This window comes from Triticum urartu, chromosome 1 (genome assembly GCF_003073215.2).
Source record: "Triticum urartu cultivar G1812 chromosome 1, Tu2.1, whole genome shotgun sequence".
Classification (NCBI taxonomy): domain Eukaryota; kingdom Viridiplantae; phylum Streptophyta; class Magnoliopsida; order Poales; family Poaceae; genus Triticum; species Triticum urartu.
In genome coordinates this window covers 286,923,289-287,067,467 of record NC_053022.1, presented here as the reverse complement: position 1 = coordinate 287,067,467, position 144,179 = coordinate 286,923,289, and the positions used below count along the sequence as shown (strand labels likewise).

General features: G+C 47.5%; 3 protein-coding genes across 4 annotated transcripts; all 3 read left to right on the top strand.

Moving 5' to 3' along the window:
• Positions 1-44,356: 44,356 nt before the first annotated feature.
• Positions 44,357-48,478, top strand: LOC125508145 (probable prolyl 4-hydroxylase 3). Its single transcript, XM_048672749.1, has 8 exons — positions 44,357-44,761; positions 44,893-44,980; positions 45,721-45,818; positions 45,900-45,997; positions 47,537-47,666; positions 47,754-47,941; positions 48,040-48,137; positions 48,262-48,478. The coding sequence occupies exons 1-7, from the start codon at positions 44,535-44,537 to the stop codon at positions 48,111-48,113; spliced, it is 903 nt and encodes a 300-aa protein (XP_048528706.1). The 5' UTR covers positions 44,357-44,534; the 3' UTR covers positions 48,114-48,137; positions 48,262-48,478.
• A 22,181-nt stretch (positions 48,479-70,659) lies between these two features.
• LOC125532358 (lanC-like protein GCL2) lies at positions 70,660-73,016 on the top strand. 2 transcript variants are annotated; one of them, XM_048696456.1, is made up of 6 exons: positions 70,660-71,011; positions 71,102-71,280; positions 71,383-71,500; positions 71,639-71,755; positions 71,863-72,177; positions 72,444-73,016. In XM_048696456.1, exons 1-6 carry the CDS (start codon positions 70,718-70,720, stop codon positions 72,780-72,782), a joined length of 1,362 nt encoding a protein of 453 aa, XP_048552413.1. In that variant the 5' UTR covers positions 70,660-70,717; the 3' UTR covers positions 72,783-73,016. The 2 variants fall into 2 exon arrangements, with proteins under 2 accessions (XP_048552413.1, XP_048552455.1); XM_048696498.1 differs by having other exon boundaries at positions 70,661-71,011; positions 71,389-71,500.
• Positions 73,017-77,936: 4,920 nt separating this feature from the next.
• On the top strand, positions 77,937-79,576 carry LOC125508135 (bifunctional epoxide hydrolase 2-like). Its single transcript, XM_048672740.1, has 4 exons — positions 77,937-78,187; positions 78,312-78,529; positions 78,629-79,026; positions 79,131-79,576. Exons 1-4 carry the CDS (start codon positions 78,115-78,117, stop codon positions 79,375-79,377), a joined length of 936 nt encoding a protein of 311 aa, XP_048528697.1. The 5' UTR covers positions 77,937-78,114; the 3' UTR covers positions 79,378-79,576.
• The last annotated feature ends 64,603 nt before the right edge of the window (positions 79,577-144,179 follow it).

The window sequence follows — 144,179 nt, the reverse complement described above, 5'->3', positions numbered from 1 at the left end:
ATCATGCATATAAGAATTTAGAGAAGATTCAAATAATATCCATAGATAAGCTTATCATAAATCCACAATTCATCGGATCTCGACAAACACACCGCAAAGATTACATTGGATGGATCTCCAAGAACATTGAGGAGAACATGGTATTGAGAATCAAAGAGAGAGAGAAGAAGCCATCTAGCTACTAGCTATGGACCCATAGGTCTGAGGTAAACTGCTCACGCTTCATCGTAAGGGCAATATACTTGATGTAGATGCCCTCCGTGATCGAATCCCCCTCCGGCAGGATGCCGGAAAAGGCCCCATGATGGGATCTCACGGGAACAGAAGGTTGCGGCAGTGGAGAAGTGTTTTCGTGGATGCTTCTGGTGGTTCTGGAATATATATGTGAACATATAGGAGGAAGATCTAGGTCAGGAGGTCACCGATGGGCCCACAAGGTAGGGGCGCGCCCTCCACCCTTGCCGCCGCCTCGTGGCTCTTCTGACTTGCACTCCAAGTCCCCTGGGTGTCTTCTGGTCCAAAAAATCATCATGAAGTTTTATTCCATTTGGACTCCGTTTAGTATTCCTTTTCTGCGAAACTCGAAAACAAGGAAAAAACAGAAACTGGCATTGGGCTCTAGGTTAATAAGTTAGTACCAAAAATAATATAACATAGCATATCAATGCATATAAAACATCAAAAACAGATAATATAATAGCATGGAACAATCAAAAATTATAGATACATTGGAGACGTATCAAGCATCCCCAAGCTTAATTCCTGCTCGTCCTCGAGTAGGTAAATGATAAAAATGGAATTTTTTATGTGGAATGCTACCTAACATATTTATCCATGTAATTCTTCTTTATCGTGGCATGAATGTTCAGATCCATAAGATTTGAAACAAAAGTTTAATATTGACATAAAAACGATAATACTTCAAGCATACTAATAAAGCAATCATGTCTTATCAAAATAACATTGCCAAAGAAAGCGATCCCTACAAAATCATAGAGTTTGGCTAAGCTCCATCTTCATCACATAAAATATTCAAATCATGCACAACCCGATGACTAGCCAAGCAATTGTTTCATACTTTTGATGCTCAAACCTTTTCAACTTTCACGCAATATGTGAGCGTGAGCCATCGACATATCACTATATGTGGAATAGAATATGGTGGTTTTGGAGAAGACAAAAGGAAGGAGATAGTCTCACATCAACTAGGCGTATCAACGGGCTATGGATATGCCCATCAATAGATATCAATGTGACCGAGTAGGGATTGCCATACAACGGATGCACTAGAGCTATAAGTTTATGAACGCTCAAAAAGAAACTAAATGAGTGTGCATCCAACTTGCTTGCTCACGAAGACCTAGGGTAATTTGAGGAAGCCCATTGTTGGAATATACAAGCCAAGTTTTATAATGAAAAATTACCACTAGTATATGAAAGTGACAACATAGGAGACTCTCTATCATGAAGATCATGGTGCTACTTTGAAGCACAAGTGTGGAAAAAGGATAGTAACGTTGCCCCTTCTCTCTTTCTCTCATTTTTTCTTTTTTTTTATTTGGATTTTTATGGGCTTCTTTGGCCTCTCTTTTTTCTCGCATGGGACAATGCTCTAATAATGAAGATCATCACACTTTTATTTACTTACAACTCAAGAATTACAACTCGATACTTAGAGCAAAATATGACTCTATATGAATGCCTCCGGCGGTGTACCGGGATGTGCAATGAATCAAGAGTGGCATGTATAAAAATGATGAATGGTGGCTTTGCCACAAAATGGTGTCAACTACATGATCATGCAAAGCAATATGACAATGATGAAGCGTGTCATAATAAACAGAACAGTGGAAGTTGCATGGCAATATATCTTGGAATGGCTATGGAAATGCCATAATAGGTAGGTATGGTGGCTGTTTTGAGGAAGGTATATGATGGGTGTATGGTACCGGCGAAAGTTGTGCGGTACTAGAGAGGCTAGCAATGGTGGAAGGGTGAGAGTGTGTATAATCCATGGACTCAACATTAGTCATAAAGAACTCACTTACTTATTGCAAAAATCTACTAGTCATCGAAACAAAGTACTACACGCATGCTCCTAGGGGGATAGATTGGTAGGAAAAGACCATCGCTCGTCCCCGACCGCCACTCATAAGGAAGACAATCAATAAATAAACCATGCTACAACTTCGTTACATAACGGTTGACCATACATGCATGCTATGGAATCACAAACTTTAACACAAGTATTTCTACAATCCACAATTACTTACTAGCATGACTCTAATATCACCATCCTCATTTCTCAAAACAATCATAAGGAATTAAACTTCTCATAGTATTCAATGCACTTTATATGAAAGTTTTTATTATATCCCTCTTGGATGCCCATCATATAAGGACTAAATTCATAACCAAAGAAAATTACCATGCTGTTTAGAGAGACTCTCAAAATAATATAAGTGAAGCATGAGAGTTCAACAATTTCTATAAAATAAAGCCATTGTCGTGCTCTAAAAAGATATAAGTGAAGCACTAGAGCAAAATTGCCTAGCTCAAAAGATATAAGTGAAGCACATATAGTATTCTAATAAATCACAATTCATGTGTGTCCCTCTCAAAAGGTGTGTACAACAAGGATGATTGTGGCAAACTAACAGGCAAAGACTCATATCATACAAGACGCTCCAAGCAAAACACATATCATGTGGTGAATAAAAATATAACCTCAAGTAAAGTTACCGATAGACGAAGATGAAAGAGGGGATGCCTTCTGGGGCATCCCCAAGCTTAGTCTCTTGCCACTCCTTATTCCATAGTCCATCAAATCTTTACCCAAAACTTGAAAACTTCACAACACAAAACTCAACAGAAAATCTCATTATATCTGTTAGTATAAGAAAATAAATCACCACTTATGATACTATTGTGAACTCATTATTTATTTATATTGGAGTAATATCTGCTGTATTCCAACTCCTCCATGGTTCATACCCCCAATACTACCCATAAATTCATAAGAATAAGTAAAGAACACATAATAAATAGAATCTGTCAAAAATAGAACAGTCTGTAGTAATCTGTAACTCTCGAGTACTTCTGTAACTCCAAAACATCTTAGGACAACAGACGCAATTTGTATCTTAATCTTCTACAGAAATAATCAGTATTTTATCACGCTTCTGTTGAAATGAGAATTATTTTCCTGAGCGCAAAAGTTTCTGTTTTTCAGCAAGATCAAATCAACTATCACGGTAAGCCATCCCAAAGGTCTTACTTGGCACAAACACCAATTAAAACACAAAAACACACTAACCAGAGGCTAGATGAATTATTTATTGAAAAACATAACCAAAAAGCAAGAAATAAAATAAAATTGGGTTGCCTCCCAACAAGGGCTATTGTTTAACGCCCGTAGCTAGGCATATTGCAATAGATCTAGGTATCGTCATCTTTGGTATGCAATCCATAAGTAGCTCTCATAATAGGTTTATATGGCAACTTAATTTTATTTCTAGAAAAGTGTTCCATGCCCTTCCTTAACAAAAATTGAAATCTAGCGTTTCCTTCTTTCATATCAATAATTGCACCAATCGTTCTAAGGAAAGGTCTACCAAGAATAATAGGACATATAGGATTGCAATATATATCAAGAACAATGAAATCTATGGGCACATAATTCCTATTTGCAACAATAAGAACATCATTAAATCTTCCGATTGGTTTCTTAATAGTGGAATCCGCAAGATGCAAATCTAAAGAACAATCATCAAATTCACGGAAAACCTAACACATCACATAAAGTTTTTGGAATCATGGAAACGCTAGCACCCAAATCACACAAAGCATGTCACTCATAATCTTTAATCTTAATCTTAATCTTAATCTTAATGGTAGGGATAGAAACTTCCAATTCAAGCTTTTCTTCAAAAGATTTCATCATAGCATCAATGATATGTTTAGTAAAAGCTTTATTTAGATTATAAGCATGAGGACAATTGAACATGGATTGCAACAAGGAAATACAATCCAGCAAACAAGCAAACGAAAAGACGAATGGAAGAATGGCGAAGAAAAGGGCAATTCTTTTCAAAAATCGTTTAGAAGTGGGGGAGAGGAAAATGAGAGGCAAATGGCGAATAATGTAATGCAAGAGATGAGATTTTATGATGGGTACTTGGTAAGCTTGATGTAGACCTCCCTAACAACAATGCATAAATTGGCAAGTTGACAACAGACTAGTCTTGACTTGGCATAAATCTCCACGGCAATGGCGCCAGAAATTCTTCCTGCTACTTCTTGAGCTTGTGTTGGTTTTTTCCTTAGATAGGAAAGGGTGATGCAATACAGTAGAGATAAGTATTTCCCTAAGTTAAGAACCAAGGTATCAATCCAATAGGAGAAAACACACAAATCACCAATAGATGTACCTACACACACAATCAAACACTTGCACCCAATGCGATAAAGGGGTTGTCAATCCCTTCACGGTCACTTGCAAAGGTGAGATCTGATAGAGATAGATAAAACTGAACAAAAGAAAAAATATTTTTGGGTTTTTGGTTTGTACATCTAAAAAATAAAAGATTGCAAAATAGTAGATCGGAAACTAATATGATGGAAAATAGACCCGGGGGCCATAGGCTTCACTAGAGGCTTCTCTCTTGAAGGTAAATAATACGGTGAGTGAACAAATTACTGTCAAGCAACTGATAGAAAAGCGCAAAGTTATGATGATATCCAAGGCAATGATTATGTAATATAGGCATCACTTCCGTGTCAAGTAGACGACTCCTGCCGGCATCTACTACTATTACTCCACACATCAACCGCTATCCAGCATGCATCTAGGGTATTAAGTTCATAAAGAACGGAGTAACGCCTTAAGTAAGATGACATGGTGTAGAGGAATAAACTCAAGAAATATGATGTAAACCCCATCTTTTTATCCTCGATGACAACAATTCAATACGTGTCTCGCTACCCCTACTTTGTCACTGGGTGAAATCACGCAAGATTGAACCCAAAGCTAAGCACCTCTCTCATTGCAAGAAAAACCATTCTAGTTGGCCAAACCAAACCGATAGTTCGAAGAGAACTACAAAGATACCAAATCATGCATATAAGAATTCAGAGAAGATTCAAATAATATTCATAGATAAGCTGGTCATAATCCACAATTCACCAGATCTCGACAAACACACCGCAAAATAAGATTACATCAGATGGATCTCCAAGAACATCGAGGAGAACATGGTATTGAGAATCAAAGAGAGAGAAGAAGCCATCTAGCTACTAGCTATGGACCCGTAGGTCTGAGGTAAACTACTCAGGCTTCATCGGAAGGGCAATAGAGTTGATGTAGATGCCTTCCATGATCGAATCCCCCTCCGGAAGGATGCCGAAAAAGGCCCAAAGATGGGATCTCACGGGAACAGAAGGTGGTGGCGGTGGAAAAGTGTTTTCATGGATGCTTCTCGTGGTTCTGGAATATATATGAATATATAGGAGGAAGATCTAGGTAAGGAGGTCACCGAGGGGCCCACAAGGTAGGGGGCGCACCCTCCACCCTTGCCGCCGCCTCGTGGCTCTTCCGACTTGCGCTCCAAGTCCCCTCGGTGTCTTCTGGTCCAAGAAAAATCATCGTGAAGTTTTATTCTGTTTGGACTCCATTTAGTATTCCTTTTCTACAAAGATCAAAAACAAGGGAAAAACAGAAACTGACACTCGGCTTTAGGTTAATAAGTTAGTCCCAAAAATAATATAAAATAGCATATTAATGCATATAAAACATCCAAAACAGTTAATATAATAACATGGAACAATAAAAAAATAGATACGTTGGAGAAGTATCAGTCAACTGCAATGGTGAGATCTGATAGAGATAGGTATAAAAGATTACTGAAAACGTAAAACTAAATAAAATTAAATAAATTGCAGCAAGGTATTTTTGGGTTTTTTGGTTTATAGATGTGAAAATATATAATAGAAAATAGACCCGGGGGCCATAGGTTTCACTAAAGGCTTCTCTCTTGAAGGCAAATAATACGGTGGGTGAACAAATTACTGTCAAGCAATTGATAGAAAAGCACAAAGTTATGGCGATATCCAAGGCAATGATTATGCATATAGGCATCACGTCCATGTCAAGTAGACCGAAATGATTTTGCATCTACTACTATTACTCCACACATCGACCGACTCCTACCTGCATCTAGAGTATTAAGTTCATAAAGAACAGAGTAACGCATTAAGTAAGATGACATGGTGTAGAGGGATAAACTCAAGCAATATGATGAAAACCCCATCTTTTTATCCTTGATTGTAACAATATAATACGTGCCTCCCTACCCCTACTATGTCACTGGGTGAGGACACCGCAAGATTGAACCCAAAACTAAGCACCTCTCCCATTGCAAGAAATACCAATCTAGTTGGCCAAACCAAACCGATAATTCAAAGAGAAATACAAAGATATCAAATCATGCATATAAAAATTCAGAGAAGATTCAAATAATATTCATAGATAATCTGATCATAAATCCACAATTCATCGCATCTCGACAAACACACTGCAAAAGAATATTACATCGGATAGAACTCCAAGAACATCGAGGAGAACATGGTATTGAAGATCATAGAGAGAGAGAAGAAGCCATCTAGATACTAGCTATGGACCCGTAGGTCTAAGGTCAACTACTCACGCTTCATGGGAAGGGAAATAGGGTTGATGTAGATGCCCTCCGTGATCGAATCCCCCTCCGGAAGATCGCCAGAAAAGGCCCCAAGATGGGATCTCACGAAAACAGAAGGTTGCGGCGGCGGAAAAGTATTTTCGTGTAAACTAAACAACTATGTGCCTCCATGAGCAGTAAATTTGTGCTTCTCGTGAAAGGACCGTGCTACTGACGGAAGCAAATCTGTGTCTGCACGAGAAGTAAATATGTGCCTCTCGTGCAAGAAAGAGAAGAAACCACGTTATTTCCCTAAGAGGCTCGGACGTGCCTTTCACAGAAGGAAAAAACGTGAGAGACACGGCCATGCCTCTCATGAAAGAAAATTCATGCCTCCAGGAAGTAAATATGTGCCTCTTGCATACGAAAGAAAAAGAAAAACATGTTTTTTACTTTCCGAAAGACGCGGCCGTGCCTCTCGTGGAAGCAAATCCGTACCTCCATGAGAAGGAAATTTGTGCCTTTCGCAGAAGGAAAACACGCTTTTTTCTTTCTGGGATACAAGACCGTGCCTCTCGCAGAAGCAAAATCGTGTCTCAATGAGAACTAAATCCGTGCCTCTCGTGGAAGTAAAAAAACGCGTTTTTCGCGCAATTTTTGTCCCAGAATTTTTGGGGTCCAAATCATAAGAAAACCAGGGGAAAACCGAAAGGCAAAAAAATAAAAAAAAAACATCTAAAAGCTGAAAACGTGTATAGAAAAATAAAACAAAATCCGAAGGGAGCGTTCGGAGCGCGACACGTGGCGTCGGTTCACAGGCGATTAATAGCGTCTAGGTCCGACTGCTGTTGCTAACAACGTCCAGGTGTGGACGTTATTGTTAGTAGCGTCCTGTGTTTCGTTATGCCCCAACCCCAAATTCCCTAAACTGGCAGCCCCAATATTCTATCTAACTTATTCCCCTCGAGCACCTCCTTGTCACCGCAGATAGGCGGCCCCGCCGCTAACCAGTCACCGGTAATGGTGCTCCTGCAGCCCCCGTCACCGCCTTTCGCTTGCCGCTACTCCGTCGGACTCCGCCAACATCCGTTGTATCCTCCACACCAAGGACGACCCACCCACCACCGACGTCGCTGCGTCCGGCGACGCTGACTACGACCACATCATCATGAGCCTTTTGTCTCCACCCTTCTTGCTCTCCTAATCTAGGTGTCTGCAGCTGTGTGACATGTAATTTTGGAAGCAAGTAAGCAAGCCCCAGCTAAAGAATTAACAATTGGACTTCATTGCAATCCTTCCTTAGCTGATAAATTCACAGTTAGACTAATGCTTCACTGCGTTTGACAATCTTTGAGTTGTGGTGGTTTGTTATGAAATGCATTAACTTGATTTAAGCTGGTTTCTCATCCAATTTGGCAGAAGCAACCATTGCTGGCAATGGGTACAGTTGGGCGTTTCAGTAATTTATTATGGATGCTGATTGGTGGTTTGCTAGAGTGCCACTAATCCATTTTTGGATTGTAGAGTTCCACTATCGAGAAAGGGTGATGCGGCAGTTTGGGTTAAGACAGACCATTCCACCTTGTCCTCTGTGTGATGAGGTAGAGATTCACAAATTGTGAAAAACTAAGCATTTTGCAGGGAAAGTGTCGGAGTAAATGACCACGGGTAGCCTCATCAGCTCCCCGTGGTATTTCAAGACATCGGGGCCGGCTGCGCCCCTCACACCTCGCGGATGAAAGGCCAACCCTTCGGGCCGTCTGTCCCGACAGCCGGTTGCCAGAAGACGGCGCGCTCCCAACAGACGGCCTCCCACAGGGTCGGCATCTAGCAGGCGGCCCAGTGCCACCTCAAAGTTTTCACCCATTCATGGCAATGAGACTGGGCGTGGCTACAGTACAACCTGCCACCCCCGAATCTAGGGCTGAGCGTGGCTACAGTACAGGTGTATCAAGCGGACACCCCTCACCCGGCGGGGTACTGTTGCCACACAGCCCGTAACATCACCTACGACATAGGGAGCTATGCTCCCACGACGGGCGGTCGGTACGGCCCGCAGGCGGCGGGCCCTACCTGTCCGTGAGCCACCCGAAGGCGGCACCAAGGGCTGACCGACTCCTAACAAGCGGCCCTCCCTCCCCTCAAAGTCTGTGCGCCATTAACCAGAAGAGACGGGGTGTGGCTACAGTGAGCGCCCGCCAAGCAGCGAGACTGTAGCCACGCCCCCCCTCCTTGACAAAGCCTCCATCATCAGTGGCAAGGCTACAATATAAAGCGATCAGCAAGACCCGCAAGTAGCGGGCCTGGCCTATCGGCCGAGTACACAATAGCCGACGGGACCCACCAAGAGGCGGGCCCCAGCAGCCGGCGGAGAAGCCGGGGCCCAGAGACGCTGACAGCCGGGTCCTACACCCGGCCAAATTACCATTGTACCCCTGGGGGTAGGCCTATATCCCCAGGTTACCCCATGCAGAGAGTTCAGAACCCTAGAGATCATACACACACATATAGAGAGAGGAGTAGAGCTAGCCTTGCCCTTCTTCCTCCTCTAGCCGAACAGCTCAAGGAGCAATCTTATATTGTAGCCTTGCCCTACTTGCGGGTAGTGTCTAGAGAGGAGTAGAGCTACCCTATTGACGCTAGTCATCATGCGAAGACCCTGCAGAGCAGGGCTAGGGGTGTTATATCCACGGAGAGCCCCGAACCTGGGTAAGATTCACAGGCATACGCGGTCTCACTCACTCCCACTTCTAGAGCCCGGCGACGTACTTTTGTCCCTCTCCATGATTAGCCACCCCTTGTCATATGTCACTACACATCCCCGACATTTGGCGCCCACCGTGGGGCTAGGTGCACCATCGTCCAGAGACACATTCTGGACGGGAACCCTCTTCCTTCCTGCGAGCGCAGCCAGCCCGGCATGCCTGATGGCGTTTGCGTCGACGCCCTGCGCGGCGCAGGAGCCTCCTGCGCCGCTCCCTGATCTCATCGGCGGGATCCGCCTCTTTGATGAGCTCTCGCCCAACGCAGGAGCAGCCAGCTCCGAGAGCTGCCTTGTCGACCTCCTTGGCAAGCTCCACATCACCAATGAGCCTGCCTCCGACCTAGAGTCCGTCGGCTCCACTGAACCGATGCTCGTCGACTTCGACGCGGCGTCCCCCGATGCCTTCCCCACCAACATGGTGGTCATCGACGACCCACTTCCTCCTGCAATTAGCGACGCCAGCACTAGCACCGTCATGGAGGTGATGGTCATTAGCCACGGTAGAGCCTCCGATGGGGCTGCCCACGACCCGTTGCAGGCGGCAGTGCGGGAATTGTCTGCACTCGTGGCGGAAAACACGGACGGAGCAATGCTGGAAACATTCCGCATCTCACTCCTCGATAGCACCCACAAGCCGGCGGCCATGAGGCGCCTCACCAAAGCCTACCAATGCGAGATCGACCACGCCGCCGGCGGCACCCCGACTGCTAGCGAGCCTAGCCGAATGGGCACCGTTCGGCAGTGTGGCGTGAATATCGCCAGCATGCTAGGGTCCGACCGCCCTGTCTACGCCACCCCTTTGGAGAACCTACACGTCGCCCAGGCGGCGACAGACGAGCTGGATCACCTGGAAGGCGACGAGCGATGCTGCATGACGGAGCGCGTCCAGCAGCTCCTCGACGCAGCCGCTGCGCAGCAAGAAGCCGGCCGCCGCGTGGTGGAAGCCGGCCGCCGCGTGGTGGAACCCGGCCTGCAGGCTGAGAACCTCCCCACCCCCCCTCGCCGTAAGCACAGGGCGACCTCCCGGTCCCCGACAGGCGGTGCCCGCGTCCGGCGAGATCAAGAGCCGGCTGCTAGCCGCAGTCACATGCGGCGCACCCACATCACCATCGAGCGTGACCAAGATGGACGCCCTCGAGCAGTCGAGCAGCGGGGCGATCGTCTGCCTCCCCCATACAGGGAGATGTGCGCCTCCCCGCCGCCTATTGAGCATCCGACCCTTGGAGGTCGGCTAGGCCCCCGTGAAGGAGTCAGAGAAAACGACGCCCGCCACTGGATTGACCGACTGGCTCGATCCCTGGCGTTAGAAGAAGAAGATGCAATCGGTCCGGCCTGCTTAGGACCCCGCATTCACGACGAGCCCTTTCTCAAAGGGTTCTCGCTCCCTCGAGATACGCCCAAGTACAACGGCTCCATGAAGCCGGAGGATTGGCTGGTGGACTACTCCACAGCCGTCAGCATAGCCAACGGCAACAAGCGCGTTGCCATGAAGTACGTTCGGCTCATGCTCCAGGGCACAGCCCGGACATGGCTGGACAGCCTCAAGCCCTACAGCGTCAACAGGTGGTTGGACTTCGCTGATGTCTTCATCCGCAACTTCACCAGCACCTACGAGCGGCCGCCCAAGCCTCGCCAGCTCTCTCTGTGCGTCCAACGCCCGACCGAGTCCACCCATGACTACTTGACGCGGTGGGCCGAACTGCGCAACTCCTGTGAAGAGGTGCACGAGGTACAAGCCATAGAGTATTTCACTGTGAGTGCAGAGAAGGAACCTTACTAAAGCATAGACTCCTCTACAACGAGCCAACCACACTCGATGAGCTGATGATCATAGCAGACAAGTACGCCACTGGCGACTCCTCCATGAAGTCGGAGCTCCGGGTGGACGCGTCCAGAAAGGTGCTCCCTCGGGCTCCTCAGATGCCGGTTGGCGATTCCAGTCAGCGCCAGCAGTTGAACAACAACAAGCGCAAGGCCCCCCAGCCGGCTTCCACCAGCCGGCAAGTAGCAACGGTTGAAGATCAACAGCCGGAGGGGCAGCCCGGCCCCAAGCATCAGAAGGGCGGCAAACCTGCTTGGTTGCCTGCCTTCTCCTTCGAGCAAACCCTTGACGCTCCCTGCAAGTTCCACAACGGTGCGAAGCCGTCTAACCACACCACCCGGAAGTGCCACTGGCTCACCTGCATTACCAAGGGTGAAGGACTGCCGCCTCCGCCTGCTGGCTCGCCGGCTCCGCCTCCTCAGCAGTCGGTGGCCCGCCCAGTTAGCGCAGTCCAAGATGAATTCCCCGAAGAGCACGGGGCCTACGTTGTCTTAACCAGCATGGCTGACGACAGGCAGAGCCGGCGCCAGCAGCACCATGAGGTGAACGTTGTCGCCTCTAAAGCCCCAGAGTTCATGCACTGGTCGGAGAGGCCCATCAGTTGGAGCCGCGCCGACCACCCGGAAGTGATGCCTTCCCCGGGTTCCTATGCCATGGTGCTGCATGCCACCTTTTCATTGGAGAGGCGAACCTGTCGCTTCTCCAGAATTCTGATAGATGGCGGTAGTAGCATCAACATCCTCTACCGCGACACCCTGGAGAAGCTGTGCATCAAGGAGAAGCAGCTACAGCCCAGTCGCACCGTCTTCCACAGCATTGTACCTGACCTTTCCTGCTCACCAATCGGCAAGATCAAGATAGACGTCCTCTTTGGAGACAAAGATCACTTCCGCCGTGAGACGATTTGGTTCGAGGTGGTCGACCTCGAGAGCCCCTACCACACTCTCTTGGGCCGGCTAGTGCTCGCCAAGTTCATGGTGGTGCCTCACTATGCCTACCTCAAGATGAAGATGTCGGTTCCCAAAGGCATCATCATCATCATCACCGGCGACTACCAGAAGTCGGTCGCATGTGCGCTGCCAGCAGCCAGCTGGCCGAGTCCCTTGTGATTGCTGCTGAGAAGTGGCTCCTTGATCAGGTTGTGGCCATGGCCAGCAAGCAGCCGAACCTGTCACCAGACCCCAAGGAGTCAGAAGCCCAAGGCTCCTTCCAGCCGGCCAAAGAAACCAAGAAGATCCACTTGGACCTGGAACACCCTGAGAGGCACGCTGTCATAGGGGCCAACCTTAACAGCAAATAGGAAAGCGAGCTCATCAATTTCCTCTGTGAGAATCGGGACATCTTTGCATGGACTCCCAAGGACATGTCGGGTGTTCCGACGGATTTCGCCTAGCACAAGCTACATGTCAGGCCAGATGCGAAGCCGGTCAAGCAACCCCTCCGCCGCCTGTCGGAAGAGAAGAGAAGAATTGTTGGTGAAGAGATAGCCCGGCTGCTGGCAACCGGCTTCATCATGGAAGTGTTCTACCCAGAGTGGCTTGCCAACTTGGTCCTTGTATTGAAGAAGAACAACAAGTGGTGAATGTGCATTGATTACACCAGCCTCAACAAAGCATGCCCCAAAGATCCGTTTGCCCTGCCTCGGATAGACCAAGTGATTGACTCCACAGCCGGATGCGAGTCGTTGTCTTTTTTGGATGCCTACTCTGGTTACCACCAGATCAAGCTGAACCCGGCTGATCGGCTGAAGACCGCCTTCATCACACCATTCAGAGCCTTCTGCTACCTGACCATGACATTCTGCTTGAGAAACGCCGGTGCCACGTTTCAGCGTTGCATGCAGAAGTGCCTCCTCAAGCAACTCGGCAGAAATGCTCACGTCTATGTAGACAATATTGTGGTGAAGACGGGGAAGTGTGGCACCCTCATGGAAGACCTCAAGGAGACCTTTGATAATCTGCGCCATTTTCAAATCAAGCTCAACCCCGAAAAGTGTGTCTTCGGAGTCCCAGCTGGCCAGCTCCTTAGTTTCCTTGTCTCTGAACGCGGCATCAAGTGCAACCCTGTGAAGATCAAGGCCATTGAGCAGATGGAGAGGCCCACCCGGCTACGAGACATCCAGAAGTTCACCGCGTGCTTAGCATCCCTCAGCCGTTTCATCAGTCGGTTGGGCGAGAAGGCTCTTCCCCTGTACTAGCTCATGAAGAAAACCACTTGTTTCGAGTGGAACGACAAGGCGGACAAGGCCTTCCTCCAGCTCAAGAAAATGTTAACCATGCCGCATGTCCTGGTGGCACCGGCTGCTAAGGAGCCCAAGCTCCTCTACATCGCCGCCACCAGCCAGGTGGTCAGCACCGTCATCATCATTGAGCGCCTAGAGAACGGCAGAGCATAGCTGTCCACTACCTGAGCGAGGTGTTGTTGGCCTCCAAGCAGAATTACCCCGACTACTAGAAGATGTGCTACGGCGTGTACTTTGCCACCAAGAAGCTCAAGCAATATTTCCAAGAGCATTCCATCACGATCGTCTGCATTACCCCACTTGCTGAGATCATAGGCAATAGAGATGCATTAGGCCGCGTGGCAAAGTGGGCCATCGAGCTAGCTCCCCACACCATCCTCTACCAACCTCGCACCGCCATCAAGTCCCAAGCCCTGGCCGACTTCCTCGTCGACTGGACCGAGACCCAGTACTTGCCGCCAGCGCCGGATTCCACCCATTGGCGGATGCACTTTGATGGCTCAAAGATGCGCACCGGTCTGAGAGCCGACGTCGTCCTCACCTCTCCCAAAGGCGACAAGCTCAAGTACACATTGCAAATTCACTTTGCCGCCTCCAACAACATGGCCGGGTCTGAGGCACTCGTCCACGGTCTCCGACTGGCCAAAGAAATTGGCATCCGCCGAGTGCTGTGCTACGCAACTCGGACTTGGTGGTCCAGCAGTCGTCTAGCGACTGGGATGCCAGGGATGTGAACATGGCGAGTTACCGCTTCCTCTTCTAGAAGATCAGTGGGTACTTTGACGGTTGCGAGTTCCTTCACGTGCCACGGGCCGACAATGAGCAAGCAGATGCCCTGGCACGAATCGGCTCCACCCGGCAGGCCATACTAGCCGGCATCTTCATCTAGTGCCTGCACAAGCCGTCTATCAAGCCTTCACCGGAATAAGAGTCCATCTTCGTGCCGGCTACTCCCGGAACAGTCATATCTGGCTCGGGGACTTCAGCAGTCGCACCCGGCCTGGGGACTACAGAACCCGGCCCGGGGGCTGCAGCAACCGGCCCGGGGACTTCGGCAGGTGGCCCAGGGACTGCAGCAGTCGCACCCGGCCCAGGGACTTCAGAACCCGGCCCGGGGGCTGCTGCAATCATAGCCGACCCGGGGACTTCAACGACATGGCAAGCGGCGGCCCACTCCAACCCGCCACCTCCCAACCCAACCGCCCTGGTACCAGTGGCCGTGATGACCGTGGTAGAAGCACCGTCATGGGCGTAGCCCATCCTCAACTTCTTGGTGAATAGAGAATTACCAGCCGACGAGATCTTCGCCCGCGGGTGCAACGCTGGGCAGCAGCATACACAATAGTGAACAGAGAGCTTGTTAGGCGCAGTGTGACTCACGTGTTCCAGCGCTGCGTAGAGCCGGAGAAGGGCAAATCAATCCTCAGATACATCCACCAAGGCGAGTGCAGCCACCACGCGGCCTCCAGATCCCTTTTCGCCAAAGCTTTACGCCACGGGTTCTTATGGCCGACTGCTTTGGACGACGCCAAGGATTTGGTCAAGAAGTGCAATAGATGCCAGCGCTTCAGCTCTAAGCAACACCTGCCGGCTTCTGCACTCAAGACCATCCCCCTCACTTGGTCGTTTGCCGTCTGGGGGCTGGACATGGTGGGTCCATTCAAGACAGCACGCAGCGATTTGACCCATCTGCTGGCCGTTGTAGACAAATTTTTCAAGTGGATTGAAGCGAAGCCAATCAAGAAGCTGAATGGTCCGACTGCTGTGACCTTCATCGCGGATATCACCGTCCGGTACGGCGTACCACGCAACATCATCACCGACAACGGTACCAACTTTGCCAAAGGCGCCTTGGACCGTTTCTGCGCGACACAGGGCATCCGACTGGACTTAGCGTTCATTTCCCATGCACAGTCAAACGGCCAGGTGGAGCGAGCAAACAACCTCATCTTGTCCAGCATCAAGCCCCGGTTGGTCGAGCCGCTGGAGCGCTTGGCCGGCTGCTGGGTCGAAGATCTGCCAGTCGTCCTCTGGAGTCTCCATACCACGCCGAACAAAGCAATTGGCTTCACTCCCTTCTTCCTCATGTATGGGGCCGAGGCCATCATCCCAACTGACATCGAGTTTGACTCGCCTCGCGTCACCATGTACACAGAGGCAGAGGCGAGGGAAGCGCGAGAAGATGGTGTCAACCTGCTGCAAGAGGGTCGCCTACTAGCACTCAGCCGGTCCACCTTCTACCAGCAAGGCCTGTGCCGCTACCACAGCCGGAAGGTCAGGCCACGATCCTTCCGAGAGGGGGACCTTGTGCTCCGACTGATCCAGTGAACAACCGGCCAGCACAAGCTTTCGGCCCCTTGGGAGGGCCCTTTCATCATCAGCAAAGCCTTGGGCAATGACTCCTACTACCTCATCGACTCACAGAAGCCTAGGGCACGCAAGAGGGATGATTCCGGCAAAGAAACAGAGTGCCCATGGAACGCAAATCTCCTTTGGAAATTTTACAGTCAAATGCAGTATGTACTATGCTACCTTTTGTATTATGCAAAGACAACAGGTCCCTCGAGGAGCACTCGGGGGCTACCCTTTTATCTATATGATAAGATTATGCCTGTGAATGTATTGTTTCATTCCTATGCCCTGCACCGGGTCCGACCAGTCAGCCCGGGGGCTTGCCGCATTGTCCTATGTTGATGCTACCTGCAGTCGGACAAGTAGTGTGCCGACATCTAAGCCCTCTCTTGCTATAAGCCGCAGCTCACGGAGCGACTGTCCGGCTTGCAAGAGCTAAAGGCAGGAAATGGTGTCCACATGAAAATGACTAAGGAAAAACGTTAGCATAGGCCAAGCCGACTCCTTGCCTCACTGTCCGACTGCTGAGCAGCCGGCCGGCTGGCTTCTCACTTGACTTGTTATGTTCTAGGCAGCCGAAGTACTTTCCTATCCTAAAAACGGCCAAGTCCTTGACCCAGCCACAGACCGCAGAGCGGCTGTCCGGTTGGCAGGGCGGCAGCCAAAGGAAGGCGGCAAAGGAAAAAGCCAAAAAGAACAGAAAAGCAAGACAAAGTTAGAACTCGGCAGAGCACAAACTTGTGCGAGAATAAATTAATTTACATAGCAAAAGGCTCACAGCCAACATTCAACAGAGTTTGAACTTACACCCCCAGAGGGTGGAATTGCGTGAATTTAACTTGTTCAAAAGATTACAAGGACATGAAAGCAGGAAAGGTAAAGTGGTTGCCTAGGCCAGAGGAGCAGCAGGCGGGTCCGACGGGTCGGTGGAGGCAGAGATGCCGAATGGTGGAGCTACCGACTGGTGGGTCTCGGCCTGGTCGACGCCGGTGGCAGTTGGCGCATCATCACGCGGCCCGCTGGTTGAGGCTTGGTCAGGCTGAGGCTGGCTGCCCGCTCCGTCGTCCGGGACGACGTCTTCACTGCCCTCGTCCTCTTCATCCTCGCCCTCGTCGCTGGAAACAATTTCCTCTGCCGAGTCCTCCCCATCCTCTAGGTTCAGCCTGAACTAGTTGGGCGGCACTTCAGCGCCTTCCTCGTCTAGATCGGGGACGAAGACCGAGGTGTCGGCGTACTCGACAAGAGTCGCCGCGTGACGAGTCAGATTGCGGCTCGCTGCCTCCAGCTCTGGCCTGGCCTCCTACCGAAAGGAGGCCAGCTGGTCCAGGTTTAGCTCCGGATACTATGCCTTGACGAACTCCAAGGCCGTCCGAGTGCCTGCCCGAGCTGCGGCACCCTTCCAAGCCTCGAAGCGCCCGATGGCCTCCTCCAACTAGTCGGCAGTCCGGCTGGGGGTGCGGGGGACTTGAGCACCTGGCCAGAGGGCCACCAGCACTTCTGCTCCAATGCGTTGTAGGCGGCGGAGCATGTGGTGAGCCAGCTGCAGGCGAACCTTGACAACCAGAAGCTGCTCGCCAAGGTTGCGAGGTGCGTTCGGCGGTATGTCAATGCCCGTCCTTCTCCGTTGGCCACGCCACGCCTCGATGGCCTGGCTAACGGCGACGGAGTGACCGGGAAATAATTCTGCACAAGAAGAAATATGAAAAAATTAGAAGCCAGAAGCCGGCTCCTGAAGTAGTCAGCGGCTATTCAGAAGAAGAAGTAACTTACCATCGATCATGTCCTCGATCTTGCCGTAGCCGTCGGACATGAACTTCTCCTTCTCGGCCCAGTGCGAGCGTTGAGTCTCGAACTCGGCCCTGAGGTGGGCCTCGCCGTCCTTCATCTTCTGGAGCTCCGCCTTGTGCCGCTTTGCCTGGTCCGCCAGCTCCTTGGTCAGGCGGTCGCACTCCAGACTCGCCTGGCTACGCTCCTGCTCCTTGGTGTGGAGCACGGACTCAACCTCGCCCAGGCGCTTCCGCAGATCAGTGGCAGCCTCTGCCAAGACAAGGAAAAAGAAAAAAAAGTCAACACCAAGCAAAGACAAGTAGTTTTCGGGAGATCTAGCCCGACTGCTCAGCAGTCGGCCCAAATATCATGGGGCTACACCCAGCGGGTGCGCTGATGCGCCCCCGCAAGAAAGAAGATGGAATGCTTACTCTGGCTCTGGTTCAGGTCGGTGGTCCGCTTGGCCAGCTTCTGGACCTGAGAGTTGTAGGCGGACACGCGGATGTTGTGGTAGTCCTATAATGAAGGCAACAAAAGAAAAACAAGTCAACACTCAGAACGGACCTTGAAGTTCCGAGCCGGCTGCTCAGCAGCCGGCCCGGAACTCAGGGGCTACACCCAGTGGGTGCGCTGGCGCGCCCCCACGGAAGATCACAAGAAATGAGAACAAGAAGTAAGAAGCGTACCTGGACGGCTGTCCGTGTTGCCAAGAACTCCTGCATATATTGTTGGAGAGTGGCGCCTTGGGCGTTGAACCGGGCCAGGACTTCCTACGCGGCCACGTTCAGAACCCCCGAGCCATCCCCAGCCGTCCAGTCTGGTGGGGCAGCACTGGTGGCCTCGGTGTCGGGCCCCGACGAGCTCGCGGCCCTGGTCTCCGTCGGCCTTGGCGCTGAGGCCGCCTTCTTCGGGCATCGGCACACCGGAGTACGTATCATGGGAGTCAGACCCACCACCAACTCACCGCCAGATGGCGGCACTAGCGGTGCTTCAGGCCGACTGCCAGGCACATCGGCAGTCGGCGCGCGCAGAGGCACCTCCGCCTCCAAGATGACGGGGCCTGCCCCTTCCCTCTCCAGGGCCGGCTGGTCGTCACCAACCCCTTCGGTCGCCGCCTGACCATCCGGCACCGGCGGCTCTGCGTGCTATGGGTCGGTGAACTCTGGAGCCCGGCTGCGGGACGCCTCTTCCTCCTGCGCCTTGGCGGTCGCGTCCGCCTGCTCCTTGGCTGCTGTGTTGGCTTGAACCTTGGCCGCCGCTTCAGCCTCTGCTCGCGCCGCCTCGGCCGCCTCCGCCTTCTCCCGGGTCGTGACCTCCCGCTGCTCTCGTGCCTCCCGCGCATTCTTCTCCATCACCTCCTGGAGGACAGCAAGTGGATCCATGCAACGGGGGTTTGTGGAGCCGTCTGCCACCCCAATCACCGAGCCAGACGAGGCTCGCAACAAGGAAAGCGGGGCACTACACATCGAAGAAAAAGTAAATAAGAAGTTTGCAAGAAAATAAGAAGCAAACACCAGATCAAACGCAAGGCAAAATAGCAGAGGGGTCAAGATACTTACGTGGAGACCAGTGGACGCGCCTTTGGGGCCTTCCGCAGAACGGCCGCCTTCGTAGCCTCCTACCGCTTGGTGGCTGTGGCTGTGGGCTTGGGCTTCTTGGGCCGACTTCCCTACAACCCGGCGTCAGCTCGACGCTTCAGCGCGCCGGGTGCACCAGTCGGCGCGGCCGAGGAGCTGGCACCTTTTCGGTCGACGTCGGGAGCGCGGCGTGGCTCGTCGTCCTCCTCGTCGTCATCCAGCCAGTCCCCGAGACCGCCTCCTTTGGAGCCGCATGCTCCCTCGCTGCTGCCTCCTACGGCGTCGTACTCCTCCAAGGCAGCTGCCCCAAGCTCGGGGTCGTCCACGTCGCTTTCCGCGCAGTCCGCCATGTATTGGTGGCCTAGGGCCAGCGCGCCGTCTGCCGTCAGGCCCAAGAAGTGCTACATCACGGCCGGGTGGTCAGGCGGCAAGAAGAAATTTGAACTAACGAAGAGAAGAAAACCAGAAGACCTACCGCAGGCGACGGGTTAGCATGGCTGTATGGCTCCTTGCCGAACCGCCAGTCCACCTCCGACAGCTTGCAGTCGGAGAAGAAATTCACCAGCCGGACCACCTCCACATCCAGCAGCACTTTGGTGCACATCTGTTAGGGGTCCCGGCGCTCGCTCATATTGCTGATTATGTGGGGCCGGGCTTGGAGAGGTAGCACCCGGCGCTCCATGAAGGCGGCCAGCAGATCCGAGGCCCTGAGGCCCTCCGACTCCATCATTTCCTGGAGTCAGATGAGAGCGGTGGAGGCGGCGGCCGACAGGTGCTTCGGCCGGAACTTCTAGTTCATACAAGGCTCAGCTGGCAGGCCGGCTGTGTAAGCTGGCAGGTTGACGAAGTACAGCATCGGGTGCATGTTCTGGACGTAGAAGTAGGATTTCTGCCATAGTTTGGCCGACTGTAGTAGCGCGAGGGCTGGGAAGCAGATCCCAAAGCCAGAACACCGCACAGCGAAGTAGACCCCGCACTGTGCTGCCTCGTACTTGGCGGCCGTGCCGAGCTTGAGATAGAAAAGTTCTTCCTACAGCTCGAGCGTCGGCAAGACGCCAAGGTATCCTTCGCAGAGGGTGATGAAGGAGGCAAGCAACAAGATGGTGTTGGCAGTGAGACGATGCGACTATAGGCCGTAGAAGTTGAGGAAAGATCGAAGGAAGTCGCACGCCGGAAGGCCGAAGCCGCGGAGGAAGTGCGACCAGAACACGACATGCTCGCCGTCCTCCGGCGCCGGTGAGATCTCCGCCTCGGGAGGAACGCGCACCTTCATGTACGACACGTGGGGCACCCGCCACGTCTGGCGAAGGAACACGAGGTGGTCCTCGTGGATGTTGGAGCCGTCCCAGTCGCTGGAGCGCCCACCGCACGCCATGGATGCGGTTGCTCATCGGTGGCGCGGCACGGTGGCGAGTGGATGGAGCCGTGGCAGGTTAGAGAGGCCGAGCGGTAGCACGGTGGCTGCAGAGGAGCTCCGGCGGCGAGCGGCAGCATGGCGGCGGTGGGAGAGCAGAGGAAGAAGAAGAAGAAGAAGAAGAAGAAGAAGAAGAAGAAGAAGAAAAAGAAGAAGGGCGAGGGGGGCGCGTGTGCTTTCTGCCGCCCCCTCCTCTCCCTACTTATAGCCCCCCGGCAGCGGAGCTAAGGGGGCGAGACGTGGGGGCGCAGGATTAACTACGCACACTCCCCTGACGACCCCGCATCTTCTGCGGTATAACTGCGTGTATTTAATGCACCTATGAAGCGCAACCACCCGCCTCAGTCACAGCGGATCCACGTGCGTGCCGAGGCCCTGTAGTGGCGGGCCCAGGCCCGCGGCGATGTCCCATCACACGTGTGGGCTGGCAGGCCGGCCTGGTCTGCTGGCGCCGCGTGGCACGCGGGCAACGGGCGACAAGCCAGCAACCCGGCCTCTACTTCAACGTTTTGAATTTGCCGGTCAGCCGGCCACTCCATGGCCGGCTCCTGGTAGTCGGCATTTCTAGAAGACGAATGAAGCAAGATTACCAGATCACTCGGGGTAGGAAGCTGCTGAGGCTCCTCAATTTTCAGCCGTGGCGCCCCACCACCTTCAGGAACTACTGTCGGAGTAAATGACCACGGGTAGCCTCATCTGCCCCCCATGATATTTCAAGACATTGGGGCCGGCTGCGCCCCTCACACCTCGTGGAAGAAAGGCCAACCCTTTGGGCCATCTGGCCCGATGGTCGGCTGCCAGAAGACGACGCGCTCCCAATAGACGGCCCCCCACAGGGCCGGCATCTAGCAGGCGGCCTAGTGCCACCTCAAAGTTTGCACCCATTCATGGCAATGAGATTGGGCGTGGCTACAGTGCAACCTGCCACCCCCAAATCTAGGGTTGAGCGTGGCTACAGTATGAGTGTACCAAGCGAACACCCCTCACCCGGTGGAGTACTGTTTCCGTATAGCCCGTGACATCAAATATGACATAGGGAGCTATGCTCCCACGGCGGGTGGTCCGTACGGCCCACAGGCGGCGGGCCCTACGTGTCCGTGAGCCACCCGAGGGTGGCAAACCCCCAGAAGGCGGCGCCAAGGGTTGGCCGACTCCTAGCAAGTGGCCCTCCCTCCCCTCAAAGTTTGTGCGCCATTAACCAGAAGAGACGGGGTGTGGCTACAGTGAGCGCCCGCTAGGCGGCGGGACTGTAGCCACGCCCCCCCACCCGACAAAGCCTCCATCATCAGTGGCAAGGCTATAGTATAAAGCGATCAGCAAGACCCGCAAGTGGCGGGCCCGGCCTGTCGGTCGAGTACACAAGAGCCGGCGGGACCCACCAAGAGGCGGGCCCCAGCAGCCGGCGGGGAAGCCGGCGCCCAGAGACGCTGACGGCCGGGTCCTACACCCGACCGGATTACCATTGTACCCCTGGGGGTAGGCCTATATAAACCCCCCAGGTTACCCCATGCAGAGAGTTCAGAACCCTAGAGGTCATACACACACATACAGAGAGAGGAGTAGAGCTAGCCTTGCCCTTCTTCCTCCTCTAGCCGAACAGCTCAAGGAGCAATCTTGTAGCTACCCTATTGACAATAGTCATCATGTGGAGACCCCGCAGAGCAGGACTAGGGGTGTTATCTCCACAGAGATCCCCGAACCTGGGTAAGATTCGCAGGCCTACACGGTCTCGCTCACTCCCACTTCTAGAGCCCGGCGACGTACTTTTGTCCCTCTCCATGATTAGCCAACCCCTGGCATATGTTGCTACACATCCCCGATAGAAAGAAATCCATGCCAGCTATGTTCAAGAATATAACTGAGTTCAAGCAACAGTAGTTTCCTCAGATGCTGGAAATGTGACTTCGGGAGGAACACTATGCTCCATACCCATGGATTTTTGTTGCATTTCTGCATCCACATGAAGTAAATATGCCCTAGAGACGATAATAAAGTTGTTATTTATATTTCCTTATATCATGATAAATCTTTATTATTCATGCTAGAATTGTATTAACCGGAAACTTAGTGCATGTGTGAATACATAGACAAACTGAGTGTCACTAGCATGCCTCTACTTGAATAGCTCATTAATCTAAGATGGTTAATTTTCCTAACCATTGACATTAGTTGTCATTTGATTAACAGGATCACATCATTATAGAATGATGTGATTGACTTGACCCATCCGTTAGCTTAGCATGATGATCATTTAGTTTGTTGCTATTGCTTTGTTCATAACTTATACATGTTCCTATGACTATGAGATTATGCAACTCCCGAATACCGGAGGAACACTTAGTGTGCTATCAAACGTCACAACGTAACTGGGTGACTATAAAGATGCTCTACAGGTGTCTCTGATGGTGTTTGTTGAGTTGTCATAGATCGAGATTAGGATTTGTCACTCCGTGTATCGGAGAGGTATCTCTGGGCCCTCTCGGTAATGCACATTACTATAAGCCTTGCAAGCAATGTGACTAATGAGTTAGTCACGGGATGTTGCATTACAGAACGAGTAAAGAGACTTGCCGGTAACGAGATTGAACTAGGTATTGAGATACCGACGATCGAATCTCGGACAAGTAACATACCGATGACAAAGGGAACAACGTATGTTGTAATGCGGTTTGACCGACAAAGATCTTCGTATAATATGTAGGAACCAATATGAGCATCCAGGTTCCGCTATTGGTTATTGACCGTAGATGAGTCTCAGTCATGTCTACATACTTCTCGAACCCGTAAGGTCCGCACGCTTAACGTTCAATGACGATCGGTATTATGAGTTTATGTGTTTTGATGTACCGAAGGTAGTTCTGAGTCCCGGATGTGATCACGGACATGACGAGGAGTCTCGAAATGGTAGAGACATAAAGATCGATATATTGGAAGGCTATGTTTGAATATCGGAATGGTTACGTATGAATTCGGGCATTTACCAGAGTACCGGGGGGTTACCGGAACCCCTTGGGGAGTCAATGGGCCTTATTGGGCCTTAGTGGGAGAGAGGAGGAGGCGGCCAAGGTGGAGGGCGCCCCCCCCCAAGCCCAATCCGAATTGGGTGCGGGGTCGGCCCCCCCTTTCCTTCCCTCTCTCTCCCCCTTCCTTCCTCTCCTACTCCAACTAGGGAAGAGGGAATCCTATTCCCACCAGGAGTAGGACTCCCCCCTTGGACGCCATGAGAGGGTCGTCCATCCCCTCCTCCACTCCTTTATATACGGGGGAGGGGGGCACCCCATAGACACACAAGTTAATTGTTTTAGCCGTGTGCGGTGCCCCCTCCATAGATTTCCACCTCGGTCATATCGTTGTAGAGCTTAGGCGAAGCCCTGCGTCGATAACTACATCATCACCATCATCACGCCGTCGTGCTGATGAAACTCTCCCTCGACCTTAGCTGGATCTAGAGTTCATGGGACGTCACCGAGCTGATCGTGTGCAGATTGTGGAGGTGTCATACCTTCGGTGTTAGGATCGGTCGGATCGTGAAGACGCACTATTACATCAACCACGTTGTCATAACGCTTCCGCTTATGGTCTACGAGGGTACATGGACAACACTCTCCCCTCTCGTTGCTATGCATCACCTAGATGGATCTTGCGTGTTCGTAGGAATTTTTTTAAAATTACTGCATTCCCCAATAGTGGTATCAGAGCCAAGGTTATCCGTAGATGTTATATGCACGAGTAGAATACAAAGGAGTTGTGGGCGTGAGTATATACATATTGCTTGTCGTCACTAGTTGATTCTTGATTCGGCGGTATTGTTGGATGAAGCGGCTCAGATCGACATTACGCGTACGCTTACGCGAGACTGGTTCTACCGACGTGCTTCGCACACAGGTGGCTAGTGGGTGTGTGTTTCTCCAACTTTAGTTGAATCGATTTCAATGAACAGGGTTCTTTCTGAAGATCAAAAAGCAATCACTATACTACGTTGTGGTTTTTGATGCGTAGGTAAGAACATTTCCTGCTAGAAGCCCGTAGCAGCCACGTAAAACTTGCAACAACAAAGTATAGGACGTCTAACTTGTTTTTGCAAGGCATGTTGTGATGTGATATGGTCAAGACGTGATTATATAAATTGTTGTATGAGATGATCATGTTTTGTAACACAGTTATCGGCAACTGGCAGGAGCCATATGGTTGTCGCTTTATTGTATGAAATGCAATCACCATGTAATTGCTTTACTTTATCACTAAGAGGTAGCGATAGTTGTAGAAGCAATAGTTGGTGAGACGACAATGATGCTTCGATGGAGATCAAGGTGTCAAGCCGGTGACGATGGTGATCATGACGGTGCTTTAGAGAAGGAGATCAAAGGCACAAGATAATGATGGCCATATCATATCACTTATATTTGATTGCATGTGATGTTTATCCTTTATGCATCTTATTTTGCTTAGTTCAGTGGTAGTATTATAATATGATCTCTCACTAAATTTTAAGGTACAAGTGTTCTCCCTGAGTATGCACCGTTGCTATAGTTCGTTGTGCCGAGACACCACGTGATGATCGGGTGTGATAAGCTCTATGTTCACATACAATGGGTGCAAGCCAGTTTTGCACATGCAGAATACTTGGGTTAAACTTGACGAGCCTAGCATATGCAGGTATGGCCTCGGAACACTGAGACCGAAAGGTCGATCGTGAATCATATAGTAGATATAATCAACATAGTGATGTTCTAAAAACTACTCCATCTCACGTGATGACCGGACATACTTTAGTTGATATGATTCACATGATCACTTAGATAATTAGAGGGATGTCTATCTAAGTGGGAGTTCTTAAGTACTCCATCCATCCCAAAATTCATGTCGCGTGCAGTGAAGTTGTTATTTCGCAAAAAACACCTCGTAATCTTAAAACAATAGCAAACAGGTCTTGACTCCTTCTGCTTCCTCCGTCCGGCGCCCGCGCGTCGCTACGGGCCGATGCCGTGGGTTTCCGCCGATGTGCTAGAGATTCGGCGCTCGCAGCCCACCCGCAACCACCCACCCGCCACCAGCTGCTCGCCGATTCCGTCGCCCACCGCCGCAACCACCAGGCGAGCTGGTCCTCGATCCGCAAGGACCTGCCGGCACCAAGCTGCGCGATTCCGCCACCTAGCTGAGCTGCCGCCCACCTGCACGACCAGCCACTACGGCATGGCGCCCACCTACACCTGCACCGCCGCCAACCTCCACGATCTCGCCGCGATCCTTCCCCGCGCCCCGTATCTGCTGCTGGGAGACTCCAATCGTCGGCCCAGTCTCTCCTTTCCCACCGGATCCTTCCTCGCCGGCTCTGCTGGTGGGGTAGTCCTTCTCTGCCGCTCCTTCCTCACCGTCGACGCCTACTGCTGTTGCTGCCCCCGCCGACGACGCCTACTGCTTCTGCTGCTTCGACCACCTGCAGCTGGTAGTCCCAATGTTAATTTTGGAAGCATTCAATCGGTAAATGGCAAGATTTTGTTAATTTTGGAAACATTCAATAATGCTAATTATGGAAACATTCAATCTGGAATGGGATTTTGTTAATTTTGGAAACATTTAATCATGTTAATTTTGGAAACATTCAACAATGTTAACTTCAGAAACACTCAATCGGACAAGATTTTGACAACTAGAATTATTACGGCATGGATTATGGACTCTCACCTTATTTTTGAGGAAATTATGGACTCTCACCTGATCATCATCTATCGTCCTCCAGCTGAAATGTCTACTCCTCCAGTGGAACAGTTTTGAGCCACTAACTGAAAATGTTCAGGTTCTCAAAATGTCCAGTTTCTGAAAATGTTGTGGTTTGGACTTGTACCTTTACTTTACAATTTAGGACAACATGGATCTGATCAACAATAGAAAAATAGAACAACAGAAAAACAGAACAACACAGAGCTCTACAGATCAACATGTGTATCAACTTTTTTGGCAATAATTTTGTCGATCAACAAGGTCTGAAGAACTTGTACTATACTGTTCCTAATTTAATTCACACATGATAAGTCCAGGTCATAAAAATTCCATGATGTTCCTTATTGCTCTACAATCAACAGGATTGTACGCAGGGACAGTTAACAAGATTACTCCATGATGTGAACCATTATACAATTAGACAGAGAGTACACAGGGACAATTAACAGGATTACTCCATGATGTTCCTTGCTGCTCCACAATCTGGATATCAGTTAACAGTAAGGGAAATTAAACAATTTAAAACAATCTGGAGTAACAGGATTACTCCATGATGTTCCTTACTGCTCAAAATTCAGTTAACGGTTTCAAGCTGAGGCTAGTTCACTGAAACCTGTGCGCACCATTTAAAATGATTTGTCAATTAAACAATTTAAAATGAAAAATTACAATAGATTAGGACTCAAGTTGAGATTAGTTCACTGAAAGAAAAATAAAATGCACAAGATCAGGACTCAAGCTGAGACTAGTTTCTGATTTACTCATGATTGAAAATGCCAAATGAGGGCGATCTGCGCAAGTGGTCCATGGAGATTTACTTTTCTTCTGAAAAAGAAGAAGAAGAAGAAGAAGAAGAAGAAGAAGAAGAAGTAAAATGAGGGTGATCTGCCCACATGAACTCTGCATTTCTTCATAGATGCAAAGTGCAGAATAGTAATGCAGATAGGGTGAGCTAAATTTATGGGTCATGTCAATACTGTGCACAGCAAGCACGAAGACGCTGTGAAAGCCTCGTCCGAAGATTCAGATAGAGGAACAAGACATTCAGATAAAGGGAGGGCAGAGATTCAGATAGAGGAAGCAGACCTTGTGGGCGCTGGGCATGGAGGGTGTGGTACGACGGCTCAGCCGTGCCCCTCGTCTTGCTGCTACTCTCCTCCCCATCCAGGTCAGCCGTGCAGGTCCAGGACATCGCCGCCGCCGTACTCCTCATTTGAGCTCGCAAGGGGGAGCTTTTAGCACCAAGGTGGTCTAATTAGGCACCAATGAATACTAAATGCATGTGGTAGATGCAGCAAATGCAAGGTTCAAACTACAGTACTGTAGGGGGTCTATATCCGTTGCTACTTTATGTTGATGGCTTGATTGCTACTGACTGAATTCAGTGAAAAATGTCAAACTGAAAATGGAAAATAAACTTTTGCTATACTCCAATTTCACAAACTGAAAATGCTCCAAGCAGATCATAGTTTCGAAATGGAAAATACTCCAAGCAGGAGTACTCCAGGAGTACACTTCTCAGTTTTGTCAGTTAGTGATTAGTTATGAACCTAACTTTTGTTGAATGGACTGGTTAAAGTTTGATTAACTAAATTTGACAGCTAGTGATCAGTTATGAACCTGACTTGTGTTAAATGGACAATTTGGTTATAGTTTGATCTTGAGCTAGTGAACAAGCCGTTTCAAAACAGAGCATAGTTTCAAAACAAAGCAATTGCAAACTTGAGCTAGTGAACAAGCAATAGAACTTGAGATGAAATCAGTGCATAGCAATGGAACTTGAACAGAGTTTGAAGAGAAAACAAAGCTTTAGTCTGAATCTCTGGATCAAACTAGAAATGCCCACATCAAGGAGTAAATTGACAGTTTTGACAATAAATTTAGTCCGAATTTTAGCATCAAGTAGTTTCAGTACTCATCTCTGAATCTTTTTTGTGGGTAAACTCATCTCTGAATCCAAAATCTTGAACGTGAGCTCCAGACGATGTCAGCCTTGAGGTGCTGGACGATGGTGTCATGGCTGAACAGTGGACGGCGTCATTTACCTGCTGGCGACGGCGACACGGGGTGTACAGCGGCGTCGACCTGCTGGTGAAGGAGCTGCGGCGTGGCGGGGCTACCGACCGAAGATGGCGTGGGAGGGGCAGGGTGGGGCTGCGGCGGGTAGGTATGAGGTCGACGGAGGCTCGCCGACGAGGAGGTGGTCCAGGACGCGTAGGGGAACCAGGCGGCATAAAAAAGCGAACCTTGCCGCTTGCTCTGTTTTGGCAGGGGAACCAGGCGGCAGCATGGGGTGGGGGGCGAGGCGGAGGTGGAGGCGACGTGGTGCCGCGGAGAGGTGGTGGGGGAGCAAGGTGGAGTGGGGCATGGGACGGAGGGGGGAGGCAGTGCCGTCGCCGGAGTAGGGGTGGAGCCGGCGAGGAAGAAAGCGAGGAAGGAGACGGAGTGGACTGCGGGTTTGGTCGGGGAAATTCAAAGGACAAAATTGCAAAAAAGCCTTTGCGACAAGAATTACGGGACGGAGGGAGTAATATGATTAATTGAACTTCAATTTATCATGAACTTAGTACCTGATAGTATTTTGCATGTCTATGTTGTTGTAGATAGATGGCATGTGTTGTTGTTCCGTCAAATTTTAATGTGTTCCTAGAGAAAGCTAAGTTGAAAGATGATGGTAGCAACTACACGGACTGGGTCCATAACTTGAGAATTATTCTCATTGCTGCATAGAAGAATTACGTCCTGGAAGCACCGCTGGGAGACAAGCCTGCTGCAGATGCTGCTGACAATGTTAAGAACGTCTGGCAGAGCAAAGCTGATGACTACTCGATATTTCAGTGTGACATGCTTTACGACTTAGAACCGGGACTTCAACGGCATTTTGAACGTCATGGAGCATATGAGATGATCCAGGAGTTGAAGTTAATATTTCAAGCAAATGCCCGGATTGAGAGATATGGAGTCTCCAATAAGTTCTATAGCTGCAAAATGGAGGAGAATAGTTCTGTCAGTGAACATATACTCAGAATGTCTGGGTACCACAACCACTTGACTCAGCTGGGAGTTAATCTTCCTGATGATAGTGTCATTGACAGAGTTCTTCAATCACTGCCACCAAGCTACAAGAGCTTCGTGATGAACTATAATATGCAAGGGATAGATAAGACAATTCCCGAGCTCTTCGCAATGCTAAAGGCTGTGGAGGTAGAAATCAAGAAGGAGCATCAAGTGTTGATAGTCAACAAGACCACCGGTTTCAAGAAGAAGGGAAAAGAGAAGAAGGGGAACTTCAAGAAGAAGAGCAAGCAAGTTGCTGTTCAAGTGAGGAAGCCCAAGTCTGGACCTAAGCCTGAGACTTAGTGCTTCTACTACAAAGGGACTGGTCACTGGAAGCGGAACTGCCCCAAATATTTGGCGGATAAGAAGGATGGCAAAGTGAAAGGTATATTTGATATACATGTTATTGATGTGTAACTTACTAATGCTCGCAGTAGCGCCTGGGTATTTGATACTGCTTCTATTGCTAATATTTGCAACTCAAAATAGAGGCTACGGATTAAGCGAAGATTGGCTAAGGACGAGGTGACGATGCACGTGGGAAATGGTTCCAAAGTCGATGTGATCGCCGTCGGCACGCTACCTCTAAATCTACCTTCGGGGTTAGTATTAGAATAATTGTTATTTGGTGCCAGCGTTAAGCATGAACATTATATCTGGATCTTGTTGATGCGAGACGGTTATTCATTTAAATCAGAGAATAATGGTTGTTCTATTTATATGAGTAATATCTTTTATGGTCATGCACCCTTGATGAGTGGTCTATTTTTACTAAATATTGATAGTAGTGATACACATATTCATAGTATTGAAGCCAAAAGATATAAGTTTAATAATGATAGTGCAACTTATTTGTGGCACTGCTGTTTAGGTCATATTGGTGTAAAGCGCATGAAGAAACTCCATGCAGATGGACTTTTGGAATCACTTGATGCTTGCGAACCATGCCTCATGGGCAAGATGACTAAGACTCCATTCTCTGGAACAATGGAACGAGCAACAGATTTATTGGAAATAATACATACTGATGTATGTGGTCCGATGAGTGTTGATGCTCGTGACGGGTATCGTTATTTTCTGACCTTCACTGATGATTTGAGCAGATATGGGTATATCTACTTGATGAAACATAAGTCTGAAACATTTGAAAAGTTCGAAGAATTTCAGAGTGAAGTAGAAAATCACCGTAACAAGAAAATTAAGTTTCTACGGTCTGATCGTGGAGGTGAATATTTGAGTTACGAGTTTGGTTTTCATTTGAAACAATGCAGAATAGTTTCCAACTCACGCCACCTGGAACACCATAGCGTAATGGTGTGTCCGAACATCGTAACTGCACTTTATTAGATATGGTGCGATCTATGATGTCTCTTACTGATTTACCGCTATCGTTTTGGGGTTATGCTTTAGAGATGGCTGCATTTACGTTAAATAGGGCACCATCAAAATCCGTTGAGACGACACCTTATGAACTGTGGTTTGGCAAGAAACCCAAGTTATCATTTCTTAAAGTTTGGGGCTGTGATGCTTATGTGAAAAAGTTTCAACCTCATAAGCTCAAGCCCAAATCGGAGAAATGTGTCTTCATAGGATACCCAAAGGAGACTGTTGGGTACACCTTCTATCACAGATCCGAAGGCAAGATATTCATTGCTAAGAATGGATCCTTTCTAGAGAAGGAGTTTCTCTCGAAACAAGTGAGTGGGAGGGAAGTAGAACTTGAGGAGGTAACTGTGCCTGCTCCCTTATTGGAAAGTAGTTCATCACAGAAATCAGCTCCAGTGATTCCTACACCAGTAAGTGAGGAAGCTAATGATGATGATCATGAAACTTCTGATCAGGTTACTACCGAACCTCGTAGGTCAACCAGAGTAAGATCTGTACCTGAGTGGTAAGGTAATCCTGTTCTAGAAGTCATGTTACTTGACCATGACGAACCTACGAACTATGAGGAAGTAATGACGAGCCCAGATTCCGCAAAATGGCTTGAGCCCATGAAATCTGAGATGGGATCCATGTATGAGGACAAAGTGTGGACTTTGGTTGACTTTCCTGATGATCCGCAAGCCATAGAGAATAAATGGATCTTCAAGAAGAAGACTGACATTGATGGTAATATTACTGTCTACAAAGCTCGACTTGTTGCAAAAGGTTTTCGACAAATTCAAGGAGTTGACTATGATGAGACCTTCTCACCCGTAGGGATGCTTAAGTCTGTCTGAATCATGTTAGCAATTGCCACATTTTATGATTATGAAATTTGGCAAATGGATGTCAAAACTGCATTCCTTAATGGATATCTTAAATAAGAGTTGTATATGATGCAACCAGAAGGTTTTGTCGATCCAAAAAGTGCTAACAAAGTGTGCAAGCTCCAGCGATCTGTTTATGGACTGGTGCAGGCCTCTTGGAGTTGGAATATATGTTTTCATAGTGTGATCAAAGCATATGGTTTTATACAGACTTTTGGAGAAGCCTATATTTACAAAAAAGTGAGTGGGAGCTCTGTAGCATTTCTGATATTATATGTAGATGACATATTGTTGATCGGAAATGATACTGAATTTCTGAATAGCATAAAAGGATGCTTGAATAAGAATTTTCCAATGAAAGAACTCGGTGAAGTTGCTTATATATTGGGCATCAAGATCTATAGAGATAGATCAAGACGCTTAATTGGACTTTCACAAAGCACATACCTTGATAAAGTTTTGAAGAAGTTCAAAATGGACCAAGCAAAGAAAGGGTTCTTGCCTGTGTTACAAGGTGTGAAGTTGAGTCAGACTCAATGCCCGACCACTGGAAAAGATAGAGAGAAAATGGAAGTCATTCCCTATGCTTCAGCCATAGGTTCTATCATGTATGCAATGTTGTGTACTAGACCTGATGTGTGCCTTGCTATTACTTTAGCAGGGAGGTACCAAAGTAATCCAGGAGTGGATCACTGGACATCGGTTAAGAATATCCTGAAATACCTGAAAAGGCTAAGGATATGTTTCTCGTTTATTGAGGTGACAAAGAGCTCATCGTAAAAAGTTACATCGATGCAAGCTTTGACACTGATCCGGATGACTCTAAGTCACAAACCGAATACGTATTTTTATTGAATGATGGAGTTGTCAGTTGGTGCAGTTCCAAGCAGAGTGTCGTGGTGGGATCTACATGTGAAGCGGAGTACATAGCTGCTCCGGAAGCAGCAAATGAAGGAGTCTGGATGAAGGAGTTCATATTCGATCTAGGTGTCATACCTAGTGCATCGGATCCAACGAAAATCTTTTGTGACAATACTGGTGCAATTGCCTTGGCAAAAGAATCCATATTTCACAAGAGAACCAAGCACATCAAGAGACGCTTCAATTCCATCCGCGATCAAGTCAAGGAGGGAGACATATAGATTTACAAGATACATACAGATCTAAATGTTGTAGATCCGTTGACTAAGCCTCTCTCACGAGCAAAACATGATCAGCACCAAGACTCCATGGGTGTTAGAATCATTACTGTGTAATCTAGATTATTGACTCTAGTGCAAGTGGGAGACTGAAGGAAATATGCCCTAGAGGCAATAATAAAGTTGTTATTTATATTTCCTTATATCATGATAAATGTTTATTATTCATGCTAGAATTGTATTAACCGGAAACTTAGTACATGTGTGAATACATAGACAAACTGAGTGTCACTAGTATGCCTCTACTTGACTAGCTCGTTAATCAAAGATGGTTAAGTTTCCTAACCATTGACATGAGTTGTCATTTGATTAACGGGATCACATCATTAGAGAATGATGTGATTGACTTGACCCATCCGTTAGCTTAGCACGATGATCGTTTAGTTTGTTGCTTGCTTTGTTCATAACTTATACATGTTCCTATGACTATGAGATTATGCAACTCCCGAATATCGAATGAACACTTAGTGTGCTATCAAACGTCACAACGTAACTGGGTGACTATAAAGATGCTCTACAGGTGTCTCCGATGGTGTTTGTTGAGTTGGCATAGATCGAGATTGGGATTTGTCACTCTGTGTATCGGAGAGGTATCTCTGGGCCCTCTTGGTAATGCACATCACTATAAGCCTTGCAAGCAATGTGACTAATGAGTTAGTTACGGGATGTTGCATTACGGAACGAGTAAAGAGACTTGCCGGTAACGAGATTGAACTAGGTATTGAGATACCGACGATCGAATCTCGAGCAAGTAACATACCGATGACAAAGGGAACAACATATGTTGTTATGTGGTTTGACCGATAAAGATCTTCGTAGAATATGTAGGAACCAATATGAGCATTCAGGTTGCGCTATTGGTTATTGACCGGAGATGAGTCTTGGTCATGTCTACATAGTTCTCGAACCCGTAGAGTCTGCATGCTTAACGTTCGATGACAATCGATATTATGAGTTTATGTGTTTTGATGTACTGAAGGTAGTTTGGAGTCCCGGATGTGACCACGGACATGACGAGGAGTCTCGAAATGGTCGAGACATAAAGATCGATATATTGGAAGGCTATGTTTGGACATCGGAATGGTTCTGGATGAGTTCGGACATTTACTGGAGTACCGATGGGTTACCGGAACCCCCCGAGGAGTCAATGGGCCTTATTGGGCCTTAGTGAAAGAGAGGAGGAAGCGGCCAAGGTGGAGGGCGGACCCCCCCAAGCCCAATCCGAATTGGGTGGGGGCGCCCCCCCTTCCTTCCTCTCCTACTCCAACTAGGGAAGAGGGAATCCTACTCCCACCGGGAGTAGGGCTCCCTCGGGCGCGCCATGAGAGGGCCGGCCTTCCCCTCCACTCCTTTATATACGAGGGAGAGGAGCACCCCATAGACACACAGGTTGATTGTTTAGCCGTGTGTGGTGCCCCCCTTCACAGATTTCCACCTCGGTCATATCATTATAGAGCTTAGGCAAAGCCCTGCGTCGGTAACTACATCATCACCGTCATCATGCCGTCGTGCTGACGAAACTCTCCCTCGACCTCGGATGGATCTAGAGTTCGTGGGACGTCGTCGAGCTGAACGTGTGCAGATTGCGGAGGTGTCGTACCTTCGGTGCTAGGATCGGTCGGATCGTGAAGACGTACGACTACATCAACCACGTTGTCATAACGCTTCCGCTTACGGTCTACGAGGGTACGTGACAACACTCTCCCCTCTCGTTGCTATGCATCACCTAGATGGATCTTGCGTGTGCGTAGTATTTTTTTTGAAATTACTGTGTTCTCCAACACCACATACATTAGAACAATTAGCATGCTCTCCAATTCACCTGCACGCATGAACATATAGGAAGTAAGCATCAAGACCTTGAATTGATTTACTATGAACTCAAGATTGATTTTTCACGACCTATCAGTTTTCATAAACTAGCCAATTACCAATTATATTATCAGGAATAATAATCCAATCATCTATACAATGTATGCAGTACACTTGCAATCATTAAATGAATTATACAGAAAACTGATAGAGAAGATGCAGTATGGCCGTGGTACAATTACATGCGCCAACTACAGGTCAAGTGGACGATCTTAATGACGAGCGGCCGGTGAGACAACGCAGCTCCTATGATGATTTTTAATGTCGGCCGCTGAAGCTTGCTTAGGAGACGGTGAGATCAGAAGCAACGACTGCATGCGTATTAGGTTTTGCAGATCAGAAACATTTACGTATATCAGAGAAAAGAAAAGATGACTCGATTGAGCCTAATAAGTCGAACCACATAGCCGGAGGTCATGCGTAACAACGTCCATAGAAGGACGCACTTAGCAATGGCGTCCAGACTTGAACGCTGCTCTTCATAGCGTCCTTTCTATTTTAACAATTTTCACCATCCCTCGGGTCTATTCTCATCATATCAATCTCCATCACTTTAATCTTGCTTTGCTGGTTTTACAAACCTTTTGGCTGCCAGCAACAATGCTCCCCTTCCCCTAGCGCTCCCCTTCCCCGCCGTGCGCTACTCCAGCGTCGGCGTCCACCTTCCCCGCCGCTAGCCGCTCTGGCTCCGGCGGCCACTCCCCCGTCGTTGGCCACTCCGGCTATGGCGGCCACCCCGTCATCGTCTCCTCGTCTTGATGCGGCTGCTAGATCTAGTTCCCATGGCCGCAAGCCCACGTTCTGCTTCCTCCTCGTGCCATGGGGAGCGCCCCGTGGTCTCCGGCCTTGGCCTCTCCTCGGCGTCGGAGGGCTCAGTGGCGGCTGTGGCTCCGGAGAGGGAGGTGGTGGCGGACCCTTTGGCAGCGTCTTCTCGCCGTATCGTGCCATGGTAGGAGGCTCCGGCATCGAAGCGCACCCTCTGGAAGCGCCGCAGGGAGGCTGGGCCTCCGGTGGTGGATTCGCGTCCGGTCTTGCCAGGTCGCCGTGAGGTCTCGCCAGAGATGAGGGATCGCTGCTTCAAGTGTTTGGAGAAAGGTCACTTCTTGAAGGATTGCACCAATAACGTTGTCTGTCTCCGCTGCGGCTTGTCAGGTCATGTCGCCAGCCAGTGCAAGCGCCCCCGCAGCCCCTCGCCGGTGGAGGATCTCAGGCGCGAGGTGGCGGCCAAGGTCGCTCGGAGGTCGGGGGCTTCCGGGGGTGCGGGCCCGGGCTCTTCCGCTGGTGGCGTGCCGGTGTCGGTCAGGCCGTCCCCAGGGATTTCTTCGGGCACGGCTCCAGCAGAGATCTGGCCACGTCTGGCGCCTCCGCGTCTCGAGGTGGAGGAGGATTTGGACATGGTGCCGGCGGGTCTGTGTGTGGTTAGGCGGTCTCGTGTGGTGGAGCATCTAGAGGACAGGTTGCAGCAGGCCATGGTGGTGTACGTGGGTGGTGATCGCTCTAAGCTCTCGCCGGAGCTGGTCTTGATGGCTCTGCGGGAGATATTGGGGATTTCGGCGGACAGAGTTTCGGTTCACCGGTTTCGCCCTGAGGATTTTCTGGTGGTGTTTGCGAGGAAGGAAGATCGCATTCACGTGGGGCTGAGGCCAGTGCTCGAGTTCCAGGGGAAGAGGCTGGCTTTCCGGCAATGGATCAGGCAGAATCAGGCCGTGTTCGCGGCGCTTCGAACCAGAGTTTGCTTGGAGCTGGAGGGCATTCCTCCGCATGCATGGGAGTTGGAGGTGGTAGAGAGCCTGCTTGGTGGGTCATGTTTCATCGAGTCGGTAGCGTCGGAGACTTCGTCGAGGTCGGATCTGGCGTCCTTCAAGCTGCTGGCCTGGACGGTGGATCCTGATTCGATTCCCACCCGCAGGTGGCTGGCTGTGCCGGAGCCGGAGGAGCAGAGAGATGTTTTCCAGCCCAAGACGCTGCAGTATCGGGTGCTGATCCATCTTGACTCAGTCACCACCTTCCCGGACGGCGAAGAGCCATGGTTTCTGCGTGATGGATCATCGGGGAGCGGGCAGAGTGGCCTGCCTGATTCAGATCATGACATGGGAGGGGGTGAGACGACCCGGCGCTGCACTTGGAAATTTGGGGTTCGAGACGATCGTGGAGATAATGCGACTGGTGGAGCTTCCGCTCCGGCTGGCCGGAGTTACGCCGGCGTGCTGCTTGGTGCCCAGGAGAGAGAGGACTGGAGGATTCCTCCGATGGCTCCGGTGCGTCAGGTGGGGCGGGAAAGAGGACCCACCATGGTCCAAGATAGGCTGACACGTCGTTAGTCAGCTTTTGACCGATTGGGCAGGGTCGAAGCGCGTGCAAGGGAGACCGGGTTGGGGACAAATTTGAATGATCTTGGCCGCTTGGGGCGGGAATCAGTGATTCGCGAGCAGAGTTTGAGGCTGGCACAGCCAACCCAGGAGTTGTTGGCGGATGCGTTGGATCAGCATGTGATTGGGCAAGAGGGAGTGCAGCAGGTGGGACCTGTGGTGGCAGATGGGTCAGCGCAGGTTGCGGAGATCGAGGAGATAAGGACTGACCAACCGGAGGGCGAGGGGGTGTTGCAGGTGCGGCCTGTTCAGCGGCAGAACCAGTTGGTGGAAGTGCACCCAGGGGTGCTGTGTTGCCATTGGCCACGCCCCTGGTCGGTGGCGCGCGGGTCCAAGGGCCGGCCACAAAGGATCCGGACGCGACTGCTGCAGAGGCGGTTAGGGATGTCTCGACGCATGTGGGTGGGGACACAGGGAATCCCGAGATGATGGCGACTATCGCTGGGGAGCCCGTGCAGCCAATTATTGAGGAAGCTTCCCCAGCATCTGTGGACGTGCGCGCACAAGTGGCGTGCCACGATTCGCTGGTCTCAGCGCCGGGCATGCAGGACGTTGATTTGGCCATGCAAACGCGGGGCCCGACTGCCAGAGACGGAATGACTCCTCAGGAGTCGATTGCGTTCGGGAAACTGAAGTGGTTTTGCAATGCGCTCGTGAAGAAGCTTGCGCCGCCGCTTCTGTTGGAGGTGCAGTCTACGTTGAGGCCGGAAGCTGAGCCTTTTACTCCGCATAGAGCGACGAGGAGTACCAAGAGGGCTCCGGCTGCTAAAAATAAGGCGACCCAGGCTGAGAACGTTCTCATGCGAGCACTGGGAATTGTTCCAGAGGACTTGGAAGGCAATGATGATCATATTGCGGAGCTGGCAGACCTATTTGAGTCACCGTTGAGGGAGCAACACATCCAGGTTATTGCGGCGATGTTCGGCAAGGAAGTGCCACCAGCGCAAGACATGAGCTCGGGCACGACAGTCGTCGTAGGGGCAGCTTGATGCTGGCCTTTGTGGGGGTGTCGGGTGGATGCAATGGGACCCATGGATTGGAACCCTCAAGTACTATGTTGGAACGTGCGGGGGTTGAACAACATGTCCAAAAGAAATGCTGTTAGGAAGTTTATTAGTGAGGCTAAGGTCAACTTGGTGTGTCTCCAAGAGACTAAACTTGATGTAATAGATGTTTTCGTGGTTATGCAATGTATAGGGCCATCCTTTGATGGCTTTGCTTACTTGCCGGCGACGGAGACTAGGGGTGGCATTCTTGTCGGATGGGACACATCCGTTTTGGCGTTGGATAACTTTACCTTTGATAACTTTGCCCTCACGGGGCATGTGCATAACAAGGATGGGTGGGATTGGTGGCTTACGGTGGTGTATGGCCCCCAAGGGGATGAGCTCAAGACTCAATTCTTGGTGGAGCTGCAACAAAGACGAGACCTGTGCCTGGGACCGTGGATGGTCATTGGGGATTTCAACATGATCCTCAATGCCAATGAGAAGAACAATGTAAATCTCAACCGAAATATGATGAGGAGGTTTAGGACGTTTGTGGATAACAACGAGCTCAAGGAGATTTATATGCACGGGAGGCGTTTTACTTGGTCTAATGAGAGGGAACAGGTGGTGATGACCAAGATCGATAGGGTTCTCGTCTCGGTGGAGTGGGAATTGCACTTCCCGGATGTCCTACTTCAAGCGTTGTCTATGAACATTTCGGATCATGCCCCGCTGCATCTTTCCACTTCTGCACCTTTCTGTGCTAAGAGAAGGTTTAGATTCGAGCTATATTGGATTCGGTTGGAGGGCTTTGAGCAGGCAGTGAAGGATGCTTGGGTGTGTGACGAAGCAATTGTTGACCCTTTCAAATGGCTTGATGCGTTGTTAAGAAACACTGCGGTGGCTCTCCAAGCTTGGGGACAAAGGAAAACTGGTAATATCAAGCTCCAGTTGGCAATCACAAACTACGTCATTCTCCGGTTGGACAGGGCTATGGAGGACCGCAGTCTGTCGGTGGAAGAGCGTTGGCTGCGACGCATGCTCAAGAAGATGGTGTTGGGCTTGGCTTCCCTTCAGCGCACGATCGAGAGGCAACGGTCGCGTCTTCGTTGGAACAGGGAAGGGGATGTGAATACCAAACTCTTCCAAGCGGTGGCGAACGGTCGGAGGACAAAAAACTTCATCCCGCACCTGAGGCATAATGGGGAGTTGGTTACAGATCAGGAGAGGAAAGAAATGATCTTCACAGATGCTTATAAGAACCTGTTGGGTCGTTCGCCCATGCGGGAGGCAGATGTGAACCTCCAGTTCTTGGAGATGGAGGAACACGAGCTCTCAGAGCTGGATGCAATTTTTACGGAGGAGGAAGTGTGGAACACCATCAAGGAGATGCCCCCGGATAGGGCTCCAGGGCCGGATGGGTTTATTAATGCTTTTTACCAAAAGGCTTGGCATATCATTAAGCAAGACGTGATGGCGGTGTTTCTAAAGCTCTACGTGGGTGATGGACATGGTTTTGGTAGGCTTAATCGGGCACACACTGTGCTCATCCCCAAAAAGTCTGACGCCGAGGAAGTAGGGGATTTTAGGCCGATCAGCCTCACCCATAGTGCGGCAAAGATCTTTGCAAAAATGTTGGCGAACAGGGCTCGGAGGAGGATGAAAGAGATTGTGTCGGCGAACCAATCGGCATTTATTTGTGGGAGGCAATTACACGACAACTTCCTCTTAGTAAGACAAGTGGCGAGGAAAATCCACGCGAGAAAGGAGGCGGGTGTTTTCCTTAAGCTGGACATATCACGCGCATTTGACTCCCTTGCTTGGCCATTCCTTTTTGAGGTGATGAGAAGCAAAGGCTTTGGTCAGAAATGGTGTGACTGGATTGGCATTCTCCTTAGGACAGCCAACACCGAAGTGCTAGTTAATGGTGTGCCAGGCCGAAGTTTCGTTCCTGTCAAAGGTTTGAGGCAAGGAGATCCAGTTTCGCCCTTGCTGTTTGTGATTGCTATGGTTGTTCTCTCCAAGATCATGGTGAAGGCGGCGAACTTGAGATGATCAGTACATTTTCGGGAATCGCGGCACATTAATCGGTCTCAATCTATGCAGATGATGTCGCACTATTTGTTAAACCAAGGTTGCTGGACCTCAACTTCATTATGGCTGCTCTCAAGGCGTTTGGAGATGCATCAGGATTGAGAGTGAACTATAACAAATCTCTGGCGGTCATGATACATGGGGGTGAGGAGGATAGAAACCGGGTGGAGTCGATGCTAAGATGTCGCATGGGGAACTTCCCTTGTAAATATCTTGGGCTGCAATTGGCAATTCGGCAGTTGACGAGAGCGGAATGGCAGCCCATGTTGGATCATGCAAAGGGATTTGCCCCGGCGTGGCAAAGAGGGTTATTGCACCGTCCCGGTAGGCTCGTCTTGGTGAAGTCGGTGATAGCTGCAAAACCAATCCACCACCTCATGATTGAAGATGCTCCGCTTTGGGTTTTCGAAGAGCTTGATCAATGGATGCGTGGATTTTTTTGGGCGGGTAAAAATAAGGCGAATGGAGGGCAATGTCTGGTTGCTTGGAACTTGGTGTGCAGGCCTACCTAGCTTGGTGGTCTCGGGGTGCGGGACTTGCGGATCCAAAGTCTCACCCTACTCGTCCGTTGGGAGTGGATTCGACGTACTGACCCTGGGAGGCCGTGGCAAGGGTTGCCGACGATGGTGGACCGAGATGCGAGAGCGGTATTTGACAGTCTCATTCACATTGCCGTGGGCAGAGGGGATAAGGTGTTGTTCTGGCGTGATAGATGGATCCATGGATTTGCCGTCAAGGACATTGCGCCGCTCTTGTACGCTCGAGTGGACACGCGCACCGTTAACAGAAGGACGGTGCAGGAGGGGTTAACCAATGGTAGGTGGCTTTTGGATCTAAACGGGGAGCTAAACTTTGGGAGTCATCTGCAACTCTTGCACCTTAACTTGGCCATCAGCACGGTAATCACGGACCCTACCGGTGATGATGTGTTCTCTTGGCCGGCGGATCCGTCTGGTCGGTACACTGCTCGGTCCACCTATCATAGATTATGCCTTGGGACGGAGAGGGTGCCGTTTGCCTCTTGCATTTGGAAAAGTTGGGCGCTCCTCAAATGTACACTCTTTGCCTGGCTGGCAGTGCAGCATCGGATTTGGACGTCTGATAGGAGGGCGAGACATGGCCTGCAGGAGGAACCCTCGGCCTGCTACCTCTGTCTACAAGAGGAAGATAATGCGGAACACATCTTAGTGCAGTGCGTGTATGCCAGAGAAGTATGGCACGGTATCTGGAACACGCTAGGTCTGCAAGGCCGCATCCCGGAGCCTCAGGACACTTTATTGGAATGGTGGCTTGCGGGCAGGAGCTTCTTTAGGAGGAGTGGGAAACGTGGTTTTGATACCCTAGTCATTGCCACGATCTAGGCGTTATGGAAGCAACGGAACGCGAGAGTTTTCAACAGGACTCGTCAGCAACTGCAGGCGCATGGCCTGGCCACTGCCATACTAGATGAGATCAAGGAGTGGAAGGCGGCGGGTCTAGGTGGAGGAAGTTTCACTACGTTTTGTGAGAATGTAGGTATAGGGTAAGTGTGGGGTGTAAGGGTGTGTGCTTGAGGTGGAGGTTTGTTCCATTTTTGGGGCTTCTTGTAAATGGTTTTTCCTCTCTTCTATAAAAATAAGGTACACTTTTGGCGTACTCTTGAAAAAAAAACAATTTTCACCGACACTTTACCAGTTCTGTAATTACAGATTTATTATTTATTATAAAAGAAAATCGGCCCGAGCTACGTTGGAAGCTTTTAGTTTGGTGCCGACTTTCCTGCGTCTAGTATGCGTCTAGTAGTAGTTGTAATCGAAAGTTTGTAATCGCTTTTCAGAGAAAAGTATACTTTTCATCTCTTAATTTTTGGCGGAGTCTAGATTTGGTCTCTCAACTTTAAAACCAGACAACTTGCACCCTTAACTTTTCGAACCAGACAAGATTCATCCCTGGTCACGGTTTTGCCCGGTTTTAGTGCTGTCCCACCCCGGTTTTGACCGTTCCAACTCAAATTTGCCTACCTTTTCCAAGTTCACGTACTGTTTTCAAATTCGGTTATTTTTTTTTAAATACGTGAACCTTTTTAAAATGTGTGTACTTTTTTTAAATCGGCGTACTTTTTTCCAAGTTCATGTACTTTTTCAAATATGCATATTTTTTAAAGTTCATTTATTTTTTAAGTTCATTTAATTTTTTTAAAATTGATGCACCTTTCATATCCGAGTACATTTTTTCTGAAAGAGTTCATGAATTTGAAAATTTTATGCGAACTTGAAAAAAGTAAGCGGATATGGACTTCTTTTGCGCAAAAATTTGTGGATTTCAAAAATTATTTCAACTTGAAACAAGTACGTGAATTTCATACAAAGTTCATGGATTATAAAAGCAACACAGATTTGAAAAAAAATGCAGACTTTGGAAAGCATGTGGATTTGAAATAAGTATGTGAATTTCAGAAACAATTCATGGCTTTGAAAAATACTTGGATTTGATAAAATTACACAAACTTGGGAAAATACGGGGATTTGGAAAAAGTACGTAAATGTTAAAAATCACGGATTTGAAAAAAGTACACGAATTTCAGAATAGTTTGCTGATTTGAAAAAGGGTATGTTTATTTTTAAAAAAATACGCGACCTTGAAAAAACTACGCGGAGTTGAAAAGTGTATGTGCGGCTATAAAAAAATTACAAGAATATGAATGAGCACGGGTCAAAACCGGGGTGAGTCAACACCAAAAAACGGTCAAAACCGAGTCTAGGGACGAACCTTGTCCGGTTTCGGTAATTGGGGGTGCAAGTTGTCCGGTTTTGAAATTGAGGAACCAAATTTAGACTTCACCCAGAATTAACGGACGAAAAGTATACTCTTCTCTTTTTTTTACATGAAAGTTGTAATCGTTACTCGAAAAGAAAGAGTTGTAATCAGGCATTGCTGCGTATTCCATGTCGAGAGAGACTCTAGTCTAGTCCAGCTAGCTCTATATAGTCTACAGAGCTGCTGTCGGCAGATCCGCAGATGCACTTATTTTGCACACGACTTGTAGCTTCCGTCCGCGTGCGTGCTGCTGTTTTGTTTTCTTCTCCATCTATCCATGGACAAATTCTTCAAGGCGAGGTAACTTTCGTTCTTTTTTTTTTTGAAATACAGTACAATCATCACAAGCATCTCAGAGTCGACGGAGACGTCACTTACAAATGGAACAATAAAGCTATTAAATCTTGAAATAAATCCATAAAACTGTGATCACCCATGCCAGATATGAGCAGGTTTGGGGTTTCAACACAAGTGATCTGAGCATCTTACCCTAATAAAAGAAAACCCATCTTTTTTAGGGGTAAAACACTTTAGAAAGAAAAACCTGGAATTTTTTTCCGATCTTTCATACCTTTTTAGGGTTCTATATCTCTAATCAAATAATTGCCTTCGTATGGTTATTTTACTGACACATATATCTTTAATTGAATAAATTAACTTCAGCATTTTACAGGTAGCTACGAAGATAACGGTTTTAGCTATAGTTTTAGATACTTCTCCTATTCCATAAAGCATACAACTTGATTTAACAACACTGCCCAATATTTAGGGGACCCCTCTCCCGAGTTCATACGTATTTTTGTGGGTTTTAGTGTAACCGATTTGTCGGAAAATATACCAACCCATATTTTTCATTATGACGTGCATGCCATGTTATTCCTCTGCGTCATGCTTCTATTTGTCTCGTCGTGGGTTATCTTCTTCGTCTTGCTTCTATCTATCTTGCTTTCTTCACTATCATCAAAACCAAAGCTCAAACCGAAGCTTTCCGAGCAGTTGTTTATTTCTCACTTTAGCTATTGCCGTTTTCCTCTTCCGAATTAAGCGGCCTTTGTATGACCATCTTCCCTTCCCGTCTATCTCCTTCGGTCAGGTAGTGAATCATTTGAGTGATAAATTGTTTTATATAGGTTGCATAGCTATTAAACCCTATGTATTCTTTTCGATTCATATTAATTGTCGCTGATTTAATATGGAGTGGAGTGAGTATCATATTTCCGGTCGTGTAGCTGGCCTGCGCATCTGTAGCTTGTCGGCCCACTATTTCGCCGCGTGGACGGTGGACTTTGTCCGCAGCGGGGCCCACTCCTCCTGACACGTCAGCTACAGGACCCACGGGACGCAGCAGCAGTTACGGTACAGCTAGCATCATACCTCGTCGAGCCGAACAAATGCAGCAGCAGCATATCTCCTCTCATCGAGCGCAAAACAGACCGACGACTCGGGTCACACCGCGAGAGAGAAGGAGAGACAGAGGACGACGGCGACGACGAGGCGCTAAACCCACCGCGTCGGTGCCGCGAGACCGGAGGCCAGGCCGCATCCCGGGCGGGCGGGCGGGCGCGCGCGCGCGATGGCGAGCAGGACGGCGGGGCGGGGCGGGAGGCCGCTGCTGGGCGGCGGCGCCGGGGGCGGGAGGCGCGGGAAGCCGTCCAAGGCGATCCTGGCCGCGCTGCTGCTGGCGTCGGTGGCGCTGCTGCTCCTCCTGGCGCTCGGCGCGCTCTCGCTGCCGGCCGGCTCCGGCCGCGGCGCGGTCCTCTCGCTGCCGCGCCCGCGCTTCCGCAGATCCGCGTCCGAGTCGTGCGTCCTCGCCTCCCCCTCCCCTTCGCGTCCACGGCCTCCGTGATCTGCCGTGTTCGTTGCCCGCGCACGCTCTCCCTTTTTTCCCGAGATTGACGTGGTGCTTGTTGTTCTCCGTTGTCGTTGTGCAGGAGGCTGGAGAAGCGCGGGGAGAAAGGGGAGCCCTGGACGGAGGTTCTGTCGTGGGAGCCACGGGCGTTCATCTACCACAACTTCCTCGTGAGTCTCTTGCCCCATTCTGTTTTTTTGGTTTGGGCCTAAACGGCTGCCTCTTTATTCTTTACGTGCTTTATTGGTTCTAGGATGCCGGCTGGGAGATCTCGAGATCTTTGTCGGTGATTTTAGGCGATTGTTGAATTCCAGTTAAGAGCTCGTTGTAAACATTGGCCTATCCGTACCAGATTAGATTCGTTAAGTAAAATCCGAAATGCTTGTACTTCAGTCGCAAGAATGCTAGTTATGAACTGAGGATCTCAACCCCTGAATTAGGTACAGAAAAGCATGAAGGAAACATATGTGAGCAGGACGCCACTGGCATTTCACTGTAGAGGGCTTGTACATGCAGCGCGCCCGGACATGGCTCTTGTTGAGTTCTACATGTTTATTATTCATCTAGGAATCCTCATATATATAGTCACACATAATTTGTGCTTCGAATCTGCTTGACCTTCAAGCCAGGGGCTCAAACTCAGAAGTGCAGGCACATGGGCTTGGGACAAAGAAGTAGATGATAAATATCAACACTGGCATTAGAAACTTTGCACTGTGATTATTAGTATCCAAAATGCCTTTGGAAGGTGTTTACTTCTGATGACATTGCATAATAGGAGATGAAGAAATGTCATGTGTATTTGTTGTATTTATTACACCTGGTTGGTATTACCGCAACTATTTATCATCTATGTTAGTTCGCTTCAAATAGCGATCAGGGTATGACTTGACTTTACTGCTGCTCTCAGTCCAAGGAAGAATGTCAGTATTTAATTTCATTGGCAAAGCCTCACATGAAGAAGTCGACAGTGGTTGATTCTGCAACTGGAGGGAGTAAAGATAGCAGGTTTGGACACTGCAAATTCTTCTTTCTCTTGGAACTGTTACGGAACCTGATGCCCACTTACGCTTAATGAAATGTATTCAGGGTGCGAACGAGTTCAGGAACATTTCTTAAAAGAGGCCAGGACAAAATTGTTCGCACCATTGAGAAAAGAATATCAGATTTCACCTTCATACCTGTAGGTATGGCATACCTACTAATATCATGGATACTTGAAAGTTTATTTACCTTTCTATGTTTTTGCTAGTATGCCTAGGGAGAAGATTACCGCTGAACTTAAGGTCTGAATATATGTTAAATACACTGTATTGTTCATTTGAAGAACTTTTCAGCTTTAATTCAGCATAAATGAATTGAACACCACCTCAAATTATCTATAAGTGTCATTTTGTTTTACTCAAAAGTTATAACTATAGTTGCTCTTCCAAATCTGAACTGTAATTTTGTGAACTTCAGTTTTAGGCTGATGCATTAGTCTTCGTCATGGTATAATTTCAAAGTTCTGATTATCATGCAGTATTGTGTGTCATTGGTTCTCCAAAAGTGCACTTGCTTACGACTTAGTTTGAATAGTTCATCATGGAGTATTAAGTAACTATGCAAAATAATGTATCAGTACATTATGGAGTGCAACTGCAGTGCGTTTCGGTGATCTGGTGTTTTCACAGTTATGTTCAGCGAGAATTATCAAGTTTATTTCAATTGGCAGCAAGGGTTCCACTAGGAGTATTAGCTTACAACGTACTGGCAGTATGTTCAAGTTTACATTGCCTTGTCCGGATACTAGGTGACACTTGCGCACCCAATTGTCTGAGACCCTCATTTAATAAATAGAGTTACACATATCAGTAGACAAAAAAGTGTTTTTGGTTCTCGAATAAGCTGTCAAACTATCTTGTTCTCAAGTTAGCTTAGATGCTAGGTACTTGGTTGAGTTAAACATTTGTTTCTTTCAGCCAGCATGCTTCCGACCTTGTCATGGACCACAGACCTGGCTCTGTGTCTGCCATTTTCCCAACAAGGTCATTGCCAATAATTTCAATTTTTATAGCATACCAAGTGCTAGAAGACAAAATTTTAAAATTGTGCAAGGGCACCAAGTATACACTGTACCAAAATTGTTAACCAAATTCACAGTTGCACTTGAGACAGCGCTCATGCATGCAAAGCATGATATCATACATGTTAAAGTCAAATATCTCATATTTAACTAGACAGTGCATGTGCACTCTTACAAAAAAATAATATAAAAAGGATACACACACTAAATTATGCACTCCACTGTGTTTAGTTCATCTTTGAAACTTCTTTATGCTATGTAAAGCAGTACATTGTGTAACTGTTAGTTACTTTTGGGTAGTTTGAAATATTGCACATTTGAATGAAATAAGACATTGTGCATGCCTAATAACATAAGGTACATGAGCTGTCTTAACTCCAGTTTATGCAAAAAGAAAAATAATTAGTGCATTGCAGAAATATCACATTGCCAGCGCTAAATGGCTGAATGTCGATAAGAACTGCCTAGTTCAACGTTTCACCACATGAGAGTTGCACAAATAAATTATATACTCTACCTACCCCTTTTGAGTTCTTGAATGTTTCAATGTTGAAACATCGAAGCACTACCTTTTTCATTCCGTAGCTGCTTATATTTTCGCTGGAAGTTTGCTTCAAATTTGATGTCAATTTCTCGCCGTTTTTATTCATAATCTGTGCAGAAAACGGAGAGGGCCTTCAAGTTCTCCACTATGAGGTTGGACAGAAATATGAACCTCACTTTGATTACTTCCATGATGATTTCAACACCAAAAATGGGGGCCAGCGTATAGCCACTGTTCTTATGTATCTGTATGTACTACAAAGATATGCATTTTTTACATATAACATGCAGCATAGATGATCCAATTGACTTTTCTTTTCCAACTGATTAATTAGTTCGGATGTTGAAGAGGGCGGTGAGACCGTGTTTCCTTCTGCTAAAGTTAATAGCAGCTCAATACCATTTCATAATGAGCTGTCTGAATGTGCAAAGCGGGGTATATCTGTCAAACCGAAGATGGGAGATGCATTGCTTTTCTGGAGCATGAGGCCTGATGGAACCCTGGATCCCACAAGCCTCCATGGTGAGATTCTAATACTCGATGCAATGACAAAATTGTTTTCCTTAAAATGGTTGCGCAACAATATATTGACTCTTATGTCTACCTGCAATTTCTTTTAGGTGGTTGTCCAGTGATAAAAGGTGACAAATGGTCATCTACAAAGTGGATTCGTGTTCATGAGTACAAAGTTTAGGCATAACAGAACCAGGCGCTTAAGGTACTAGTTAATTATGCTGTACAGGTTTTTGATTTGCCAACTACCAGGAGTAGTGGACCTCTACTCCACACTATCAAGCGCATTTTGGATTCATGTGAGGTCTTTTGTTTCTAATTCTTTGCAGGTCATGCACCAGTTACTAAATATGTGGACGTTACAGCACATGATGAGGTCTCCAGTTTTCCATAGAGGATCGCCCTACATTTTTTTCTACCTTAATCAAGGCTTGGTCTTGGTCACCTTGTTGTACATTAACTTGTTAATTAGGCTTATGAACCATGATCACTCAGAGAAGATGTATTTGTTGAGTGTATAAATAACCATTGCCCTCCTAACGCAAATCGAGATGAGTGCCTGATAGCCTGATATCTGTGAAAGAGCATTCCTATTCTATTTGCGCAAAGCCTAATTCAAATCGAGATTTAGAAAGATAAAATCTTGAGAAGTACAGAGGAGATGGCGCCCCTCCCGCTCCCCTAGCTCTCCTCCCCACCAGCCCCACCGCCGTCGACTCCACGCCGGTAGCCCTCCTCCCTCGCCCTGCTATGGCGCCCACTCCCTCTCCGGCGAGCGCGTCTCCTTCGGGGACAGCCGCTGGTCTGACTCTGGGTCTGACAGCGCAGTTCCCTCCCGCTCCTACAGGGACGTCGTTCGCACACCACCGCCGGCGCCCAGCGGCCCCTAGGCTACCTGCCTCCGCCCGCCTCGGGCCTCGCTTGAAGGTTCATCGCGTCTCGTATGGAGCCAGGGTGGACGCCGACGGCTACCAGCAGCCGCGCCGCAGGAACTGACGTCGGCCTCGCCGTGAGCCTGAATTGAGCCCGGAGTTGCGGCGCCAATGCAGCCCATCCCCTGAGGAGCTCGCCGGGCTCTGCTTTCGCTGCCTCGACCCCCGCCACTGCGTCCGCGACTGCACCAACGACATCCGCTGCAGGCGGTGCCTCATCTCCGGCCACGACTCCCGTGGTTGTGACGACTTCCACCGCCGCGCCGGTCGCACCCCACTCGCCGCCCCATGGACGGCCGCGCACCGTGCTGGCCGCGACCCACCCGCCGCCCCGCGGACTGCCGCGCCCCCGACGCCGCCCCCTGCTCCGGTTGTGCATGCCTTGCCCCAGCTACCTGCCCCCGCTCCGGTCGCGCACATGAGCGCCGCTGAGCCAGCGCGCACCATCAGGTCGCGCTCCGTTGAGATGGAGGAGGCAGAGGAGGTGCTCAGCCGGGCGATGGTGGCCACCATCACTGGTACTCGGCCCCAGGTGTGCACCGACGATGTCGCTGCGCTCCTGTGCACCACGTTCGACTTCGAAGACGGCGAGTTCACCACCAACCTCCACAAGCCTGAAGATTTCCTGATCATCTTCGGCCCCCGCGCCTCCAAGGACCGCATGAACGGCGACCACTACATCCGATGCCCGCGCTTTTCGCTGTCGCTACGCCCGTGGTGCAAACTTGCCCATGCCGGCTCCGGTGGGTTCGAATACCGCGTCGAGCTCGAGCTCCGCGGCATCCCCGCCCAGGCCTGGCATTTAGCGACGGCGGAGCACATCCTCGGGACCAGCGTCTGGTCGAGCGCCTCCACCCGCAGACGCGCTCCCGCGCTGACCTGGCCACGTTCCGCCTCTCCGGACGCGCGCACGACCCCGCCAGCATCCGCCGCGCCGCCACGCTGGAGATTGTCGAGGTCACTCCGGGATGCACCGCCTCCTCCGCCCCTACGGTCACCACTCTCACGTACCCTATCGCCATCGCCCTCGTTCGCTCCGACGTCGACCGAGCTCGCGCCCCCACCGGTCCCGCAGCTCGCCCAGATGGGGAGGAAGACGGGCATGCGGCTGATGGTGATGGCGCTAATGCCGATCATGGCCCCGGGCGGGGCCGCCCGCGCCGCCGCGGCCGCAAACGCCGCCGTACTGCCGTCGCTCCGGAGGGACGTGCCGATGGCATGGCTGTGGATGCCGGCGGTTGGGCGCACCCCCGTGGCCAGCACCGCGCTGACGGCCTTACCATCGCCGATCACTGGTCCGGGGCATGCACCGCCGTGCGCGCTCAAACGCCGCCGCCCGTACAGTCAACACCCCGGCCCATGGACGCCTGGCCCACCTCCCTGGACGACGCCCGACGCCCTCATCACAAAGCCAAAAGAGGAAAGAGGGGAGGAAAGAAAAAGCGTGGAAGGATTGCGGCTGCGATTGCCAAAGCTGCTGCGGCTGCCGATCCCAGGCCGACAAGATCACCCCCACGGGCCGATGCACACGTCGCTTCGCCAGCTGGCTCCCTAGCACTGGCGTCGCGCCCTCCCACCCCAGAGGCCGGACCCGCCACGGCTGTGGATCCCAGCCCGACAGGATCACCCCAACGGACGGACGCGCACGTCGCTTCACCAACTGGCTCCCTGACGCTGGTGCCGGGCCCTCCCACCAGAGAGGTCGGGCCCGCCACGACCATGCCCCTCCTGTCGCCATGCACCCAGATGAGCGCCGCAGCTGACTCTGGACCGCCCTCCACCAATCGCTGCGCGCCTAGGGATCCCGACAGCATATCCTCATGCAGCGAGCTCCCCGACTCACAACCAGAAGTGCGCCCACCCTTGTCCGCTCCAGAGACTGATGCTGCTGCTGACCTACTGTCGGGGCAAAGCGCTGCTTTGTCTACGTCAGTTCCTATTGCCCCTGACGAGGACCGATTCCCTGACCGTATCGAAGCTGCGCGGGGCGATACGCAGGAAGAGATGCGGCAAGCCCACACCACCGCGCCAGAGCGCACCCAAGGCCACGATAATCCTTTGCAGGCTCCTGGCGCGGATGTGATGGGCCTCCCAGTCGCTGCCACTTCGACGGCCCATGATCCCATGCAGATCCTGCCCAGGCCACCTCCCCTCCTGGATGCGGCTACCGCTGGCCCGACCATCGAGGATGTGCGCCCCGCACCGCCCACACCAGCCGTTCGGTGCACGACCCGCTTCGCCTCACCTCTAGTCACGCTACGCCGCTGCCGGCCGAGCACTACCACGATGGGCAACTGGACCTTGGGTGACTTCCTTGCCACAGCCACCCGACAGCTCAATCCTGTCCTTCCCGCCCCAGGCCGCAAGCAACGCAGGTAGCCTCTCAACTTCGCGCCGCCACGGTTTGGGCGATCTGCGACCATAGCAAAGTCCAAGGTGGCTGCGCCACCTACTGTCGAACGTCGCGCGCAGGTTCAGCTGCTGCACACTCTAGGCATCGTTGGTGTTGACGAGCCAATCACACTGGATGCAATGAAGGCCTACGACAACCTGTTCGCCGCGCCGATCCCTAAGACAGTCCTTGCAGCCATCGCTGCCCTGGTCGGTCGCGAGCTCCCCGCTGACCCATCAACGGCGCCGATCACCACAGTGATCAACGGCAGCCCGATCGAGGTCTGAGCGCGTGCCGCGCTCCTCCCTTGTCGACCATGTTCTCATGGATCACGCCCCGAAGATCATAGTATGGAATGTGCGTGGCCTCAACGCTCGCGCCCGGCGCACCGCAATCCGGTCGCTCATTGTATCCGCGAACGCATCTGTTGTCTGCCTCCAGGAAACTAAAATGGAGTTGATCGGCTTGTCCACTGTCCTCGAGACACTTGGCTCGGACTTCGACGACCACGCGTACTTGCCTGCGATCAGCACCCGCGGCGGTATTCTGCTGGCCTGGAAGCGCAGCTTGGTGATGATCAACAACCCCTCGCTCACCACAAACACGTCGCCCTGGTGACGCCCCCCCACAGCGCCAACCCCTGGTGGCTCACTATCGTCTATGGGCCGCAGCATGACAACGACAAGATCGCGCTCCTCCAGGAAATACATGATGTCCGAGCCAACTGTGCTGGCCCATGGATGCTTTGCGGTGATTTCAACCTGATCTATCGCGATGAGGATAAGAACAACGGAAACCTTAGCCGCCGCATGATGGGGCGCTTCCGACGGGTCATCAACGACCTTGCTCTCAAGGAGATATACCTAAACGGATGGCGCTACACTTGGTCGAACGAGCAGACCCCGCCAACTCTGGTTCACCTTGATCGCGTCCTATGCACCGCGGATTGGGAAGAGCAGCATGACGAGTGTCACCTACGTTGTCTGGCTTCGGTCATATCTGACCACAGCCCCCTCCTCCTCGACTGCTCGCCCCTACCCCCAGCACGCTGGTGCTTCCACTTTGAGGACTACTGGACACGAGTCAAGGGATTTCATGACGTGGTCGCAGACACATGGCACTCTGTGGATGATGCGGACCCGTTTCGCCGCATCATGCGACGCATGTAGGCCACCGCACGCAAGCTCACGAGCTGGAGCGCGCGCACCGTGGGCAATATCCGCGACCAGCTCGCGATCTCACGCGAACTGCTGCTGCGGTTTGACACGGCCCAGGAGAGTCGCCAATTGACGCCACATGAGGATTGGCTACGAAGGCAGATCAAGCTCTCCTACCTCGGCCTCGCCTCGTTCGAGCGCACCCTCGCACTCCAACATGCACGTGTTACATCGCTCAAGGATGGAGACGTGAACACCTCCTTCTTCCATCGACAATGCACGTACCGCAAGCAGAAGAATATGATCCACACTCTGACGGTTGAGGGAGCCATTCTTACTGATCCAGCTGACTTGGCCGCGGCGGCGTTCGCGCACTTTGACTCCCTGCTCGAAACGGATCACCCTCGCGAGTGTGCCCTCAACCTCGACGACCTCATCGCGCCCTCCAACCTGGATGACCTGGACGCCCCCTTTGGTGAAGAGGAGATTTGGCAGGCTGTCAAGCGATTGCCGGCGCGCAAAGCGCCCGGCCCGGACGGCTTCACCGCAGAATTCCTGCGCTCCTGCTGGCCTGTTGTCAAACAAGACTTCGTCCGTGTATTCCAGAAGCTCTACGCGCTCCGTGGGCGCGGTTTCAGTTGCCTGAACCAAGCATTGCTCACGCTGATCCCAAAGTGCTCCGATGCAGCCGGGTTGGGCGATTATAGGCCCATCAGCCTAATCCACCTCGTCGCCAAGATTTTCGCAAAGGTGATGTCCCTCCGCCTAGCACCCAAACTGAACGAGCTGGTCAGCCCCATTCAGAACGCATTCATCCCGGGACGAAGCCTACACGACAATTTCGTGCTCGTCCGACAATCGGCCCGTCTTCTCCACCAGCTGGGCGCCCCGCGCATTCTCCTGAAGCTCGACCTCGCGCGGGCGTTTGACTCCGTATCCTGGCCATTCCTCTTTGAGGTCTTGCATCGGTATGGCTTCATCGCCCGTTTCCTTGGCTGGATCGCCATTCTCCTATCGTCGGCAAGCACAAAGGTCATCCTCAATGGCGCGCCGGGACCTGCGATCTGGCACCGCTGTGGGCTTCGTCAAGGTGATCCCGTATCGCCACAGCTCTTCGTGCTGGCTGTCGATGTTGGAAATATGCCCTAGAGGCAATAATAAAATGGTTATTATTATATTTATTTGTTCATGATAATTGTCTATTATTCATGCTATAATTGTGTTATCCGGAAATCGTAATACATGTGTGAATACATAGACCACAACACGTCCCTAGTAAGCCTCTAGTTGACTAGCTCGTTGATCAAAAGATAGTCATGGTTTCCTGACTATGGGCATTGGATGTCATTGATAACGGGATCACATCATTAGGAGAATGATGTGATGGACAAGACCCAATCCCAAGCATAGCTCAAAGATCGTGTAGTTCGTTTGCTATAGCTTTTCCGAATGTCAAGTATCATTTCCTTGGACCATGAGATTGTGCAACTCCCGGATACCGTAGGAGTGCTTTGGGTGTGCCAAACGTCACAACGTAACTGGGTGACTATAAAGGTACACTACAGGTATCTCCGAAAGTGTCTGTTGGGTTGGCACGAATCGAGACTGGGATTTGTCACTCCGTATGACGGAGAGGTATCTCTGGGCCCACTCGGTAATGCATCATCATAATGAGATCAATGTGACCAAGTGGTTGATCACGGGATCATGCATTACGGTACGAGTAAAGTGACTTGCCGGTAACGAGATTGAACAAGGTATTGGCATACCGATGATCGAGTCTCGGGCAAGTAACGTACCGATTGACAAAGGGAATTGTATACGGGATTGGTCGAATCCTCGACATCGTGGTTCATCCAATGAGATCATCGAGGAGCATGTGGGAGCCAACATGGGTATCCAGATCCCGCTATTGGTTATTGACCGGAGAGTCGTCTCGGTCATGTCTGCGTGTCTCTCGAACCCGTAGGGTCTACACACTTAAGGTTCGGTGACGCTAGGGTTGTTGAGATATTAGTATACGGTAACCCGAAAGTTGTTCAGAGTCCCGGATGAGATCCCGGACATCACGAGGAGCTCCGGAATGGTCCGGAGGTGAAGGTTTATATATAGGAAGTCAAGTTTCGGCCATCGGGAAGGTTTCGGGGGTAATCGATATTGTACCGGGACCACCGGAAGGGTCCTGGGGTCCACCGGGTGGGGCCACCTATCCCGGAGGGCCCCATGGGCTTAAGTGGGAGGGGAACCAGCCCCTAGTGGGCTGGTGCACCCCCCTTGGGCCTTCCCCTGCGCCTAGGGTTGGAAACCCTAGGGGTGGGGGCGCCCCACTTGGCTTGGGGGGCACTCCACCCCCCTTGGCCGCCGCCCCCCCTTGGAGATGGCATCTCCTAGGGCCGGCGCCCCCCTAGGGGTCCCATAAATAGTGGGGGGGAGGGAGGGCAGCTGCACCCAAGCCCCTGGCCTCTTCCTCTCCCTCGCGTGACACTCCTCCGTCTCCCTGTGCTTGGCAAAGCCCTGCCGAGATCACCGTTGCTTCCACCACCACGCCGTCGTGCTGCTGGATCTTCATCAACCTCTCCTCCCCCCTTGCTGGATCAAGTTGGAGGAGACGTCTTCCCAACCGTACGTGTGTTGAACGCGGAGGTGTCGTCCGTTCGGCACTTGGTCATCGGTGATTTGGATCACGTCGAGTATGACTCCATCAACCCCGTTCTCTTGAACGCTTCCGCGCGCAATCTACAAGGGTATGTAGATGCACTACTCTCTCCCTCGTTGCTAGATGACTCCATAGATTGATCTTGGTGATGCGTAGAAAATTTTAAAATTCTGCTACGTTCCCCAACAGTCGACACACTGGGACGCCTTTTTCGCCACGCTGCCGAGCTCAATGTGCTGCAAAAACTGCACCCCCGCCGAGCGCTTCCCGTCCTCTTGCTGTACGCGGACGATGTCATACTCTTTTGCCACCCCTCGGCAAGCGACACACTCGCTGTCCGGGATATCCTGCAGCTATTTGGCCAGGCGTCCGGCCTATGGGTGAACTTCCAAAAGAGCACAGCCACGCTGATCAGATGCGACGATGACATGGCTGCCCCGGCCATCGCCAACCTGGGCTGCCCAACCGCGGCGATGCTTGTCACCTACCTGGGGATCCCGCTCACCCTTGGGCGCCCAACCACTGCACAACTCCAACCCCTTGTCGACAAAACTGCTCGAAAACTCCCTACTTGGAAGGCGCATCTCATGAACAAAGCTGGACGCCTCGCCTTCGTCAAATCGGTACTAAGCGCGATCCCCATCCACCAGCTCCTTGTGCTCGCGCCGCCATAGAAGATCCTCAAGCTCCTAGAGAAAATTCAACGAGGATTCCTATGGGCGGGCCGCACAGAGGCGCACGGTGGCCACTGTCACGTTAACTGGCAACGCGTCTGCCGCCCAACTCGCCTTGGTGGACTTGGAGTGCATGACCTGGAGCGCACGGGACCGGCCCTGCGTACCAGATGGCTTTGGTTCGCCCGCACAGACGACACCCGGGCATTGTCTGGCCTCGACCTCCAATTCAATGCTACGGAGCGCGCCTTCTTCTTCGCGTCCACCACCATGATCCTCGGCGACGGCCAGCGCGCGTTGTTCCGGGAGGACCGATGGCTTAACAGTTACTCCATCTCGGAACTAGCGCCACAACTTCACGCCCTCATCCCGAAGAATCACCGCAAGAGCAGGACCATGGCGGATGGCCTGCAAGCGCACCAATGGGCATCAGACATCCAGGGTACTCTCTGAAGGAAATATGCCCTAGAGGCAATAATAAAGTTATTATTTATTTCCTTATATCATGATAAATGTTTAGTATTCATGCTAGAATTGTATTAACCGGAAACATAATACATGTGTGAATACATAGACAAACAGAGTGTCACTAGTATGCCTCTACTTGACTAGCTCATTAATCAAAGATGGTTATGTTTCCTAACCATGTACTAAGAGTTGTCATTTGATTAATGGGATCACATCGTTAGTTGAATGATCTGATTGACATGACCCATTCCATTAGCTTAGCACCCGATCGTTTAGTATGTTGCTATTGCTTTCTTCATGACTTATACATGTTCCTGTGACTATGAGATTATGCAACTCCCGTTTGCCGGAGGAACACTTTATGTGCTACCAAACGTCACAACGTAAATGGGTGATTATAAAGGTACTCTACAGGTGTCTCCAAAGGTACATGTTGGGTTGGCGTATTTCGAGATTAGGATTTGTCACTCCGATTGTCGGAGAGGTATCTCTGGGCCCTCTCGGTAATGCACATCACATAAGCCTTGCAAGCATTGCAACTAATGAGTTAGTTGCGAGATGATGTATTACGGAACGAGTAAAGAGACTTGCCGGTAACGAGATTGAACTAGGTATTGATATACCGACGATCGAATCTCGGGCAAGTAACATACCGATGACAAAGGGAACAACGTATGTTGTTATGCGGTCTGACCGATAAAGATCTTCGTAGAATATGTAGGAGCCAATATGAGCATCCAGGTTCCGCTATTGGTTATTGACCGGAGACGTGTCTCGGTCATGTCTACATTGTTCTCGAACCCGTAGGGTCCGCACGCTTAAGGTTTTGATGATAGTTATATTATGAGTTTATGAGTTTTGATGTACTGAAGTTAGTTCGGAGTCCCGGATGTGATCACGGACATGGTGAGGAGTCTCGAAATGGTCGAGACATAAAGATTGATATATTGGACGGCTATATTCGAACACCGAAAGTGTTCCGGGGAAGTTTCGGATAAAACCGGAGCACCGGGGGGGTTACCGAAACCCCCCGGGGGGTTAATGGGTCTCATGGGCCTAAAGTGGAGAAGAGGAGGGGCTGCCAGGGCAGGCCGCGCGCCCCCTCTCCCCCTAGTCTGGATTGGACAAGGAGGGAGGGGCGGCGCCCCCCTCTCCTCTCTCCCTTCCTTCCCCCTCTCCTGCGCGCCTCCGACTAGGGCCGGCCGCACCCCCCCTTGGATCCTTTATATACGGAGGCAAGAGGCACCCCATAGACACAAGTTGATCCACGTGATCATATTCTTAGCCGTGTGCGGTGCCCCCTTCCACCATAGTCCTCGATAATATTGTAGCGGTGCTTAGGCGAAGCCCTGCGACGGTAGTACATCAAGATCGTCACCACGCCGTCGTGCTGACGGAACTCTTCCCCGACACTTTGCTGGATCGGAGTCCGGGGATCGTCATCGAGCTGAACGTGTGCTAGAACTCGGAGGTGCCATAGTTTTGGTGCTTGATCGGTCGGGCCGTGGAGACGTACGACTACATCAACCAAACGCTTCCGTTGTCGATCTACAAGGGTACGTAGATCACACTCTCCCCCTCTCGTTGCTATGCATCACCATGATCTTGCGTGTGCGTAGGAATTTTTTTGAAATTACTACGTTCCCCAACAGTGGCATCCGAGCCTAGGTTTTATATGTTGATGTTATATGCACGAGTAGAACACAAGTGAGTTGTGGGCGATATAAGTCATACTGCTTACCAGCATGTCATACTTTGGTTCGGCGGTATTGTTGGACGAAGCGGCCCGGACCGACATTACGCGTACGCTTACGCGAGACCGGTTCTCCCGACGTGCTTTGCACATAGGTGGCTTGCGGGTGACAGTTTCTCCAACTTTAGTTGAACCGAGTGTGGCTACGCCCGGTCCTTGCGAAGGTTAAAACAGCACCAACTTGACAAACTATCGTTGTGGTTTTGATGCGTAGGTAAGATTGGTTCTTGCTTAAGACCATAGCAACCACGTAAAACTTGCAACAACAAAGTAGAGGACGTCTAACTTGTTTTTGCAGGGCATGTTGTGATGTGATATGGTCAAGACATGATGCTAAATTTTATTGTATGAGATGATCATGTTTTGTAACCGAGTTATCGGCAACTGGCAGGAGCCATATGGTTGTCTCTTTATTGTATGCAATGCAATCACGCTGTAATGCTTTACTTTATCACTAAGCGGTAGCGATAGTCGTGGAAGCATAAGATTGGCGAGACGACAATGATGCTATGATGGAGATCAAGGTGTCGCGCCGGTGACGATGGTGATCACGACAGTGCTTCGAAGATGGAGATCACAAGCACAAGATGATGATGGCCATATCATATCACTTATATTGATTGCATGTGATGTTTATCTTTTATGCATCTTATCTTGCTTTGTTTGACGGTAGCATTATAAGATGATCTCTCACTAATTATCAAGAAGTGTTCTCCCTGAGTATGCACCGTTGCGAAAGTTCTTCGTGCTGAGACACCACGTGATGATCGGGTGTGATAGGCTCTACGTTCAAATACAACGGGTGCAAAACAGTTGCACACGCGGAATACTCAGGTTATACTTGACGAGCCAAGCATATACAGATATGGCCTCAGAACACGGAGACTGAAAGGTCGAGCGTGAATCATATAGTAGATATGATCAACATAATGATGTTCACCAATGAAACTACTCCATCTCACGTGATGATCAGACATGGTTTAGTTGATTTGGATCACGTAATCACTTAGAGGATTAGAGGGATGTCTATCTAAGTGGGAGTTCTTTAAGTAAATTAATTGAACCTAAATTTATCATGAAACTTAGTACCTAATAGTATCTTGCTTGTTTATGCTTGATTGTATATAAATGGCTCGTGCTGTTGTTTCGTTGAATTTTAATGCGTTCCTTGAGAAAGCAAAGTTGAAAGATGATGGTAGCAATTACACGGACTGGGTCCGTAACTTGAGGATTATCCTCATTGCTGCACAGAAGAATTACGTCCTGGAAGCACCGCTGGGTGCCAGGCCTACTGCTGGAGCAACACCAGATGTTATGAACGTCTGGCAGAGCAAAGCTGATGACTACTCGATAGTTCAGTGTGCCATGCTTTACGGCTTAGAATCGGGACTTCAACGACGTTTTGAACGTCATGGAGCATATGAGATGTTCCAGGAGTTGAAGTTAATATTTCAAGCAAATGCCCGGATTGAGAGATATGAAGTCTCCAATAAGTTCTATAGCTGCAAGATGGAAGAGAACAGTTCTGTCAGTGAACATATACTCAAAATGTCCGGGTATAATAATCACTTGATTCAATTGGGAGTTAATCTTCCAGATGATTGCGTCATTGACAGAATTCTCCAATCACTGCCACCAAGCTACAAGAGCTTCGTGATGAACTATAATATGCAAGGGATGAATAAGACTATTCCCGAGCTCTTCGCAATGCTGAAAGCTGCGGAGGTAGAAATCAAGAAGGAGCATCAAGTGTTGATGGTCAACAAGACCACTAGTTTCAAGAAAAAAGGCAAAGGGAAGAAGAAGGGGAACTTCGAAAAGAACAGCAAGCAAGTTGCTACTCAAGAGAAGAAACCCAAACCTGGACCTAAGCCTGAAACTGAGTGCTTCTACTGCAAGCAGACTGGTCACTGGAAGCGGAACTGCCCCAAGTATTTGGCGGATAAGAAGGATGGCAAGGTGAACAAAGGTATATGTGATATACATGTTATTGATGTGTACCTTACTAATGCTCGCAGTAGCACCTGGGTATTTGATACTGGTTCTGTTGCTAATATTTGCAACTCGAAACAGGGACTACGGATTAAGCGAAGATTGGCTAAGGACGAGGTGACGATGCGCGTGGGAAACGGTTCCAAAGTCGATGTGATCGCAGTCGGCACGCTACCTCTACATCTACCTTCGGAATTAATATTAGACCTAAATAATTGTTATTTGGTGCCAGCGTTAAGCATGAACATTATATCTGGATCTTGTTTGATGCGAGACGGTTATTCATTTAAATCTGAGAATAATGGTTGTTCTATTTATATGAGTAATATCTTTTATGGTCATGCACCCTTAAAGAGTGGTCTATTTTTATTGAATCTCGATAGTAGTGACACACATTCATAGTGTTGAAGCCAAAAGATGCAGAGTTGATAATGATAGTGCAACTTATTTGTGGCACTATCGTTTAGGTCATATCGGTGTAAAGCGCATGAAGAAACTCCATACTGATGGACTTTTGGAACCACTTGATTATGAATCACTTGGTACTTGCGAACCGTGCCTCATGGGCAAGATGACTAAAACACCGTTCTCCGGTACTATGGAGAGAGCAACAGATTTGTTAGAAATCATACATACAGATGTATGTGGTCCGATGAGTATTGAGGCTCGTGGCGGATATCGTTATTTTCTCACCTTCACAGATGACTTAAGCAGATATGGGTATATCTACTTAATTAAACATAAGTCTGAAATGTTTGAAAAGTTCAAAGAATTTCAGAGTGAAGTTGAAAATCATCGTAACAAGAAAATAAAGTTTCTACGATCTGATCTTGGAGGAGAATATTTGAGTTACGAGTTTGGTGTACATTTGAAACAATGCGGAATAGTTTCGCAACTCACGCCACCCGGAACACCACAGCGTAATGGTGTGTCCGAACATCATAATCGTACTTTACTAGATATGGTACGATCTATGATGTCTCTTACTGATTTACCGCTATCGTTTTGGGGTTATGCTTTGGAGATGGCCGCATTCACGTTAAATAGGGCACCATCAAAATCCGTTGAGACGACACCTTATGAACTATGGTTTGGCAAGAAACCAAAGTTGTCGTTTCTGAAAGTTTGGGGCTGCGATGCTTATGTGAAAAAGCTTCAACCTGATAAGCTCGAACCCAAATCGGAGAAATGTGTCTTCATAGGATATCCAAAGGAGACTACTGGATACACCTTCTATCACAGATCCGAAGGCAAGACTTTTGTTGCTAAATTCAGAAACTTTCTGGACAAGGAGTTTCTCTCGAAAGAAGTGAGTGGGAGGAAAGTAGAACTTGACGAGGTAACTGTACCTGCTCCCTTATTGGAAAGTAGTGCATCACAGAAAACTGTTTCTGTGACACCTACACCAGTTAGTGAGGAAGCTAATGATGATGATCATGAAACTTCAGAACAAGATACTACTGAACCTCGTAGATCAACCAGAGTGAGATCCGCGCCAGAGTGGTACGGTAATCCTGTTCTGGAAGTCATGCTACTAGATCATGATGAACCTACGAACTATGAAGAAGCGATGGTGAACCCAGATTCCGCAAAATGGCTTGAAGCCATGAAATCTGAGATGGGATCCATGTATGAGAACAAAGTATGGACTTTGGTTGACTTGCCCGATGATCGGCAAGCAATTGACAATAAATGGATCTTCAAGAAGAAGACTGACGCTGACGGTAATATTACTGTCTACAAAGCTTGACTTGTCGCGAAAGGTTTTCGGCAAGTTCAAGGGATTGACTACGATGAGACCATCTCACCCGTAGCGATGCTTAAGTCTGTCCGAATCATGTTAGCAATTGCCGCATTTTATGATTATGAAATTTGGCAGATGGATGTCAAAACTGCATTCCTGAATGGATTTCTGGAAGAAGAGTTGTATATGATGCAACCAGAAGGTTTTGTCGATCCAAAGGGAGCTAACAAAGTGTGCAAGCTCCAGCGATCCATTTATGGACTGGTGCAAGCCTCTCGGAGTTGGAATAAATGCTTTGATAGTGTGATCAAAGCATTTGGTTTTATACAGACTTTTGGAGAAGCCTGTATTTACAAGAAAGTGAGTGGGAGCTCTGTAGCATTTCTGATATTATATGTGGATGACATATTACTAATTGGAAATGATATAGAATTTCTGGATAGCATAAAGGGATACTTGAATAAGAGTTTTTCAATGAAAGACCTCGGTGAAGCTGCTTACATATTAGGCATTAAGATCTATAGAGATAGATCAAGACGCTTAATTGGACTTTCACAAAGCACATACCTTGACAAAGTTTTGAAGAAGTTCAAAATGGATCAAGCAAAGAAAGGATTCTTGCCTGTGTTACAAGGTGTGAAGTTGAGTAAGACTCAATGCCCGACCACTGCAGAAGATAGAGAGAAAATGAAAGATGTTCCCTATGCTTCAGCCATAGGCTCTATCATGTATGCAATGCTGTGTACCAGACCTGATGTGTGCCTTGCTATAAGTCTAGTAGGGAGGTACCAAAGTGATCCAGGAGTGGATCACTGGACAGCGGTCAAGAACATCCTGAAATACCTGAAAAGGACTAAGGATATGTTTCTCATTTATGGAGGTGACAAAGACCTCATCGTAAAAGGTTACGTTGATGCAAGCTTTGACACTGATCCAGACAATTCTAAATCGCAAACCGGATACGTGTTTACATTAAATGGTGGAGCTGTCAGTTGGTGCAGTTATAAACAAAGCGTTGTAACGGGATCTACATGTGAAGCGGAGTACATAGCTGCTTCGGAAGCAGCAAATGAAGGAGTCTGGATGAAGGAGTTCATATCCGATCTAGGTGTCATACCTAGTGCATCGGGTCCAATGAAAATCTTTTGTGACAATACTGGTGCAATTGCCTTGGCAAAGGAATCCAGATTTCACAAGAGAACCAAGCACATCAAGAGACGCTTCAATTCCATCCGGGATCTAGTCCAGGTGGGAGACATAGAGATTTGCAAGATACATACGGATCTGAATGTTGCAGACCCGTTGACTAAGCCTCTTCCACGAGCAAAACATGATCAGCACCAAGGCTCCATGGGTGTTAGAATCATTACTGTGTAATCTAGATTATTGACTCTAGTGCAAGTGGGAGACTGAAGGAAATATGCCCTAGAGGCAATAATAAAGTTATTATTTATTTCCTTATATCATGATAAATGTTTATTATTCATGCTAGAATTGTATTAACCGGAAACATAATACATGTGTGAATACATAGACAAACAGAGTGTCACTAGTATGCCTCTACTTGACTAGCTCATTAATCAAAGATGGTTATGTTTCCTAACCATGGACAAAGAGTTGTCATTTGATTAACGGGATCACATCGTTAGTTGAATGATCTGATTGACATGACCCATTCCATTAGCTTAGCACCCAATCGTTTAGTATGTTGCTATTGCTTTCTTCATGACTTATACATGTTCCTGTGACTATGAGATTATGCAACTCCCGTTTGCCGGAGGAACACTTTGTGTGCTACCAAACGTCACAACGTAAATGGGTGATTATAAAGGTACTCTACAGGTGTCTCCAAAGGTACATGTTGGGTTGGCGTATTTCGAGATTAGGATTTGTCACTCCGATTGTCGGAGAGGTATCTCTGGGCCCTCTCGGTAATGCACATCACATAAGCCTTGCAAGCATTGCAACTAATGAGTTAGTTGCGAGATGATGTATTACGAAACGAGTAAAGAGACTTGCCGGTAACGAGATTGAACTAGGTATTGAGATACCGACGATCGAATCTCGGGCAAGTAACATACCGATGACAAAGGGAACAACGTATGTTGTTATGCGGTCTGACCGATAAAGATCTTCGTAGAATATGTAGGAGCCAATATGAGCATCCAGGTTCCGCTATTGGTTATTGACCGGAGACGTGTCTCGGTCATGTCTACATTGTTCTCGAACCCGTAGGGTCCGCACGCTTAAGGTTTCGACGACAGTTATATTATGAGTTTATGAGTTTTGATGTACCGAAGTTAGTTCGGAGTCCCGGATGTGATCACGGACATGACGAGGAGTCTCGAAATGGTCGAGACATAAAGATTGATATATTGGATGGCTATATTCGGACACCGGAAGTGTTCCAGGAAAGTTTCAGATAAAACCGGAGCACCGGGGGGGTTACCGGAACCCCCTGTGGAGTTAATGGGCCTCATGGGCCTAAAGTGGAGAAGAGGAGGGGCTGCCAGGGTAGGCCGCGCGCCCCCTCTCCCCCTAGTCTGAATTGGACAAGGAGGGAGGGGCGGCGCCCCCCTCTGCTCTCTCCCTTCCTTCTGTTGGAAATATTCCCTAGAGGCAATAATAAATTAGTTATTATTATATTTCCTTGTTCATGATAATCGTTTATTATCCATGCTATAATTGTATTGATAGGAAACTCAGATACATGTGTGGATACATAGACAACACCATGTCCCTAGTGAGCCTCTAGTTGACTAGCTCGTTGATCAATAGATGGTTACGGTTTCCTAACCATGGACATTGGATGTCGTTGATAACGGGATCACATCATTAGGAGAATGATGTGATGGACAAGACCTAATCCTAAGCATAGCACTAGATTGTGTAGTTCATATGCTAAAGCTTTTCTAATGTCAAGTATCATTTCCTTAGACCATGAGATTGTGCAACTCCCGGATACCGTAGGAATGCTTTGGGTGTATCAAACGTCACAACGTAACTGGGTGACCATAAAGGTGCATTACAGGTATCTCCGAAAGTGTCTGTTGGGTTGGCACGAATCGAGACTGGGATTTGTCACTCCGTGTAAACGGAGAGGTATCTCTGGGCCCACTCGGTAGGACATCATCATATGCGCAATGTGACCAAGGAGTTGATCACGGGATGATGTGTTACGGAACGAGTAAAGAGACTTGCCGGTAACGAGATTGAACTAGGTATTGGATACCGACGATCGAATCTCGGGCAAGTAACATACCGATAGACAAAGGGAATTGTATACGGGATTGATTAAGTCCTCGACATCGTGGTTCATCCGATGAGATCATCGTGGAACATGTGGGAGCCATCATGGGTATCCAGATCCCGCTGTTGGTTATTGACCGGAGAACGTCTCGGTCATGTCTGCATGTCTCCCGAACCCGTAGGGTCTACACACTTAAGGTTCGGTGACGCTAGGGTTGTAGAGATATTAGTATGCGGTAACCCGAATGTTGTTCGGAGTCCCGGATGAGATCCTGGACGTCACGAGGAGTTCCGGAATGGTCCGGAGGTAAAGAATTATATATAGGAAGTGCTATTTCGGCCATCGGGACAAGTTTCGGTGTCACCGGGACCACCGGAAGGGTCCCAGGGGCCCACCGGGTGGGGCCACCTGCCCCGGGGGGCCACATGGGCTGTAGAGGGTGTGCCTTGGCCTATATGGGCCAAGGGCACCAGCCCCAAGAGGCCCATGCGCCAAGAGATGGGAAAAAGAGGAGAGTCCTAAAAGGGGAAGGCACCTCCGAGGTGCCTTGGGGAGGATGGACTCCTCCCCACCCTTGGCCGCACCCTTCCTTGGAGGAAGGGGCAAGGGCTGTGCCTCCCCTTCTCCCTTGGCCCTATATATAGTGGGGAAAAAGGAGGAGCAAACCAATCTAAGGCCTGGCGCCTCCCTCTCCCTCCCGTGACACATCTTCTTCCTCCCGCAGCGCTTAGCGAAGCCCTGTTGGAATCCCGCTACTTCCACCACGCCGTCGTGCTGCTGGATCTCCATCAACCTCTCCCTCCTCCTTGCTGGATCAAGGCATGGGAGACGTCTCCGTTCCGTACGTGTGTTGAACGCGGAGGTGCCGCCCGTTCTGCACTTGATCATCGGTGATTTGAATCACGACGAGTACGACTCCATCAACCCCGTTCACTTGAACGCTTCCGCTTAGCGATCTACAAGGGTATGTAGATGCACTCTCCTTCCCCTCGTTGCTAGTCTCTCCATAGATAGATCTTGGTGATACGTAGGAAAATTTTGAATTTCTGCTACGTTCCCCATCACCTTCCCCCTCTCCTAATTGGACAAGGAAAGGGAGGGGAGTCCTACTCCCGGTAGGAGTAGGACTCCTCCTGCGCGCCTCCTACTAGGGCCGGCCGCACCCCCCCTTGGATCCTTTATATACGGAGGCAAGAGGCACCCCATAGACACAAGTTGATCCACGTGATCATATTCTTAGCCGTGTGCGGTGCCCCCTTCCACCATAGTCCTCGATAATATTGTAGCGGTGCTTAGGCGAAGCCCTGCGACGGTAGTACATCAAGATCGTCACCACGCCGTCGTGCTGACGGAACTCTTCCCCGACACTTTGCTGGATCGGAGTCCGGGGATCGTCATCGAGCTGAACGTGTGCTAGAACTCGGAGGTGCCGTAGTTTCGGTGCTTGATCGGTCGGGCCGTGGAGACGTACGACTACATCAACCAAACGCTTCCGTTGTCGATCACGTAGATCACACTCTCCCCCTCTCGTTGCTATGCATCACCATGATCTTGCGTGTGCGTAGGAATTTTTTTGAAATTACTATGTTCCCCAACACTCTCGGCATCCGAGAGATCGGCCGGTACCTGACCACCTGGCACGCGCTCGAGCACATAACGCTCAATGTCGAGTTGGATCGCCTACATTGGAAGTGGAATGCGGCAGGCAACTACACGGCGCAATCCGCCTACCTTGCCACTTTTCAAGGCTCGGTCTCCTGCCCTGCATGGAAACTGAACTGGAATGGCTGGGCACCTCCGCCTGTCAAGTTCTTCCATTAGCTCGCTCACCTTGGGCATTGCTGGACGGCTAATCGCCTGGCTCGTCGCGGACTGCCACACCCCCTCGCTGCCCGCTTTATGATCAGGAGCCCGAATCGATCCGGCATCTCCTACTGGAATGCTCCTTCTCCAGAAAAGTATGTCATGAGAGCCTGTCCTGGCTACGCCTGCCATGTAGCGCACCCTCCAACGAGGAATCCCTGTCCGACTGGTGGCGCTCGGCGCACCGGAGCACGCCCAAGCCAATGAAAAAGGGCCTTACCACCGCTACTCTGTTGATCCCTTGGATGACCTGGAAGCATCGCAACAACTGCGTGTTCAACGGCGTGACCCCTTCGACCAACTTGTTGATCACACAGATCAAGGATGAAGTTACGCTCTGGGCAAGAGCGGGAGCCCGTGGCCTGCGTGCCATCCTACCACAAACCTGGGACGTACACTGATTTAGACCGCTATCTGTAATCGCTCCTCCTAGGAGGCTGTAACAAACTCTATCTTTTCAATACAAAGAAACGCAAGTCTTTTGCGTTTTCTAAAAAAATCGAGATTTAGTTGTTACTCTCTCTATCCCTATTTACATGGTGTCCATGTATTCGAGGTGTAACTTCCCATTTTTATGGGTCAAATTGATGGTCAAAGTTCAACCATGGAATTCAACAAGAAAGTTTGATCCCACATGCTAAATACTCCATAACTGGAGCATGTTTTTTTTATGAAATCATGAAAACATGCTAATTGTGTAAAATGAACCCCGTCTTTCAAACATTTAAGCAGGCCTCTGTTTGAAGTTAGTACTAGTAAGATGGTAATTCTATATATTTCAATACCAATTCTACATTTTCACTGGAATTGTTGGACCATATAGAAGTTTGTAACTACTAGTGTATCAACAAGATAATCACTCCATCATTGCCTCTCCCCCTATCCTTAATCTTCTGTAAGATAATACCCATCCAATCTCTAAACACTCAATAAGTCTTTATCCATAGATCTCGTGCTTTACTTTTGGTTCCCAAGAAATGGAAGCAGACTCCTTTGGAATTGGTGCATGCTCTTTCTTCTTTCTTTAGAGTCGGTGCATATTCATTCTTCTTCCATGGATTGGCAGTGGTTCTCTTCACTTGAGTTGGGAACTGTATCATGGCTCATCTTCTGCTCCGGCTTGAAGGAGTCTCAGCCGAATTCTGGTATGTTCAGAGGCAACCATCGATCTCAAGCATCAACCACCTTCACTGGAGGCCCCGAATGTGGTCTTGGGATGCACATCCTTGGCACACAGGTATTTGATGTTTCTTCATCTTCTACAAGGAGGCCACCTCCCGTACAAGGAGATCATTCCTCTCCGACACATGTTGTTCAACTAGATCCTCGTCGTCAGTGAGCTATTTATCATCTTCATCCTCTTATAGGTGTCCGACCATCATCTTCATCACCAACGTCCAGTGGGGATCTTGCTCGATGGTGATTGTCGTCGACGAGGCTTCGAGGTGGAGCAACGTCAGACGTCTCTCCCAATGTTCGCTAGATGTGTGGCCCTCCACGTGCTCTCTCCCTACATGGTTGAGCGGAACATATTATCTGGGGCATTGTGGTAAATTGCCCTAGATGGGGATTGTAGTCTCTTCTTGTAATGGACGACATGTCTTTTATTTGCCTAGAAAAACAAGAGACAAGCTTTGTTGAATGGAGAGGCCGATGGGTCTCTATAACCGAGACTTGTTTGAGGCGGGTAAGGCTGACCGGGTAATTAGAGGGTGTTAGGAAACAACGAATCTCTATTTATTTTTCACTCTATAATTAGTTTCATCAAAGTTATACAAAATTTTTGAGAATCACTAGGGAGGTTAGGAGGATGGTTGTACCCCTAGTCCACTAGGGATCAAACACCATGTTTGATAAGCAAGGTGCGAGTGATGCCTTCGTCAATCTCAATATGTGAGCTTAGGCCCTCTAGGAATCTACTATTTTATCCTTGATGTTCTAATGAGTTACTTGAAAAAAATGACGTGTTCGTAGTCTTGCTTATATGCCCTAAAAATTCAGAGAAGAACTAAGAATTCTTTGAGGCAAGAAATATTAATATTTTTAATAAACAAGATACATAATTTATAATTAATCAACTACTCCCTCTGACCATGAAAAGAGCACATAATTTTTTTGGCTTGTAGATTAAGGAGGAGCACAATGCTAGCGAAACTTCCTAATTTACATTCATGTGACCATTTCATCCTTGCGCAATCGTGTGCACAATAACTGCCTTGATAAGGAAAGAAGTGGGTAATGGTGGAAGGGGGTATTTTAGGAAATTCACTGCTAATAATCACTCGCACCCTTCTTTCTAAAAGACAAATATTTTTGTACGCCCTCTCTTCGCAACCGGAGGAAGTACCAATGAGCGATGTATGGTTATTGAATTGTATTGTGTTGTGCTTAGTTTATACTTATACATGAAAAAATAGTTGTAAACCGAGCCTAGTACTAGTTTAACCTTCCATATCTAAATTGTTAGGACATCTTCAAGGCAGACCCTCAAACCTCGCGCAAGCATCCAGATCGCGTTGTCCGGACGCAGTATGCAATCCAACGCGGTCCTGTATTGGTCCACCGAGCGGCCCATGCCACTTTTTTTTGGTAAACTGGAACCAAACGTAGGGGGGGGGGTGCGGAAGTCCGGACATCCGCCAAGGCATCACGTACCGTATCTACTCTTCGTCCACTCAGAATGGCTAGCTTTGGGCGGAAGACTTTGTGCTAATTGCGTTACATTTGACGAAAGATAATGTGAAAGATGTTTATGCATTTGGCAGAAGGTGCTAATTATGCTTGATTAGGCAGTCCTTGCTAGATTAGGCGGAACTTAGTAGCTTCATTTGGCGGAAATATAAGTAGCATTTGGCGGAAATATGAGTAGCATTTGGTGAAACTATTAGTTTAGCTATTAAACAAATTATAAATTACATTTGCTATTTTTCTAAGGCATACATTTGCGGTATAGGGTTGGATGGATGGCTTTCGTATCCGTGTATGGACACCAGTCCAGACCAATTTTCGGACAAATACCATGTTCTTTTGCAGTTTGGTGTTGAAGATGCCCTTAGCCCCTACTAACATATTCATCTCAACATGTAAACATACCAACTTCAGTATGCAACATGCATAAAAAAGGATCTATGTTGACGGGAAATACATAGGAGCTCCTGGGCGCTCCACACCCTTATATGAACTAGTCAAATGTGTACATGTAATGCACGTTAATTTGAAAGTATATCAAGTGCATGCGAATATTAAGTAGGATATTATTTACGTGTTATTATGTGATTAGCATTATATTTGGCATGAAATTAACTACACGCTAAACGTGTTGAGCACTTGACATTGAATCAGTCTAGGTCGTTGGATTGACATGATTTGACGGCTGAGAGTAATTGGATCTGTTCCTTTGAGTCTTTTTATATTGATATAGATATTAAACGTAAAAATTACCAAAAGTTATACAAAACTAAAATTTGAGATATCAAACCTGAGTTCTCAATCTACCCCGTGTGAAATTTCGTGAAAAAATATCAGGAAACATATCCACGACGAAGGAAATACTCTCCGAACAAAAATCTATCCAAACATTTTTTTCTATACATAGGAAATTTTGTCTTTTTGCCATGAATGCATTTCCTGGTATTTTTTCACGAAATTTCACACGGGAGTAGGTTGGGAACCCAGATTTGATATCCCAAAATCTCAGACATTGTTGCCATCTTCTTTACTCTTTAAATATTCCTATTTTTTTGAACGTAAATGCTCCTAATTCTTAAAATGTTTTAAACAAATTGGCGCCTGACATTGAAGCGGTGAGCAGCTCCAAGCTCTAGAAGAAAGGGACAGCAGGTACTCCACGTGTGCAAGCTCACCACAGACGTGCCAGCCTCGCCGAGGAACCCAGCAGAAAAATATGGGAAATGGCGACGAGGAGAAGGTGGAAGGCCTCCACCACGCTCGGCAGCCCCCGCACGGCGAGTCTTCCTCCTCCTCCCCTTCCTCCCGCCACGCCACGAAGCGCCGACGCGCGCACGGCGCGGCAGCAGCCATGGCCGACCGCTTCTTCCCCAACGACCTCCCCGACTTCGTCGCCGAGGCACCCGACGGCGGCGACCCTCCCGCCGCCGGGCTCCGCGGCCTGCTCTCTCTCCCTTACCCCAGGCTCTCCGACCGGCTCCTCCGCGCCGCGCTCCGGCTCAAAGACAAGGCACGCCGTCTTTGCTTCATTTCTTGTGTTGTGGTTTCATTTCGGGGCGCGCGCGCGCGAGGTGCTCGACTGATTGATCGTGTCCTGCAGGTCGTGCAAGAGACATGGACTAGGACGGGGGGCCAGGTGACGGACTACACGCTCTACACGGGCGCGCTCGGGACGGCGCTCCTGCTGTTCAAGTCCTTCCAGGTCACCGGCGACCGCCGTGATCTCAACCTCGCCAGCGACATCGTCCAAGCCTGCGATGCCGCGTCGCTTGGCCTACCGTACGATGGCGACTCTCATTGTTTCCGTTTTGTAGTTTTGTTTGGTTAGATAGATTGTTCTGGTCGTTGTTAATTCATGTGAAATGATCGCCTGGTTGCAAGGCGCAGGTTCTTGACTTTCATATGTGGGAGGGCCGGTGTCTGCGCTCTCGGAGCAGTGATCGCGAAGCATTGCAATGATCAGTTGATGGAGACCAACTTTCTGAGCTCGTTTGATGAGGTGAAGCCTCTATTAAGCGTAATTTCGGTTCTTGAGTCTGTATGTTAAATTCTGTGCTATTTTGCTACATGGTTGTAGAACCACGGATGGTATACCTAATGTTGTTGACAGAGTTGTCTTACATTTGTGATCTTGTAGATAATTATCACAGAGAAAGTTCCAAATGAGCTGCTGTATGGAAGGGCGGGCTATTTGTGGGCTTGTTTGTTCCTGAATGAGCATCTCAGTGACAAGACAATTCCTGCCGAACACATTGTATGTTGACACTGTGATTCTGTTCCTCTTTTCACATTATTTGTTTCTGTAGAACAATGTGAAAGGTACATCTTATCTAATCATGCAAAACCGCTGCAATGAGGCAGAGTTCTGTAGCAAAGGACATAATTAGGGAGGGAAGGAAGCTGTCGAACAAGGGGAGCTGCCCGCTGATGTATGAGTGGCATGGGAAGAAGTACTGGGGTGCTGCCCATGGACTTGCTGGAATCATGCATGTTCTCATGCACACTGAATTGAAGCTGGATGAGCAGGATGACGTGAAGAATACTCTGCGGTACATGATCAGTAACCGGTTTCCAAGTGGAAACTACCCCTCGAGTGAAGACAGTGAATCCGATCGCCTGGTGCATTGGTGCCATGGTGCCCCTGGTGTTGCTCTTACACTCGCTAAGGCATATCAGGTATTGCTGCATCTGTATAGAGTTAGTCTATAGGATCTTCCTGAGTATGTATGCATCTTATTCACACCACATATGTATACCCATCTGGGAAGTTGTGCATGCATCTCCACATAGGCAAGTTTGTTCAGGCCTCAGCAGGAGTTTTTACTGACGACCAATTAGGCTTTGGCACAAGTTTTAGCTATGACTGATGAGCAGCCAAGTAGTAGTGTTCTAACTTAACTTTCCCTTTGATCACAATGATGAGCTAACCGTTTGTGTTTCAGGTCTTCCAAGATGATCACTTCAAGCAGTCCGCTGCAGAGGCTGCTGAAGTTGTCTGGAACCGTGGTCTTCTCAAGCGAGTTGGAATATGCCACGGTATAAGCGGGAATGCCTATGTATTCCTCTCACTTTATAGGCTAACCGGCAATGTTGAGTACCTCTACCGGGCTAAGGCTTTTGCTTGCTTTCTGCTTGAAAATGCTGATCGATTGATTGCTGAGGAGGCCATGCATGGTGGTGACCGTCCGTTTTCATTGTTTGAAGGAAAGGCTGGGATGGCATATCTCCTTTTAGACATGGTTAACCCCTCGGAATCAAGGTTCCCCGCCTACGAACTTTGAGTTCCAGCATCAATGTATGTAGGCCCAGCGATCCGTCAGTGCAAACAATCTGTGTCAAAAATGATCTTACATTTTGGGACGGAGGGAGTACTTGTGTTCTTATCTACCCTGTAAAATTACCTTAGTGCGGTTGATATCCTTGTAAATTTTAGTGTTTCTGACTCTGCAAACTTGGACCTTTGTAAAATATGCTTGTGAGGGGGTTCTGGTAATAATGCTCATCTTTGTGTTGAATAGTGCCTATGACCTTGAATAAAATGAGTGCTTTGGGATGCAAATGATATCATGGCCAACAGCCAGGGCGATTCCTTTGGGATGAAATGTGGATGTAGCCTTTGCCTTTCCTTGCTTAAACTTTTAAGATGCAGTCTTTTCTTTTAACAACGAGGAAGTAGTCTTTTTGACCCATGCTCATGAACATTTGTATGTTCTCAACCTTGGCCCTCCACATTTCATTATTTCTAATGTACTCCCTCCGTCCGAAAATATTTGTCATCAAAATGGATAAAAAGGGGTGTATCTAGAACTAAAATACATCTAGATACATCCCCTTTTATTCATCTTGATGACAAGTATTCTCGGACGGAGAGAGTACTTGGAAAACACCTCTAACCTTGAAACTATTGCACATGTACTTTGGAGTTCATATCTGATTGCTGACTTTGTGTTTGGCTTTCTTGGAGTGGGTCAATGGAAATAGCGAAGAGTAGAGGGGACAACGGGTCACCCTGTCGAAGACCACACCCATGGGCGATAGGATTGCCAGCAATACCATTCAGCCGTAACAGGAGGAGGTGCATGTAGTGCGGAGACCCAATCACGAAATATGCTTGGGAATCCCCTCTGCTGAAGGAGATCAAGGAGTTACCCCCACCTCACCGTGTCAAAAGCCTTTCAAATGTCGAGCTTCAAAAGTAGGGTGGGGGTGTTGCACATATGGTGCTGAAGGAGATCAAGGAGGTACCCCCACCTCACCGTGTCAAAAGCCTTTCAAATGTCGAGCTTCAAAAGTAGGGTGGGGGTGTTGCACATATGGAGCCGGCACACATGAGCTTGCTCACATACACAAAGTTATCGTGGATGCCTCTCATCTTGATAAAAGCACTTTGGAAAGTAGGGTGGGGGTGTTGCACATATGGTGCTGAAGGAGATCAAGGAGGTACCCCCACCTCACCGTGTCAAAAGCCTTTCAAATGTCGAGCTTCAAAAGTAGGGTGGGGGTGTTGCACATATGGAGCCGGCACACATGAGCTTGCTCACATACACAAAGTTATCGTGGATGCCTCTCATCTTGATAAAAGCACTTTGGAAAGTAGGGTGGGGGTGTTGCACATATGGTGCTGAAGGAGATCAAGGAGGTACCCCCACCTCACCGTGTCAAAAGCCTTTCAAATGTCGAGCTTCAAAAGTAGGGTGGGGGTGTTGCACATATGGAGCCGGCACACATGAGCTTGCTCACATACACAAAGTTATCGTGGATGCCTCTCATCTTGATAAAAGCACTTTGGAAAGTAGGGTGGGGGTGTTGCACATATGGTGCTGAAGGAGATCAAGGAGGTACCCCCACCTCACCGTGTCAAAAGCCTTTCAAATGTCGAGCTTCAAAAGTAGGGTGGGGGTGTTGCACATATGGAGCCGGCACACATGAGCTTGCTCACATACACAAAGTTATCGTGGATGCTTCTCATCTTGATGAAAGCACTTTGGGCGCGCATATGACGGACGAGTAAGCCTGATGGCGAGAATTTTCGCAATAATTTTGGCCACCGTGTGGATAAGGCTAATGGGGCGGCAGTCAAAGATTATCTCGGCACCATCCTTCGGGAGGAGGACAACATTCGCGGAGCTGAGCCAATGAAGGTTGGCAGTGTGGAGGTTGCCGAATAGGGGAATTACCTTCATGATATCATCCTTGATGATGCCCCAACACTTCTTAAAGAAGAGACCGGTGAACCCGTCCGATCCGAGCGTTTTATCACTTGTCACTTGGTTGATGGCCTCCCGAACCTCGGATGATGGAGAGGGTGGCATGGTGCTGAATTTTGGCGTTAAAAGAACAACCTCCGGCTCCATCGGAGAGGCGAGTGCCGGTTTTCATAAGTTTGTGGTGAAGGGCTTATGGTTCGGAATGATCGGAGTGCTCACTCCAGAGGTTAGAACCCACCTCATTGAAACCCAGAAGGGAAGCCTAAAGATTATCGAATTTAGAAGTCCTCGGCCTACGTGGCCCAGCGGCTTCCACAAGAAAGAGGGTGCGGTAGTCGGAGAGTGATGAAGATAGGGCCTGGAAAATCTGGGTGTCGAATTGGATGTCCCATTCAACATTGCAAAAGAAAGAGTCAAGTTTGCCCGAGGTCGGGTTTTGCCTACCATTGCTCCAAGTGAATCACTGATTTTAGAGATGGATCTTTTTGAGCTCACATCTATGGAGAGTGACTCGGAAACAGTTGATGCACCTTACATTGACGTTTCTCTTATTTTTGTCACGGGCTCGATAAATTTGGTTTAAATCATCAAAGGTGAGCTAAAGATCGCCATGCGATGGCTTTTGAGCAATGAGCTCGGCAAAGAAGGCATCTTCTAAGAGTGGATGAAGAAGGGCCGTATACCGAGGTGATCTTGAAGTTGATCTCGGAGCCTTTAACATGGACCATGGCCAAAATACAGAAAGTTGAGGCAGTAATGTAAGAAATATCCACAAGAGCTGATCCTCCCACAACATGAGCATTGAGCATTCCTCCACAAATAATTCATTTGTTGGTTGGATGCTCGTGCGTCCAGCCAACGGATGCTGGTCCGTTGCAGCACTATATATACAACATAAAAATACATGCCTTCTTTGCTGTCACGCTCTCCCCACTCACGGCAGAATCTTCAACTCTACTCCTTGGGGCTACTAAAGATTGCAAGTCTCCTTCATTTGCAGAAGATCACCTTCTTGCCAGGTTCGCTCAACCTCACAAGGGCTGCTGCTGCAACACGCATCACTTCACAGGATGTGCCGTTGATGGCGAACTTTCCTTGTACTGTTGCCCACATTAACTCTTCCATCGACCATATTTCTAGGACTTCGAATAGTGAAGCCCACAACTTTGCTCACCCGGCTCTGAATTCTTCCAGTGAAGGATATGTATTCATCCTGTGCTCTACACTTGATTTGGATGAAAACTTGCCGCCTTTCCTTTGCTAAAAAGACCAACGCTTGTTTGTCCTCTCTTCCAATGTTTCTAATGGGCTTTTACCTTTTGTCGGGAAGGATTCACACGGGCTTTGACAAACACAGAGGTGTTTTTTACTGGAATTCTTCCGATAACAAGCGCAAGTATAGGTTGGTCAAACGGAAACTGATTTGCAGACCTAAGAGCATGGGGGGGGGGGGCTTAGGGATCATTAATACTTTGGTTATGAACAAGTGCCTCATGGTAAAATGGTGGTGGAAAATCATGTCCCTTGAGGAGCGTCCCCTCTGGTTATCCTTTCTCAAGGCCAAATACTTCTCGGACTCGAGTCCCATGTTTGCATCTTTCTCGGGTGGCTCCCAGTTTTGGCGTCAGCTTGTTAAAGTCCGGCCTATCTTTCAGTCTTTGGTTAAATTCGTAGTTAGAAATGGTAAGTCCACTCGTTTTTGGTTAGATTGGTGGGCCGGGGAGTCCACTCTCGCGGTGGCCTTCCCGGTTCTTTTCTCTTACTGCTCTGATCCGAAGATCTCTATCTTCGAGCTCTTCGTTAATAATTGGGATCTCGCCTTTCGTCGATCTCTTTCTCCTGCAGAGTTGGAAGACTGGCAACGTCTTACTGCTTGCTTCTCCATGCTCTCAGATGAAGATGATTCGGTCGTTTGGCCTCACGCCTCTTCTGGTCGGTTTTCGGTTAAGACTACTTACGCTAAGCTTATCTTCGGTGCTCACACGTCGAAATTTAAGAACATTTGGAAGGCCCGTATTCCTCCTAAGATCAAAATCTTTATGTGGCAAGCTTTTCATGGAAAGCTTCCTGCGGCTGATCAAATCCGGAAAAGGAATGGCCCGAGCTCTGATAGATGCGTGCTTTGTGGGGCCATTGAAAACATCGAGCATATTTTCTTTCATTGTTTTTCTGGCTAAATTCCTTTGGTCTTGCATCCGACATTGGCTTCATGTTAATTGGAACCCCTCATCCTTCGAGGACCTGCGACAATGTGTTTCTGCTTTATCTGGGGTGACTAAAAGGGTTTTTTGGGTTGGTTGGGCTGAGATATGTTGGGCGCTGTGGACTACTAGAAACAAGTTTATTATTGAGCATGTCTTTCCGGCTAACCCTGTGAGCTGCTTATTTAAAGCTAATGTCTTCTTGCAGCATTGGAGATTATTGATTAAGGAGGCGGACCTTGAGGCTTTTGACAATATGGTATCTAAGATGCAGTCAACGGCTTCCTCCCTGCTGCGGCACTCTCGGACGCCGTCTTAGTAATTACCCTTTTGGTTTCGGTGCTGGCCTGCGTGCCATGATTGGCTAGGGTGCCATGTAATCGTACTTGCTAGCTGTTGCTTGATACTCTGTTCATCTGGTGTTTGTGATGTGACTTTGTCTGATGACTTTATTTATAAAATCGAGCGTATGTCTTTTCTTTAAAAAAAGAGAGAGGAACCCGGCCGCGCCTTGCTCCAGGTCCGCCACAACATCCAAACACAACATTAGATGTTTCTAAACAGAACACATCATTAGTAGCATCACTAACATGCTCGGCGACGAGGCATTTGGAATCTAAGAACAGTTGACAAACATATCAACAGTCGATGGTTGCAAATATTATTAGTAGCACGAGGCCGGCCTGCCATATGGTAAGGCCATAACTAAAGCCCTCGTGGTTCAGGCCTTGGACTATTTTATCAAGCGGCGTACCTAGGAGGCTGGAGGAGCCACGAGTCACTCACGCCGTAACTGTATTTGTTCAGGTAAACAGCACAAACAACCAGTTACCGCGGTGCAGAGTTTTAACTGAATGCTGTTCCGGGTGAGTTGAAATGGCATTGCAAGGCCCTGGTGCAGTGCTGATTCTTATCCACGGAATTTTTTCTTTGTAGGATTTCAGGGTATCTGGGCTGAGCTATTTCTTGGATTCCGGGGTGCGCAGTGTTTGTCTATAGCTCGGCCTGCAGGAAACACCAAGAGCGCATGAAGCCGAAACGGCAGTGTCAAAGAGAGTGGGGAGCCATCTCGACTCATTCCCACTACCAAAAAAATCCCCATCCTTTTCTATCCTTTCATTTTAGAAACTAATGTCTCCTACTGGTCTGGCTATATAAAGTGAAGCATCGCGCACTAGGAGCTCCAGAAGTAGTAGTAAGCAGCAATGGCGCAGCAGATAGAGCACACCCACCTCCTCCTCCGTGGGCTCAACCTCCACCTTGCTCAAGTAGGCAAAGGTGAGAGCTTCTTCCCCCCCTTCTTTTCGCCATCGGCGTCGTGAGTGGAGCTTGAGCTTGATGGAGCCAAGCAGAGCGACGGTTCTTGGTCATGTGTGTGATCTGTTCTTTGTGCTGCTTGCAGATGAGCTTGGGACGGTGGTGTTCTTGCACGGCTTCCCGGAGATATGGTACACGTGGCGCCACCAGATGCTGGCCGTGGCCGCCGCCGGGTACCGCGCCATCGCGCCCGACAGCCGCGGCTACGGGCTCTCCGACCAGCCGGCGGAGGACGTGGAGGCCACCTGGGAGGACCTCGTCGCCGACGTGCTCGCCATCCTCGACGCCCTCTCCATCCACAAGGTACGTAGTCACCACATCCACTGCAGTGAACAGCTGAGAGACGCACGTAGCCCGCCATGCTCGCTCCCTGGCATGACCATCATGTGCTCCTGCCTCCAGGTGTTCCTGGTGGGCAAGGACTACGGCGCCATGCCGGCGTACGACTTCGCGCTGCGGCACCCGGACCGCACCCGCGGCGTCATGTGCATGGGCATCCCCTTCAGCCCGGGGCCCTTCAACTTCGACACCATGCCGGAGGGGTTCTACATCCTGCGGTGGCGCGAGCCCGACAGGGCGGAGGCCGACTTCGGCCGGCACGACGTCCGCCGCGTGGTGCGCACCATCTACATCCTCTTCTCCCGCAGCGACGTCCCGATCGCGGAGGAAGGGCAGGAGATCATGGACCTCGCCGACCTCTCCACGCCCCTGCCGCCGTGGTTCACCGAGGAGGACCTCGACGCCTACGCCGCGCTCTACGAGAAGTCCGGCTTCCGCTACCCTCTCCAGATACCATACAGGTAGGCCAGCTGAAGCTTCTTCGTGCCCCCAGCCATGGCACGATTATATTACAACGAAGAAGAAACAGATTGATGAACTCAACTGCTTCCATGCATGATCGCAGGTCTCTGCACAGGATGACGAAGCACGTGGACCCCAAGTTCCAGGTCCCCGTGTTCATGGTGATGGGGGAGAAGGACTACTGCTTCAAGTTCCCTGGTTTCGAGGCCGCCATGAGGAGCGGCGTCATGAACACCTTCGCGCCGGACCTCAAGATCACCTACATCCCTGAAGGAAGCCACTTCGTGCAGGAGCAGTTCCCGGACCAGATCAACGACCTCCTACTCGGCTTCCTCAAGGACCATCCCTGATCTATAATCCATCGCCGGACGAGAGTGAGCTCGGGGTTCCCAATGAATAAAGCTTCCGCCACCATTGCTCTGCTTGAACCATGTCGCTCTGAATTTTCTTGGTCGTTAAAAATGGATAGTGTAATGTAATCATGCCCGTCTGGTTTTTCAGTTTTTGAATCGGGTAGCTCATCATCGATTAAGAAACATTATATTTCTACTTTTTTTGAGGGTTTTTTCTTTTTTTGAGGGTAACATTATATTTCTACTACAATGTACTCCTTTCATTAACTCAAAAATGCAACACTATGGAGATATCAACCATAACTGAGAAACACATAGCATATGCATAATTAGGATGCACACGAACAACATGAATACGCCCACGCAAATGATCACATCGGCAAATATAAAAGCCATAGAAGAAGCGAAACTAAGCCTAATAAGGCAAAGGGGGTGAAGGGCATATCTCAAGACTATGTCGACATCCATGTGGAATAGACGTCAAGCTCTGCACAATCTTGAGTACACTCCCAAGTATATATCCATCCAAATCCTTTCTTTCTCACATTCACGTATTTCTTCAAATATGAAAAATCATGGCGTAGCTCCTCAAAGGAATGTCTGAGGACGTCGAGATGTGGGTGAGGGATCTCAAGCATGTGGTGTTTGGCCTTTTGAAGGTTTCTACCAAATGCTCCAGCCATCCCGAGAACCTTGGAATCGAGGAGGGGGAAGTTGAGTCCGTGTATGATGGTCAACTTCTCTCATTTGGTGAACCAGACGGTTGGAGGTGGGTTTAGATGACAAGAGGCTCGGGCCAAGCTTTGTGATCTTACAACATCATCTTCAAAATATGAATCACACTTGTCGAAAAAGAAGAAAATCACCTAAAAGGGGGAAGTTCTTACCCATCACGAAAGACATGCTTTGAAATAGAAAAAATTTCGTGACTTGTCTAAACACTGACCCCGTTGCTATGTGTGTGATCATGGGTTGGGCTTTGTTGCCATAACAGAATCTGGTAAACATGACTTTTCAGTGCATGTTCTTAATCACATCTTCGGTGGTTTCGACGTCACCTCACCTTGTTTACCTACGCATGGCAGGTTCTATGGAATCTTACACGGTGTCTAGCAGGGAGGAAGCTAGAAAAAAGCTTGATGGAGTCATATCCATAGCAATGGGGTCATCTTCTATAATCAACAATGATTAATACTAAGTTAATGAAGGGTTGAGTAATTGCATTGGGGTCAATTGACCCCAATGCCTACATGCCAGCTCTGTCCCTGGTGTCTAGCTTACCTCAATGGATTTTTTAGCCATTTTGGTTGGATAATTTCACATGGAAGGTTTTGCGGGATCTTACACGGCCCTTGCCACATCAACTGATATCGGGTGTGTAGGCCCCTTCTTTTGGAAGGCCTAGGGGTTTTGTGAAGGAAATATGCCCTAGAGGCAATAATAAAGTTGTTATTTCATATTTCCTTATTCATGATAAAGGTTTATTATTCATGCTAGAATTGTATTGATCGGAAACCTAAATACATGTGTGAATACATAAACAAACACCGTGTCCCTAGTGAGCCTCTACTTGACTAGCTCGTTGGTCAAAGATGGTTAAGGTTTCCTAACCATAGACATGAGTTTCCATTTGATAAAGGGTCACATCATTAGGAGAATGATGTGATGGACAAGACCCATCCGTTAGCTTAGCATAATGATTGTTCAGTTTTATTGCTATTGCTTTCTTCATGTCAAATACATATTCCTTCGACTATGAGATTATGCAACTCCCCGATACTGGAGGAATACCTTTTGTGCTATCAAACGTCACACCGTAACTGGGTGATTATAAATATGCTCTACAGGTATCTCCGAAGGTGTTTGTTGAGTTGGCATAGATCGAGATTAGGATTTGTCACTCCGAGTTTCGGAGAGGTATCTCTGGGCCCTCTCGGTAATACACATCATAATCTTGCAAGCAAACGACTAAGGAGTTAGTCACGAGATGATGTATTACGGAATGAGTAAAGAGACTTGTCGGCAACGAGATTGAACTAGGTATGAAGATACCGACGATTGTTTTCCATGCAACGTTCCCAACAGTGGCATCATGAGCCAGGTCTATGCTTAGATGATATGCACGAGTAGAACACAAAGAGTTGTGGGCGGTGATAGTCATACTTCTTACCACCAACATCTTATTTTGATTTGGCTGTATTGTGGGATGAAGCGGCCCGGACCAACCTTACATGTTCACGCACATGAGATCGGTTCCACAGACAGACATGCAACTAGTTTTGCATAAAGGTGGTTGGCGGGTGTCTGTTTCTCCTACTTTACTTGAATCGAATTTGACTGCGGCCGGTCCTTTTGAAGAAGGTTAAAACAGAAAACTTGATGAAACACCATTGTTGTTTTTTGCGTAGGTAAGAACGGTTCTTGCTAGAAGCCCGTAGCAGCCACGTAAAACTTGCAACAAGAAAGTAGAGGACGTCTAACTTGTTTTTGTAGGGCATGTTGTGATGTGATATTGTCAAGACATGATGTGATAAACGTTATTGTATGAGATGATCATGTTTTGTAAGATACCTGACAACCGGCAGGAGCCTTATGGTTGTCTCTTTATTGTATGAAATGCAAATGCCATGTAATTTTTTTTTACTTTATCACTATGCGTTAGCAATAGTTGGCGAGACGACCACGACACAACGATGGAGATCAAGGTGTCGAGCCGGCGACGATGGAGATCATGATGATGCTTTGGATATGGAGATCAAAAGCACGAGATGATGATGGCCATATCATGTCACATATTTTGATTGCATGTGATGTTTATCTTTTATGCATCCTATTTTGCTTAGTACGGCGGTAGCATTGTAAGATGATCCCTTCACTAAATATAAAGGTAAAAGTGTTCTCCCTAAGTATGCACCGTTGCTATACTTCGTCGTGTTGAGACACCACGTGATGATCGGGTGTGATAGACTCTACGTTCACATACAACGGGTGCAAGACAGTTTTGCACATGCGGAATACTTGGCTTAAACTTGACGAGCCTAGCATGTACAGACATGGCCTCAGAACACTGGAGACCGAAAGGTCGAACATGAATCATATAGTAGATATGATTGATGACCCACAAGTATATGGGATAAATCGTAGTCCTTTCAATAAGTAAGAGTGTCGAACCCAACAAGGAGCAGAAGGAAATGACAAGTGGTTTTCAGCAAGGTAATGTCTGCAAGCACTGAAATTGTAAGTGGCGAGTAGTTTGATAGCAAGATAATTTGTAACGAGCAAGTAACGACAATAGTAACAAAAGTGCAGCAAGGTAGCCCAATCCTTTTGAGGCAAAGGACAGGCCAAAACGGTCTCTTATGATAAGCAAAGTGTTCTTGAGGGTACACGGGAATTTCATCTAATCACTTTCATCATGTTGGTTTGATTTGTGTTCGCTACTTTGATAATTTGAAATGTGGGTGGATCAATGCTTAGGTGTTGTTCTTACTTGAACAAATCTTCTACTTATGATTAACCCCCTCGCAAGCATCCACAACTACGAGAAAAGTATTAAGAATAAAATTTAATCATAGAATTAAACTTTTGGATCCAATCGGTCCCTTACGGAATAACGCATAAACTAGGGTTTAATATTCTATCACTCTCGCAACCCATCATCTAATAACTACTCCACAATGCATTCCCTTAGGCCCAAATATGGTGAAGTGTCATGTAGTCGACGTTCACATGACACCACTAAGGGAATCACAACATACATACCATCAAAATATCGAACACATATAAAATTCACATGATTACTTGCAACAAGATTTCTCCCGTTACCTCAAGAACAAAAGTAACTACTCAGAAATAATAATCATGCTCAATATCAGAGGGGTATTAAATATCATATTGGATCTGAATATATAAATATTCCACCAAATAAACCATATAGTAATGAACTACAAGATGTAATCAACACTACTAGTCACCCACAAGTACCAATCTATAGTTCCGGTACAAAGATTGAACACAAGAGATGAACTAGGGTTTGAGAGGAGATGGTGATGTTGAAGATGTTGATGGGGATTTCCCTTGTTGGAAATATGCCCTAGAGGCAATAATAAAAGTATTATTATTATATTTCTTTGTTCATGATAATTGTCTTTATTCATGCTATAACTGTATTATCCGGAAATCGTAATACACGTGTGAATACATAGACCATAATATGTCCCTAGTAAGCCTCTAGTTGACTAGCTCGTTGATCAACAGATAGTCATGGTTTCCTGGCTATGGACATTGGATGTCATTGATAACGGGATCACATCATTAGGAGAATGATGTGATGGACAAGACCTAATCCTAAGCATAGCACAAGATCGTGTAGTTCGTTTGCTAGAGCTTTTCCAATGTCAAGTATCTTTTCCTTTGACCATGAGATCGTGTAACTCCCGGATACCGTAAGAGTGCTTTGGGTGTATCAAACGTCACAACGTAACTGGGTGACTATAAAGGTACACTACAGGTATTTCCGAAAGTGTCTGTTGGGTTGATACGGATCGAGACTGGGATTTGTCACTCCATATAACGGAGAGGTATCACTGGGCCCACTCGGTAATGCATCATCATTATGAGCTCAAGGTGACCAAGTGGTTGATCACGGGATCATGCATTACGGTACGAGTAAAGTGACTTGCCGGTAACGAGACTGAACAAGGTATCGGGATACCGACGATCGAGTCTCGGGCAAGTAACATACCGATTGACAAAGGGGATTGTATACGGGGTTGTTTAATCCTCGACATCGTGGTTCATCCGATGAGATCATCATGGAGCATGTGGGAGCCAACATGGGTATCCAGATCCCGCTGTTGGTTATTGACCGGAGAGTCGTCCCGGTCATGTCTGCATGTCTCCCGAACCCGTAGGGTCTACACACTTAAGGTTCGGTGACGCTAGGGTTGTGAAGATATGTATATGCAGTAACCCGAATGTTGTTCGGAGTCCCGGATGAGATCCCGGACGTCACGAGGAGTTCCAGAATGGTCCGGAGGTAAAGAATTATATATAGGAAGTGCAGTTTCGGCCATCGGGACAAGTTTCGGGGTCATCGGTATTGTACCGGGACCACCGGAAGGGTCCCGGGGGCCCACCGGGTGGGGCCACCTATCCCGGGAGGCCACATGGGCTGTAGGGGGTGCGCCTTGGCCTAGATGGGCCAAGGGCACCAGCCCCAAAAGCCCATGCGCCTAGGGTTCCACTTAAGGGAAGAGTCCCAATGGTGGAAGGCACCTCTAGGTGCCTTGGGGGGGAGGGAAACCTCCCCTTGGCTGCCGCACCTAGGAGATTGGATCTCCTAGGCTGGCGCACCCCCCCCTTGGCCCTCCTATATATAGTTGAGGAGAGGGAGGACTTTATACCTCAGCCTTTGGTGCTTCCCTCTCCCCTGTTACATCTCTCCCTCGTAGTACACGGCGAAGCCCTGCTACTGTGACGCCCTGCATCCACCACCACGCCGTCGTGCTGCTGGATCTTCATCAACCTCTCCTCCCCCCTTGCTGGATCAAGAAAGGAGGAGACGTCATCCGCTCCGTACGTGTGTTGAACGCGGAGGTACCGTCCGTTCGGTGCTAGGATCTCCGGTGATTTGAATCACGTCGTGTTCGACTACATCAACCCCGTTCTTCGAACGCTTCCGCTCGCGATCTACAAAGGTATGTAGATGCATCTAATCACTCGTTGCTAGATGAACTCATAGATGGACCTTGGTGAAACCGTAGGAAAAATTTTGTTTTCTGCTACGTTCCCCAACAGTGGCATCATGAGCTAGGTCTATGCGTAGTTCTCTTGCACGAGTAGAACACAATTTGTTGTGGGCGTAGATGTTGTCAACTTTCTTGCCGCTACTAGTCTTATCTTGCTTCAACGGTATTGTGGGATGAAGCGGCCCGGACCAACCTTACACGTATGCTTACGTGAGACCGGTTCCACCGACTAACATGCACAAGTTGCATAAGGTGGCTGGCGGGTGTCTGTCTCTCCTACTTTAGTTGGAGCAGATTCGATGAACAGGGTCCTTATGAAGGGTAAATAGAAGTTTACAAATCATGTTGTGGCTTTCACGTAGGTAAGAAAACGTTCTTGTTAGAACCCTACTTCAGCCACGTAAAACCTGCAACAACAATTAGAGGACGTCTAACTTGTTTTTGCAGCAAGTGCTTTATGATATGATATGGCCAAAGTTGTGATGAATGATGAATGATCTATATGTGATGTATGAGATGTTCATGCTATTGTACAAGGAATCACAACTTACATGTCGATGAGTATGACGGTGACAGGATGATCATGGAGCCCCAAGATGGAGATCAAAGGAGCTATGTGATATTGGCCATATCATGTCACTATTATTATTTGATTGCATGTGATGTTTATCATGTTTTGCATCTTGTTTACTTAGAACGACGGTAGTAAATAAGATGATCCCTTACAACAATTTCAAGAAGTGTTCTCCCCTAACTGTGCACCGTTGCTACAGTTCGTCGTTTCGAAGCACCACGTGTTAATCGGGTGTGATAGATCCTTACGTTCACATACAACGGGTGTAAGACAGTTTTACACATGCAAAAACACTTAGGGTTAACTTGACGAGCCTAGCATGTACAGACATGGCCTCGGAACACAGAGACCGAAAGGTTGAACACGAGTCGTATGGAAGATACGATCAACATGAAGATGTTCACCGGCGATGACTAGTCCGTCTCACGTGTTAATCGGACACGGCCTAGTCGACTCGGATCGTGTAACACTTAGATGACTAGAGGGATGTCTAATCTGAGTGGGAGTTCATTAATAATTTGATTAGATGAACTTAATTATCATGAACTTAGTCTAAAATCTTTACAATATGTCTTGTAGATCAAATGGCCAACGTTGTATTCAATTTCAACGCGTTCCTAGAGAAAACCAAGCTGAAAGACGATGGCAGCAACTATACGGACTGGGTCCGGAACCTGAGGATCATCCTCATAGCTGCCAAGAAAGATTATGTCCTACAAGCACCGCTAGGTGATCCACCCGTCCCACAGAACCAAGACGCTATGAACGCTTGGCAGACACGTACTGATGACTACTCCCTCGTTCAGTGCGGCATGCTTTACAGCTTAGAGCCGGGGCTCCAAAAGCGTTTTGAGAGACATGGAGCATATGAGATGTTCGAAGAGCTAAAAATGGTTTTTCAAGCTCATGCCCGGATTCGAGAGATATGAAGTCTCCGACAAATTCTTCAGCTGTAAGATGGAGGAAAATAGTTCTGTCAGTGAGCACATACTCACTATGTCTGGGTTACATAACCGCTTGACTCAGCTGGGAGTTAATCTCCCGGATGACGCGGTCATTGACAGAATCCTCCAGTCGCTTCCACCAAGCTACAAGAGCTTTGTGATGAACTTCAATATGCAGGGGATGGTAAAGACCATTCCTGAAGTATTTGCTATGCTGAAATCAGCAGAGGTAGAAGTCAAGAAGGAACATCAAGTGTTGATGATGAATAAAACCACTAAGTTCAAGAAGGGCAAGGGTAAAAAGAACTTCAAGAAGGACAGCAAGGAAGTTGCTGCGCCCGGCAAGCAAGCTGTCGGGAAGATGTCAAAGAATGGACCCAAGCCTGAGACAGAGTGCTTTTATTGCAAAGGGAAGGGTCACTGGAAGCGGAACTGCCCCAAATACTTAGCGGACAAGAAGGCTGGCAACACCAAAGGTATATTTGATATACATGTAATTGATGTGTACCTTACCAGTGCTCGCAGTAACTCCTGGGTATTTGATACCGGTGCCGTTGCTCATATTTGTAACTCACAGCAGGAGCTGCGGAATAAACGGAGACTGGTGAAGGACGAGGTGACGATGCGCGTCGGGAATGGTTCCAAGGTCGATGTGATCGCCGTCGGCACGCTACCTCTACATTTACCTACGGGATTAGTTATAAACCTCAATAATTGTTATTTAGTGCCATGTTTGAGCATGAACATTGTATCAGGATCTCGTTTAATACGAGATGGCTACTCATTTAAATCCGAGAATAATGGTTGTTCTATTTATATGAGAGATATGTTTTATGGTCATGCTCCGATAGTCAATGGTTTATTCTTAATGAATCTCGAGCGTATTACTACACATATTCATAGTGTGAGTACCAAAAGATGTAAGGTTGATAATGATAGTCCCACATACTTGTGGCACTGCCGCCTTGGTCACATAGGTGTCAAACGCATGAAGAAGCTCCATGCAGATGGACTTTTAGAGTCTCTTGATTATGAATCATTTGACACGTGCGAACCATGCCTCATGGGAAAAATGACCAAGACTCCGTTCTCAGGAACAATGGAGAGAGCAACCAACTTATTGGAAATCATACATACTGATGTGTGCGGTCCAATGAGTGTTGAGGCTCGCGGTGGCTATCGTTATGTTCTCACCCTCACTGATGACTTGAGTAGATATGGGTATGTCTACTTAATGAAACACAAGTCTGAAACCTTTGAAAAGTTCAAGGAATTTCAGAGTGAGGTTGAGAATCAACGTGACAGGAAAATCAAGTTTCTACGATCAGATCGTGGAGGAGAATACTTGAGTCACGAATTTGGCACACACTTAAGAAAATGTGGAATAGTTTCACAACTCACGCCGCCTGGAACACCTCAGCGTAATGGTGTGTCCGAACGTCGTAATCGCACTCTATTAGATATGGTACGATCTATGATGTCTCTTACCGATTTACCGCTATCTTTTTGGGGCTATGCTTTAGAGACTGCCGCATTCACTTTAAATAGGGCTCCGTCGAAATCCGTTGAGACGACACCGTATGAATTATGGTTTGGGAAGAAACCTAAGCTGTCGTTTCTAAAAGTTTGGGGATGCGATGCTTATGTCAAGAAACTTCAACCTGAAAAGCTCGAACCCAAGTCGGAAAAATGCGTCTTCATAGGATACCCTAAAGAAACTGCTGGGTATACCTTCTACCTCAGATCCGAAGGCAAGATCTTTATTGCCAGGAATGGATCCTTTCTAGAGAAAGAGTTTCTCTCGAAAGAAGTAAGTGGGAGGAAAGTAGAACTTGATGAAGTATTGCCTCTTGAACCGGTAAATGGCGCAACTCAAGAAAATGTTCCTGAGGTGCCTGCACTGACTAGAGAGGAAGTTATTCATGATGATCAAGATACTTCTGATCAAGCTCCTACTGAAATTCGAAGGTCCACAAGAACACGTTCCGCACCAGAGTGGTACGGCAACCCTGTCTTGGAAATCATGTTATTAGACAACGGTGAACCTTCGAACTATGAAGAAGCGATGGCGGGACCGGATTCCGACAAATGGCTAGAAGCCATGAAATCTGAGATAGGATCCATGTATGAAAACGAAGTATGGACTTTGACTGACTTGCCCGTTGAACGGCGAGCCATAGAAAATAAATGGATCTTTAAGAAGAAGACAGACGCGGATGGTAATGTGACCATCTATAAAGCTCGACTTGTCGCTAAGGGTTATCGACAAGTTCAAGGGGTTGACTACGATGAGACTTTCTCACAGGTAGCGAAGCTAAAGTCCGTCCGAATCATGTTAGCAATTGCCGCATTCTACGATTATGAAATATGGCAAATGGACGTCAAAACGGCATTCCTTAATGGTTTCCTTAAGGAAGAATTGTATATGATGCAGCCGGAAGGTTTTGTCGATCCTAAGAATGCTGACAAGGTGTGCAAGCTCCAACACTCGATTTATGGGCTGGTGCAAGCATCTCGGAGTTGGAACATTCGCTTTGATGAGATGATCAAAGCGTTTGGGTTTACGCAGACTTATGGAGAAGCCTGCGTTTACAAGAAAGTGAGTGGGAGCTCTGTAGCATTCCTCATACTATATGTAGATGACATACTTTTGATGGGAAATGATATAGAACTCTTGGACAGCATCAAGGCCTACTTGAATAAGAGTTTTTCAATGAAGGACCTTGGAGAAGCTGCTTATATATTAGGCATCAAGGTCTATAGGGATAGATCGAGACGCCTCATAGGTCTTTCACAAAGCACGTACCTTGATAAGATTTTGAAGAAGTTCAAAATGGATCAGTCCAAGAAAGGGTTCTTGCCTGTTTTGGAAGGTATGAAATTGAGCTCGGCTCAATGCCCGACCATGGCAGAAGATATAGAAGAGATGAGTGTCATCCCCTATGCCTCAGCCATAGGTTCTATTATGTATGCCATGTTGTGTACCAGACCTGATGTAAACCTTGCCGTAAGTTTGGTAGGAAGGTACCAAAGTAATCCCGGCAAGGAACACTGGACAGCGGTCAAGAATATCCTGAAGTACCTGAAAAGGACTAAGGAAATGTTTCTCGTTTATGGAGGTGACGAAGAGCTCGTCGTAAAGGGTTACGTCGATGCTAGCTTCGACACAGATCTGGATGACTCTAAGTCACAAACCGGATACGTGTATATGTTGAATGGTGGAGCAGTGAGCTGGTGCAGCTGCAAGCAGAGCGTCGTGGCGGGGTCTACATGTGAAGCGGAGTACATGGCAGCCTCGGAGGCAGCACATGAAGCAATATGGGTGAAGGAGTTCATCACCGACCTAGGAGTCATACCCAATGCGTCGGGGCCAATCAAACTCTTTTGTGACAACACTGGGGCTATTGCACTTGCCAAGGAGCCCAGGTTTCACAAGAAGACAAGGCACATCAAGCGTAGCTTCAACTCCATTCGTGAAAATGTTCAAGATGGAGACATAGAGATTTGTAAAGTACATACGGACCTGAATATAGCAGATCCGTTGACTAAACCTCTCCCTAGGGCAAAACATGATCAACACCAGAATTCCATGGGTGTTCGATTCATCACAATGTAACTAGATTATTGACTCTAGTGCAAGTGGGAGACTGTTGGAAATATGCCCTAGAGGCAATAATAAAAGTATTATTATTATATTTCTTTGTTCATGATAATTGTCTTTATTCATGCTATAACTGTATTATCCGGAAATCGTAATACACGTGTGAATACATAGACCATAATATGTCCCTAGTAAGCCTCTAGTTGACTAGCTCGTTGATCAACAGATAGTCATGGTTTCCTGGCTATGGACATTGGATGTCATTGATAACGGGATCACATCATTAGGAGAATGATGTGATGGACAAGACCTAATCCTAAGCATAGCACAAGATCGTGTAGTTCGTTTGCTAGAGCTTTTCCAATGTCAAGTATCTTTTCCTTTGACCATGAGATCGTGTAACTCCCGGATACCGTAAGAGTGCTTTGGGTGTATCAAACGTCACAACATAACTGGGTGACTATAAAGGTACACTACAGGTATTTCCGAAAGTGTCTGTTGGGTTGACACGGATCGAGACTGGGATTTGTCACTCCATATAACGGAGAGGTATCACTGGGCCCACTCGGTAATGCATCATCATTATGATCTCAAGGTGACCAAGTGGTTGATCACGGGATCATGCATTACGGTACGAGTAAAGTGACTTGCCGGTAACGAGACTGAACAAGGTATTGGGATACCGACGATCGAGTCTCGGGCAAGTAACATACCGATTGACAAAGGGGATTGTATACGGGGTTGTTTAATCCTCGACATCATGGTTCATCCGATGAGATCATCGTGGAGCATGTGGGAGCCAACATGGGTATCCAGATCCCGCTGTTGGTTATTGACCGGAGAGTCGTCCCGGTCATGTCTGCATGTCTCCCGAACCCGTAGGGTCTACACACTTAAGGTTCGGTGACGCTAGGGTTGTGAAGATATGTATATGCAGTAACCCGAATGTTGTTCGGAGTCCCGGATGAGATACCGGACGTCACGAGGAGTTCTGGAATGGTCCGGAGGTAAAGATTATATATAGGAAGTGCAGTTTCGGCCATCGGGACAAGTTTCGGGGTCATCGGTATTGTACTGGGACCACCGGAAGGGTCCCGGGGGCCCACCGGGTGGGGCCACCTATCCCGGGGGGCCACATGGGCTGTAGGGGGTGTGCCTTGGCCTAGATGGGCCAAGGGCACCAGCCCCAAAAGCCCATGCGCTTAGGGTTCCGCTTAAGGGAAGAGTCCCAATGGTGGAAGGCACCTCTAGGTGCCTTGGGGGGGAGGGAAACCTCCCCTTGGCTGCCGCACCTAGGAGATTGGATCTCCTAGGCTGGTTTACCCCCCCCCTTGGCCCTCCGATATATAGTTGAGGAGAGGGAGGACTTTATACCTCAGCCTTTGGTGCTTCCCTCTCCCCTGTTACATCTCTCCCTCGTAGTACATGGCGAAGCCCTGCTACTGTGACGCCCTGCATCCACCACCACGCCGTCGTGCTGCTGGATCTTCATCAACCTCTCCTCCCCCCTTGCTGGATCAAGAAAGGAGGAGACGTCATCCGCTCCGTACGTGTGTTGAACGCGGAGGTACCGTCCGTTCGGTGCTAGGATCTCCGGTGATTTGAATCACGTCGTGTTCGACTACATCAACCCCGTTCTTCGAACGCTTCCGCTCGGGATCTACAAAGGTATGTAGATGCATCTAATCACTCGTTGCTAGATGAACTCATAGATGGATCTTGGTGAAACCATAGGAAAATTTTTGTTTTCTGCTACGTTCCCCAAGATGGGAGAGTTGTTGGTGATGATGATGACGATGATTTCCCCCTCTGGGAGGGAAGTTCCCCCGGCGGAATCGCTCCGCCGGAGGGCAAAAGTGCTCCTGCCCAAGTCCCGCCTCGAGACAGCGACGCTTCATCCCGAAAGTCCTCTCCTTATTTTTTCTAGGTCAAAATGACTTATATACCATAAGATGGGCACCGAAGGTGGGCTGGGCTGAGCACAACCCACCAGGGCGCGCCTGGGGGCCCAGGCGCACCCTGGTGTCTTATGCTCACCAGGTGGCTCCCCTCCAGTAGTTATTTGCTCCAATATTTCTTATTTATTCCATAAAAATTCCCCGTGAAGTTTCAGCTCATTTGGAGTTGTGCAGAATAGGTAGCCTGACATAGCTTTTTCAGGTCCATATTTCCACCTGCCGGAATTCTCCCTCTTTGTGTGTTCCTTGCAAATTATGAGAGAAAAGGCATTAGAATTACTCCAAAAAGCATTATTATGTATAAAAACATTATAAATAACAGTAGGTAAACATGATGCAAAATGGACGTATCAACTCCCCCAAGCTTAGGCCTCGCTTGTCCTCAAGCGAAAACCGAAATTGAAAAACATGTCCACATGCTTAGAGAGAGAGAGAGAGAGGTGTCGATAAAAAAAATACGGACATCAAAGCATCATGTGAATTATTATAACAACAATAAACTTCAACATAAAATTTTTATCATAGACTTCTCATGAATAAGTAGCAATTCATCACAACATCGAAGTATAAAACATAAACTCTATTAGAAACCAACAAACTATGTTCTCAGTCAACTTTGCAACTACAATTCATCATCTTTTCAGGAAGGGTCACTTATAGGAGCCTTTAGGCAAGTCCACATACTCAACCATCATATAGTCTTCTATGATTGCTACCACTCACCGCATACACATGAGCAAAACGTTTCAACCGGACACATAGAAATATAGGGGCTTATAGTTCCGCCTCCCAACGTATTCACCTCAAGGGTGATGTCAACAATAATAACTCATGCTACCCATATCCAACTGGATATATGTGCCTAGATCTTTCCTCACCACATGATGCTTGCCAAAAGAGAAAATAAAAAGGAATATAAAGAAGAACTTTGACTCTTGCATAAAAATAAATACATAAAAGTAAAAGATAGGCCCTCAGCAGAGGGAAGCAGAGGTTGCCATGCGCTTTTTGTTTGTATGCTCAATCCCTTAGTGCAAAAGAACGTCACGTTATATTGCCCCTTGTGATAGCGACCTTTATTATGTAGTCTGTCGCTTTTATTCTTCACCATCACAAGTTCATACAACGCTCAATTTTCTCTTACACTAAATGATCTAACACTTTTAGAAGCAATTTTTATTGCCTTATTGCACCGATGACAACTTACTTGAAGGATCTTACTCAATCCTTACGTAGGTATGGTGGACTCTTGAAAATAAGATTTGGGTTTAAGGGTTTTTGGATGCACAAGTAGTATCTCTACTTAGTGCGGAATTTTTGGCTAGCAAAGATGGGGGGCAAGCACCACATGTTGAAGGATCTATGATAATATAACTTCTATGTGAATATGAACAAACATAAATCATTAAGTTGTCTTCCTTGTCCAATGTCAACAATTTTGGCATATAATATTTTGATGGGGGCTCACAATCAAAAAAGGTTTCTAGGATAGTGTATTTGCATGTGAATCTTCTCTTCCCTTATTAATTCTTTCATGAATTGCATCATTGACCAATGCTATGTTTGTCAATCTCCAATAAAATTTTCTACTTATACTTTTCCTTATGTGGTGTCATTACTTACCATAAGATTAGCATATGATCTTTTTCATTTATTTCCTTTCTTTTTATTGAACATGAAAGTAAAGAAAGCAGAACTCAAACTAAACTTTATTATATATCTCACACATGATTACAAAGATGGATCACTAAGCAAACTCTCAAAAAGAAAGGATCGAACTAAACTTTTATTCATCTAAAGCAAAATATAACTATGGATCGAACTAAGATAAGTAAAGGCAAAAGATAGTGGAGATGATATGATACCGGGGCACCTCCCCCAAGGTTGGCGAAAGCCAAGGGGAGTGCCCATACCCGATACTCAATTTTCTTTTGGTGATGAAGAAGGAGGTGGTGGTGATGAAGTGGAGGGTTTGTCCTTCTTTTCCTCCAACTTACGCCTGAGGATAGAGTTATCTATCCTCAACTCATCATTCTCCATCTCGAGCTTTCTTATCCTCCCGCATAATGCCTCCATGCTTTCGTTCTTGAAACAAGGAGGGACTGGTTCATCTTCATCTTCCTCATCGGTGTACCACATATAGGGATATGTATCCTTGAAGATATTCTTATCCAGAGGCTGATATGTGACTGGACAATCCTCCTCAGAACTTTGAGACGACATATTTTTAGATCTGGTAGAAAACAGTAAGGAAAAGAAGATAGGAGATTTCTCCACGATACGATGGTCAATAGGTTCGGGGGGTATATAAAGATTTTTTTTATCTTGGGAAACAAGCAAATAGAAGAAAAACGGAGTCCGGAAGGTACTCGAGGTGGGCAGCCAGGCGTGCCCTGGTGTTTTGTGCCCACCAGGGTGACCTTCCTGGTTGTTTCTTATTTTCCTAATTTTATAAATATTCCAATACGGACAAAAAATATTTTTGCAGATTTTTTAGAGCCCGTTTACTTACCCTATCACGTACCTCCTCTTTTTCACGATTCTGGAGTGTTCTGGAAGGTTTCTTTTATGTGTTCTTCCGGTGTCATAGTTTGGATAATATTGCTTTCAACATTAATGGGCATACCTGAGATATAATGTTTTATTCGTTGCCCATTAACAACCTTCGGGTTAGTACCTTTGGCATTATTTATTTTGATAGCTCCAGATCGACAAACCTCCTCGATAACATAGGGTCCTTCCTATTTGGAAGGAGTTTTCCTGCAAAGAATCTGAAACGAGAGTTGTACAAAAGAACATATTCTCCAACTTTGAACTCACACGTTTGGATTCTTTTATCATGCCATCTTTTAACTTTTTCTTTGAATAACTTGGCATTTTCATAAGCTTGGGTTCTCCATTCATCTAATGAGCTAATATCAAATAACCTCTTTTCACCGGCAAGTTTGAAGTCATAGTTGAGTTCTTTAATTGCCCAATATGATTTATGTTCTAACTCAAGAGGCAAATGACAAGCTTTTCCATAAACCATTTTATAAGGAGACATACCCATAGGATTTTTATATGTTGTTCTATAAGCCCAAAGTGCATCATCTAATATCTTAGACCAATTCTTCCGGGACCTATTGACAGTCTTTTGCAAAATTAATTTTATTTCTTGATTACTAAGTTTAACTTGACCAGTAGGCCGAGGATGATAGGGTGATGCAATTCTATGGTTAACATCATACTTGACAAGCATTTTACTGAAAGCACCATGAATAAAATGTGAACCACCATCAGCCATTAAATATCTAGGGACTCCAAACCTTGGGAAAATAACTTCCTCAAGCATTTTAATAGAGGTGTTGTGATCAAAACTACTAGTTGGAATAGCTTCTACGCACTTAGTAACATAATAAACAACAACCAAAATATGAGTATACCCATTAGAGTAAGGAAAAGGTCCCATGTAATCAAAACCCCAAACATCAAATGGTTCAACAACAACTTAATAATTCATAGGCATTTCTTGACGCTTACTGATATTACCTATTCTTTGACATTCATCACAAGATGAGACAAACTTACGAGCATCCTTGAAGAGGGTAAGCCAATAAAACCTAGATTGCAATACCTTGTGAGCAATTCTGTCTCCCACATGATGTCCTCCATAATCTTCGGAGTGACATTTCCGTAAGATTTGTCCCTGTTCATGCTCAGGTACACGATGTTGAATAATACCATCTACTCCTTCTTTATAAAGATGTGGGTCATCTCAGAAGTAATGTCTTAAATCATAGAAGAATTTTTTCTTTTGTTGGTAAGTAAAGCTAGGTGGTATGTATTTAGCAACAATATAATTAGAATAGTCAGCATACCAAGGTGTACTATGAGAAACATTTATTGCAGCTAATTGCTCATCAGGAAAACTATCATTAATAGGTTGTGGGTCATCAGGATTATTTTCAAGCCTAGACAAGTTATCAGCTACGGGGTTCTCCGCTCCTTCTCTACCAATGATATGCAAATCAAATTCTTGTAGCAAGAAAACCCACCTAATGAGTCTAGGTTTAGCATCTTTCTTTTCCATAAGATATTTTATAGCAGCATGATCAGTGTGAACAATAACTTTAGAATCAATAATTTAAGATCTAAATTTATCACAAGCAAACACCATTGCTAAGAATTCTTTTTCAGTAGCAGCATAATTTCGTTGAGCACTATCTAGAGTTTCACTAGCATAATGAATAACATTCAATTTCTTATCAACTCTTTGTCCTAGAACAGCACCAACAACATAATCACTAGCATCACACATAATTTCAAAATGAAAGTTCCAATCAGGTGGTTGAACAATAGGTGCAGAACTTAAGGCTTTCTTGAGTGTTTCAAAGGCTTCTAAACAATCATCATCAAAACAAATGGCATATCCTTTTGCAATAGATTTATAAGAGGCCTAGAAATTTTAGAGAAGTCTTTAATAAACCTCCTATAGAAACCGGCATGACCAATGAAACTACAGATACCTTTGATATCTTTAGGACATGGCATTTTTTCAATTGCATCAACATTAGCTTTGTCCACCTCAATACCTCTTTCAGAAATTTTATGGCCTAAAACAATACCTTCGTAAACCATAAAGTGGCACTTCTCCCAATTCAAGATAAGATTTGTTTGCTCGCATCTCTGCAAAACTCGATCAAGATTGCTTAAATAATCATTGATACGTCTCCAACGTATCTATAATTTTTTATTGTTCTAGATGTTTTATATGCATTAATATGCTATTTTATATGATTTTAGGGACTAACCAATTAACCTAGAGCCGAGTGCCAATTTCTGTTTTTCCTTGTTTTAGAGTTTGGCAGAAAAGGAATACCAAACGGAGTCCAAACAGAATAAAACTTTCGCGATGATTTTTCTTGGACCATAAGACACCCAGGAGACTTGGAGTGCAAGTTAGAAGAGCCACGAGGCGGCCACAAGGGTGGAGGGCGCGCCCCCAACCTTGTGGGCCCCTCGGTGACCCCCTGACCTAGATCTTCCTCATATATATACACATATACCCCAAAAACTTCCAGGGGAGCCACGAAACCACTTTTTCACCACCGCAGTCTTCTGTACCCGTGAGATTCCATCTTGGGGCATTTTCCGGCATCCTGCCGGAGGGGGATTCGATCACGGAGGTCTTCTACATCAACACCATTGCCTCTCCGATGAAGCGTGAGTAGTTTACCACAGACCTACGGGTCCATAGCTAGTAGCTAGATGGCTTCTTCTCTCTCTTTGATTCTCAATATACCATGTTCTCCTCGATGTTCTTGGAGATCTATTCGATGTAATACTCTTTTGCGGTGTGTTTGTCGAGATCCGATGAATTGTGGGTTTGTGGTCAGCTTATCTATAAATATTATTTGAATCTCCTCTGAATTATTTTATGCATGATTTTATATCTTTGCAAGTCTCTTTGAACTATCGATTTGGTTTGGCCAACTAGATTGGTTTTTCTTGCAATGGGAGAAGTGCTTAGCTTTGGGTTCAATCTTGCGGTGCTCGATCCTAGTGACAGAAGGGGAACCGACACGTATTGCATTGTTGCCATCGAGGATAAAAAGATGGGGTTTTCATCATATTGCCTGAGTTAATCCCACAACATTATGTCATCATGTAAAAATATGGGAAAAACCAACGCAAGCTCAAGAGGTAGCAATCATCAAAAGACTTCCCATAAACAGAAAAGTCGTCCATGAAAACCTCAACAATTTTTTCATAAAAGTCAGAGAATATAGCAGTCATACATCTTTGAAAGGTTGCAGGTGCATTGCATAAACCAAAAGGCATACGTATATAAGCATACGTTCCAAAAGGGTAAGTAAAAGTGGTCTTTTCTTGATCAGGTTGAGAAACATGTATTTGTGAAAAATCAGAATATCCATCAAGGAAGAGAAAATGTGTGTGCTTAGATAATCTTTCTAGCATTTGATCAATAAAAGGCAGAGGGTAATGATCTTGTCTAGTTGCTTTATTTAGTTTTCTAAAATCAATTACCATTCTATAGCCTGCAACAATTCTTTGTGGAATTAGTTCATTCTTATCATTAGGAACAACAGTAATACCTCCTTTCTTAGGGACACAATGAACATGACTTACCCATCTACTATTAGCTATAGGATAAATTATACCTACTTCCAGAAGTTTTAATATTTCCGTTCTGACCACTTCTTTCATCTTCGGATTAAACTGACGTTGGTGATCAACAATGGGTTTAGCATCAGGTTCCATATTAATCTTGTGCTGACATAGGGCGGGACTAATGCCCTTAAGATCATCAAGAGTATATCCAATAGTGGCTCAGTGCTTCCTTAGAACTTTCAATAATCTCTCTTCTTCATGTTCTGAAAGGTTAGCACTAATAATAACATGATATATCTTCTTCTCATCAAGATAAGCATATTTCAAAGTGGCTGGCAATTGTTTTAATTCAAATAGAGGATCACCTTTAGGTGGAGGAGGACCTTCTAGATCGAAGTCTCTGTACTTAAGTGTCACCCCTGGATCGTTATGCTGACACACACAGTACTCGAGGAATTATAACAGAGTTCAGTCACACACTTATTACATCGAGGTCCTCATAAAGAGTATTTATTACAATAATATGGCTAAAGGCCATCTAACAAAATAACTGTCGAAGCTTCGAAGGTAAATGAGTCCATCCAACTCCACGGCAAAAATGAGTGCAAGACAACGACCTATCGCACCTTAATCCTCGTCTGAAAATTCTGCAACATGAGACGTTGCAGCCGTGTAGGTCAGCACATGGAATATGCTGGCAAGATCACACTATAGAGCAATGATGAATAATGACTATCACTACATGCATATTTGGCTGGTGGAGGCTCTAAGTTTAACATTTGCATAAAGCTAATTTTTTCCTACAACAAAGGGATAGATTTTATTTACTACCAAGTTTATGCCATTATTGAGAAGGTAACCCCAACTCAATCCCAGAATTATCAAGTAACAGTAATAATAATAATATACCCAACAAATTTATTAAGTAAAGTGATGAGATCAACCGATAACTCAAATACCAGATACTCAAGATTTCCATAACCGGGGACACGGTTAATCATGATTAGTTTGTACACTCAGCAGAGGTTTGCGCACTTTTCCCCACAAGACTCGACCACATCCATGATCGGAAGATCGAGACATAGTCTTTCTGAAGAGGTCCCCTTAACCGATAGATAGGCCGGTACACCTACAATTCCCCTACATCTGCTAGCCCATCATGAAAAGGTTTCTCACAACTTACTTAACTATGCCAGAGCCCATAATGGATTGTGGCTGCACACGGAAGTTTCCGAGCATGAATAATCTTATGATCCCTTTGAGCCTGGGTGGCATTCCATAGGATGATCACACGGGTACCCCGGGATCTCCTAGGACAACACTGGATTACCCAGATACCCACAACCAATCCACCCAGATGTGTATTAAAGTAGCCACCTTAAGTTTCCCTAAGTCATCATATCTCACAACTTTCATGATTCTCACATACCAATCCCCGTCTACGAGCATGGCTAAGCAATATGAGCATAACGTATATTCCCGGGGTGATCAAAGGTATTAGGTTCCTACCTCATCAACTACATAGCAACAACCACATGTTCCCAATCCTACTCATGCAATGTTTGAGGGTGTAACTAATGCATAAAAACCGGGTAATAAAGGGTATGATCAAAGTGTAACTTGCCTTGCTGACGATCGGAAAACCCTAGAGATTTGTAGTAGCAATCTTCGCACTCCGCAAAATCTATCATAGACAAACAATAGCATACATAAGAACTCAAGCATGAAGATGCAAAGAAAACCAGAGAAAAAGATCTTAACAGAAAGTTCAGGTCGAGAACTTCGATTTGCAAAAAGAATCAACTAAATCGAAAATACGAAACTCAAGTTATGATCAAAAGAAGTTCAAATTCAAATCTATTTGAAACCAAATTTTAAACTTTCAAAAACATGTTTAAGTTAGTTATCTGGATAGAGGGGATCAAAATGAATAATTTGGTGTTGGTTTCATTGGATTTGGATAAACGAGCAAAAAGTTGTGATCGTTTGAAGAACAGGGACTAATCTGTGAAGAAAATAATTACGTATGGGCCCCTGGCCGAAAATAAACAGAAAAAGAAAAACCTATCAGACCAACGTCCTCTACGAGACACTAACGAATGAAACCGTTCGTTAACAGATCTAAACCGGCGAGCGTACGCTAAGTAGATCGAACCGAAAAGAAAACCGAAAAAAACCGTAAACTAAAATAAAAACGGACCGGAGAGGTTTTTTACCGGTTCGGTCGGTTTCGACGTCGGCGGCGACATCGGCTTCCGGCGACGATGATGCGGGTCGGGCGGCGGAGCTGCAGTGGCGGGTGCGGGCGGCGGCGACTGCGAGTGGCTGGTGGAGCGGCGGCGGCGCGACGTCGGCGGCAAAGGCAGTGGAAGGCGGCAGGCCGCAGCTGTGGTGGCGGCGGGCGGCTTGAGGGAGAGAGAGCCCGGGGCGGCGGCTATTTAAGGAGAGGGAGGGTGCGGCGACCTTGGAGGTAGGGGCAGTAGGAGCGGCGTGGCACGATCGGACTCCGTCCGGAGTCCGGCTCGGCGACGGAGGTGAGGGCGACGCGGCGGTTGGGCTGGCTAGGCTTTGGCCCAGTTCGGTCCAAAGTTTTTTAACATTTTCCGAAAATACGAAAAATAGGAAAACCCTAGTAAAAATATTTTTAAAAATTCCTGAAAAATTCACATAATTCCCTCCTAACATATGGACTAATGTGAACATTTTTCTGGACATAAGTGCCTAAAAATAAAATAACATTTTTAGTATTAATAAAAATAAATATACACGCAAATAAAATCAAATAAAGTATATATTTATTCAAAAATAAATTTCCAACATTTCTTTACTATTTTTGAAGAAGTCATATTATCTTCTCTCATTATTTTTATTTATTTGAAATTATTGGAAAAATATTTTGAATAAATTACTTTGATCCAATTTGCCAATTTTGAAAAATTCAGAAATGGGTTTTTTGAGGAAAACTCAAACGCTCGCAATTGGTCCTTGAGTTGCTTAAGGTTTCTAGGATCAAAATTCAAATAAAACAAATTTCAGAAATGCATATGAATGATCTAAATAACATCCAAATTGAAAATTGGGATGTTACAAACCTACCCCCTTAAGATGGATCTCGCCCACCAGATTCGGGTTGGCTAGCAAAAAGGTGTGGGTGGTTCTTTCGGAGGTCTTCTTATCGTTCCTAGGTGGCTTCCTCCTCGGTATGGTGACTCCACTGAACCTTGCAAAATTTGATAACCTTGCTGCGAGTAACTCGGTTGGTGAACTCGAGAATCTTGACGGGTTTCTCATCATAAGTCAGGTCACTCTCCAACTGAATTGCTTCTAGGGGCACTGTATCTCTCAGAGGAATATCGACCATTTCTGCATGTCACTTCTTCAACTGAGAAAGGTGAAACACATCATGAACTCCTGAAACCTTCGGGTAATTCCAACTTGTAGGCAACTTCACCCGTACGTTCCAAAACTCTCTATGGTCCCACAAATCGTGGCGCCAACTTTCCTTTGACTCCAAACCATTTAACTCCTTGAACTGGCGACACACGAAGATATGCTCTGTCTCCGACTTCATAGGTCACCTCCTTGCATTTAGTATCGGCATAACTCTTATGCCTAGATTGGGCTATCTTGAGTCTATCACGAATCAACTTGACCTTCTCCCCAGACTCTCAGATTAAATCTGGTCCGAACAATTTTGGTCTCCAACTTCATACCACATCAATGGTGTCCTGCACCTCCTTCCATACAAAGCTTAGAAAGGGGCCATCTTCAAACTAGCTTGGTAGCTATTGTTATACGAGAACTCTGCATAAGCCAAATTATCATCCCAACTAGATCCATAATCTAGTGCACAAGCTCTCAACATGTCCTCTAGAATCTGATTGACTCTCTCAGTCTGCCCATCTGTCTACGGATGAAAGGCTGTACTGAACTCTAGCCTGGTACCCAAAGTTTGGTGTAACTGATGCCAAAACTTTGAAATAAACTGTGTTCCTCTATCTGATACTATGGTCCTCGGAACTCCATCCAGACATACGATCCTGGTCATATATATCTTGGCCAACTTAGCGCTCGTATAAGTGGTTTTAACGGGGATAAAGTGAGCCACCTTGGTCAAGCGATCAACTACAACCCAGATGGAGTCATATCCGGAATGAGTCCTGGGTAATCCGGTGATGAAATCCATGTCAAGTTTATCCCACTTCCATTTGGGTATCGGCAAAGGCTGAAGTAATCCTCCTGGTTTCTGATGCTCTGCCTTAACTCTCTGACATACGTCGCATACTGCTACATACTCGACAATATCCTTCTTCATACCTGTCAACCAGAAACGTTCCTTCAAATCCAGATACATCTTGGTGTTGCCTGGGTGAATCGAGTAAGGCGAATCATGAGCCTCCCGAAGAATTAACTTCCTGATCTCTAGGTCATTGGGCACATAGATGCGATCTTCAAACTATAAAGTTCCGTGTTCATCCTCACGAAAACCTTTGGCCTTTCCTTTACTCATATTTTCTTTTATCTCTGCAATTTCCTTATCAATCTTTTGAGCTTCTCAGATCTTTCCCAACAAACTGGACTGAACTTCCAACGCTGCAACAAAACCTCTCGGAACTATCTCTAAGCGAAGTTCACTCAGAGCGTCGGCTAACTCCTAAGGTAATCCTCCGGTTATGAGATGTAACGCCCGGATAATTAAGCTACAGTGAACCTATGATAATGATGCCACGTCACCTCCATTACTGTCGCTAATCTCGCGTCAGTTCAAAACATTTTGAATTCAAATTTGAATTTTTGTCAAACATCAAAAAATTTCAAGCAGTAAAACTAAAATGTTCGGTTAGTGCCGAATATTACATAGGTAATTATTGTGAAGAAAACACTTTTAGAAAATGCCTAAATATTTTAAAGTCAATTAAAACGGTAAGAAAAATAAATAAAAGGAAAAACAGAAAAACAAAACTAACAAAAAACAAACAAACCCCGACCCCCACTGGACCAGGCAGCCCAGCTCACAGGCCAGGCCGGCCCACCTGGCCCAGCCGGCCGACCTACCCCCTCCATATCCCCACTAGGGGAAACCCTAACCCACGACCCACCTTACTTTCCCCCACTCCCCCACAACTCTCTCCCCTCCCCGATCCAGATCGCGATCGGGGGTACCGAACCGAACCGCGGCCTCGCCCTTGTCGCCGAACCTCGCCGCCCGGAGCTCGACGCGCCTCCACCTCGCCGGACTTCCTCCCCAACGTCTCTATCGCGCATCCCCATCTTCCTCCTCATGCCCTGCTGCTCGAACCCTACAGCACCCCCGTGAGCTCCCTTCCTTCCCCCTGTCGCCGGCGCCGTCCACAGCCCGCACGCGCACTCCACCCCATACGCGCGCCGAGCCGCGCCCCGAAAGCCGTGCCTCGCTCGCCCCTGCTCCTGACCATGTCTGCCTGCGCTGAAGTGCGCGCGCGCTCGCGTGTCCCGTTCCCTCTGCGGGGCTGCAGCCTCCTCCACGTGTCGCGACTGGACAGGCGCCCCGCGCTCCCACCGTGACCGCGCCTCGCACGCGCCCCGCCCCGTGCGTGCCCACCGTGGCCGCCTCCCATGCTGCTGCTCTTGCCACCGCTTCCCCGCGGCCTCGCGCGCTGCGGCAACTCGCCTACCCGAGGCCACCCTTGTGCTCCCCGCTGCTTTCACCCGCCGCCGCCTCACAGTCGCCGCCCGCGCGTCGCGCTCGCCCCCCGCCGCGCAACCGCAGCCACCTCGCCTTGCGCCGGCCGCCTTCGCCCCTGCCGCGCTCGCCCGCGCCCCTCCGCCTCGCTCGCCTGCATGCCTCGTTGCATCACCGCGCGCGCAGCCCCACCCTGCGTCGTGCCCCGCCTCCCATGACCTCGCCCGCGGCCACAGGCCACCGCCGCTCCTCACGCCTGCATCCGCCGCCCGTGCCGGCGCCAGGCCGCGCCCACCCCGTGGCCACTCTCCCTGCTGCTCCCCACGCACTACCGCCGCCCTCGCCGTCCATGCGCGCGCTCGCCCCTACCGCTCCCTGTTGTCCAGCCGCTCCCTCGCGGTGACGCCCGGGTTCGGCCGCCCCCGGGGCTCCTTTCGCCCATGCCCTCATGCCCGTTAACCCGTTCCCGGTGGGGCCTATGAAAAGGGGGCTCCACCCCCAGAACGATTTTAAAAAAAGATAAAAAATAAAAATAAATTTAATTTAATTAATTAACTAAATTAATCATGTTTAATTAACCTAATTAATTAACTAACCTAACTAATCTGTTAATTAAACTAATTAATTTGATTAATTAGTTAACAGAGTATGACATGCGGGACCCACACGCCAGTTTGACCGAGTCAACGCCCTGTTGACTGCTGACGTCATGATGAAGTTAGCAATACTGTTCTGGATAATGTTGAATTAAAACAATTAAATAAATCCTTAAAATGATTTAAATCTTTTAAAATTAATATAAAATAAACCGTAGCTCGGATGGAAAAACTTTGTACATGAAAGTTGCTCACAACGATGAGACGTATCCGAATATGCAGCCCGTTGGTCCACCACACATCCCTAGCATAGCGAACACACAACTTTCGCCCTCCGGTTCGTTTGATCGAAAATGCGAAACACCGAGAATACTTTTCCGATTGTTTTCCCCCTTCGCCGGTATCACCTCCTACTGCGCTAGGGCACACCTAGCACCGTTACTTGTCATGTGATGCATCGATATGCATCTGTGTGCATTGTATTCATTGTTTCTTCCCCCTCTTCTCTCCGGTAGACTACGAGACTGACGCCGCTGCTGGTGCCCCGGTTGACTATGTTGTTGACGACCCCTACGTGCCAGAGCAACCAGGCAAGCCCCCCTTGATCACCAGATATCGCCTATTCTTCTCTCTACTGCTTGCATTAGAATAGTGTAGCATGTTACTGCTTTCGGTTAATCCTATTCTGTTGCATAGCCTGTCATTGTTGCTATAGTTGTTGATACCTTACCCGCAATTCTAAATGCTTAGTATAGGATGCTAGTATTTCATCAGTGGCCCTACATTCTTGTCCGTCTGCTATGCTATACTATCGGGACGTGGTCACTCGGGAGGTGATCACGGGTATATGCTTATATACATCATATATGATACCTGTGGTGACTAAAGTCGGGTCAGCTCGTAGAGTACCCGCGAGTGATTCACGGAATGGGGGCTGAAAGGACCTTTGTTCCCACGGCCCTCTGGGTGGATCTTTGTGGCAGAGCGACATGGCAGGTTGAGACTGCCTAGGAGAGAGGTGGGCCTGGCCCTGGTCAGCGCCCGCAGTTACTTCTAAATAACACGCTTAACAAGATCTTGGTATTTGATCTGAGTCTGGCCACTGGCCTATACGCACTAACCAACTACGCGGGAACGGTTATGGGCACTCGACGTCGTGGTATTAGCCAAAGCCTTCGCGACGTCAGCGACTGAGCGGCGCGCGCCAGGTTGGACCGCATAATGCAACTTCCTTGGAAATGGAGGTTGCTAGGTCTGCTCACCGGCTGCCCTCGCAACGTGCAGGTGGGCGATGGGCCCAGACCCCTACGCGCATAGGATTTAGACCAGGGTGCTGACCTCTCTGTTGTGTCTAGGTAGGGCTGCGACGTGTTGATCTTCCGAGGCCGGGCATGACCGAGGAAAGTGTGTGCGGCCAAAGGGGATCGAGCGTGTTGGGAAATGTGGTGCACCCCTGCAGGGAAGTTTATCAATTCGAATAGCCGTGTCCCTCGGTAAAAGGACGACCCCGACTTGTACCTTGACCTTATGACAACTAGAACCGGATACTTAATAAAACACACCCTTCCAAGTGCCAGATACAACCCGGTGATCGCTCTCTCACAGGGCGACGAGGGGAGCATCGCTGGGTAGGATTATGCTATGCGGTGATACTTGGTTAACTTACCATCTACTCTCTTCTTCTGCTTCGAGATGGAGGCTGCCAGAAGCATTGTATTCGATAGGACTAGCTATCCCCCTCTTATTCTGCATTCTGCAGTTCAGTCCACACATACTACCCCTTTCATTGATACCAATGCATATGTAGTGCAGCTCCTTGCTTGCGAGTACTTTGGATGAGTACTCACGGTTGCTTTGCTCCCCCTTTTTCCCTTTCTATACTCGGTTGTTGCGACCAGACATTGGAGTCCAGGAGCCAGACGCCACCGTCGATGACGACTCCTACTACTCTAGAGGTGCCTACTACTACGTGCAGGCCGCTGACGATGACTAGGAGTAGTTTAGGAGGATCCCAGGCAGGAGGCCAGCGCCTCTTTCAATATGTATCCCAGTTTGTGCTAGCCATCTTATGGCAACTTGTTTAACTTATGTCTGTACTCAGATATTGTTCCTTCCGTTGACTCGTCTATGATCGAGCTCTTGTATTCGACGCTCGAGGCCCTGGCTTGTAATATGATGCTTGTATGACTTATTTTATTTGTAGAGTTGTGTTGTGATATCTTCCCGTGAGTCCCTGAACTTGATCGTACATGTTTGCGTGTATGATCAGTGTACGATTGAATCGGGGGCGTCACAAGTTGGTTTCAGAGCCGACTGCCTGTAGGGATCCCCCTTCAACACTCCTTGGCCGAAGTCGAGTCTAGACATTGCAGAACTTTTGCTAACATGGTTGTGTGTCTTATGGGCCCACGTCGCAATTTGGGTGGTATCAGGATCTTTTACTCCTCAATCTTTACTCTGGGACTCTGAACTATCTTCTACTCGGGTTAAACAAATTTGCTAACTCTAACATTAGGATCCCGTTACCACATTCACCCCAAAGTTGGATAAGCCCTAGTTATTCCTTAGAGTAGTATTTTGAACATTACCCACACTGTCATTTGACTCCTTTGAAACATCTTTGTTTTCAGATGGAACCCATGAGGCAGGTTGTGCGCCACACGACGACCATTGGTGTCCCAGGTTCATCTGTTGTGTTAGCTGAGATGATGACCTATCTGGGTTATCGCTGGCACCCTGAGTACACCGTGTACGAGAAGTACCAAGACTTTAACCAGGAGTAGTACCGTGCCATCGTCCACCTCTACTCTCGGGAGTATGACTCCACTACTGTGATGCACACTGCTCATGGTGTTGGAGTGACTATCGATATGGTAGTACACAATGCTTCTTATGCTGCTCTGACACGTCTTCGTGGAGAGTATCGAGAGTTGGACACCTCCCCTTTCAGGCACATTGCTATCGCATCCGATGTTGGTGCGGAGGGGTACTACACTGCTGCCTACTCCACTGTCACCTGAGAGCCCTTCTACCATCAGAACCTGGTTCTACATGCTGATGGACTGGATATAGCTAACCGAGCTCTTCGCCACGAGTTGTACACCACCCGTCAGGACCTTTACCGTGCTCTGACGTTGTTGCACCCCCTTTGTTCGATCCGGTGAGCTGTCGCGATTTGTGATCTACCTAGCCAGGACCGTGATGCCCCAGGGTGTCGGCTGGCCAGATGTGGGAGGCTACTCTCCCGCACTTGGTCCTCTTCTGCCACCTGAGCGTCGGGTTCTACACCAGAGTATCCGCAGACCCCAGGCTACTGATATCGAGGACTTCCTGTCGCGTCACTACCAGTTGTCAGGCTACACCTACCCCCATAGTTCCTCCTGGGACTGATGTAGGCTTGCTTGTTAGTGTTAGATGCATTCACCGCGAGCCTGTGTGCTGCCTATGATGTCTTTAGTCTATGTATTGAACTCTGTGTACCAAACTTTATGCATGATCCCTTTTGTAAGATATGCCGACTAATATGTAGTATCTATCGTGCTCCTTTCTTTATGCATGTTTCATCATGAATGATTCTCGTCTTTGCAAATTTCTCAATGCTGAACTACCCCTGTTAAATTTTTAGCAGGATGGTTAGACCAGGTGGTCGTGGTGGCTATGCCCCACCTCCGCCTGAGTACATGGCTGGTATGGTTTAACAGCTCGAGCTGAATCGCCAGTTCATGGAGAATATGATGGCTCAGTTTCCTCGCTCCAATATGAACCAGCAGCCAGCCCAAGTGACTCCGCGGGATTTCATGCGCCTCAACCCAACTGTGTACCACAGCTCAACTCAGCCTCTAGATGCTGACGACTGGCTCCATGACATCACCTGTGAAATGGAGTCTGATGATGTAGCCCTTGCCAGCTATGTCACCTTTGCTTCCTTCTTCCTGAAGGGACCCACTGCTCAATGGTGGGACAGCCACATGCGTACTCTGCCGATTGGAACAATCATCACCTGGCCAGACTTCCAAGCTGCTTTCCGTGCCCGCTTCATTCCTTAGGGAGTCATGGACAGGAAGAAGCATGAGTTCTGCAACCTCACCCAGGGCAACAAAACTGTGGAAGCTTATCAGCGGGAGTTTCTAGACTTATCCCGCTACGCTGAAGAGGACATTGCAACTGATGCACGCAGACATGAGAAGTTCCATGATGGCCTTCAAGCTGACATCGAGCTCACACTTCTAGTGCATGAATTTGCTGATTTTGCCACCTTGATGAACAAGGCCATCAATGTTGAAACTGGTCTGCAGGAACACCAGAGCTCTCACAGGTGCAACCGTGACACATGCTCATCTTCAGGCCCGCCCTCGCAGAAGCGTAGGATATGGATTCCCAACAGCATGTACAAGCCAACTTCACCTGCTCCAAGGCAGTCCTATGCTGCACCGCGTCTGCCTCCCCCACCATCTAGGCAGCCAAGACTTCCAGCTCCACCACCCCGAGCTCATGTTCCCACTCCCAATAATGGTTTGTGCTACAAGTGTGGTCAACCGGGTCACCTTGCCAGGAACTGCTATCAGAATCAGAACCAGAATCAACTGGCCCTTCCTGCAGCTGGCCGTGGAAACAACCAGGCCCGCAACAACAATGCCAAGCCTTATGGTCGTGTTCATGGCAACCACGTTGATCTCAATGAAACTCAAGACCAGCCTGCTACTATGATGGGTACACTCCTCATAAATTCAGTACCAGCATCTGTTTTATTTGATATAGGTGCATCACATTCATTCATGTCAGAGGATTTTGCATTCATGCATGGCATTAAAAGCGAAGACATGAACGCTTCGCTATTAGTACACACCCCTGCAGGCCAATGTCGGACTTCCATGATTTTCAACGACGTCCCCGTTGAAATCGAAAGACTAGAATTCGTTGTCTCTCCCATCGTACAGAAGTCTTGTAGCATTGAACTCATTCTGGGGATGGATTGGTTGAAAGCACATACTGCTTCTATAGTTTGCGCCACTAAGACCATCCATCTGCTACACCCTTTTGATGAAATAGTTACTTATCAGGCTCATCTGGTTCAAAATGCCGATGCCCGACTTTATGCCTTGAATGCATTGAACGCTGCACCACTCGAGGGCATTGAAAACATTCCCATTGTTTGCTAATTCCAAGACATCTTTCCGGAAGAACTTCCAGGGATTCCCCCTTCTAGAACTGTCGAATTCATCATCGACTTGAAACCAGGCACCACCCCTATAGTCAAACGACCCTATAAGATGCCGCCGCATGAACTTATTGAGCTTAAGGAGGAAATCGACAAATCTCTTCGCAAAGGTTTCATTCGCCCTAGTTGCTCTCCTTGGGGAGTGAAAGTGCGTTATATCGATAGAGGGGGGGTGAATAGGCAATTTTTATGAAAGTCTTCAAAACGTGGAAGTTATGAAGACAAACGATAGAAATAAACCTATTACCATGCAGCGGAAGGTAGACTACACTAGGCAAGCCATAGTCAAGTGTTCAATGAAGTTAAAGCACAATGACTTAATAGCAGCAATGTAGTAAGGATCAGGTAGGAAGATATTATGAAGCCATACAGAGCATGCAGTCACTCAGTGAAGACAAAAGATAGTGCAAACATACAATGACTTCACAAGGAGCAACAATAAGTAAAGGGAAGGGAAGATGAAACCAGTGACTCGTTGAAGACAATGATTTGTTGGACCACTTCCAGTTGCTGTGACAACTGTACGTCTGGTTGGGGCGGCTAGGTATTTAAACCTTAGGACACACAGTCCCGGACACCCAGTCCTGAACACGCAGCTCAGGACACCCAGTCCTCACCGTATTCCCCTTGAGCTAAGGTCACACAAACCTCGCCCAATCACTCTGTTAAGTCTTCAAGGTAGACTCCCAAACCTTCATAGACTTCGTTCACCAGAAATCCACAATGTCTCTTGGATGCTCAGAACGCGACGCCTAACCGGCTGGAGGATGCACAGTCCTCAAGTGTAATAAGTCTTCAGATCACACAGACAAGAAGACTTAAGTGATGCCCAATTCTCTTTGGCTCTGGGTGGTTAGGGCTTTATCCTCGCAAGGAATTCTCTCTCAAAGGCTTCGAGGTGGGTTGCTCTCAAACGACAAAAGCCGTACTCTCAATCTGAGCAGCCAACCGTTTATGGTTGTGGGGGGTGGGCTATTTATAGCCACTTGGCAACCTGACCTGATTTGTCCGAAATGACCCTGGGTCACTAAGGAACTGACACGTGTTCCAACGGTCAGATTTCAAACTCACACGGCAACTTTACTTGGGCTACAAGCAAAGCTGACTTGTCCGACTCTGGACAAGATTCGCTCTCAAAGTCTTCACTCGAAGACATAGGTTTTTGGTTAGGCATCACTTCAGTCATTCTGACTGGTTCTCTTGGACCCCACTTAACAGTACGGTGGTTCCTATGACTCAACACAAAAGAAAAAGAACTACGAAAGATCTAAGTCTTCGAGCTCCATAGGATTCATGTGGTGTCTTCTCTTGTCATAGTCTTCAATGTGAATATCTTCATATACCACCTTTGACTTCAATGTCTTCATACATTTTTAGGGGTCATCTCTGGTAGGAAAACCGAATCAATGAGGGACATCTACCTGTGTTATCCTGCAATTCTCATAAACACATTAGTCCCTCAACTATGTTTGTCGTCAATACTCCAAAACCAACTAGGGGTGGCACTAGATGCACTTACAATCTCCCCCTTTTTGGTGATTGATGACAAACTAGTTGAAGTTTTCAATGGGGAATATAATCTGTGAAATTGTAAAGGATAAGGAATTGTCTTCATAAGTTGCAAGGGCTCCCCCTGAAGATGTGCATATAAGTAATTTGCTTTTGGAATGCAAATGCACATGGCAGGTTGTACTTGTGAAGATCCACTTCAACTTATGATGACAATCCACTATGCATGTGAAAGTATGTGAAGATAATGACATGCATAATGGAAAATGGACGTCTGCATGATCTAAGTGTGGAATTTATCGTCGCACACAAGGTGGCAAATAAGTAGCAGACGACCATCGAGTTTAAGTGTTACAACTCAAAGAACCAAATGTAGCAAAACGAGAGTTGTAAGCACGAAGCAAAATATAAAGCACCCGCCCATATGAACCCGCTTGAAGACTATCAACCTCATATGCTTCTCCCCCTTTTGTCAGTAAGGACCAAAAAGGTTTGAAGACATAGAGCATCTACTCGTTCCCATGCGGAGTAGGTGAAGTAGCAGGGTCGTTGGTGGTGTTTGGCGGTGCTGAAGAGCTTGGAGCAGAGTTGACGCGTGCTGAAGGAGGTGGTGGTGAAGTAGCATCATCTTCATCCTTGATAACTCTGGCAGTCACTGTTGCAGCAGATGAAGAGAACTCAGAGTCTTCAAGGGGTGGAGTTCCTAGCAGCACAGCTCTTCGAGGAGGTGTGGAGTCAAACTTGAATCGCTCAGTGAAGCCATCCTCTTGGAGATCATCTTCAGAACACATCATCGTTAGCCCTTTCCATGTACGGCGACAGGTTTCATGGGCAACGAAAGCATTCTTGGTGGCAAGATTGCGAATGCGATTAACTTCCACCAAGAGGCTTTTCATCTGACGCTTCAGCCAGTCATGATGCCTATCCTGTTTCTGATGAAGAGCCACAAGAAGCTCTCGATCATTGAGAACACGAGTGCACTTCTTGGGTCTTGGAGCAGTTGTACTATCAGTGGCTTCAGTAGACGCAGGGCGTGGTGCACGTGTAGTGCCAGCCAAAGGATACACCCGAGTGACTGCTTCAACTCCTTCAATGTTCTGTGAGAAACTCCGATGCTCTGCATTTTGAAGACTTAGAGGTTCCTTTGCAGGCTCAGGATAGATGGCTTCAGTAGAGATATCCACATCAGGCAGAAAAATCCTATGATTGCGAGCAGATGGCTGATATGAGATATCGGAGTGAAGTTTAATTAGCCGCATTACCCATGGGGCGTAGAATTTCAAGCCAAACAGATCAGAGCCCGAGGCAGCAAGTTGGCGGATGAATAAGTCCTGTGCATTGAAGCATTTTCCATGAAGAATATAGAAGACCAAAGTCTTCATTGCACCCTCAAGCTTGGCATTTGGAGAGTGCCCTTTGATGGGCCAGCGAGTTTGGCTGATGATGTGATAGATGGTTCGTGGCAGATACTCAAGGTCTTCAACGAAGAACTCTGTTGGATAAGCAGCATCTTGGGGCAATGGCTTCATCATGCTGAGCATCTGACTCATATCAGGTTCCGGCCTCTTAAAGATGCTCTCAATAGCTTCACTATGCAGTTGACAGCCATGCTCGTAGAGATCGCCAGGAGTGGGAAAACCAGTGAGCTCAATGATGTCAAATGCATTGGCTTCGTGATGAACATTTCCGGTCATCCACTCCAGGATCCAAGTCTTCGGATCTCTGCTGTACCCGCGGATGTGAAGTGTGGCATAGAATTGGAGCAGCAGCTCTTCATTCCAATGCTCTTGGTCAGTAACGAACGACAGCAGTCCAACTTCCTTGAAGCAATCCAAAGCTTCTTCCAGACAAGGCAGACCAGCTATGGCTTCAATGTCAAGGCGCTTGTGTGGGAAGATGTGACCTTGGTTGTAAAGAATGCATGAGTAATAGCTTCGCTGAGGATAGCTCCAGAACCGATCAGATGATATCCTTTCCCTTGAGTAGGGGTTCCTGGAGCTATCGAAGAATGTGTTGTCTGCCCTGAAGCCATTGATATTTAAGGAGCCAGGTGCTGATGCAGGACCTGGGAACCTTGGCAGTCTTGGGATTGGCTTCTGTACCTGAGGCCTGTGCTCAACATGATAGTCGAACTGGGGACCGGCAGCAGACTCAGGAACAGAAGTGACGGGATCAGTGGCTTCACTGTCTTCTTCTTCCGTTGGGTAGGGCTCCACATTAGCTTCATTGGTGGTTGTGGCAGCCGCAAGATTTTCATCCTCCACTTGACGAGCTGCAAGGTCGGTCACAGGCACGTTCTCCTTGAGAACTGCTTCTTGTTGGGACAGGGGAGTGGGAACTTGTGGGACTTCTTCTTCCACGGCTGATGCAGCCGGATTGTCTTCAGCAGAGACTTGAGGCCTTGGACCTTTGCGAAGCCTGCACAACGCGGGTGACGCCTGTGGAGTTGGAGTGGGCTGGGCCTCAAAGTCTTCTTCTTCTTGTGGGCGATCCGCCCATGAAGCATCCTGTGCAATTGGCGTCAGTGGACGACAATGCTAATGAGTTCGCTGTTCTGAGGAAGGACTGCACCATCTTCTACATTGTCATGTTGACCAATGTCTTCAGCAGCGATGGGATCAGCTGCTGGAAAGTCTTTAGCTTCATGAGCCTCTGTGGAAGCAGGCTCATGGATGGTCAGTTGGCGTTCAGCTTCAGGATAGACCATAGAAATGGGTTCAACTATCAAGGGCTCTGTGGAAGCAGCCCGATCTTTCTTGGTCTTCCTCTTCTTCTTGGAGGGGGCAGTTGGAGAGGCTTTAGAATGTTTCCTCTTCCTGGCTTCAGCCTCAGCAGTCCTTGTCTTCTTGAGCTCTGAAGCTGTTGACTGGCTTTTTGGCTTTGAGCCAGTCATTTTAGTTGTGAAGACAATAGGAACTGCTTCCTGCCTTGGTGCGTCAGGTTCAGCCGTAGCAGGCTTCTTCTTCTTCTTCTTGTTCTTCTTTGCGGCCATCCTGGGGTTGATGCCAGGACGCCCAAGGGCCTTGCGCTTCTCAGCCTCATTGTAGGCTTGCACACATCTGTCAGCCAGAGTCTTCATGCGCTCACACGAACCCTGAGCTTCTGCATGTTTCTTTACAAAGGCTTCCTTGAGCTCGTGCATCATACTCTTGAAGTTCTTCACTTCCTGCACGCTGAGCTTGGCCATATGCTTCTTGAACTAAGCCTTTTCATAGTCAATCTTTTGCTTCAGTTCAACAATGCGCTGGGCAATAGCGAGTTCTGAAGCAATGGCGCCTTGGAAGGCGACACTGAGGCCAATTGGTAGCTGCAGATCTTCAAAGCTGATGTTTGGCGTGTCAAACCACTCGTCAATGAAGTTGTGGATGATGGTCACATCAAAGAGAGGCAGATCATTGAAGATTTCTGCTTCTTCTTTGCTCTTGATGAGTTGCTCAAGAGCGTCATCTGCTAGATCTTCATCACTTGACAGATCAATGTCGTCATTGCGCAGAATGGCAGCAGCAGTTAGCTCTTGTCCGGTGTGAGGCAGAGGCATCTTGACTTTCTGGGGCTTGAAGATGCGAGATAAGTCTTCGGACTGCACACTGTCTTCAGGAGGTGCAGTTGCCAGTGGCTTCGCCCTTGAGATTTTTGGTGAGGGGGCAGGCTTTGAAGCTTTAGGCTTCTTCATTTTCTTTCTCTTCGATGCTGCAGGAGCTTCTTCTGGTTCAGCGTCAGCTGCAGGCTCATTCACTGCAGTCCCTTGAACTAAGATGCGGGTGATGAGGCCTTCAAGGTTGTAGAAAGGACCGATGAGATTGGGTTCTGCATCTCGTGTGCCATCTGCCCTTGGTGCTGAGGGACCAGGGTTGAAGTCTAACCCCAAAGTCTTCTTGTTCTGCTTCGCTGAGTTCTGGGCAAACTGGAAGTTGCGCTTGAACAGATTGTCGTCACGACACCATAGTAGTGACGATGAGTGTGCATCAGCTGGCTATGGCCCACGGACCATGCAGGGAAAGAAGCCTTGAGCAATGGCTTCATCTCTGGATCTGGGTAGAAGATTCTTGTATTGGATGTCTCCCCACGGTCTCTTGATGGCATTTTTCTCAGCATATTCTTGGGTTACAAATCGGTATTTGAACCATTGTTCTGCCCAATATCTTCGAATCCATTGGATTCGGGTCTTGCGCTGATTGTAATCCTCTTTAGGATCTGTCTTGTACAGTTCTGAGAGTTCATCTGGCAGATCTCTGGAAGTTTCTCCACGATGCTTTCTGCCACCCTTCCTTGCTGCTTTCTCTGAAGCCATAAACTTTAACTTGAAAGGCTTCAACACGTTCAAAGGCTTCAAAGGTTTTCGCTTGCTGGACCAACAGGAACTAGCTTCGGGAGAATTAATGTGATGCTGTAAGAATTCTACAAATGAATGCAGACTATGAGAACCAAAGGATTCTCCCACGGACATGTACCTGTGACAGCATTAAGGTGCGAGGGAAGGGGAAGAGGTCATATGCATTCTCAGAAGATTTTGAAGATAAATCAGTTTAGAAGACATTGACCTCATTTTGCGAAGACATTCACTCATAGATAAGGAGTTGGTTCCAGATTTGTACGAATCCACAGATCAGTACAAGTGAGGAATCTAACTACTTTGTGAAGCATAAGTGAATATACTAGGCATGTTATGAGATGCAGTATGAGAGAGATCTAACTTGTGTGAATAGAAACTGCTTGTGGTAGAAAGTGACAAATCCATAGGATCAACGGTGCTGTCAAAAGGAAGTTTTATTTACCACACTAAGAACTGCTAGACGAAGTGGAAGATGAGGCCGAGCAGTTCGATCTTCCGTGCCCTAACTTGGCGACGGAGGACACCTACGACGACGGCGGAGAGGACGATGTCCGCGGTCGGCGTGAAGACGGCGTCGGAGAGGTTGCGGCAGCGAAGCGCTTCGTCGCCGGCGTCGTCGAGGGCTAGCGGTGGCGCTAGGGTTCATGCGAGAGTGGAAGAAGAGATAATGACCACCGTGAAGTGTGTATTTATAGGTACATGGGCGGCACTGCGCTATTACATAGGTGCCCCTGGCGATTCGCATCTGGGGTTTGTTCCACGTCCCACGCACGCCTTGATTGTCGGGTGGTCGTTCCTACTTCTCCGGGTTTCATGTGGAGGAATGAGCATTGAAAACGGACTTAATGGTTGTCTCTGTATCTTCTGCTGACAAGGACGCAGAGAAGACATTCGACAGTTTCAATAGAATGCATATGATTTGGAGAGATAGAATTTGAGATAGAAAGCATAGAGACGTTAGGGTCCGATCACATTCACTTAGTTCAAAAGATTCAACAATGAAGACATAGCTATAAGTGAATGCTGTAGAGGACAGAACACTAATATATATATATATATATCTATATAATCAACATAGTGAAGATAATCATGAAGATGTGTTGAGATTGAAGCCAAACCAAATGTGAAGACATTGCAAGGTAACCCATGAGTGAAACACTTCAAAATAGAACATTTGGTGGTGGCGTTACCCACCGTATAGGAAGTATTAGACCCAGACATGGCGCACAATTATCGTGGCGCTCCGAAGTCAAATTCCACATTAATGTATTCACACTTAGAATGTATGTCTTCATTGATTGAAGATATACTTTACTTCGTGTGTTGCACATCTAAGTCATCAATATGCATAAGGGTTAGGATGTGTGCCTGATCACAGGACATTTGAGGATTCCAGGATATTTAGCTCACACCGTAACTTGCAAAATCTCTTCTCATCCAAGGGCTTGGTGAAGATATCTGCCAATTGCTCTTCAGTGTTGACGTGTATGATATCAATATCTTCCTTCACAACATGATCTTTGAGAAAGTGATGACGAATTTCAATGTGCTTTGTCTTCGAATGCTGAACTGGGTTGTTGGCGATCTTGATGGCGCTTTTGTTGTCGCAGTAAAGTGGCACTTGCTTCAGATGAATGCCATAGTCCTTGAGTGTTTGCTTCATCCACAGAAGCTGAGCGCAGCAAGATCCAGCAGCAATGTATTCAGATTCAGCAGTGGAGAGAGATACACAGTTCTGCTTCTTTGAAGACCAACATACAAGTGATCGTCCCAGAAAGTGACATGTGCCTGATGTAGACTTGCGATCAACTTTGTCACCAGCATAATCAGCATTCAAGAATCCAACCAGATCAAACTCTGAGCCCTTTGGATACCATAATCCTAGAGTTGGGGTGTGAGCCAAATATCGAAGAGTTCGCTTCACAGCTAAGTGATGCGACTCCTTTGGTGCCGCTTGAAATCAAGCACACATGCAAACACTAAGCATAATATCTGGCCTAGATGCACATAGATAAAGTAAAGAACCAATCATGGAGCGGTATACCTTTTGATCGAACTCTTTACCATTGTCGTCGGGACCCAGATGATGTTTGGCTGGCATTGGTGTTGTGAAGCCTTTGCAGTCTTGCATACCGAACTTCTTCAGGCAATCTTTGAGATACTTCTCTTGAGATATGAAGATGCCGTTGCGTTGTTGTCGTATTTGAAGACCGAGGAAGAACTTCAGCTCTCCCATCATGGACATATGATATTGCTCTTGCATCATATATCCAAACTCTTCACTGTACTTCTGATTGGTGCAGCCGAAGATAATGTCATCCACATATATTTGGCACACAAACAGTTCACCATCATATGTCTTCGTGAAGAGAGTGGGGTCTAGGGAACCAGGTATGAAGCCTTTGCTCTTCAGGAAGTATTTGAGTGTGTCATACCAGGCCCGAGGGGCTTGTTTGAGGCCATACAGTGCCTTGTTGAGCTTGTATACCATGTCAGGATGTTTTGGATCTTCAAAGCCAGGCGGTTGTGCAACATACACTTCTTCTTCAACCTTGCCATTGAGAAAAGCACTCTTCACATCCATTTGATATAGAAGTATGTCGTGATGATTTGCATAGGCCAGCAGTATGCGTATGGCTTCAAGTCTAGCCACAGGAGCAAATGTTCCATCGAAGTCAATGCCTTCCACTTGAGTATATCCTTGAGCAACGAGACGAGCTTTGTTTCTGACAACTTGACCATGCTCATCTTGCTTGTTGCGGTATATCCATTTGGTGCCTATTATATTGCGCTTCCGTGGATCAGGACGCTTAACTAGTTCCCATACATTATTCAGCTCAAACTGTTGAAGCTCTTCTTGCATAGCTTGAATCCATTCAGGTTCCATGAAGGATTCTTCAACTTTCTTGGGTTCTATTATTGAGACGAATGCGAAGTGCCCACAGAAATTTGCTAGCTGAGTTTCCCTTGAACGAGTGAGTGGATCGGGTGCATTGATGCTATCAATTATTCTTTCAATCTGCACTTCATTGGCAACGCGAGGATGTACAGGGCGAAGACTTTGCTCTTGCTGATCATTGTCGTTGTTAGAAGGAATGTCTTCAGGCTGAGCATTGTCCTCATGTTGATCAGGTGCTGAGATGATAAGTTCTTCTTCAGGATGAGCTTCAGAAGGTATAATTTCTCCAGTTCCCATTAGCTTGATTGATTCACTGGATGGAACTTCATCTAGCACATTTGGCAGTTGCTCTCTTTGTGAACCATTGGTCTCATCGAACCGCACATCCACTGTTTCAACCACTTTGTAATGAAAGAGATTGAAGACTCTGTAGGAGTGCGAATCCTTTCCATATCCAAGCATAAAACCCTCATGTGCTTTTGGTGCAAACTTTGAGGTGTGATGTGGGTCCTTGATCCAGCACCTTGCGCCAAATACTCTGAAGTAACTGACATTTGGCTTCTTGCAGTAAGGAGCTCATAAGATGTCTTGTTCAGAAGCTTGTGAAGATAAACACGATTGATTGTATGGCATGCAGTATCAATGGCTTCAGGCCAGAATTTTCTTGGGGTCTTGTATTCATCTAGCATTGTTCTGGCCATCTCAATGAGTGTTCTGTTCTTGCGTTCGATGACACCATTCTGCTGTGGCGTTTATGGGGCTGAGAATTCATGTGTGATGCCCAACGTATCAAGATATGTATCAAGGCCAGTGTTCTTGAATTCAGTGCCATTGTCACTTCTGATGTGCTTTATCTTGGCGCCATAATTGTTCATAGCTCGATTGGCGAAGCGTCTGAATACATCCTGCACTTCAGTCTTGTAAAGGATTATGTGCACCCAAGTGTATCTAGAGTAATCATCAACAATAACGAAGCCATAGAGGCATGCAGTAGTAGTAAGAGTTGAGTAATGAGTGGGACCGAAAAGATCCATGTGAAGCAGTTCGAAGGGTCGAGTAGTGGTCATGATTGTCTTCGAAGGATGTTTGGCCCTCGTCATCTTCCCTACTTCACAGGCACCGCATAAGTGGTCTTTCTTGAACTTGACGCCCTCGATGCCTATGACATGCTTCTTCTTCGCAAGGGTGTGGAGGTTCCTCATGCCAGCATGCCCAAGCCTCCGATGCCAGAGCCAACATTCTGAAGCTTTTGCTAGAAGACATACGGCAAGCTGTGGTCCTGCTGAGAAATCTACTACGTACAGATCATCTTTTTGATACCCTTCAAACACTAGAGACTTGTCAGATTCCATTAGTACAAGGCAACGATATTTTCCAAATATTACGATCATGTTCAAATCGCAAAGCATTGAGACAGACATTAAGTTGAAGCCAAGGGATTCAACAAACATGACTTTGTCCATGTGTTGATCCCTTGAGATTGCAACTCTACCTAGACCCAATACCTTACTTTTACCAGTCTCAGCAAATGTGATGTGGCTCTTGTCGGATGGACGTAAGGTTGAGTCCATAAGAAGACTTCTTTTGCCAGTCATGTGATTTGTACACCCACTATCAATAATCCATTCTGAAGACGCTGGTGTCATACCCTACAGTGCAGTTAGGGGGATAGGCTTCACCAAGAGCATTGTGAAGCAAAAACATTTGACGAACCAATGGGTTATGAAAGCTTAGATCCAGATTAGGACTAATAGGGAGAGTAGCAAGCGATTCAGGAACGAAGTACATAGTAAGACCATTCGGGCATTTGATCTTGCGCCCTACAAGATGTTTAAGGTCCCCAGCAATGGCGTCAGGCGATTTTGGTTTTCTGCTGGAGACCTTTCCCTGCAAAAGAGAGTTAAGCTTTCTTAGCCACCCACATCTTCAAGGGTGGCTGAGAAGCAATAAGTCTAAGTGCAACATCTGAGAATTTTGGCTTTGGAGCCCTAGCAAACAGTCTTGCAGGCGGACAATAGTACTCATAAGAATAAGCAGAATAGTTCTTGGTCTTATGAACATGGCGGTTTGATGAACCGCTCTCATATTCATATGCCTGAGTATGGTTTCCCTGCAAAACATTTGCGTTAGTGCGACTCAGGTGAGTCCTCTGTCTGTATGAAGCCTTTGGACCGTATGAAGCCTTTGGTCTGAGGTTTGTCTTCTTCACGTGAGGTGTCATGATGACATTCACAGGAAGATTCTCCAGACACCTTTTTGGAACCCAGATCTTCTTCATAGGCGGTCCATTCCTGCAGTTAGTACCAATGTACCTGGCAAACACTTCACCATTCTGATCCTTAAATAGTATATAGTTTGCATCAAAGGATTCATCAATGATAACGGGGTTAGCACAAGTGAAGCCAGATAGATTGGATGGGTCTGCTGAAGGTTCCTTTGCAGCAACCCACATGGTTTTGGGGTACTGCTCAGGTTTCCAGTAAGAGCCATCAACATTCATTTTCCTTACGAACCCAACACCCTCTTTCCTTGGGTTTCGGTTCATATCTGCTTTTTGAGGACATCACATAGTGTCTGATGCCCTTTAAGACTTTTGTACATCCCTGTTTCAAGCAATGTCTTCAACCTAGCATTCTCATCAGCAATAGCAGTGGTATCCTCAGCAGAGGGGTTAGTTACCACATCAATAGTTGAAGATATTGCAACAGTAGTAGCAGTAGAACATTCAGCAACAGATGTAGCATTATCACGCTCAATGCATTTAAGACATGGTGGTTCAAATCCTTCCTGAGCGGGACTGATCTGTTTGGAGTGAAGTAACTCGTTTTCCTTTTGAAGATCTTCATGAACCGCTCTCAATTTCTCAAGATCTTGCTTCCTTTGAAGATAATCATAGGAAAGCTTTTCATGAGTTGTTGAGAGAGTTTCATGACGACTTTCAAGTTCCTGATACTTAACGTGAAGATTTTTTATGTCTTCAATTAAGGATTCAGATCGAGTCATTTCAGCACCTAACAGATCATCGCTTCTGTCTAACAGTTTTTGAATATGTTCCATAGCTTTCTACTGTTCAGTTGCAATTTTAGCAAGTGTTTTGTAGCTGGGTTTTGAATCACAATCAGAGTCATCGTCATTAGATGTTTGATAGTGAGTAGTGCGTGTGTTTACCTTGGCACCGCGTGCCATGAAGCAGTAGGTAGAAGCGGAGTAGACCTTTTCAATTGCATCGGTGTGAGTGACGAGGTCATTGTCTTCAGTATTGAAGATGGACTTGGCAACGTATGCTGTAGCCAGACTTGCGACGCCTGAATCGGACTCCTCCTCAGACTCCACCTTCGCCTCCTCAGAAGCGGACTCCTCCTCTGAGTCCATTTCCTTGCCAACAAACGCACGTGCCTTGCCAGATGAGCTCTTCTTGTGTGATGAAGACTTTGAGGAAGACTTGGACGAAGACTTTGAGTATTTCTTCTTCTTCTTGTCGTCAGAGTCATATTCCTTGCTCTTCTTCTTCTTTTTTTTCTCATTGTCCCACTGTGGACACTCAGAGATGAAGTGGCCAGGTTTCTTGCACTTGTGACATGTTTTCTTCTTGTAGTCGTGAGCAGAAGCTTCATCATTCCTTGAGCTTGATCGGGAAGACTTTCTGAAGCCTTTCTTCTTGGTGAATTTTTGGAACTTCTTCACAAGCATAGCAAGTTCTCTTCCAATGTCTTCAGGATCATCAGAACTGCTGTCAGATTCTTCTTCAGATGAGGAGACAACTTTTGCCTTCAAGGCACAAGTTCGCCCATAGTTTGGACCATAGATATCTCTTTTTTCAGAAAGCTGAAACTCATGTGTGTTGAGCCTCTCAAGTATGTCAGATGGATCGAGTGTCTTGAAATCAGGACGTTCTTGAATCATCAGGGCTAGGATGTCAAACGAACTATCAAGTGATCTCAGTAGTGTCTTGACGACTTCATGTTTGGTGATCTCAGCAGCGCCGAGGGCTTGAAGCTCATTTGTGATGTCAGTGAGTCGGTCAAAAGTGTGCTGGACATTCTCATTGTCATTTCGCTTGAAGCGGTTGAAGAGGTTGCGAAGGACACTGATTCTCTGATCTCTCTGGGTTGAGATGCCTTCATTGACCTTGGAGAGCCAGTCCAGACCAGCTTAGATGTCTTCAAAGCACTCACACAGCCATACTGTCCTTTGGTCAGGTGACCACAGATGATATTCTTGGCAGTAGAGTCCAGTTGAACAAATTTCTTGACGTCAGCAGCAGTGACACCTTCTCCAGCCTTGGGAACGCCGTTTTCGATGACATACCATAGGTCGACATCAATGGCTTCAAGATGCATGCGCATCTTATTCTTCTAGTAGGGATATTCAGTTCCATCAAAGACGGGGCACACAGCGGAGACTTTAATTATCCCTATAGTCGACATAGCTAAAACTCCAGGTGGTTAAACCGAATCACACAGAACAAGGGAGCACCTTGCTCTGATACCAATTGAAAGTGCGTTATATCGACTAGAGGGGGGGGGTGAATAGGCGATTTTTATGAAAGTCTTCAAAACGTGGAAGTTATGAAGACAAACGATAGAAATAAACCTATTACCATGCAGCGGAAGGTAGACTACACTAGGCAAGCCATAGTCAAGTGTTCAATGAAGTGAAAGCACAATGACTTAATAGCAGCAATGTAGTAAGGATCAGGTAGGAAGATATTATGAAACCATACAGAGCATGCAGTCACTCAGTGAAGATAAAAAGATAGTGCAAACATACAATGACTTCACAAGGAGCAACAGTAAGTAAAGGGAAGGGAAGATGAAACCAGTGACTCGTTGAAGACAATGATTTGTTGGACCACTTCCAGTTGCTGTGACAACTGTACGTCTGGTTGGGGCGGCTAGGTATTTAAACCTTAGGACACACAGTCCCGGACACCCAGTCCTGAACACGCAGCTCAGGACACCCAGTCCTCACCGTATTCCCCTTGAGCTAAGGTCACATAGACCTCGCCCAATCACTCTGGTAAGTCTTCAAGGTAGACTCCCAAACCTTCACACACTTTGTTCACCGGCAATCCACAATGTCTCTTGGATGCTCAGAACGCGACGCCTAACCGGCTGGAGGATGCACAGTCCTCAAGTGTAATAAGTCTTCAGATCACACAGACAAGAAGACTTAAGTGATGCCCAATTCTCTTTGGCTCTGGGTGGTTAGGGCTTTATCCTCGCAAGGAATTCTCTCTCAAAGGCTTCGAGGTGGGTTGCTCTCAAACGACAAAAGCTGTACTCTCAATCTGAGCAGCCAACCGTTTATGGTTGTGGGGGTGGGCTATTTATAGCCACTTGGCAACCCGACCTGATTTGTCCGAAATGACCCTGGGTCACTAAGGAACTGACACGTGTTCCAACGGTCAGATTTCAAACTCACACGGCAACTTTACTTGGGCTACAAGCCGACTCTGGACAAGATCCGCTCTCAAAGTCTTCACTCGAAGACATAGGTTTTTGGTTAGGCATCACTTCAGTCATTCTGACTGGTTCTCTTGGACCCCACTTAACAGTACGGTGGTTCCTATGACTCAACACAAAAGAAAAAGAACTACGAAAGATCTAAGTCTTCGAGCTCCATAGGCTTCATGTGGTGTCTTCTCTTGTCATAGTCTTCAATGTGAATATCTTCATATACCACCTTTGACTTCAATGTCTTCATACATTTTTAGGGGTCATCTCTGGTAGGAAAACCGAATCAATGAGGGACTTCTACATGTGTTATCCTGCAATTCTCATAAACACATTAGTCGTCAATACTCCAAAACCAACTAGGGGTGGCACTAGATGCACTTACAGGGAGCACCTTCTCTCTTTGTTAAGAAGAAGGATGGGACGAACCGATTAGTCCAAGACTACCGTCCTATTAACCAAGCCACTATCCTGAACAAATATCCCCTCCCTAGGGTCAATGATACTTATGATCAACTAGCTGGTTCATCAGTGTTCTCCAAACTCGACTTGAGGTTGGGTTACCACCAGATCCGTGTTCGTGAAGAGGATATCCCAAAGACGCCTTCGTGACTCGATATGGATCATATGAGTACACCGTCATGTCATTCGGCTTAACGAATGCTCCAGCCACCTTCTCTTGTCTGATGAACTATATATTCATGGATTACCTCGACAAGTTCGTCGTGGTTTATCTAGATGATATCCTTGTATTTTCCAAGAACAAAGAAGAACATGTTGAACATCTTCGTCTTGTGCTGGAAAAGCTTCGAGAGCATCAACTGTATGCTAAGTATTCCAAGTGAGAATTCTGGCTTCCCGAAGTAACCTATCTTGGGCATGTCATCTCCAAGGATGGTATTGCCATCAACCCTGAACGAGTCCAGGCTATTCTCGATTGGCCTCCTCCGAAGAATGTCAATCAAGTCAAAAGTTTTCTCGGACTCGCCAACTATTGCCCGATTTGTCGAGAACTTCTCCAAGATTGCCAGACCTCTGACTAACCCATTGCATAAGGGTGTCAAGTTCCAATGGACAGACAAGTGTCAGGAAAGTTTCCAGGCACTCAAAGACAAGTTGACTTCTGCCCCAGTGCTTGCTCCACCTCATACTAAGAAGGATTTCGTCATTTACTGCGATGCTTCCCGTCAAGGATTAGGCTGTGTCCTAATGCAAGAACGCAAAGTGATTGCTTATGCCTCTCGTCAACTACGCCCTCACAAAGAAAACTACCCAGTTCACGACCTCGAGCTTGCTGATGTCATTCATGCTCTGAAGTAGTGGCGACATTACCTTCTCGGTAATCGTTGCAAGATGTTCACCGACCACCAAAGTCTGAAGTATCTGTTTACTCAGCCAGACCTGAACCTCCGTCGGCAGAGATGGATGGAGACTGTTGCAGACTTTGACGTGGGTATATCATATACCCCAAGCAAGGCTAATGTAATGGCTGATGCCTTGAGCCACAAGTCTTACTGCGACCACCTCCAGGTTTGAAAAGTTCAGCCCTCGCTTGTTGAAGAATTTAGAAAGCTGAACCTTCATATTGTCCCTCCTGGTGCACTCACTCCCCCTCCTCCTGAGAGCCACAAGATTAACCTCCATGTTGTTACCCAGGGTTCTCTCAATACCCTAGTTGCTAAACCAGATCTCGTGAACAACATCAAAACGATACAGAAGTATGACTCTCAAGCCCACAAGATTAAGCGCTACCTCGCCGAAGGCAAGCCCTCATTCTTCACTATTGCTGATGCTGGCACCTTGTACTTCAAGGGCCGCCTAGTGGTGCCATGTTTAGAGTAAAGCCAGGATATGACACAGGAGGTTATGAAAGAAGCTCATGATACACCTTTGTCTATTCATCCCGGTAGTACAAAGATGTACCAGGACATTCGTCAGAGATTCTAGTGGTCTAATATGAAGCAAGACATTGCTCGTTATGTTGCTGAGTGTGATGTTTGTCGTCGTATCAAAGATGAACATCAAAGGCCTGCTGGAACTCTGCAGCCTATCTCTATTCCTGAATGGAAATGGGACCATGTTGAAATGGACTTCGTCACTGGATTTCCCAAATCGCAGAAAGGTAATGATGCTATTCTTGTCGTAATTGACCGGCTTTCTAAAGTTGCACATTTCCTAGCGGTCAAAGAAACAATCACTGCTAGTCAGCTTGCAACTCTCTACATGTCTAGAATTGTTTCACTTCACGGTATTCCCCTGGTTATCAGTTCAGACCGTGGCAGCTTGTTCACTTCAAGATTCTGGGTTAGTTTCCAAGAAGCTATGGGAACTCATCTGTCGTTCAGTATTGCGTTTCATCCTCAGTCGCAAGGACAAGTTGAACGTATCAACCAAGTTCTCAAAGACATGCTTCGAGCTTGTGTAATTTCCTTCGGCAAGAAATGGGAGGAATCTCTCCCGTATGCTGAGTTCTCTTATAATAATAGCTATCAGGCTAGTCTGAAGATGGCCCCCTTCGAAGTGTTATATGGACGAAAGTGTCGAACCCCTCTGAAGTGGTAAGAAACTAGGGAACGTCCACTCTTCAGTCCGGATATTATCCAACAGGCCGAAGAACAAGTCCACATTATTCGCAAGAATCTCAAGACTGCTCAGTCATGTCAGAAAAGTCAGTATGACCGTCATCACAAAGACATGGTCTATCAACCTGGCGAAAAGGCTTATCTTCGAGTTACACCAATGAAGGGTGCTCACCGCTTCGGGATCAAGGGCAAGCTAGCTCCTCGCTATATCGGTCCCTTCACTATTCTGGAAAGGCGTGGAAAAGTGGCATATCAACTGGAGCTTCCGCCGAACCTTTCCTAGGTTCACGATGTGTTCCACGTGTCACAGCTCCGCCGCTGCTTCAAGGACCCAATCCGAGCAGTGGATCATGAAGTGCTCGAATTGCAACAGGACCTCTCCTATAAAGAGCATCCGGTCCGCATTCTCGACCAAGCGGAATGCCGCACACGTTAGAAGGCGATGAAGTTCCTCAATGTCCAGTGGTCGCATCACTCTGAAGATGAAGCCACTTGGGAATGCGAGGACCGCCTGCGTGATGAATACCCCACACAGTTTCCTTCTACCTCCTAAATCTCGGGACGAGATTTCTTATAGTGGAGGAGTTTTGTAATGCCTGGATAATTAAGCTACAGTGAACCTATGATAATGATGCCACGTCACCTCCGTTACTGTCGCTAATCTTGCGTCAGTTCAAAACGTTTCGATTTCAAATTTTAATTTTTGTCAAACATCAAAATTTTTCACGCACTAAAACTAAAATGTATGGTTAGTGCCAAATATTACATAGGTAATTATTGTGAATAAAACACTTTTTAGAAAATGCCTAAATATTTTAAAGTCAATTAAAACGGTAAGAAAAATAAATAGAAGAAAAAAATAAAAACAGGAAAACAAAACTAACAAAAAAAGAAAAACAAACCCCAACCCCCACTGGACCAGGCGGCCCAGCTCATAGCCAGGTCGGCCCACCTCGCCAGCCGGCCGACCCACCCTCTCCATATCCCCACCAGGGGAAACCCTAACCCACGACCCACCTCACTTTCCCCCACTCCCCCATGACTCTCACCTCTCCCCGATGCAGATCTAGATAGGGGGTACCAAACCGAACCGCGGCCTCGCCCTCGTCACCGAACCTCGCCGCCCGGAGCTCGACGCGCCTCCACATCGCCGGACTTCCTCCCCAACGTCTCCGTCTCCGTCGCACGTCCCCGTCTTCCTCCTCACGCCCAGCTGCCCCGAACCCTATAGCCCCCACCCCCGTGAGCTCCGTTCCTTCCCCTCTGTCGCCGGCGCCGTCCACAACCCGCACGCGCACTCCGCCCCATATGCGTGCCGAGTCGCGCCCCGAACGCCGTGCCTCGCTCGCCCCTGCTCCTGGCCATGCCTGCCCGTGCTGAAAAGCGCGCGTTCGCGCATCCCGCATCCTCTATGGGGCCGCGGCCTCCTCCACGTGCCGCGACTGGACCGGCGCCCCCCGCCCTCCCACCGTGACCGCGCCTCGCATGCGGCCCGCCCCGTGCGCGCCCACCGTGGCCGCCTCCCCTGCTGCTGCTCTTGCCGCCGCTTCCCCGCGGCCTCGCGCATTGCAGCAGCTCGCCTACCCGAGGCCGCCCTTGTGCTCCCCGCTGCTCTCACCCACAGCCGCCCTGCAGTCGCCGCCCGCGCGCCGCGCTCGCCGCCCGCCGCGCAACCGCGACCACCTCGCCTTGTGCCGGCCGCCTTCGCCCCTGCCGCGCTTGCATGCGCCCCTCTGCCTCGCTCGCCCGCGTGCCTCGCTGCATCGCCGCACGCTCAGCCCAACCCCGCACCGTGCCCCGCCTCCCCTGACCTCGCCGGCGGCCACGGGCCATCGCCGCTCCTCACGCCCGCCTCCGCCGCCCGTGCCGGCGCCAGGCCGCGCCCACCCCGCGCCCGCTCTCCCCGTTGCTTCCCGCGCACCATTGCCGCCCTCGCCGGCCATACGTGCGCTCGCCCCTGCCGCTCCCCACCGTCCAGCCGCTGCCCGCGGCGACGCTCGGGTTCGGCCGCCCCCGGGGCTCCTTTCGCCCATGCCCGCATGCCGTTAACCCGTTCCTGGTGGTGCCTATGACAAGGGGGCCCCACCCCAGAACGGTTTTTATAAAAAGATAAAATAAAAATAAAAATGAATTAAATTAAATTAATTAACTAAATTAATTAACTTAACTAATCCTGTTTAATTAACCTAATTAATTAAATAACCTAACTAATCTGTTAATTAAACTAATTAATTTGGTTAATTAGTTAACAGAGTAGGACATGCGGGACCCACACATCAGTTTGGCCGAGTCAACACCCTGTTGACTGCTGACATCATGCTGACATTATTATGACGTCAGCAAATACTATTCTGGATAATGTTGAATTAAAATAATTAAATAAATCCTAAAGATGATTTAAATCTTTTAAAACTAATATAAAATAAACCGCAGCTCGGATGGAAAAACTTTGTACATTAAAGTTGCTCAGAACGACGAGACGAATCCGAATACGCAGCCCATTGGTCCGCCACACAACCCTAGCATAGCGAACACGCAACTTTCCCCCTTTGGTTCGTTTGTTCGAAAACGCAAAACACCGAGAATACTTTCCCGGTTGTTTCCTTCCTTCGCCGGTATCACCTCCTACTGCGTTAGGGCACACCTAGCACCGTTACTTGTCATGTGATGCATCGATATGCATCTGTTTGCATTGTATTCATTGTTTCTTACCCCTCTTCTCTCCGGTAGACTATGAGACTGACGCCACTGCTGGTGCCCCGGTCGACTACGTTGTTGACGACCCCTACTTGCCAGAGCAACCAGGCAAGCCCCCCCTTGATCAACAGATATCGCCTATTCTTCTCTCTACTGCTTGCATTAGAGTAGTGTAGCATGTTACTACTTTCGGTTAATCCTATTCTGTTGCATAGCCTGTCATTGTTGCTACAGTTGTTGATACCTTACCTGCAATCCTAAATGCTTAGTATAGGATGCTAGTATTTCATCAGTGGCCCTACATCCTTGTCCGTCTGCTATGCCACACTATCGGGCCGTGACCACTCGGGAGGTGATCATGGGTATATACTTATATACATCACATATGATACCTGTGGTGACTAAAGTCAGGTCTGCTCGTAGAGTACCTGCGAGTGATTCACGGAATGGGGGCTGAAAGGACCTTTGTTCCGATGGTCCTCTTGGTGGATCTTTGTGGTGGAGCGACAGGGCAGGTTGAGACCGCCTAGGAGAGAGGTGGGCCTGGCCCTGGTCGGCGTCCATGGTTACTTCTAAATAACACGCTTAACGAGATCTTGGTATTTGATCTGAGTCTGGCCACTGGCCTATACGCACTAACCAACTACACGGGAACAGTTATGGGCACTCGACGTCGTGGTATCGGCCAAAGCCTTCGTGACGTCAGCGACTGAGTGGCGCACGCCGGGTTTGACCACGTAACACAACTTCCTTGGAAATGGAGGTTGCTAGGTCTGCTCATCGGCCGCCCTCGCAACATGCAGGTGTGCAATGGGCAATGGTCCCAGACCCCTGCATGCATAGGATTTAGACCGGTGTGTTGACCTCTTTGTTGTGCCTAGGTAGGGCTGCGACGTGTTGATCTTCCGAGGCCGGGCATGACCCAGGAAAGTGTGCCCGGTCAAAGGGGATCGAGTGTGTTGGGAAATGTGGTGCACCCCTGCAGGGAAGTTTATCTATTCGAATAGCTGTGTCCCTCGGTAAAAGGACGACCCAGAGTTGTACCTTGACCTTATGAAAACTAGAACCAGATACTTAATAAAACACGCCCTTACAAGTGCTAGATACAACCCGGTGATCGCTCTCTCATAGGGCAACGAGGGGAGGATCGCCGGGTAGGATTATGCTATGCGGTGATACTTGGTTAACTTACCATCTACTCTCTTCTTCTGCTTCAAGATGGAGGCTTCTAGAAGCGTAGTCTTTGACAGGACTAGCTATCCCCCTCTTATTCTGGCATTCTACAGTTCATTCCACATATACTACCCTTTTCATAGATACCAATGCATATGTAGTGCTCCTTGCTTGCGAGTACTTTAGATGAGTACTCACGGTTGCTTTGCTCCCCCTTTTCCCCTTTCTATACCCGGTTGTTGTGACCAGACGTTGGAGTCCAGGAGCCAGACGCCACCATTGACGATGAATCCTACTACTCTGGAGGTGCCTACTACTACGTGCAGGCCGCTGACGATGACCAGGAGTAGTTTAGGAGGATCCCAGGCAAGAGGCATGCACCTCTTTCGGTATGTATCCCAGTTTGTGCTAGCCATCTTATCACAACTTGTTTAACTTATGTCCGTACTCAGATATTGTTGCTTCCACTGACCCGTCTATGATCGAGCTCTTGTATTAGAGCCCTCGAGGCCCCTGGCTTGTAATATGATGCTTGTATGACTTATTTTATTTGTAGAGTTGTGTTGTGATATCTTCCCATGAGTCCCTAATCTTGATCGTACACGTTTGCGAGTATGATTAGTGTACGATTGAATCGGGGGCGTCACATGAGAGTATTGACATAACTCTTGCGTCTCAAAGCATGTGCCACAACATTGGCCTTTCCTGGGTGATAATGTAGTTTCATGTCATAATCCTTTATGAGCTCCAACCATCTCCTCTGCCTGAGGTTCAATTCCTTCTGCGTGAAAAACTACTTCACACTCTTATGATCCGTGTAAACATCACAACGATTTCCGATAAGAAAATGTCTCCAGGTCTTGAGCGCATGCACTAAGGCTGCTAACACCAAATCATGTGTGGCATAATTCAACTCATGAGGTCGAAGCTCATGTCAGGCATAAGAAAAAACTCTTCCTTCTTGCATAAGAACGCCTCCAAGTCCCTGTCGAGAAGCGTCGCAATATACTTGGAAATCCTTGTGTATATTTGGAAGAATTAGCACTGGGGCTGTAACCAAACGTTTCTTCAACTTCTGAAAATTGGCCTCACACTCCTCGGCCCATTTGAACTTGGTGTCCTTCTTCAATAACTCCGTCATGGGCTTCACAATCTTGGAAAAATTCCCAATGAATCTCTGATAATATCCTGCGATTCCAAGGAAACCACGTATCTCTCCCAGTAAGGTGGGTGCCATCCATTCGATGATGGATTGAACCCTGGATGGGTCTACTGCTATACCTTCTCTTGATATAACATGTCCGAGGAATCTGACTTCCTTCAACTAAAACTCACATTTGCTGAACTTGGCATATAGCTGATGTTCCCTGAGCTTCTCGAGAACCAAGCGCAAATGTTCCTTGTGTTCTTCTTCCTTCTTCGAGTACACCAATATATCGTCAATGAACACCAGGACAAACATATCCAAGAACTCCATGAACACCTTATTCATCATACTCATAAAAGTAGGCAGGGGCGTTAGTCAAACCAAAAGGCATGACCGTGTACTCATATATCACATACCTTGCGGTAAAAGTTGTCTTAGTTATATCATGTTGTCGGATCTTCAGCTGGTGATATCCTGATTGAAGATTGATCTTGGAGAAAACTTTAGCTCCCTACAGCTGGTCAAACAAATCATTGATCATCGGTAGAGGATATTTGTTCTTGATCGTCACCTCATTCAATGCTCGATAATCAACTACCATTGTCAAGGATCCATCCTTCTTCTCAACTAGAAGCACTGGGGCTCCCCACGGTGATGAACTTGGTCGAATATAACCTTTCTCCAACAACTCCTTAATCTGCTTCTTAATTTCCTCCAGATCATTTGCTGGCATTCGATACGGTCTCTTAGATATTGGTCTGACGCCTGGCAATTACTCAATCAAAAACTCTATGTCTCGGTCTAGTGGCATGCCTGGTAATTCCTCCGGGAATACATCGGGATAATACTTCACAACTGGCACTTCCTACTGAACAACTCTCGAGAGTGAATTTACTTGAGTCCTCCTTGGCGCATGCGTAGACACATACTTGATCCGTTTCCCCTCTGGGGTGGTGAGAAGAATTGACTTGCTTGCACAATCGATGTTCCCGCCATACTTGGATAGCCAATTGATGACCCACAAGTATAGGGGATCTATCGTAGTCCTTTCGATAAGTAAGAGTGTCGAACCCAACGAGGAGCAGAAGGAAATGATAAGCGGTTTTCATCAAGGTATTCTCTGCAAGCACTGAAATTATAGGTAACAGATAGTTTTGTGATAAGATAATTTGTAACGAGCAACAAGTAACAAAAGTAAATAAAGTGCAGCAAGGTGGCCTAATCCTTTTTGTAGCAAAGGACAAGCCTGGACAAACTCTTGTATAGAGAAAAGCGCTCCCGATGACACATGGGAATTATCGTCAAGCTAGGTTTCATCACGACCATATGATTCGCGTTCGGTACTTTGATAATTTGGTATGTGGGTGGACCGGTGCTTGGGTACTGCCCTTACTTGGACAAGCATCCCACTTATTATTAACCTCTATTGCAAGCATCTGCAACTACAACAAAAGTATTAAGGTAAACCTAACCATAGCACGAAACATATGGATCCAAATCAGCCCCTTACGAAGCAACACATAAACTAGGGTTTAAGCTTCTGTCACTCTAGCAACCCATCATCTACTTATTACTCCCCAATGCCTTCCTCTAGGCCCAAATAATGGTGAAGTGTCATGTAGTCGATGTTCACATAACACCACTAGAGGAGAGACAACATACATCTCATCAAAATATCGAACGAATACCAAATTCACATGAGACTACTAATAGCAAGACTTCTCCCATGTCCTCAGGAACAAACGTAACTACTCACAAAGCATATTCATGTTTATAATCAGAGGGGTATTAATGTGCATATAGGATCTAAACATATGATCTTCTAGCAAGTAAACCAACTAGCGTCAACTACAAGGAGTAATCAACACTACTAGCAACCCACAGGTACCAATCCCGGACTTAGAGACAAGAGTTGGATACAAGAGATGAACTAGGGTTTGAGAGGAGATGGTGCTAGTGAAGATGCTGATGGAGATTGACCCCCTCCCGATGAGAGGATCATTGGTGATGACGATGGCGATGATTTCCCCCTCCCGGGGGGAAGTTTCCCCGGCAGAACAACTCCGCCATAGCCCTAGATTGATTCCGCCAAGGTTCCGCCTCGTGGCGGCAGAGTCTTGTCCCAAAAGCTGGCTGGTGATTTTTTCCTCCTCGAAAGACTCCATATAGCAGAAGATGGCATCGAAGGGCCACCAGGGGCCCACGAGGCAGGGGGCACGCCCAGGGGGGGTAGGGCGTGCCCCCACCCTCGTGGGCAGGGAGTGGCCCCCCTTTGGAACTTCTTGCGCTCAGTATTTTTTATATATTCTGAAAATGACTTCCGTGAAGTTTCAGGACTTTTGGAGCTGTGCAGAATAGGTCTCTAATATTTGCTCCTTTTCCAGCCCAGAATCCCAGCTGCCAGCATTCTCCCTCTTTATGTAAACCTTATAAAATAAGAGAGAATAGGCATAAGTATTGTGACATAATGTGTAATAACAACCCATAATGCAATAAATATCGATATAAAAGCATGATGCAAAATGGACGTATCAACTCCCCCAAGCTTAGACCTCGCTTGTCCTCAAGCGAAAGTCGAAATCGAAAAATATGTCCACATGTTTAGAGATAGAGGTGTCTATAAAAATAAAATACGGACATGAGGGCATCATGATCATTCTTAGAATAGCAACTTATATGATTATTGTCATATGATCTCTTATGCTAGAGTAACAATTCAATCACAATTTCAAGTACGAATCATAAAATTCATTGAAAACTAACAAACTATAATCTCGGTCATTGAAGCAATTGCAATTTATCATAACATAGGAAAGAGTTAATATAAGAGCTTTTCAGCAAGTCCACATACTCAACTATCATATAGTCTTTCACAATTGCTAACACTCACGCAATACTTATGGGTATGGAGTTTTAATCGGACACAGAGAAAGATAGGGGCTTATAGTTTTGCCTCCCAACGTTTTACCTCAAGGGTAATGTCAACAATAATAGTTCATGAAAACTCACATCCAATTAGCCATATATAACAGGATCTTTCCAACATTTTGTGCTTGCCAAATGATAAAATTTCAAAAGGAAGGGTGAAGATCACCAAGACTCTTATGTAAGGTAGGAGATAAAAGTAAAAGATAGGCCCTTCGCAGAGGGAAGCAGAGTTTGTCATGCGCTTTTATGGTTGGATGCACAAAATCTTAATGCGAAAGAATGTCACTTTATATTGCCACTTTTGATATGGACCTTTATTATGCAGTCCGTCACTTTTATTTCTTCCATATCACACGATCGTATAAAGCTTATTTTCTCCCACACTAATAAGTCATACATATTTAGAGAGCAATTTTTATTGCTTGCACCAATGACAACTTACTTGGAGGATATTACTCAATCCATAGGTAGGTATGGTGGACTCTCATGGCAAAACTGGTTTAAGGGTGTTTGGAAACACAAGTAGTATCTCTACTTAGTGCATAGAATTTGGCTAGCATGAGGGGGAAAGGCAAGCTCAATCATGTTGGACGATCCATGACAACATAATGTATCTCAGATGTAAGAAAACATAACCCATTACGTTTTCTTCCTTGTCCAACGTCAACTCTTTAGCATGTCATATTTTAATGAGTGCTCACAGTCATAAAAGATGTCCAAGATAGTATATTTATGTGTGAAGACCTCTCTTTCTTTATTATTTCCTATTAATTGCAACGATGACCAAAACTATGTTTGTCAACTCTCAACAACTTTTTATCATCATACTCTTTATAGGTGAGCTCATTACTCTCCATAAGATCCATATGATCTCTTTTATTTCTTTTTATTCTTTCTCTTTTATTTTATTCACTCAAGATCATGGCAAAATAATCAAGCCCTTGACTCAACACTAATCTTTATTATATATAGTTCACGGACTCGATTACATAGAAGGATCATAAAGCAAAACTCACAACTTGATCATACTAAGAACTTTATTCTACTAGATCAAAATATTATCAAAAGGATCGAACTAAGAAATGCGGTAAAGATAAAAGTGATGGTGATACGATACCGGGCACTCCCCTAAGCTTGGTAGTTGCCAAGGGGAGTGCCCATACCAGATATACAATTCTTCTTTGTTGGTGGAGAGGGTGGAGTTGTTGATGATGTAGGCTTGTCTTCCTTCTTCCAAGGCATAGGCTCGCCATCATAGAAGGATGATCGAGTCTCCTGGATCCTCAAATCTACAGCCAAACTCATCCTTTTGAATCTATATTCATACTCATAGTTTTGGTTTTGCAGGTCATAGATTTGGGCTTGGAGGTGCTCGATCTTCTCGTGAAGCTTGAATATGGTCTCCCCAATGTTCTTGGCATCCATCTTGTGGTTGTTGGTGAACTCCGCGATCATCATATGGTTGGTGTCGAGTCTGTGTTCCACCATCTCCTGGCACTTGAAAACTTGTTGCTCCATTGCTTCGAGCCTTGTCTCCAAGCTTCTGGTCGTCCTTGGTCCCTCAGCATCACGGATGTGCAGCACCCCCTCACGCATCTCAATGGTTTGAGGGTGTTGGAGAACTTCCGCAAGGTAGGGGTTGATGACCTTCTTGAAAAACTTGTGCTTGGGGGAACTTGAAGACGACATGACGACCTAGATCTGTCAGAAAAACAACTCGAAACAAAGACGAGAGATATTTGCGTGATACGGGAGTCAAAACCTCTGGGAGATTATATAATGAATTTTTACCGACCAAAATATGTAACATGTAAGAAAGCGGAGTCCGGAGAGCACACGAGGTGCCCACGAGGTAGGGGGGCGCGCCCAGGGGGTAGGGTGCGCCCTCCACCCTCGTGGAGCCCTCGTGTCCTTCCCGGACTGCTTCTTATTTTTCTATTTTTCTAAATATTCCAAAACGGAAGAAAATTGCCATTATAACTGTTTTGGAGTCGGTTTACTTACTGGACCACATACCTATTCCTTTTCGGAGTCTGAAACATTCCGGAAAGTGTCCCTTATGTATTCCTCCGGGGTTACGGTTTCAATAACATTGGTTTCAACATTTATAGGATTACTTGAGATATAATGTTTAATTCTTTGACCGTTCACCACCTTCGGATTTGTGCCTTCAAAGTTGTTGATTTTTATGGCACCAGAACGATAGGCACGCTCGATAATGTAAGGACCTTCCCATTTAGAGAGAAGTTTTCCTGCAAAAAATCTTAAATGAGAGTTGTATAGCAATACATAATCACCTACATTAAACTCACGCTTTTGTATTCTTTTGTCATGCCATCTTTTAACTTTTTCTTTAAATAATTTGGTATTCTCGTAGGCTTGGGTTCTCCATTCATCAAGTGAGCTAATGTCAAATAACCTCTTCTCACCGGCAAGTTTGAAATCATAATTGAGCTCTTTAATAGCCCAATAAGCCTTATGTTCTAGTTCGAGAGGTAAGTGACATGCTTTTCCATAGACCATTTTATACAGAGACATACCCATAGGATTTTTATATGCAGTTCTATAGGCCCATAATGCATCATCAAGTTTCTTGGACCAATTCTTTCTAGATCTATTAACAGTCTTTTGCAAAATTAATTTGAGTTCTCTATTGCTCAATTCTACTTGACCACTAGACTGTGGGTGATAGGGAGATGCAATTCTATGATTAACATCATATTTAGCAGGCATTTTACGGAAAGCACCATGAATAAAATGTGAACCACCATCCGTCATTAAATATCAAGGGACTCCAAACCTTGGGAAAATAACTTCTTTAAGCATCTTATGTTGGAGATATGCCCTAGAGGCAATCATGTATGATGATATTTCCTATGTGTTTATGAATAAAGATAGTCCTTGGACATTATCAATGATGTGTATCAGCAAGTACGTGAATTGTTTGTGGGACTATGCATTGTATGATGACTGTCCTAAAAGGTCCCTAGTCGAAAGGGCTGCGTGGACGCGCAGCCAACTAGACTAGCATATGACACGGTCGATGGCTTGGTCTCACTAGCCATGGAGCATTGGATGCTAACGGGATAATATGGACTTGGAAGGATCTGGTCGGATTCGACGTAGTCGGATCCGAGTCGAGATAAGGTCCGAGTCGGACAAACCCAACTATGAGACGCAGCGATGTGTCATCTGTGAGTCTCCAGTACAACATATGTTCTATGTCCTAAGACCTGAGCTGACGCATGTACTCGGGATGGTGACAGACTTGCTTTGGGCCGACCGAACGCTACTCCATAACTGGGTAGTTATAAAGGTAGGTTTCGGGTTTGTCCAAACCCATGCTGCGAGACATGGTCAAGCAAGATGGGATTTCCCCCTCCAACCAGGAGAGATATACTCTGGGCCCATCGTGTGATCCGACCAGGATAAGCATGGCCATGCGACAAGGATTATGAGATAATCTGGTTTGTGGTCGGCATCACTGGAATGAGAAAGAGGTCGGGCTAGCACAAGGATGACAGACTCGCCTTGAGCTCGACAACATATATCGTGTGGCAAAAGGAATGGAAGTGTGATGTACAGGTTCGCTAACCAGCTTCATAGTCTGCTTGGTGTTCGGCATGCCTTGCTAGACGCCGCTACCAACCGTGCAGTTCGGAGGTGATCCGAACTGCGACCAAGCCGACTTGAACCTAAGGGGTCGCGCGCTTATGGGAAGGAACCTACGAGGTCGGATCCAAGGACACTGGTCGGATGTGATCCGAACTGTATTCGGATTGTGGCCGAGTAGACTTATGGGCTTTAGGGTCCGTGCGAGGCCCAAGTGTTGAGCCCGTGATGGACGCCTATATATATAGTGGAGGTGCCGCACACTCACGCGGCTGATCGCTTCAGCGCTGTCACTAGGGTTTGCATGTGTTGCGAATAGACACCGCCACTCGCCGCCGGTTGTGTGAACGGACCTAGTAGTCCGCCGCACGACGTTCCTCCTGCACGCGCGGATACCGTTAGAGGCGGTGCACTTGCGCCACTCCGACGAACCTGTACATGGGAACCGACCACCGGTTGTACGAGGGAGATCAGACGCGGAGGAGACGATCCACGCGGACGCGCTGCCCCAACTCTTCTTCCACTGCACGACACTGCGCGTCTAGTGGTAACGAACTGTGATCCATCTCCCGTAGCATGTTCTTGGTTGTTCTACGCGTAGGAAATTTTAATTTGCAGTCGACGCGCCCTACAGTAGATCCCAACAGTGGTATCAGAGCCTCTGCTATAGTATTTGGATTCAGATCATATGCATATTAGATATGTGGAGGCAATAGATGAGATATGCTGTCATTGATAAGATTGGCTGTGTGCACAGTTGATGAGATCAACTGCACATGGGGATCGATGAGGCTATGTTTTCTGATGATTGGGATCGATGAGGTCGTGACACGATCTACCCCTACCGGTCGGTTATCCGCCATCGGGGTTAACAGTGAAACGTAAATCCGAATCGGATTCACGATGATCGATGAGATCGGTCAGATCAAAGAATTCGGCGTGATCGGAGGTCAGATCAGAGAATTCGGCGTGATCGGGTTAATAGTGAAACGTAAATCCGAATCCGAATCGGACTGCCGTGTGCGTAGCGCCTTGTATTTCATACACGATCACTCAAACCGGTAGAATACGATTCTATGCATAACTTTACTTTGCAGGGTTTGATGTGAATAGTATGGCTCATGTGTATGTGATGCATGTGTGTAAATTATACATGGCCTGCGTGTCATGTTTGGCAGCCGGCAGGAGCCAAAGTGCTGTCATTATATTGTATAACGACCTGCGTGTCGACTTGTGACTCTATGTAAAATTCATTACTAGTTGTAGTAGTTGGATAATAGAGATCAGGTTGGTGGCTTGGCGTCCCGGCGTGACTAACAAGATGGAGTTTCTAGATGGTCATCGGAGTTGGAGCCGACCTGGAAGAACATCCATGAAGGAGCCATACTATTTCACAATATGTGTTTATTTGTGATTGTTATGCTTCCTTGTTTTCTATGCATGTTAGAATGGTAGAAAGATCCCTCATGAATATCAAGCGAATTTCCATCCCCGATGTTGCACCTTCGCACGTCAAGTACGTCTAGTAGTGGGCTCATAAAATTGGGGTGCTGCTAGGTGTCCTTGAACTGAAGGGTTCGTGTCGGACACGGACATGCACTGCATCAGGTTAGCTTGACAAAGCTATCAAAACGGTTTTGGGCCTTGTGGCAAAAGAGGTCGGGAGCCGGGGTATGAGATACCTACCCGACCGATAGGAGTCGTATAGAGATACGATTAGCAAGGAGTTGCTTACCGGATAGGCATGCTGTCTAGCAGTGATGCTAAAGCTCACTAGTCGCATGTGCTAGTCGGATCCTGAATCACTGAGAGTTTGCGGAGGGTGCTGACTTCAGTGGGAGTATTTCTGTTTAAGGCTAGAATTACTCTACATAAACACATTGCTTAGTGATTGCATATTTTTCTGTTGTAGATCAATGGCACCACCTGATCAACCCAACTTTGCATTGAAATCAATTCTGGAAAAGGATAAACTGAATGGAACAAACTTTCCTACCTAGTATAGAAATTTGAGAATTGTTCTCAAGCATGATAAAAGGAACATGTTCTAGAGGATCCGCTTCCAGAGGAACCTGTCGATAATGCTAGTACCACAACCAAGAATGCCTACCAGAAACTCGTTGATGAATCAAACGAGATCAGCTGCCTCATGCTGGCTTGTATGGAGCCCGATTTGCAACAGCATTTCGAAGACGTTGGGGCTTTCGATATGATCGAGAGTCTCAAGAGCATGTTTTAGGTGCAGGCTAGGACCGAAAGGTTCAACGTCTGGCGATCCTTGATGGATTGTAAGCTAAAGGAAGGTGATCCACTGAGCCCACATGTGATCAAGATAATCAGATATGTGCAAGCTTTGGATCGGTTGGGCTTCCCGCTCTTGGATGAGCTGGCTACTGATGCAGTTCTGGGTTCTCTTCCGCCCAGCTATGGATGTTCATCTCAAACTATCATATGCATGGCATGGATGCTCAAAGTGGTAGAGCAGGATATTAAGAAAAGCACGCATCAAGTGTTGATGGTGCAGAAATCGGCTAAGTTCAAGAAGAGTTGGTCTAAGAAGAAGGCTAAGGCAAAGGGCACGGAGATGGTAACCTCCGCCGCTGCGCCGAAGTCTGGACCGGACTCAAAGACCATTTGCTATCATTGCAAGGAAACTGGTCACTAGAAGAGGAACTGTAGCAAGTGGCTTGCAGAGCATGGCAAGAAGGCCGGGAATGCTGCTTCGGGCAAAGGTACACTTGTTGCATATGTTATAGACATTTACCTTGCTGACATACCTAGTAGCTCTTGGGTATTTGATACCGGATCGGTTGTTCATATTTGCAACTCGATGCAGGGGCTGGTAAGAACTAGGCGTGTGGCACAAGGGGAGATTGACATCAGGGTCGGCAACAAAGCAAGAGTTGCTGCGTTGGAGGTCGGCACAAGGCAGCTCCAGCTTCCTTCTGGATTTATTTTGGAATTGAATAATTGTTATTACATTCCCGCACTTAGTCGGAACATTATTTCTGCCTCATGCTTGATGAGTCAGGGTTATGAATTCAATTTAAAGGACAATGGTTGTTCGATTTATTTGAATGGTATGTTCCACGGCTATGCACCCATTGTTGATGGGTTATTTATATTGAATCTAGAACAGGAACCGGTCTATAACATGAATGTCAAGAGGCATAAGCCCAATGAGATAAATCCGACATACTTCTGGCATTGCCGACTTGGACACATTAGTCTGAAACGCATGAAGAAGCTCCATGATGATGGGCTCCTAACTTCGACCGACTTTGGGTCGTTCGAGGCATGCGAATCATGCTTGCTCGGCAAGATGACTAAGTCTCCTTTCGCAAAGAGTTGCGAGAGGGCATTCGAGTTGTTGGAACTGATACACAGTGATGTGTGTGGACCAATGAGCACAGCTGCCAGAGGTGGCTATCAGTACTTCGTTACTTTTACCGACGACTTGAGTAGATACGGATATATCTATTTGATGAGGCACAAGTCAGAGACTTTTGAAAAGTTCAAAGAGTTTCAAAACGAGGTGGAGAATCAGCTCGGCAAGACTATAAAACTTCTACGATCGGATCGTGGAGGTGAGTACATGAGCCAGGAGTTTGATGATCATCTGAAAAGCAGAGGTATAGTACCTCAGCTCACACCTCCGGGTACGCCACAGAGAGATGGTGTATCAGAACGGAGGAATCGCACCTTTTTGGACACAGTTCGATCTATGATGAGCAAGTCGGATTTACCCTTGTCATTCTGGGGATACGCTCTAGAAACTGCAGCTTTCACACTTAACAGGGTACCATCAAAATCCATAGACAAGACACCACATGAGATGTGGACCGGGAAGAGTCCCAGTTTGTCTTTTCTAAAGATTTGGGGTTGTGAAGCATTTGTCAAGAAACTTATGTCAGACAAGCTTACACCCAAGTCGGATAAATGCATATTCGTGGGATATCCAAGGGAAACCTTGGGATATAACTTCTACAACCGGGAAGAGAACAAAGTGTTTGTTGCTCGGAACGGGGTTTTCCTTGAGAAAGAGTTTCTCTGTCGGGAGGCCAGTGGGAGGACGGTCCGACTCAAAGAAATTCGAGGACCACTCGGGGACGACTCGGCTAGTGATGAGATCATACCGGAGTCAGTCAGGGAACCCGTAGTGGAAGCGGCACCGAAACCATGGAGGTCGGAAAGATTGCACAGAGTGCGTGATGTATTGTTGCTAGAAAGCGACGAGCTGACCACATACGCGGAAGCGATGGCGAGCCCAGATTCCGAGGCATGGCTGGAGGCCACGAGATTCGAGTTAAAGTCCATGGATGAGAATCAAGTTTGGGACTTGGTTGATCCGCCGCCTGGCGTAACAACCATTGGTTGCAAATGGGTCTTTAAGAAGAAAACCGATGTGGATGGAAATGTTCCGATCCACAAAGCTCAGCTTGTCGCTAAGGGTTATGGACAAGTTCAAGGAATTGACTACGACGAGACTTACTCGCTGGTAGCGATGCTGAAGTCGGTGAGGATCGTACTAGCTATAGCTGCATATTTCGATTACGAGATATGGCAGATGGATGTCAAGACGGCTTTCCTTCATGGAAATTTAATCGAGGACGTGTATATGATACAGCCCGAGGGTTTTGTCGATCCGACTAGCACTAGTAAGGTATGCAAGCTCAAGAGATCCATTTATGGGTTGAGGCAAGCATCTCGGAGTTGGAACATTCATTTTGATGAGGTCGTCACTGGTTTCGGCTTCATCAAAAGCGAAGAGGACTCTTGTTTATACAAGAAGTTAAGTGGGAGCTCGATAGTGTTTTTGATCTTGTATGTGGATGGCATACTACTGATCAAAAATGATATCTCGATGCTGAACTCGGTCAATGAGTCATTGAATGGCAAGTTTTTGATGAAGGACCTTGGTGAGAAAATGTACATTTTAGGCATTAAGATCTATAGAGATAGATCAAGGAGGCTGCTCGGCTTAAGCCAGAGCACGTACATAGATAAAGTGTTGAAGCCGTTCAACATGAGTGAGGCAAAGAAAGGGTTCTTGCCACTCTCACATGGTATAAGGCTAAGCGAGACTCAGAGTCCTTCGACATCTGATGAGCGAAGCAGGATGAGTAGGATTCCATATGCCTCAGCAATCGGATCCATCATGTATGCCATGATATGTACGTGGCCCGATGTTGCTTTTGCAATAAGCCTAACAAGTAGATACTAGGGCAACCCAGGTGAGAGTCACTAGGCAGCGGTAAAGACTATTTTGAAGTACCTGAAAAGGACTAAAGAGATGTTCCTAGTTTATGGAGGTGAGGAAGAGCTCGTCGTAAGGGGTTACGCCGATGCTAGTTTCCAAACCAATAGAGACGATTGTCGATCATAGTCCGGATTCGTGTACGTCATGAACGGAGGAGCAGTGAGCTGGATGAGTTCCAAGCAAGATACGGTGGCCGATTCTACTACAGAAGCCGAATACATTGCGGCTTTTGAAGCTGCAAAGGAAGGTGTTTGGATCCAGAACTTTCTGGATGATCTTGGTATTTTCCCAGCCTCGGTAAAACCGTTGGACCTTTATTGTGATAATTCTGGTGCCATCGCAAAAGCCAAGGAGCCGAGGAATCACTACAAGGTCAGACACATAGATTGGAAATATCACCTGATACGAACGATTGTAATGAGTAGTGATGTAGAGTTATGCAAAATTCACATGGATGCAAATGTTGCGGATCCGTTGACTAAGCCGCTTCCACAACCCAAGCATGAGGGGCATGTTAGAGCTATGGGCATTCGATGTCTATTTGATTGACTCTAGTGCAAGTGGGAGACTGTTGGAGATATGCCCTAGAGGCAATCATGTATGATGATATTTCCTATGTGTTTATGAATAAATATAGTCCTTGGACATTATGAATGATGTGTATCAGCAAGTACGTGACTTGTTTGTGGGACTATGCATTGTATGATGACTGTCCTAAAAGGTCCTTAGTTGAAAGGGCTGTGTGGACGTGCAGCCAACTAGACTAGCATATGACACGGTCGATGG

Coding starts and splice junctions, on each gene's coding strand:
- LOC125508135 (XM_048672740.1), top strand. CDS start 78,115: ATGGCGCAGCAGATAGAGCACACCCACCTCCTCCTCCGTGGGCTCAAC. Junction 78,188..78,311: donor CCTTGCTCAAGTAGGCAAAG/GTGAGAGCTTCT, acceptor TGCTGCTTGCAG/ATGAGCTTGGGACGGTGGTG. Junction 79,027..79,130: donor CCTCTCCAGATACCATACAG/GTAGGCCAGCTG, acceptor GCATGATCGCAG/GTCTCTGCACAGGATGACGA.
- LOC125532358 (XM_048696456.1), top strand. CDS start 70,718: ATGGGAAATGGCGACGAGGAGAAGGTGGAAGGCCTCCACCACGCTCGG. Junction 71,281..71,382: donor GCCGCGTCGCTTGGCCTACC/GTACGATGGCGA, acceptor CCTGGTTGCAAG/GCGCAGGTTCTTGACTTTCA. Junction 72,178..72,443: donor CACTCGCTAAGGCATATCAG/GTATTGCTGCAT, acceptor TTTGTGTTTCAG/GTCTTCCAAGATGATCACTT.
- LOC125508145 (XM_048672749.1), top strand. CDS start 44,535: ATGGCGAGCAGGACGGCGGGGCGGGGCGGGAGGCCGCTGCTGGGCGGC. Junction 44,762..44,892: donor CGCAGATCCGCGTCCGAGTC/GTGCGTCCTCGC, acceptor GTCGTTGTGCAG/GAGGCTGGAGAAGCGCGGGG. Junction 47,667..47,753: donor GCCACTGTTCTTATGTATCT/GTATGTACTACA, acceptor CTGATTAATTAG/TTCGGATGTTGAAGAGGGCG.